Raw genomic sequence first — 144,179 nt, 5'->3', positions numbered from 1 at the left:
GAATGGTCCTATGTCTAGTACTTTACCTCTCAGTGAAGAAGGTCTCCATAGATGGGGGCAGAGCTGGACTCAGGCCTGTCTGTTTTACAATTGCCCATGGAAAGCTGGAAAGCTATACAGGAAAGATGCACATTTTGTCTTGTCTATATAGCTTTTATTGCAAACTAATAAAGCATAGACGCATAAAGACATGCCTCCGAAGAATCATGTGAGCCATGCTGCATTGTAAAGACTAAGCTTTAGTATTAAATAAAAAGGCCTATTTCTTTGGAACCATATTGGGGATTAAAAAAAAAAAAAAAAAAACACAAGCACAGAAGCAGCAGTCACATCTAGATGGTAAACAAAGTGAGAGGGACTTGGAGTTCATCACGTGTGGTGACATCAGTAACTCGGCGTAGTCACCACACGTGAGAAGTTCTCAGTCTGGCGCTGACCGAGAGTGACTTCTGCAGTCACTCCAGGTCAGCCCCTGATTTAAGATTTGTCAAGCGCAGTGACGTCACTGAGATACTGACGTCTGGTGCTGACCTGAAGTGACTATGGAACTTTGTTGTCCGAATGAGGATCCATAGGTTGGAATTCTAATTTAGGGGACGTGGGAGCACTACACAATGGAAAATGTCGGATCATCATGGTTTTTTTTGTTTGTTTGTTTTTTATAAATTGGTGAATGAATTTGCTAATATTATTACAGTATTATTACACCTACTACATATTGGGATAGGATCTTGGAGATGGGAATACCCCTTTAAACCACTCTAAACAGTGTGTGGTCTCTGCACATAAATTATATACATAGGCATTGCTTCACACTGTATACTATATACACAACCCTACACCATATTTTATCATATATTGTGTGAAACCATGTATACAGTATATAAAGTGTGGGCTATATTACACTATTATTGATGAGCCAGCATGCTCACCACTGCTCAATACTCGATCGAACATTGGGATACTCAAGCACGATCGGTGGTTGATCAAGTACCGTGGGTGCTTGAGCACCGTGCTCCAGTCCCCACCCTGCATGTTTTGCAGCTGTTAGCCAATTAAAATGTGGGGATTGTATGTTGGCTACTAGCATTACTGTGATTGGATGGCCACATCGCATCATCAGGTTTTATATTAGACCCAGGTGCATTTTGCTCAGCACACTTCAATTCAGGAAGGGTTGGCCTAGAATGGAGAGGGTTGAGTAGAGCAGGTATATAAGCAGGATTTATAGCAAAGCAGTCCTTGTATACTTATGCTATTGCTGAAGCATAAAACCAAAAGTCACTTACAAGGCTAAATACTGTCCTTTCTGGTCATAACACCTGATACCTGCAATCCCTGCAGGGATAGATGCTGGAGGAGGGATAGTTTGTGATTAGAGAATACATATATGCAGGGTTTATAGCAAAACACTCCTTTTATACTTGTGACAGTGTGAAGAGTGCTGCCAGCTGAGCTACAATGCCTAATCAGTGCTGTCTCCCTGTAAGTGACTCATCAGCTTCAAGGAGGGCACTAGGACCTAGAAACGTACAGCTCATGGAAGGTGGGGGCCAGAGGAAAAGGAAGCAGCGTGTACAGGATGTGGGCAGAAAAGCCAAGGGGAGAGAGTTTGAAAGGACTGTGGAGAGCTGTTGTCAGGAGCTCCATGAACAGTGGTCTGTAGTTCTTGCGGAGGTGAAGGCCAGCTGTTGACCAGAACATCAACCTGACACCTGAGGGGGAGGAGAAGCCTTTCCCCTGCTAAGGATACCAGAGGACACCTTTAATAGACGACATCTGAGCGGAGGACTGATAATCTGCCTACAGAACTGCGAGTGGCACGGCTGGAAGCCCTATAATGCTGAGGAGGAGAGAGGACATATCCATTTGTGGACATTTGGATTGACCCCCTGTTTGGCGCTGAATACCCTGGGAAGCAGCTGAGGACAGAACTCTTCACAGGCCTGTGACGGACTCTGTCAAGTTGTACTTTACCTTCAGTGCAGTTATACCTGTGTATACCCAATTACTTATAGTATATGTGCATATATGGTGTCTCTGTTCATGTGTTGCGTTGCAGTTTAGGCAAATAAGTTGTAAGTTGGTGTGGAGCCTCATAGATCACCCTGCAGCCACACTCATATGATTTACACCCCCTATTGCTGTGTTAGTTGTTCCAGCCTGAAGGCTGTTAGATAAATTTGTTCTGGGCATGCTGTGAAACATAATCTGGGGAACTTTGAGGCGGCCACACCAACCCAGGAGTATATCTCACTGTAGGGTACTTGTTAGGGCCAGGTGGACGGGCAGACCCAGGAGGTGGATCCACTGGGCCGAACGCCTTCCTGAAGGCAAGGAGTCCGGTAGCCGGAGCACTACAGGTAGCAGGATAGTCCGTGCAAAATAGCGGAATGTAGAAGTCCCTGGGACCACGGAGTCACTGATAGTAGTTCGGGTGTCGGAGCTCAGGTTCGGAGGCCAAGATGTTGTCAGGCAGAGTCTGGAACCGGTGGAGCGAGAGGACGGGTCACCACAGGGATCAGAGATGGTACGGACTGACGGGATGGCAGATCGTTAGCGTTCGGGGTTCGGGAATCGGCAGGACCGGATGGCGAGGCAGGAGCGGCTCTAGAAGAGAGAGAGGTGAGTATATCACAGAGACAAGGAGACCTGACTCCTAGCTTAGGAAACACGAAGAACAGGCCCCGCCCACTTGGACATTAAACCCCTTTATACCCTGTACCTGTGTGTTCAATATCCTGTCTGTGGACGCTGGCCCTTCAAGAAAGGGTCAATGACCGCGCGCGCGCCCTAATGCGCATGCGCGCGGCCCGGGTGCCAGAAGCCAGGGCAGGGAGCGGCGAACAGGAAGCAGGGGAGCCGGGCTGGAGTGAAGCTGACAGCGGACGCTGGGAGCGGGGACCGGGACGCCTGGGGATCCTAGGTGAGGAGGCCTGGCGGCTGTGGAGCGGGGGACGCCGGACAGAGGAGCCGGGGAGCGAGCCAGGGAAGCCGGGGAGCGTGGCAGGAGAGCCTGGGAGCTGGACAGGGGACCCGGGGAGCTGGACAGGAGACCCGGGGAGCTGGACAGGGGACCCGGGGAGCATGACAGTACCCCCCCCACGCCCCCCTCCCCGCAACCGAGACAGGAAGGCACGTATCAGAGGAGTACCCACATTCTCCCGGGGTTCCCAGGACCTATCCTCAGGACCATACCCCGCCCAGTCCACCAAGAAGAACTGCCGGCCCCGTACGGTTTTCATGGCCACGATATCCCTTACCGCATAGATGTCGTCATCGGCAATAGGAGGAGGAGCCGAACTGGCAGCAGCGGAGAAGGGACCAATGACAACCGGCTTGAGGAGGGAGACGTGGAAGGAGTTGGGTATCCTCATCGTGGCGGGGAGCTGCAGCTTGTAGGAGACCTCATTTATTCTGCAGAGGACTTTAAACGGCCCGATGTAGCGAGGACCCAGCTTGTAGGATGGTAGCTTCAATCGGACGTACTTGGAAGCAAGCCAGACGAGATCTCCTGGAGAGAAACACGGAGGATCCAGACGCCTCTTGTCTGCGTGTCTCTTCATCCGCAGGGAAGCACATCCAAGGGACGCCTTGACAGAGTCCCAAATTGTTGCAAAGTCACGGGCTACAGCATCAGCAGCAGGGACATCCGAGGAAGAGGATACAGGCAATGGGACGGAAGGCTGAAGTCCGTAAACGACATGGAAGGGAGAGCTGGAGGAGGACTCACTGACGTGGTGGTTATGGGAGAATTCAGCCCAAGGAAGAAGCGTGGACCAGTCGTCATGATGGGCGTTGACGTAGTGACGTAAGAAGGAGGTCAAGATCTGATTGACTCGTTCCACTTCATAGTATCATAGTATCATAGTTTTTAAGGTTGAAGGGAGACTCTAAGTCCATCTAGTTCAACCCGTAGCCTAACATGTTGATCCAGAGGAAGGCAAAAAAAAACCCAATGTGGCAAACAAGTTCCAATGGGGAAAAAAGTTCCTTCCTGACTCCACATCCGGCAATCAGACTAGTTCCCTGGATCAATACCCTGTCATAAAATCTAATATACATAACTGGTAATATTAAATTTTTCAAGAAAGGCATCCAGGCTCTGCTTAAATGTTAGTAGTGAATCACTCATTACAACATCATGCGGCAGAGAGTTCCATAGTCTCACTGCTCGTACAGTAAAGAATCCTCGTCTGTGATTATGATTAAACCTTCTTTCCTCAAGACGTAGCGGATGCCCCCGTGTTCCAGTCGCAGGCCTAGGTGTAAAAAGATCTTTGGAAAGGTCTCTGTACTGTCCCCTCATATATTTATACATTGTGATTAGATCCCCCCTAAGCCTTCGTTTTTCCAAACTAAATAACCCCAAGTTTAACCCTTTCACGACCGGCCGATTTTTCGCTTTCCGTTTTTTTTTTTCGCCATTCTTTTTCTGAGAGACGTAACTTTTTTATTTTTCAGTCAATATGGTCATGTGAGGGCTCATTTTTTGCGGAACGAGCTGTACTTTTAAATGAAACCATCAGTTTTACCATATTGTGTACTAGAAAATGGCAAAAAAATTCCAAATGCTGAAAAATTGCAAAAAAAGTGCGATAGCACTATGATTTTTGAGATATTTTATTCACTGTGTTCACTATATGGTAAAACTGATGTGTGGGTGTGATGCCTCAGGTCAGTGCGAGTTCGTAGACACCAAACATGTATAGGTTTACTTTTATATAAGGGGTTAAAAAAAAATCGGAAGTTTGTCCGAAAAAAGTGGCGCACGTTTTACGCCATATTCCGTGACCCGTAGCGTTCTCATTTTTCGGGATCTTAGGCTCAATGACGGCTTATTTTTTGCGTCTCGAGCTGACGTTTTTAACGGTACCATTTTTGCGCAGATGCTACGTTTTGATCGCCTCTTATTGCATTTTGCGCAAAAGTTGTGGCGACAAAAAAACGTCGTTTTGGCGTTTGGAATTTTTTTGCCGCTACGCCGTTTACTGATCAGATTAATTGATTTTATATTTTGATAGATCGGGCGTTTCTGAACGCGGCGATACCAAATGTGTGTATATTTTTTATTTTTTTAACCCTTTAATTTTCAATGGGGCGAATGGGGGGTGATTTGAACTTTTAGGTTTTTTTGTTTTTTTTTAATTTTTTAAAACTTATTTTTTTACTTTTTTTTTTTATTTTACTAGTCCCCCTAGGGGGCTATTGCGATCAGCATTCCGATCGCTCTGCAGTATCTGCTGATCACAGCTGGAAGGCTGTAAACAGCAGATACGCTGTCTTTCTCTTTTGCTGTGCCCCGGGCACAGCGAAAGTGAAACCAATTCATGTGTAGTACAGGAGTCATCACATGACCCTGTACTACCATGACAACTATCGGGAGTCACGTGATCGCGTCACGTGACTTCCGGTTTCGGCGGTAAGTAAAACTTTACCGCGATTGCGCTTATAATGGCACTGTCATGTATTGACAGCGCCATTATAAGGGGTTAATCGGCACGAGCAGATAACGATTCTGCTCGTGCCTAGCAGGCACACATCTCAGCTGTGAAAATCAGCTGAGATGTGTGCCGATCGCGGCATGCTGCCGCCGGAGGACCGCGGGCAGTAAGATTATGTCATTTAGGACGTAATTTTACGGCCCGCGGTCGTTAAGGGGTTAATAACCTGTCTTGGTATTGCAGCCCACACATTCCTCTAATAATCTTGGTCGCTCTTCTCTGCACCCTCTCCAGTTCAGCTATGTCCTTCTTATATATCGGTGACCAGAATTGTACACAGTATTCTAAGTGCGGTCGCACTAGTGACTTGTATAGAGGTAGAACTATATTTTTTTCATGAACACTTATACCTCTTTTAATACATCCCATTATTTTATTAGCCCTGGCAGCAGTTGCCTGACACTGTCCACTAAAGTGAAGTTTACCATCCACCCATACACCCAAGTCTTTTTCTGTGTCTGTTTTACCCAGTGTTCTACAATTAAGTACATAATCATAAATGTTATTTCCTCTACCCAAGTGCATGACCTTACATTTATCTACATTAAACTTCAATTGCCACTTCTCAGCCCAATCCTCCAATTTACATAAATCTCCCTGTAATATAAAATTATCCTCCTCTGTATTGATTACCCTGCAGAGTTTAGTATCATCTGCAAATATTGAAATTCTACTCCGCATGCCCCCAACAAGGTCATTTATAAATATGTTGAAAAGAAGCGGGCCCAATACTGACCCCTGTGGTACCCCACTATGAACTGAGACCCAGTCCGAGTACGTACCATTAATAACCACCCTTTGTTTCCTATCACTGAGCCAGTTTTTAACCCAGTTACACATATTTTCCCCTATCCCCAGTATTCTCATTTTATGTACCAACCTTTTGTGTGGCACCGTATCGAAAGCTTTTGAAAAGTCCATATACACAACATCCACTGCATTTCCCTGGTCCAGACTTGAACTTACCTCTTCATAGAAGCTGATCAAATTAGTTTGACAGGATCGATCCCTCATAAACCCATGTTGATACCATGTCATAAGGTTATTTTTCTTGAGATACTCCAGTATAGCATCTCTCAAGAAACCCTCAAGGATTTTACCAACCGTAGAGGTTAAACTTACCGGCCTATAATTTCCCGGCTCAGTTTTTGTCCCCTTTTTGAATATTGGCACCACATTTGCTATGCGCCAGTCCTGCGGTACCGACCCTGTTATTAAGGAAACTGAGAAGATTAAAAATAATGGTCTATCTATCACAGAACTCAATTCCTGTAGTACTCTGGGGTGTATGCCATCCGGGCCCGGAGATTTGTCAACCTTAGTGTTTTCGAGGCGGCGGCGTACTTCCTGCTGGGTTAAGCAGGTAATATTCAAGGGTGAATTTATGGTATCACTGGTCATGTCATCTGCCATGGCCTTTTCTTGTATAAAAACCGTAGAAAAAAAGTCATTCAGCAGGTTGGCTTTACCCTCATCCCCTTCCACCATTTCACCAAGACTATTTTTAAGGGGGCCAACACTATCGCTTTTCAGTTTTTTACTGTTTATGTAGTTAAAGAATATTTTAGGATTATTTTTACTTTCTCTCGCAATGAGTCTCTCTGTCTCAAACTTAGCTAACTTAATTTGCTTTTTACATATTTTATTTAATTTTCTATAATTATATAATGCCTCATCACTACCTACCCTCTTTAATTCTTTTAAGGCTTTCTGTTTTTCTTTTATTGCTTCCCTTACAGCTCTATTTAGCCATAGGGGTTTCCTCCTATTTCTAGCATGTTTGTTCCCATAGGGTATATTTTCTGCACAAGCCCTATTCAGGATGCTCATAAAAGTCTCCCATTTGCTTTGTGTACTTTTATTACTTAGTACATCATCCCAGTTTATTGCACTAAGATCATCTCTCAACCGTTTAAAATTTGCTTTCCTGAAGTTTAGTGTCCTTGTAGCCCCTCTACTAGACATCTTACTAAAGAATACATGAAAACTTATTATTTTGTGATCACTATTCCCCAAGTAAACCCCAACTTGTATATTTGATATGCGGTCTGGCCTATTGGTTAGTACAAGGTCTAGTAGTGCTCCCCCTCTTGTGGGGTCCTGTACCATTTGTGAAAGGTAATTATCTTTCATTGTTATCAAAAATCTATTTCCTTTGCTGGAACTGCAAGTTTCTGTTCCCCAATTTATATCAGGATAGTTAAAGTCCCCCATAATAATTACCTCTCCGAGACTCGCTGCTTTATCAATTTGCTTTATGAGGAGATTCTCTACCTCTTCCATAATATTCGGCGTCTTATAACACACCCCTATCAGTATTTTATTATTCATTTTCCCCCCCCTTATCTCCACCCATAGGGACTCTACATTCTCAGTACCCTCAGATATGTTGTCACGCAGGATGGGTTTTAAGGATGATTTTACATATAGACACACACCTCCCCCTCGCTTATTTGTACGGTCATTCCTGAATAGGCTATAACCCTGTAAATTAACAGCCCAGTCATAGCTCTCATCCAGCCATGTCTCTGATATCCCCACTATATCATAATTTTCTTCCAACAATATTAATTCTAATTCCTCCACCTTATTTGGCCTCCACTTGGCCATTCGACTGAGGATGGTAGGCTGAAGAAAAGTCCAGAGTCACTCCCAGATGTTTTCAGAGGGCCCTCCAGAAGCGGGAGGTGAACTGAGTTCCTCTGTCGGACACAATGTGTGATGGAAAGCCATGCAAGCGGAAGATGTGTTGTATATAGGCGTCAGCAAGTTCCTGGGCAGAGGGCAGTCCAGCCATAGGGACGAAATGAGCCATTTTGGAGAACCGATCCACCACGACCCATATGACTGTGTGTCCGGAGGACAGGGGCAAGTCCGTAATAAAGTCCATCGCAATGTGTTGCCACGGAACGGAGGGTATAGGCAGAGGCAGAAGACGACCATATGGCAGGTGTTTGGGCGTCTTGTTCCGGGCACAAGAGGAGCAGGCTGAGACAAAAGAAGCGGCGTCCGTGCGAAGGGATGGCCACCAGTAGTGACGTACAATTGTACTCCATGTTTTCTTTTGACCAGCATGGCCGGCTGTTTTCGAGGCATGGCCCCAGTGCAACACTTTTTGCCTGTCAGTCTCAGAGACATAGGTCTTCCCGGGCGGTATCTGGGCCAGGGTGACAGGAGCCACCGGAATGATTTTACTAGGGCAGATGATGGGCTGGGATGTCTCCTCCTCCTGCTCCATGGGCATGAATGACCTGGACAAGGCATCTGCGCGTACATTCTTGTCTGCGGGTCGGAAATGGAGCTGGAAATCGAACCTGGCAAAGAACAAGGACCACCTGGCTTGCCGTGGGTTCAGTCGCTGAGCAGACCGCAGGTATTCCAGGTTCTTGTGGTCCGTGTAAATGATAACGGGGTACACTGCTCCCTCCAGAAGGTAGCGCCATTCCTCCAGAGCCAGTTTGACTGCCAATAGCTCTCGGTCACCGATGGTGTAGTTGCGTTCAGGCGCTGAGAAGCTCTTGGAGAAGAAACCGCAAGTAACCATCTTCCCGGAGGAGGACTTCTGCATGAGCACTGCTCCGGCTCCCGAGGAGGAGGCATCCACCTCCAAGGTGAACTGTCGGTTTAACTCCGGACGGTGGAGCACAGGGGAGGAAGCAAACGCCCGCTTCAGGGAGCCAAACGCGGCGTCGGCCGCAGGTGACCAGTCCTTTGGATTAGCCCCCTTCTTGGTCAAGGCAGAAAGAGGTGCAGTCAGAGCAGAGAAGTGAGGGATGAACTGACGGTAATAGTTTGCGAATCCCAGAAAGCGTTGGATTGCCTTCAGTCCAGAAGGAGGGGGCCAGTTGAGAATGGCAGAGACCTTCTCCGGATCCATCTGCAGGCCGGTATCGGAGATTACTTAACCCAGGAAGGGAAGAGAAGACTGCTCGAAGACACACTTCTCGTACTTGGCGTACAGACGATTCTCCCTCAGTCGTTGTAGTACCAGCTGCACGTTCTCTCTGTGGGTCTGGAGGTCCGGAGAAAAGACCAGGATGTCATCAAGATACACCACCACACAGACGTAGAGAAGGTCTCGGAACACGTCGTTCACCAATTCTTGAAAGACTGCTGGTGCGTTACACAGGCCGAAGGGCATCACACAGTATTCATAGTGCCCATCGCGAGTATTGAACGCGGTCTTCCATTCGTCCCCTGAGCGGATGCGGACCAGGTTGTAGGCACCCCGAAGATCCAACTTGGTGAACACACGAGCTCCTCTAAGCCGATCAAACAATTCGGGGATGAGCGGCAGGGGGTACTTATTTTTCACGGTGATTTGGTTCAATCCCCGGTAGTCTATGCATGGGCGTAGGTCGCCTTCTTTCTTCTTGACGAAGAAGAAGCCTGCTCCAGCAGGAGAGGAGGATCTCCGAATGAATCCCCTTGCCAGGTTCTCTGTGATGTAGGTAGACATGGCCCTTGTTTCGGCAGGAGACAGCGGATATATCCGTCCTCGAGGTGGTGTAGTTCCCGGGAGCAGGTCGATGGCACAATCGTAAGGACGATGTGGCGGAAGTAGCTCTGATTCCTTTTTGTCAAAGACGTCCGCGAAGGACCAATAGGCCGAGGGCAGTCCCGGTAGGGACTCTGGAACCGGAGGTCGTCAGATGGGTTGTATGGTCTTCAGACAGTTCTCGTGGCAAGAGGAGCCCCATCGGGTGATTTCACCAGTGCCCCAGCTGACTGACGGTTCGTGTGTCCGTAGCCAGGGGAGTCCCAGCAGGATTTGATGGGACATGTGTGGGAGGACGTAGAGAGCGATGTTCTCGGTGTGCAGGGCACCGATACGCAGTTCCACCGGCTTGGTGATCCACGAGATGGTGTCAGAGAGGGGTCTCCCATCCACAGAGGCAATCACGAGGGGTTTGTCGAGTGGAGTAACAGGCACCTGGTACTTGTCCACCGTGGCCTGCTGGATGAAATTACCTGCTGCCCCGGAATCGAGGTACGCCTCAGCCGTGAACCGCGTCTCTCCCGTTGTCACTTGAACAGTCCACGTAACCGGGTCTGAGAGAGTCCCAGCACCTAGGGTGGCCTCTCCTACCAACCCTAGGCTTTGGAGTTTCCTGGCCTCTCTGGACAGGAGCGTAGAAGGTGTGTGCCCTCTCCGCAGTAGAAGCAGAGGCCCTTGGCGAGCCGTTCTGCTCGGCGTTGTTCAGACTGCCGCAAACGGTCGATCTGCATGGGCTCGTGGACAGAGACACCAGATGCCGTTGACTGAAGAACGGCAGGCTTCTGCGGAGGAGAGGAATGCCGTATCGGACGTCTCTCACGGGACACTTCCTTGGATCGTTCCTGAAAGCGAATGTCCACTCGAGTTGCTAGGGCAATCAGGGCATCCAGGGTGGACGGCACGTCACGACCAGCCAGCTCATCTTTGATACGACCCGAGAGGCCTTCCCAGAAGGCGGCGGTTAGAGCTTCATTGTTCCACCCAAGTTCCGAAGCCAAGGTGCGAAAACGGATGGCATATTGACCCACCGTCAGAGTCCCCTGACGTAACCGGAGGAGAGATGAGGCAGACGCGGCGGCGCGTCCGGGCTCGTCAAAGGTGCCACGAAATGCCTGCAGGAACTCCTGGATGTTAGTGGTCACAGGGTCCTCCTTCTCCCACAAGGGGTTCATCCACGCCAGTGCCTCACCCTCTAGATGGGACATCATGAACACGACCTTGGCTTGGTCGGAGGCAAACAAATGCGGCAGCTGCTTGAAATGGAGGGAGCATTGGTTTATGAATCCCCTGCAGGTCTTGGGATCAACGGCGTACCGAGGTGGTGAGGCCAAACGAAGCCTGGAAGCATCCGAGGAGGCTGCCACGGGAGCTGGGGCCGTGGATTGTCCAGTGGAAGCTCGAGATGCCGAAGATGTAACCGACGCTTGTAGCGTGTTCAGGCGGGCGTCCACAGAAGACATAAAGTTCAGCATGCGGGTCTGGGTCTCACGCTGGTGTTGGAGTTCCTCCTGCAAGGCCGCTAGTGCTTCGGCGGGATCCATGGCCTGTTCTTACTGTTAGGGCCAGGTGGACGGGCAGACCCAGGAGGTGGATCCACTGGGCCGAACGCCTTCCTGAAGGCAAGGAGTCCGGTAGCCGGAGCACTACTGGTAGCAGGATAGTCCGTGCAAAATAGCGGAATGTAGAAGTCCCTGGGACCACGGAGTCACTGATAGTAGTTCGGGTGACGGAGCTCAGGTTCGGAGGCCAAGATGTTGTCAGGCAGAGTCCGGAACCGGTGGAGCGAGAGGACGGGTCACCACAGGGATCAGAGATGGTACGGACTGACGGGATGGCAGATCGTCAGCGTTCGGGGTTCGGGAATCGGCAGGACCGGATGGCGAGGAAGGAGCGGCTCTAGAAGAGAGAGAGGTGAGTATATCACAGAGACAAGGAGACCTGACTCCTAGCTTAGGAAACACGAAGAACAGGCCCCGCCCACTTGGACATTAAACCCCTTTATACCCTGTACCTGTGTGTTCAATATCCTGTCTGTGGACGCTGGCCCTTTAAGAAAGGGTCAATGACCGCGCGCGCGCCCTAATGCGCATGCGCGCGGCCCGGGTGCCAGAAGCCAGGGCAGGGAGCGGCAAACAGGAAGCAGGGGAGCCGGGCTGGAGCGAAGCTGACAGCGGACGCTGGGAGCGGGGACAAGGACGCCTGGGGATCCTAGGTGAGGAGGCCTGGCGGCTGTGGAGCGGGGGACGCCGGACAGAGGAGCCGGGGAGCGAGCCAGGGAAGCCGGGGAGCGTGGCAGGAGAGCCGGGGAGCTGGACAGGGGACCCGGGGAGCTGGACAGGAGACCCGGGGAGCTGGACAGGGGACCCGGGGAGTGTGACAGTACTGCTGTGTTCGTTTAGGGGAAGAGGCTGCATACTGTTTGTCTATACCTTACTCCCCCTCCCCCAACCCTGTCAGTAAAATTCAATTGGTTAACTTTCTGCCTGAATCTCTGTCTTGTGACTCGCTGGATCTCTATCGGACCTCTGGTCATTACATACTTATACTGCTACTGAAACCTAAATCCAAAAGTCCCTTTCAGAGTTATATATTTAATTTTCCCTATTATTACCAGAAAGTTTGCAGGCATAGAAAGCATCAACCTAATTTAAAATGTGCAAGGTGTGCAGTAAGGGTCGGGAAAGTGAACATACTGCTGATGGTGCACGTAGAGGCCAAGGCATTGGGCCAAGTGAAACTGAGCCTTCTTTTGGAGCACAACCAACAAGCTCATCCATGAGACCTATCTTGCCACATTGTAAGGAGTGGGACGCTACTCTTGAAGCCAGAACAGTGCGATCAAGTGGTCAGTTGGATGGTGGACAATGCTTCTAGTATGTTTTCTAGCACCACCATGTCTTCAACACAGTCCAGTCTCATTAGCCAAGACTCTGGAACACATAATCCTCACCCTTATCCTCCTTCCTCCCGCCATGGCAAATCCCAGGAGACAAGAGATTCCACAATTGGACACTCCTAAGAGCTCTTTACATTTGCATTTATTGATTCTGGCCTCTCGTCCTGCACATTTCAAGGGGGACATGAGAATAGTATGTGTAGTGATGCCCAAATATTTGAGCAGCCACAGTCAGAAGAAGACGACAGTGGGGAATTTTAATTAGTGTCTCAAGAGGTAGGTGATGATTAGACAAAGTTACCAATGATGTTGTTGTTAAGTCAAAAAGTAAGGAGGATCAGAGTGCAGAAGTGGAAGTCAAGGTGGTGGACGATGAAGTCACTTATCAAACCTGGAAAGATGTCATGCAGGATGAGGGCATCAGCTCAGCGTGGGAGCGTTCCACAGCACAGCAACAGGAAAAAAGAGGCAGTAAGGTGGCTAAAGGGAGAAGGTGGGCAACTGTTCCCCATTACACCCACAAGCTAGAAGTTCCCAGGCTAAGGGTCAATTGTTCTCTAGAAGGACATGGCATCTGGGACACTTTCTTTAGCGGTGCGATACTGCACATGGGCCATATAGAGGGTATATGCATTTCAGGAACAATGGTGTTCTGTACTATGATATGCTTAATATTTATAGCCCACGGTTTAACCCCTTCAGCCCCCAGCCTGTTTTCTCCTTAAATAGCTGTGTGAATACTGACATGAAAAATTCAATAGCTATATGTAAGAATGAAATATGAAAAATGGAACCTGCATTACTGCCATGAATATATGAATAAAGAGAAATGTAGCTACTGAATTGATCAATGCAATAGAGCCCCAACACTACGCCAAAGTATTTCTCTACGTTGGGGTCCCTACTTCTCTTTATTCATATATTCATGACAGTAATGCAGGTTCCATTTTTCATATTTCATTCTTACATATAGCTATTGAATTTTTCATGTCAGTATTCACACAGCAGTTTCTGCTATTACATGTATTCCCCTTGCATAGTCACTGGTGTGCATACCTTATCTCCATATAGTGATTTTTTTTTAGGTTTTTGCACCCAGTTCAGACATAGAATGGAGTTCCAAACGTCATTCCTTATTTGTTAGTAGTTTTTCGTTTGTGAACCCACCCAACTCACACCTATTGCCAATCCACATGAAATGTATATATAGCCTGGGTCTCAGCTTCCCATACACGGTAAGTTTTTTAACTGCATGAGAGGACACACAAGCTAGGGACCCCAACGTAGGGAAATACTTTGGCGTAGTGTTGGGCCTCTATTGCATTGATCAATTCAGTAGCTAAATTTCTCTTTATTCATATATTCATGGCAGTAATGCAGGTTCCATTTTTCATATTTCATTCTTACATATAGCTATTGAATTTTTCATGTCAGTATTCACACAGCAGTTTCTGCTATTACATGTATTCCCCTTGCATAGTCACTGGTGGGCATACCTTATCTCCATATAGTGATGTTTTTTTAGGTTTTTGCACCCAGTTCAGACATAGAATGGAGTTCCAAACGTTATTCCTTATTTGTTTTCTCCTTAAAGACCAGGCCATTTTTTACAATTTTGACCAGTGTCACTTTATGAGGTTATAACTCTGGAACGCTTCAATGGATCCTGACGATTCTGATATTGTTTTTTCGTGACATATTGTACTTCATGTCAGTGGTAAATTTAGGACGATATGTTTTGTATTTATTTCTGATAATTTTGGAAATTTTCAAAATTTGAAATTTTATGCCCATAAATCTGAGAAATACGTCACACAAAATAGTTACTAAACAACATTTCCCACTTGTCTACTTTACACCAGCGCAATTTTCGAAACACCATTTTTTTTTGTTAGGAATAGAAATGAACGAGCCTCTAAAGGCTCGAGTTCGGTTCGGTTCATCGAACGGAGGTCGCATTCGAGTTCGGTTCCATGAACCATTCGACAAACCTCTCGAACCCCATTGAAAACAATGGCAGGCAAACACAATCACATAAAAACACATAGAAAACACCTTCAAAGGTGTCCAAAAGGTGACAACAACTCACAACACACCACAAACACATGGGAAAGTGACAAGGAGATATACTCATGGAAAAACAAAACAGCTGGACGAGGTAAAAGACGAGGAGACACAGATATAGACATGTCATTCCCTTCTAAAATCATGTAAAACACAGCAAGGGGACTCCAAGCAGAGTCTCCCTTTTTTCCAAAATTTGGGCCCCACAGACACCCCTTCAGTGGCATCACTTGTGCCCCAGTTGCAAACTTGACAGGTAGATTTTCATCAAGCACATATCAAAATACGCCAGCCTTTACTCTCCCCAGGATGACACAGGGATAGTAAAGTCTTTGCTGATCCATGACTTGTTCATCTTGATGAACATTAGTCTGTCCACATTGTCACTGGACAGACGCGTGTGCTTATCTGTCAGCACACACCCAGCAGCACTGAAGACACGTTCCGAGACAACGCTGGCTGCGGGACACGACAAGATCTCTAAGGTGTAAGTGGCGAGCTCAGGCCATTTTTCAAAATTGGAAGCCCAAAATGAGCAAGGCTCCAGTTGCAAAGTCATGGCATCGATGTTCATTTGCAGATACTCCTGTATCATCCTCTCCAGCCATTGACTATGTGTCAGACTTCTTGTCTCTTGTGGCCTTGCATTGAATCGTCTAAAAAAATTATGATACGATTCCATAAAATTGCTGTTACCAGCACCAGATACGGTGTTGCTGTTACGGTTTGACTGATAAAGACGAGACAGACCCATGTTTGGCAACTTACAACTGGGAGATTCACTCCGTGCACCACTGGTGTTTGGTGGAAAAGCTGAGCTAGAATTGAGTAACAGCTTCTGCTGATACTCCTGCATACATGCGTCCCTTTCTATGGCTGGAATTATTTCTCCAAATTTGGACTTGTATCGGGGATCTAATAGTATGGCAACCCAGTAGTCATCATCACTTCTAATTCGGACAATCCGAGGGTCATGTTGTAGGTAGTGCGGCAAGAAGGCGCTCATGTGTCTTGCGCATCCATGCGGACCAAGTCCTCCCTGTGTTTGTGGCGGCGAGGTGATAACTGTGCTTTCTTCCTCTGACATGTCCCCTCAACCTCGCTCAACCGAAATTTGACCAAGGTCTCCCTCATCTGCTGATTCTTCCATGTCCATCAAGAGTTCGTCCTCCATTTCTTCCTGGGCTCCTTCACCTTCCTCAACAGTTTGGCTGCTAACATGCGCCCTTGTTAATCCCTCTCCCCCACCGTTCTATGCCTGCCACCTTGGTGATGCTGAACGTCTGGACCTTGTAGATGTTGGTATCCCTTGCGCATATGAATCTTCCTGTACTTCCTCCCCTTCCTCTTGTCCCACCACCTGACTCCGAATACTGTTTAGCGTGTGCTCCAGCATGTAAATTACTGGAATTTTCATACCGATAATGGAATTTTCAGCGCTAAACATGTTCGTTGCCATATCGAAACTGTGCAGAAGGGTGCATAGGTCCTTGATCTGAGACCACTCCAGAAGCATGATGTGCCCCACCTCTGTATCTCATTGGCCCAGGCTATATGTCATAATGTATTGCACCAGGGTTCGGCGGTGCTACCACAGTCGCTGCAACATGTGGAGAGTCGAATTACAGCGTGTCGGCACATCGCATTTCAGGCGATGAACCAGCAGGCCGAAAGACTTCTGGAGCGAAGCAAGTCAGTCAGCTGCGGCGGTTAAACTGCGGAAGTGAGCAGAGAGTGACTGTGCCCTGTGCAAAAGCCCATGTAGGCCGGGATAGTGGGTTAAAAATTGTTGGACAACAAGGTTCAACACGTGAGCCATACAAGGCACGTGTGTCACCTTGCCCCAACAAAGGGCCGCACTCAGGTTTGCAGCATTGTCGCACATGGCCTTCCCTGGCTGCAGGTTGAGTGGAGACAACCATTTACGAAACTCGCTTGCAAGAGCTGACCACAACTCCTCAGCTGTGTGACTCTTATTTCCAAGACATTTCAAGGTAAAGACCGCCTGATGCCGTTGAGCTCTGCTGCCAGCATAGTAAGGAGGTGTGCGGGATTCCTTGTGCGCAGTTACAACGCGGGTGGCCTGACCAGGCAGGCTTGGGGCGGAGGTGTAGGACCCAGATGAGGTTGAGGAGGCAGAACCAGTGGAGGAACTTCTACATACAGAGGATTGCCGCACAAGTCGTGGGGACGGCAAGACTTGTTCAGCAGAGCCTTTTCCATCTCTCACCATAGTTACCCATTGCCCAGTCAGTGATGTGTAACGCCCCTGTCCATGCTTACTGGTCCAAGTATCAGTGGTGAAATGCACCCTGTCACACACTGAGTTTCTTAAGGAAGCGGTGATGTTCTGTGCGACATGCTGGTGTATCGCAGGCACACCTTTCTTGGAGAAGTAGTGGTGACTGGGCATCTGTTACTGGGGCACTGCGACTGACATAAGGTCTCGAAAATCCTCTGTGTCCACCAGGCGGAAAGGCAGCATTTCGGTAGCCAAGAGCTTACAGATGGTAAAAGTCAACCTCTTAGCTTTGTCATAGTTTGGAGGAAATGGCCTTTTATTGGTCCACATCTGAGGGACCGAGATCTGGCTGGTGTTTGGAGATGGTGTGGAGTAGGGTGTCCCTGGAAAACTGCAGGTCTGTGAAGAAAGTGCAGACGGAGACATGATGTTGCCTTCATACAAAGTTGGTGCTCTTGATGTCTGAGAGAGCTGTACACCAGCACTTGTTTCACCTTCCAAACCAACTGACGACCTACCAAGCAAACTGCCTGTTGCGGTTAAAGAGGTGGAAGGTCTGCATGGAAAAATATGTGTGACAGCTGTCCCCACAGTCATAAAGGACAAAGAGCACGTGGATGCACTTGAAGGGGCAGACAGTGGTTGGCCCCCTCTGCTAGCCCGCATTGTATCACGGTGAGCTTCCCACTGGGACTTATGCTTGTTATTCATGTGACAATTCATGGAAGAAGTTGTCAAACTGGTGAGGTTTTGGCCTCTACTTATAGCTTGGCAACAAATCTTACAGATCACATGATTTGGGAGATCCTTTGCGATGTCAAAAAAGGACCAGGCTAGGCAAGGCTTAGAGTCCATGCGACCTGCAGAGCCACCCCGACTTGTGCTTAGAGGCAGAGTTGTGGCTGAGGATGCAGTTGTTGACGTGCTTCCAGTACTTAGATTCTGTCCAGGAAGGCGCAAGGTAACTTCGTCGTCAGTCGCATCCTCCTCCACTGCCTCTGGTGACCTCCTCAAGTGCCTGACTGTGGGTTGACAGTAAGTGGGATCTAGAACTTCATTTTCAAGCGTTGTATTTGCACTCCCCTCGCCCTCAGACCTAACCTCTTCCTGCCCTGACTGAATAGTTAAGTTGTCATCCCAATTAGGTATCTGCGTCTCATCGTCATCAGTATGTTCCTCATTGTCTCCACCAGCAGGTGTTACAGTTTGGGAATGAGGGTCTACATTATGCACAGAAACTTGGTCATCAGGGCCTGAATCTGACTCACAAAGCTTCTGGGCATCACTGTAGACCATTTCCTGGTCTGTACTAACTGTAACTTGGGAGCAGACCTCTGATTCCCAGGGTATAGTGTGACTGAACAGCTCTGCAGACTCAGCCATCTCTATTACACCATACTCTGCAGGGCGGGTGGAGACTTGAGAGCTGGGAGAAAGCAAGTGCGATTGAGTGACAAATCAGAGGACTGTTGTTTTTTGGATGTTGAAGTTGAGGTGGAGGAGAGGCCACTTGTTGGAGCACTTACAGTGCCTACAAGTAGTATTCAACCCCCTGCAGATTTAGCAGGTTTGATAAGATGCAAATAAGTTAGAGCCTGCAAACTTCAAACAAGAGCAGGATTTATTAACAGATGCATAAATCTTACAAACCAACAAGTTATGTTGCTCAGTTAAATTTTAATAAATTTTCAACATAAAAGTGTGGGTCAATTATTATTCAACCCCTAGGTTTAATATTTTGTGGAATAACCCTTGTTTGCAATAACAGCTAATAATCGTCTTTTATAAGACCTGATCAGGCCGGCACAGGTCTCTGGAGTTATCTTGGCCCACTCCTCCATGCAGATCTTCTCCAAGTTATCTAGGTTCTTTGGGTGTCTCATGTGGACTTTAATCTTGAGCTCCTTCCACAAGTTTTCAATTGGGTTAAGGTCAGGAGACTGACTAGGCCACTGCAACACCTTGATTTTTTCCCTCTTGAACCAGGCCTTGGTTTTCTTGGCTGTGTGCTTTGGGTCGTTGTCTTGTTGGAAGATGAAATGACGACCCATCTTAAGATCCTTGATGGAGGAGCGCAGGTTCTTGGCCAAAATCTCCAGGTAGGCCGTGCTATCCATCTTCCCATGGATGCGGACCAGGTGGCCAGTCCCCTTGGCTGAGAAACAGCCCCACAGTATGATGCTGCCACCACCATGCTTGACTGTAGGGATGGTATTCTTGGGGTCGTATGCAGTGCCATCCAGTCTCCAAACGTCACGTGTGTGATTGGCACCAAAGATCTCGATCTTGGTCTCATCAGACCAGAGAACCTTGAACCAGTCTGTCTCAGAGTCCTCCAAGTGATCATGAGCAAACTGTAGACGAGCCTTGACATGACGCTTTGAAAGTAAAGGTACCTTACGGGCTCGTCTGGAACAGAGACCATTGCGGTGGAGTACGTTACTTATGGTATTGGCTGAAACCAATGTCCCCACTGCCATGAGATCTTCCCGGATCTCCTTCCTTGTTGTCCTTGGGTTAGCCTTGACTCTTCGGACAAGCCTGGCCTCGGCACGGGAGGAAACTTTCAAAGGCTGTCCAGGCCGTGGAAGGCTAACAGTAGTTCCATAAGCCTTCCACTTCCGGATGATGCTCCCAACAGTGGAGACAGGTAGGCCCAACTCCTTGGAAAGGGTTTTGTACCCCTTGCCAGCCTTGTGACCCTCCACGATCTTGTCTCTGATGGCCTTGGAATGCTCCATTGTCTTTCCCATGTTGACCATGTATGAGTGCTGTTCACAAGTTTGGGGAGGGTCTTAATTAGTCAGAAAAGGCAGGAAAAAGAGATAATTAATCCAAACATGTGAAGCTCATTGTTCTTTGTGCCTGAAATACTTCTTAATACTTTAGGGGAACCCAACAGAATTCTGGTGGTTTGAGGGGTTGAATAATAAATGACCCTCTGAAAAAACTTTTCTCAATTTAAAAAAAAATAAATAAAAAGAAATAACATTCTTTTTTGCTGCAGTGCATTTCACACTTCCAGGCTGATCTACAGTCCAAATGTCACAATGCCAAGTTAATTCCAAATGTTTAAACCTGCTAAATCTGCAGGGGGTTGAATACTACTTGTAGGCACTGTAAGATCCATTCTAGCATGTTCTTTTTTTTGTGCATCTACCTTTGTTACAGTTGTTCGGGTCTGTCAAAAAGGTAGCACATCCGATTGTTCACGGAAAGTTTTAGACATCTTACTTTTGCTGGAAGATGGCCTTTCTTCAGCAGATGTTAATGTAGCTTTCCCACCTACCCCACGGACACAAACTGTTTTTCCTTTTCCAACACGCCTGCTCCCCTTTCCACCAGCATCTGTCCTTCTGCCACTCATTTTGTTAGCAACAAGATTGGACACTTAAAATGTGGTAGCAAAAATGGAAAGGTCGTGTACAATGCAGAGGTGGTCTAGCTTTATTGACAGCTGAAGAACTAACACTGACTATCCCAGTCAATTTTAGTATGCCCCTAACAGTGGCAGCACCGTTTGCAATTAGAATTGCGTAGCAAAAATGGACAGGTGTGTACCATGCACAGGTGCTGTACCATGCCAGCAAAGGAACACTAAGGTAGTATTCCAGACACTTTTAGGATGGCAGAAAAAGTGTCAGCTCTTTGGGCAAATAAAATAGCGTGGCAAAAATGGGCAGGTGGGTATAATGCACGGTGCTGTGGGTCAGTGGACAGCAAAGGAACACTAACTTAGTATTCCAGACACTTTTAGGATGGCACAAAAAGTGTCAGCTGTTTGGGCAAATAAAATAGGGTGGCAAAAATGGGCAGGTCGGTAGAATGCAGGGGTGCTGTGGGTCAGTGGACAGCAAAGGAACCCTAACTTAGTATTCCAGACACTTTTAGGATGGCACAAAAAGTGTTAGCTCTTTGGGCAAATAAAATAGCGTGGCAAAAATGGGCAGGTGGGTATAATGCACGGTGCTGTGGGTCAGTGGACAGCAAAGGAACACTAACTTAGTATTCCAGACACTTTTAGGATGGCACAAAAAGTGTCAGCTGTTTGGGCAAATAAAATAGGGTGGCAAAAATGGGCAGGTCGGTAGAATGCAGAGGTGCTGTGGGTCAGTGGACAGCAAAGGAACACTAACTTAGTATTCCAGACACTTTTAGGATGGCACAAAAGTGTCAGCTCCTTGGGCAAATAAAATAGCGTGGCAAAAATGGGCAAGTGGGTAGAATGCACGGGTGCAGTGGGTCAGTGGACAGCAAAGGAACACTAACTTAGTATTCCTGACACTTTTAGGAGAGCACAAAAGTGTCAGCTCTTTGGATAAATAAAATAGCATGGCAAAAATGGGCAGGTGGGTAGAATGCACGGGCGCTGTGGGTCAGTGGACAGCAAAGGAACACTAACTTAGTATTCCAGACACTTTTAGGATGGCACAAAAAGTGTCAGCTCTTTGGGCAAATAAAATAGCGTGGCAAAACTGGGCAGGTGGGTAGAATGCAGGGGTGCTGTTGGTCACTGGACAGCAAAGGAACACTAACTTAGTATTCCAGACACTTTTAGGATGGCACAAAAGTGTCAGCTCTTTGGGCAAATAAAATAGCGTGGCAAAAATGGGCAGGTGGTTAGAATGCACGGGTGCAGTGGGTCAGTGGACAGCAAAGGAACACTAACTTAGTATTCCAGACATTCGAGAGCGATGTTCTCGGTGTGCAGGGCACCGATACGCAGTTCCACCGGCTTGGTGATCCACGAGATGGTGTCAGAGAGGGGTCTCCCATCCACAGAGGCAATCACGAGGGGTTTGTCGAGTGGAGTAACAGGCACCTGGTACTTGTCCACCGTGGCCTGCTGGATGAAATTGCCTGCTGCCCCGGAATCGAGGTACGCCTCAGCCGTGAACCGCGTCTCTCCCGTTGTCACTTGAACAGTCCACGTAACCGGGTCTGAGAGAGTCCCAGCACCTAGGGTGGCCTCTCCTACCAACCCTAGGCTTTGGAGTTTCCCGGCCTCTCTGGACAGGAGCGTAGAAGGTGTGTGCCCTCTCCGCAGTAGAAGCAGAGGCCGTTGGCGAGCCGTTCTGCTCGGCGTTGTTCAGACTGCCGCAAACGGTCGATCTGCATGGGCTCGTGGACAGAGACACCAGATGCCGTTGACTGAAGAACGGCGGGCTTCTGCGGAGGAGAGGAATGCCGTATCGGACGTCTCTCACGGGACACTTCCTTGGATCGTTCCTGAAAGCGAATGTCCACTCGAGTTGCTAGGGCAATCAGGGCATCCAGGGTGGACGGCACGTCACGACCAGCCAGCTCATCTTTGATACGACCCGAGAGGCCTTCCCAGAAGGCGGCGGTTAGAGCTTCATTGTTCCACCCAAGTTCCGAAGCCAAGGTGCGAAAACGGATGGCATATTGACCCACCGTCAGAGTCCCCTGACGTAACCGGAGGAGAGATGAGGCAGACGCGGCGGCGCGTCCGGGCTCGTCAAAGGTGCCACGAAATGCCTGCAGGAACTCCTGGATGTTAGTGGTCACAGGGTCCTCCTTCTCCCACAAGGGGTTCATCCACGCCAGTGCCTCACCCTCTAGATGGGACATCATGAACACGACCTTGGCTTGGTCGGAGGCAAACAAATGCGGCAGCTGCTTGAAATGGAGGGAGCATTGGTTTATGAATCCCCTGCAGGTCTTGGGATCTCCGGCGTACCGGGGTGGTGAGGCCAAACGAAGCCTGGAAGCATCCGAGGAGGCTGCCACGGGAGCTGGGGCCGTGGATTGTCCAGTGGAAGCTCGAGATGCCGAAGATGTAACCGACGCTTGTAGCGTGTTCAGGCGGGCGTCCACAGAAGACATAAAGTTCAGCATGCGGGTCTGGGTCTCACGCTGGCGTTGGAGTTCCTCCTGCAAGGCCGCTAGTGCTTCGGCGGGATCCATGGCCTGTTCTTACTGTTAGGGCCAGGTGGACGGGAAGACCCAGGAGGTGGATCCACTGGGCCGAACGCCTTCCTGAAGGCAAGGAGTCCGGTAGCCGGAGCACAACAGGTAGCAGGATAGTCCGTGCAAAATAGCGGAATGTAGAAGTCCCTGGGACCACGGAGTCACTGATAGTAGTTCGGGTGACGGAGCTCAGGTTCGGAGGCCAAGATGTTGTCAGGCAGAGTCCGGAACCGGTGGAGCGAGAGGACGGGTCACCACAGGGATCAGAGATGGTACGGACTGACGGGATGGCAGATCGTCAGCGTTCGGGGTTCGGGAATCGGCAGGACCGGATGGCGAGGCTGGAGCGGCTCTAGAAGAGAGAGAGGTGAGTATATCACAGAGACAAGGAGACCTGCCTCCTAGCTTAGGAAACACGAAGAACAGGCCCCGCCCACTTGGACATTAAACCCCTTTATACCCTGTACCTGTGTGTTCAATATCCTGTCTGTGGACGCTGGCCCTTTAAGAAAGGGTCAATGACCGCGCGCGCGCCCTAATGCGCATGCGCGCGGCCCGGGTGCCAGAAGCCAGGGCAGGGAGCGGCGAACAGGAAGCAGGGGAGCCGGGCTGGAGCGAAGCTGACAGCGGACGCTGGGAGCGGGGACAAGGACGCCTGGGGATCCTAGGTGAGGAGGCCTGGCGGCTGTGGAGCGGGGGACGCCGGACAGAGGAGCCGGGGAGCGAGCCAGGGAAGCCGGGGAGCGTGGCAGGAGAGCCGGGGAGCTGGACAGGGGACCCGGGGAGCTGGACAGGAGACCCGGGGAGCTGGACAGGGGACCCGGGGAGTGTGACAGTACTGCTGTGTTCGTTTAGGGGAAGAGGCTGCATACTGTTTGTCTATACCTTACTCCCCCTCCCCCAACCCTGTCAGTAAAATTCAATTGGTTAACTTTCTGCCTGAATCTCTGTCTTGTGACTCGCTGGATCTCTATCGGACCTCTGGTCATTACATACTTATACTGCTACTGAAACCTAAATCCAAAAGTCCCTTTCAGAGTTATATATTTAATTTTCCCTATTATTACCAGAAAGTTTGCAGGCATAGAAAGCATCAACCTAATTTAAAATGTGCAAGGTGTGCAGTAAGGGTCGGGAAAGTGAACATACTGCTGATGGTGCACGTAGAGGCCAAGGCATTGGGCCAAGTGAAACTGAGCCTTCTTTTGGAGCACAACCAACAAGCTCATCCATGAGACCTATCTTGCCACATTGTAAGGAGTGGGACGCTACTCTTGAAGCCAGAACAGTGCGATCAAGTGGTCAGTTGGATGGTGGACAATGCTTCTAGTATGTTTTCTAGCACCACCATGTCTTCAACACAGTCCAGTCTCATTAGCCAAGACTCTGGAACACATAATCCTCACCCTTATCCTCCTTCCTCCCGCCATGGCAAATCCCAGGAGACAAGAGATTCCACAATTGGACACTCCTAAGAGCTCTTTACATTTGCATTTATTGATTCTGGCCTCTCGTCCTGCACATTTCAAGGGGGACATGAGAATAGTATGTGTAGTGATGCCCAAATATTTGAGCAGCCACAGTCAGAAGAAGACGACAGTGGGGAATTTTAATTAGTGTCTCAAGAGGTAGGTGATGATTAGACAAAGTTACCAATGATGTTGTTGTTAAGTCAAAAAGTAAGGAGGATCAGAGTGCAGAAGTGGAAGTCAAGGTGGTGGACGATGAAGTCACTTATCAAACCTGGAAAGATGTCATGCAGGATGAGGGCATCAGCTCAGCGTGGGAGCGTTCCACAGCACAGCAACAGGAAAAAAGAGGCAGTAAGGTGGCTAAAGGGAGAAGGTGGGCAACTGTTCCCCATTACACCCACAAGCTAGAAGTTCCCAGGCTAAGGGTCAATTGTTCTCTAGAAGGACATGGCATCTGGGACACTTTCTTTAGCGGTGCGATACTGCACATGGGCCATATAGAGGGTATTTGCATTTCAGGAACAATGGTGTTCTGTACTATGATATGCTTAATATTTATAGCCCACGGTTTAACCCCTTCAGCCCCCAGCCTGTTTTCTCCTTAAATAGCTGTGTGAATACTGACATGAAAAATTCAATAGCTATATGTAAGAATGAAATATGAACAATGGAACCTGCATTACTGCCATGAATATATGAATAAAGAGAAATTTAGCTACTGAATTGATCAATGCAATAGAGCCCCAACACTACGCCAAAGTATTTCTCTACGTTGGGGTCCCTACTTCTCTTTATTCATATATTCATGACAGTAATGCAGGTTCCATTTTTCATATTTCATTCTTACATATAGCTATTGAATTTTTCATGTCAGTATTCACACAGCAGTTTCTGCTATTACATGTATTCCCCTTGCATAGTCACTGGTGTGCATACCTTATCTCCATATAGTGATTTTTTTTAGGTTTTTGCACCCAGTTCAGACATAGAATGGAGTTCCAAACGTTATTCCTTATTTGTTAGTAGTTTTTCGTTTGTGAACCCACCCAACTCACACCTATTGCCAATCCACATGAAACGTATATATAGCCTGGGTCTCAGCTTCCCATACACGGTAAGTTTTTTAACTGCATGAGAGGACACACAAGCTAGGAACCCCAACGTAGGGAAATACTTTGGCGTAGTGTTGGGCCTCTATTGCATTGATCAATTCAGTAGCTAAATTTCTCTTTATTCATATATTCATGGCAGTAATGCAGGTTCCATTTTTCATATTTCATTCTTACATATAGCTATTGAATTTTTCATGTCAGTATTCACACAGCAGTTTCTGCTATTACATGTATTCCCCTTACATAGTCACTGGTGGGCATACCTTATCTCCATATAGTGATGTTTTTTTAGGTTTTTGCACCCAGTTCAGACATAGAATGGAGTTCCAAACGTTATTCCTTATTTGTTTTCTCCTTAAAGACCAGGCCATTTTTTACAATTTTGACCAGTGTCACTTTATGAGGTTATAACTCTGGAACACTTCAATGGATCCTGATGATTCTGATATTGTTTTTTCGTGACATATTGTACTTCATGTCAGTGGTAAATTTAGGACGATATGTTTTGTATTTATTTCTGATAATTTTGGAAATTTTCAAAATTTGAAATTTTATGCCCATAAATCTGAGAAATACGTCACACAAAATAGTTACTAAACAACATTTCCCACTTGTCTACTTTACACCAGCGCAATTTTCGAAACACCATTTTTTTTTGTTAGGAATAGAAATGAACGAGCCTCTAAAGGCTCGAGTTCGGTTCGGTTCATCGAACGGAGGTCGCGTTCGAGTTCGGTTCCATGAACCATTCGACAAACCTCTCGAACCCCATTGAAAACAATGGCAGGCAAACACAATCACATAAAAACACAAAGAAAACACCTTCAAAGGTGTCCAAAAGGTGACAAACAACTCACAACACACCACAAACACATGGGAAAGTGACAAGGAGATATACTCATGGAAAAACAAAACAGCTGGACGAGGTAAAAGACGAGGAGACACAGATATAGACATGTCATTCCCTTCTAAAATCATGTAAAACACAGCAAGGGGACTCCAAGCAGAGTCTCCCTTTTTTCCAAAATTTGGGCCCCACAGACACCCCTTCAGTGGCATCACTTGTGCCCCAGTTGCAAACTTGACAGGTAGATTTTCATCAAGCACATATCAAAATACGCCAGCCTTTACTCTCCCCAGGATGACACAGGGATAGTAAAGTCTTTGCGGATCCATGACTTGTTCATCTTGATGAACATTAGTCTGTCCACATTGTCACTGGACAGACGCATGTGCTTATCTGTCAGCACACACCCAGCAGCACTGAAAACACGTTCCGAGACAACGCTGGCTGCGGGACACGACAAGATCTCTAAGGTGTAAGTGGCGAGCTCAGGCCATTTTTCAAAATTGGAAGCCCAAAATGAGCAAGGCTCCAGTTGCAAAGTCATGGCATCGATGTTCATTTGCAGATACTCCTGTATCATCCTCTCCAGCCATTGACTATGTGTCAGACTTCTTGTCTCTTGTGGCCTTGCATTGGATCGTCTAAAAAAATTATGAAACGATTCCATAAAATTGCTGTTACCAGCACCAGATACGGTGTTGCTGTTACGGTTTGACTGATAAAGACGAGACAGACCCATGTTTGGCAACTTACAACTGGGAGATTCACTCCGTGCACCACTGGTGTTTGGTGGAAAAGCTGAGCTAGAATTGAGTAACAGCTTCTGCTGATACTCCTGCATACATGCGTCCCTTTCTATGGCTGGAATTATTTCTCCAAATTTGGACTTGTATCGGGGATCTAATAGTATGGCAACCCAGTAGTCATCATCACTTCTAATTCGGACAATCCGAGGGTCATGTTGTAGGTAGTGCGGCAAGAAGGCGCTCATGTGTCTTGCGCATCCATGCGGACCAAGTCCTCCCTGTGTTTGTGGCGGCGAGGTGATAACTGTGCTTTCTTCCTCTGACATGTCCCCTCAACCTCGCTCAACCGAAATTTGACCAAGGTCTCCCTCATCTGCTGATTCTTCCATGTCCATCAAGAGTTCGTCCTCCATTTCTTCCTGGGCTCCTTCACCTTCCTCAACAGTTTGGCTGCTAACATGCGCCCTTGTTAATCCCTCTCCCCCACCGTTCTATGCCTGCCACCTTGGTGATGCTGAACGTCTGGACCTTGTAGATGTTGGTATCCCTTGCGCATATGAATCTTCCTGTACTTCCTCCCCTTCCTCTTGTCCCACCACCTGACTCCGAATACTGTTTAGCGTGTGCTCCAGCATGTAAATTACTGGAATTTTCATACCGATAATGGCATTTTCAGCGCCAAACATGTTCGTTGCCATATCGAAACTGTGCAGAAGGGTGCATAGGTCCTTGATATGAGACCACTCCAGGAGCATGATGTGCCCCACCTCTGTATCTCATTGGCCCAGGCTATATGTCATAATGTATTGCACCAGGGTTCGGCGGTGCTACCACAGTCGCTGCAACATGTGGAGAGTCGAATTACAGCGTGTCGGCACATCGCATTTCAGGCGATGAACCGGCAGGCCGAAAGACTTCTGGAGCGAAGCAAGTCAGTCAGCTGCGGCGGTTAAACTGCGGAAGTGAGCAGAGAGTGACTGTGCCCTGTGCAAAAGCCCATGTAGGCCGGGATAGTGGGTTAAAAATTGTTGGACAACAAGGTTCAACACGTGAGCCATACAAGGCACGTGTGTCACCTTGCCCCAACAAAGGGCCGCACTCAGGTTTGCAGCATTGTCGCACATGGCCTTCCCTGGCTGCAGGTTGAGTGGAGACAACCATTTACGAAACTCGCTTGCAAGAGCTGACCACAACTCCTCAGCTGTGTGACTCTTATTTCCAAGACATTTCAAGGTAAAGACCGCCTGATGCCGTTGAGCTCTGCTGCCAGCATAGTAAGGAGGTGTGCGGGATTCCTTGTGCGCAGTTACAACGCGGGTGGCCTGACCAGGCAGGCTTGGGGCGGAGGTGTAGGACCCAGACGAGGTTGAGGAGGCAGAACCAGTGGAGGAACTTCTACATACAGAGGATTGCCGCACAAGTCGTGGGGACGGCAAGACTTGTTCAGCAGAGCCTTTTCCATCTCTCACCATAGTTACCCATTGCCCAGTCAGTGATGTGTAACGCCCCTGTCCATGCTTACTGGTCCAAGTATCGGTGGTGAAATGCACCCTGTCACACACTGAGTTTCTTAAGGAAGCGGTGATGTTCTGTGCGACATGCTGGTGTATCGCAGACACACCTTTCTTGGAGAAGTAGTGGCGACTGGGCATCTGTTACTGGGGCACTGCGACTGACATAAGGTCTCGAAAATCCTCTGTGTCCACCAGGCGGAAAGGCAGCATTTCGGTAGCCAAGAGCTTACAGATGGTAAAAGTCAACCTCTTAGCTTTGTCATAGATTGGAGGAAATCGCCTTTTATTGGTCCACATCTGAGGGACCGAGATCTGGCTGGTGTTTGGAGATGGTGTGGAGTAGGGTGTCCCTAGAAAACTGCAGGTCTGTGAAGAAAGTGCAGACGGAGACATGATGTTGCCTTCATACAAAGTTGGTGCTCTTGATGTCTGAGAGAGCTGTACACCAGCACTTGTTTCACCTTCCAAACCAACTGACGACCTACCAAGCAAACTGCCTGTTGCGGTTAAAGAGGTGGAAGGTCTGCATGGAAAAATATGTGTGACAGCTGTCCCCACAGTCATAAAGGACAAAGAGCACGTGGATGCACTTGAAGGGGCAGACAGTGGTTGGCCCCCTCTGCTAGCCCGCATTGTATCACGGTGAGCTTCCCACTGGGACTTATGCTTGTTATTCATGTGACAATTCATGGAAGAAGTTGTCAAACTGGTGAGGTTTTGGCCTCTACTTATAGCTTGGCAACAAATCTTACAGATCACATGATTTGGGAGATCCTTTGCGATGTCAAAAAAGGACCAGGCTAGGCAAGGCTTAGAGTCCATGCGACCTGCAGAGCCACCCCGACTTGTGCTTAGAGGCAGAGTTGTGGCTGAGGATGCAGTTGTTGACGTGCTTCCAGTACTTAGACTCTGTCCAGGAAGGCGCAAGGTAACTTCGTCGTCAGTCGCATCCTCCTCCACTGCCTCTGGTGACCTCCTCAAGTGCCTGACTGTGGGTTGACAGTAAGTGGGATCTAGAACTTCATTTTCAAGCGTTGTATTTGCACTCCCCTCGCCCTCAGACCTAACCTCTTCCTGCCCTGACTGAATAGTTAAGTTGTCATCCCAATTAGGTATCTGCGTCTCATCGTCATCAGTATGTTCCTCATTGTCTCCACCAGCAGGTGTTACAGTTTGGGAATGAGGGTCTACATTATGCACAGAAACATGGTCATCAGGGCCTGAATCTGACTCACAAAGCTTCTGGGCATCACTGTAGACCATTTCCTGGTCTGTACTAACTGTAACTTGGGAGCAGACCTCTGATTCCCAGGGTATAGTGTGACTGAACAGCTCTGCAGACTCAGCCATCTCTATTACACCATACTCTGCAGGGCGGGTGGAGACTTGAGAGCTGGGAGAAAGCAAGTGCGATTGAGTGACAACTCAGAGGACTGTTGTTTTTTGGATGTTGAAGTTGAGGTGGAGGAGAGGCCACTTGTTGGAGCACTTAAGATCCATTCTAGCATGTTCTTTTTTTTGTGCATCATCTACCTTTGTTACAGTTGTTCGGGTCTGTCAAAAAGGTAGCACATCCGATTGTTCACGGAAAGTTTTAGACATCTTACTTTTGCTGGAAGATGGCCTTTCTTCAGCAGATGTTAATGTAGCTTTCCCACCTACCCCACGGACACAAACTGTTTTTCCTTTTCCAACACGCCTGCTCCCCTTTCCACCAGCATCTGTCCTTCTGCCACTCATTTTGTTAGCAACAAGATTGGACACTTAAAATGTGGTAGCAAAAATGGAAAGGTCGTGTACAATGCAGAGGTGGTCTAGCTTTATTGACAGCTGAAGAACTAACACTGACTATCCCAGTCAATTTTAGTATGCCCCTAACAGTGGCAGCACCGTTTGCAATTAGAATTGCGTAGCAAAAATGGACAGGTGTGTACCATGCACAGGTGCTGTACCATGCCAGCAAAGGAACACTAAGGTAGTATTCCAGACACTTTTAGGATGGCAGAAAAAGTGTCAGCTCTTTGGGCAAATAAAATAGCGTGGCAAAAAATGGGCAGGTGGGTATAATGCACGGTGCTGTGGGTCAGTGGACAGCAAAGGAACCCTAACTTAGTATTCCAGACACTTTTAGGATGGCACAAAAAGTGTCAGCTGTTTGGGCAAATAAAATAGAGTGGCAAAAATGGGCAGGTCAGTAGAATGCAGAGGTGCTGTGGGTCAGTGGACAGCAAAGGAACACTAACTTAGTATTCCAGACACTTTTAGGATGGCAAAAAAGTGTCAGCTCCTTGGGCAAATAAAATAGCGTGGCAAAAATGGGCAAGTGGGTAGAATGCACGGATGCAGTGGGTCAGTGGACAGCAAAGGAACACTAACTTAGTATTCCTGACACTTTTAGGAGAGCACAAAAGTGTCAGCTCTTTGGATAAATAAAATAGCATGGCAAAAATGGGCAGGTGGGTAGAATGCACGGGCGCTGTGGGTCAGTGGACAGCAAAGGAGCACTAACTTAGTATTCCAGACACTTTTAGGATGGCACAAAAAGTGTCAGCTCTTTGGGCAAATAAAATAGCGTGGCAAAACTGGGCAGGTGGGTAGAATGCAGGGGTGCTGTTGGTCACTGGACAGCAAAGGAACACTAACTTAGTATTCCAGACACTTTTAGGATGGCACAAAAGTGTCAGCTCTTTGGGCAAATAAAATAGCGTGGCAAAAATGGGCAGGTGGGTAGAATGCACGGGTGCAGTGGGTCAGTGGACAGCAAAGGAACACTAACTTAGTATTCCAGACACTTTTAGGATGGCACAAAAGTGTCAGCTCTTTGGGCAAATAAAATAGCGTGGCAAAAATGGGCAGGTGAATACAATGCACGGGTGCTGTAGGTAGCAGGACAGCAAAGGAAGCCTCACATTCTATCCCTGCTAATGAAAAAATGCAGCAAGGAATTGCCTGAGCTGAGGTAGGCAGACGCTGTTATCTAAAGCTCTACACAGCGTTTGCACGGACCTGCCTAGCAGCTATGGCTATGAATGCCTGTAAATCAGCCCTGAAAGGGCTGAAATAACCAGCAGTCCCTAATCCCTACAGTGCTGTGTAGATTGCACTGTATCTCTATAGCACACACAGCAGGAGCAGCAGCAGCAGCGTGAGCGGTGACTGTCACCCATATGCAGAAGACAGATAATGGCGGCGACGGGGAAAATGGCCGGATCTTATAAGGCAAGGACATGTGACATGCACAGCCTATGACACATGCCCTTGCTTGTCTGGCAAAAATCCACTTAGCTGTGTGTGTGTCTGTGATTGGCTGACATCTTGGCCCAGCCCACTGCACGCGCGGTTAGGGAAAAAAAAAATGGCGATCGGCATTATCTCAGCACTCTGCAGCAGCACAGATCTAAACCCCGTCCCCCCCGCACACTATACGCTGAAATTTGGTAATAGCGTGATTCACAGTGACTCACACTATTACAGTGAAAAGCCAGCTAGTAACTAGCTAGTCTTTTTGTTGATCGAACCATTCTCGAATGTAAATCGAACTGTCGAGCTTTTAGCAAAAAGCTCGAGCTCGAACACCCCCCAAAATCACTCGAACATGAAATTGGCGAACCTCGAACATCGCTTATCTCTAGTTAGGAAGTTAGAAGGGTTCAAATTTTATCAGCAATTTTCCATTTTTCCAACAAAATTTACGAAAAAAAAAAATGTATGTACCACATCACATTTGGAGTGATTTGAAAAACTTAGGTGACAGTAAATACCCAAAAGTGACCCCATTCTAAAATCTGCACCCCTCACTCAAAACCACATCGAAGAAGTTTATTAACCCTTTAGTAGCTTCACAGCAACCAAAGCAATATTCAAGGAAAAAATGAAAATTTTACTTTTTTACACAAAAATGTTACTTTAGTCATAAAATGTAGCATTTTCACAAGGGTATCAGGAAAAAAAGCCTCATAAAATTAATTATGCAATTTCTCCTGAGTACACCGATATCTAATATGTGGTGGAAATCAATTGTTTGGGCGCACGGCAGAGCTCGGTAGGGGAGGAGCATCATTTGAATTTTTTAAAGCAAAATTGTCTGGAATCATTAGCGGATGCGATGTCGCGTTTGGAGAGACCCCCTGAGGTGCTTAAACAATGGAGCTGCCCCACAGGTGATCCCGTTTTGGAAAATAGACCCCCATGGCATAAATCTAGATGGGTAATGACCACTTTGAACCCTCACGTGCTTCATAAATTGAGCCATAAAAACAAAAATTACTTTTTTTTTTCCACAAAAATGTTATTTTAGGTTCAATTTTTTTAATTTTTACAGGAATAGCAGGATAAAATGGACCTCAAAATTTGTTGGGCAATTTGTTCTGAGTACGCTGATACCTCATATGTGGCAGAAAACCACTGTTTGGGTGAGCAGCAGAGCTCCAGAGGGATGGAGCGTCAATTAACTTTTTAAATGGAAAATTAGCTGGAATCGTTAGCCGTACCATGCTGCGTTTGAAGATCCCCCTGATGTGCCTAAACAGTGGAGTTCCCCCACATGTGATCCCATTTTGGAAACTAGACCCCCATGGCATAAATCTAGATGGGTAATGACCACTTTGAACTCTCACGTGCTTCATAAATTGAGCCATAAAAACAAAAAGTACTTTTTTTTTCCACAAAAATGTTATTTTAAGTTAAATTTTTTAATTTTTACAGGAATAGCAGGATAAAATGGACCTCAAAATGTTTGGGCAATTTGTTCTGAGTACGCTGATACCTCATATGTGGCAAAAAACCACTGTTTGGGTGCACAGCAGAGCTCCAGAGGGATGGAGCATCATTTAACTTTTTAAATGGAAAATTAGCTGGAATCGTTAGCCGTACCATGTTGCGTTTGAAGATCCCCCTGATGTGCCTAAACAGTGGAGTTCCCCCACATGTGACCCCTTTTTGGAAACTAGAGCCCCCATATAAAAAAATATTAGATTAGCGAAATAAAAAATACGGACGTCAGTAAAAAAAAAAAAAAAAATGAGCGCCTGCAACTGACAATAAGTCAAGTGCCACACGTGAGAGCGATGTACGAATCTCGCATCGGATCACCCAGCACAGCCGCACACTCCTGTCTGGAAGAGACAGACCGTGCCGGATGCGATGTGAGACTCGTGCATCGCTCTCATGTGTGGCACTGGACAGACCCTTACAATATTCAGTAAAAAATACTGTAGTTGATGACTACTACAGTATCATTTTACTGGCCCTAAACTAAGTTTATTTGTATTTCTTTCTTAGTTTACAGAAAAAAAGTCAGGACGCACGCACGGATGTGCTGCAAAAAGGGAGGACTAGGCGGGATGGAAAAAAAGATGGATGGACGATGGAAGAGGGCGCAATGGATGCGGGAGCAGCGAAGGATGGGTGAGGGTGTAGCGGATGGAGGAGCAGCGGAGGATGGAAGAGGGCGCAACAGATGCAGGAGCGGCGGATGGAGCAGAGGCGGAGGATGGGTGACGGCGCAATGGATGCAGGAGCGGTGGAGGATGGGAGAGTGCGCGATGGATGGAGGAGCGGCGGAGGATGGAAGAGGGTGCAACGGATGCAGGAGCGGCGGATGCAGGAGCGGCAGAGGATGGAAGAGGGCGCAATAGATGCAGGAGCAGCGGATGGAGCAGCGGCAGAGGATGGGTGACGGCGCAATGGATGCAGGAGCGGCGGCGGATGGAAGAGTGTGCGATGGATGGAGGAGCAGCGGAGGATGGAAGAGGGTGCAACGGATGCAGGAGCAGCGGATGGAGGAGCGGTGGAGGATGGGTGAGGGTGCAATGGATGCAGGAGCGGAGGAGGATAGGAGAGTGCGTGGTGGATGGAGGAGTGGCGGAGGATGAAGAGGGCACAACGAATGCAGGAGCGGCGGATGGAGGAGCGGCGGAGGATGGAAGAGGGCGCAACAGATGCAGGAGTGGCGGATGGAGCAGCAGCGGAGCATGGGTGACGGCGCAATGGGTGCAGGAGAGGCGGAGGATGGGAGAGTGCGTGATGGATGGAGGAGCGGCGGAGGATGGAAGAGGGCGCAACTGATGCAGGAGTGGTGGATGGAGGAGCGGCGGAGGATGGGTGAGGGTGCAATGGATGCAGGAGCGGAGGAGGATAGGAGAGTGCGCGGTGGATGGAGGAGTGGCGGAGGATGGAAGAGGGCACATCGAATGCAGGAGCGGCGGATGGAGGAGCGGCGGAGGATGGAAGAGGGTGCAACAGATGCAGGAGTGGCGGATGGAGCAGCAGCGGAGCATGGTTGACGGCGCAATGGATGCAGGAGAGGCGGAGGATGGGAGAGTGCGCGATGGATGGAGGAGCGGCGGAGGATGGAAGAGGGCGCAACTGATGCAGGAGTGGCGGATGGAGGAGCGGCGGAGGATGGGTGAGGGCACAATGGATGCAGGAGCAGCGGAGGATAGGAGAGTGTGCGGTGGATGGAAGAGCGGCGGAGGATGGAGAGGGCGCAATGGATGCAAGAGCAGTGGAGGATGGGGGGAGGGCGGAAGGGGAGTGGAAGGTGAGATTGGGGATAGCTACCTCACAGGATGGATCTAGGCAGCAGGATCGCAGCAGATGGAGGAGGCAGCAGATCCGGGAGGGGGAGAGGTTGGAGAGGGGGAAGAGGATTAAGGGGATGGGAGAGAGCGTGCAGCAGATCAGGGAGGGGGCAGTGGATGATGGGGGAGTGCAGCGGCAAATGCAGGGGCGCAGCGGCTGATGGTGAGTGCGGTGGCAGATGCAGGGGCGCAGCGGCTGATGGAGTGCGGTGGCAAATGCAGGGGCACAGTGGTAGATGGGGGAGTGTGCTGGCTGATGGGGAGAGTGCGGCGGCTGATGGGGAGAGTGCGGTGGCAGATGGGGAGAGTGCGGTGGCAGATGGGGAGAGTGCGGTGGCAGATGGAGAGAGTGCGGTGGCTGATGGGGGGAGTGCGGTGGCTGAGGGGGGAGTGTGGTGGCTGATGGGGGAGTGCGGTGGCTGATGGGGGAGAGCGGTGGCAAATGGGGGAGTGCAGTGGCAAATGGGGGAGTGTGGTGACAGATGGGGAGAGTGCGGTGGCAGATGAGGGGAGTGCGGTGGCTGATGGGGAGAGTGCGGTGGCTGATGGGGAGAGTGCGGTGGCAGATGGGGAGAGTGCGGTGGCAGATGGGGAGAGTGCAGTTGCAGATGGAGTGGAGCGGCAGATGCAGGGGCAGCACAGCGGCGGATACAAGGGGGCAGTAGAAAGAGAGCAGCGGCGTCAGATGCAGGGGGGTGCAGCGGCATCACATGCCGGGGCGCAGCGAGAGTAGAGCAGCGGCATCAGATGCAGGGGGGTCATAGCAGCAATACATGCAGGGGCGCAGTGGGAGGAGAACAGCGGCGGTGCAGGGGCGAAGCAGATGGAGCAGGGCAGCAGATGATCTGGGGTTGTGACTCACAGATGGGCACCCGCAGAGATCGCTCTCCTCAGCTTCCACGGATGGAGAATCTGAGGAGAGCAATCTCCTACAGATCACCAGTCCCAGATGCATGGTGCTTGGAGAGATCGGTCACAAGGCCGATCTCTCCAATCAGAGCTGGGGGCGGGTGCAGCAAAAGTCACCCAGCTCCAGCCAATGATCAGTGCTATAACTGCACTGAACATGGCTGGATTTCAATGTTTCAGCCATTTTCAATGGCTGAAACATTATACTGGCTGTGATTGGCTGAGTGGCATCCATCAGCCAATCACAGCCTCCATAGGTCCAGGGAGGAGACATCACGCCTCCTGAGGTCAGGTACAGGTCCTCTGTTTCCCGAATCTATAGTTTTTGAAAATTGATCGCAGTCACCGGGGCTCCGGGGCCGTGATTTCGCCATGATGGATATATCCGTCATGGGTCTTTAAGTACCAGGGCACCATGACGGATACATCCGTCAAAGGTCGGGAAGGGGTTAAGTAATAATTTTCCCCTATTAGGACTTATAACATACTACTAGCATAATTGCATTCTTTGCACGTCTCTGGGAAGAAGGGCAATATATTTGTAGCTAACCAATCCCTGGTTTATGCATAGTCACTGTTATTTCTTGTCCCTGAAACTCTGTTTTATAAATATGTATGGATTTTCTTACCAGGTGTTGTGTGGCTTTCATCAGTGAAGGCACCTTTTTTATATTATAGCTTTTGAAGGGAATCTGTCAGCATGTTTTTGCTGTGTAATCTAAATCCAGCATGCTGCAAGAGTTAATACAGAAAGTTCTTCGCTACTTCCAATAGGTGGCGCTGCGCTAGAGTTTGTCTCCGGTCCTGGAGAGCAAATTTGAATATTTTGCAGAGGGGCATGGCAGCTATAAGTCCCCTTACTAGCATCCAGTCAGACTGGCTTGCAAAGTCTCCATAAGGAGAATAGTGTTCCCCCGTGGTCCCACAAAGGTTCTCATAGCCAGATCAGACACCCCATACTTTGCACTGACGAGGAGCAAGCACCTTGAAACACCGTGTCTGCAAATTGGGATTCTGATCTGGCATATATATCCTAAGTTATATTGAAATTGAAAGGATTGTTAAAAATCCACATTTAACTTTTAGGATCGCTACTTCCAATAGGTGGCGCTGCGCTAGAGTTTGTCTCCTGTCCTGGAGAGAAAATTTGTACAGAAAGTTCAGGCATGCATGTCTTGTCACAGTCCGATCTTTTGTTTATTTGCTATGTTTGTTTCAGTAGCAGGACCCTTATCCTTACAAGACTTGAAAGATGCAGAACAGTCTGGCACTCCCCCTTCTGTGATTGACACCTCACTTTCAATGTATAATGTCTATAAAGAGCCTGGTGTGGGTGGGAACAGCTCTGCTGAGTGTCGAATCCTGAATCTAATTTATTGATTTATTCATATCAGCTTCTAGACTCTGCTACATGACTAAAGCTAAAAATTCTGATTGTGTCAGAACGGCTGCACCCAGTAATCTAAGTGATACACAGATTCAGACTCTCTTTGCCTACATCATGCTGCTCTCAAATGAGGTAGCAAAAACCTCTTAATTCCTTTTATAATCATTTTCACTGTCAGTTAATAAAAATGTTCTTTTACCCTAATTTTATATGGTCTCTTCTTTGAGGGATATATACTTTTTTTTCTCTTGCTATTATTTACAAATTAAACAAGGTCTATATATATTCTTTCCCTTTTAGCTGGTTGTAAATGGACATCAAGGTGTGAAAATGTGAACATGATTCTTCCTGTATTTCAATTGCCATCAAAAATAACAAACTGTGCACATACGTAACTTACTTAGGTCTCCTTCCGCTCTGTGTCTTGTGCCGCTCAGATTGTCCCTTTCTAATTACTGACCCATTCTGTGTGACAAGTAATCGGGTAGTGTTGGAATTGGGGTAAATGTTTCTTCACAGAGCTTCACATTACGGTTTTAGATTAAACTTTAAATGTGGGGTTATGTGAAATATAGAAGCACTGAATGGATGATTACATGCTTTCTCTGGTGATTTAAGCAGCTTGATACACTGAGCAGTGCAGGGCATAAAGGGACAACTATCCAGCTCTAGTGCAGTAATACCTAAATGACTAGAATACCCCGTACAGCTGTTTTCTTTAAGCATTTCTCACAGGAGCTGTAGACATGGCAATCATTTTAGTCTGACAAAAGCGGACGTTTCTTTTATAGGAAATGAAAACACTTAACACACATAAAGTCAGTCTTAGAATACAAGCCATTTTGTACCAGAAAATATGAATACAATTTAGACATATTCAAAGGCTTCGATGAAGAGGACTGTATAAAACGAAAACTTCAAGAAGATAATGAAAACCTCAATGTACAGTCACTGGAAAAATCTGAATGGAGATATTTATGGTGATTAACCCCTTTAAAGAAACATATTACTTTTTAAATGCAATTCTGTATGTGTTAAAAAAGCAATCCTATCTGAGCAGATAGAACAGAAGCTCACTATATTTTTTGAACTAAACCTTTTTTTAGTTTGATTCCTACTATTTTGTAGCCAGTGGGCGGTCATCATGAGCAGTGATTATAAATTACAGAAAAGTACTCCTACAATTTTTATCTTTATTGAATATTAACATATTAAAAGCGTGAAAAAAAATTGTGGTATATTATACCCTAAGGGGTACTTTGCATGCTGCGACATCGCTACTGCGATATCGTCGGGGTCAAATCGAAAGTGACGCACATACGGCGCCGGTAATGATGTCACAACATGTAAAGCCTAGATGCGCCGATAAACGATCGCAAAAGCGTCGAAAATCGGTGATCTGTGTAGCGTTGGTCATTTTCATAATGTCGCAAGAATAGGAGATACGATGTTGTTCCTCGTTCCTGTGGCAGCACACATAGCTGTGTGTGAAGCCGCAGGAGCGAGGAACATCTCCTTACCTGCCTCAACCGACTATGCGGAAGGAAGGAGGTGGGCGGGATGTTTACATCCCGCCCATCTCCACCCCTCCACTTCTATTGGCTGCCTGCCATGTGACGTCGCTGTGACGCCGCACGACCCGCCCCCTTAGGAAGGAGGCGGGTCGCCGGCCAGAGCGACGTCGCAGGGCAGGTAAGTGCGTGTGAAGCTGCCATAGCGATAATGTTCGCTACGGCAGCTATCACAAGATATCGCATGTGCGACGTGGGTGGGTACTATCGTGCTTGGCATCACTAGCCGATGCTAGCGATGTCACAGCATGCAAAGTACCCCTAAGTAGAGTTGAGTGCTGTTCGTGGTTTTCCAGTTCGCGGCTCGAGTGATTTTGGGGGCTGTTCTAGATCGAACTAGAACTCGAGCTTTTTGATAAAAGCTCGATAGTTCTAGATACGTTCGAGAACGGTTCTAGCAGCAAAAAAAACAGCTAATTCCTAGCTGGCTTTCCGCTGTAATAGTGTAAGTCATTCTGTGACTCACACTATTATGACATTTCAGTGTATAATGTGCGGGAACAGCGCGTTCAGATCACTGCTGTATGGATAATGGCGATCGCCATTTTTTTTTTTTCCTTGTCTTCCTTCCCTAAGCGCGCGCGTGTAGTGGGGAGGGCCAACATGTCAGCCAATCCCAGACACACACACAGCTAAGTGGACTTTTAGTCAGAGAAGCAACGGCATGTGTGATAGGATGTCCATGTCACATGTCCCTGCATTATAAAAACGGACATTTTCCTCCAGCACGCCATTATCTGCCTTCTGCGTCCTTGGTGTCAGACATCACTGGCGCAGCTCCTATCGCCGATACAGCTGTATACGCTCCATACACAGCGCTGGACAGCATAGGGATAGCACTTTCTATCAGTCCTTTTAAGGGCTCATACCGGCAGGGTCAGAGCCATAGGTGACAGGTCCTGAAAACAGAGTTTAACAGCTACACAAGATGACAGCGTCTGTGTAGCTAAGGTCAGGGATTTCCTCGCTGCATTTCCCCATTAGGAGGGATAGAAAGGCAGGCTTCCTTTCCTCTACCCAGAGACCCACAACCCTGCCACTGTACCCTCCTGCCCTTTGCACACTCCAACTCATTGTTACTAAGCCATTATACTAGCAAACACTGAGTGAACTTAGTGGCATCCTAAACGTGGCTATTGGACTTCTGTATAGTCCCAGTAGTGCACAGATATTTGCAGCACGTCTGCCTGCATTGCACACTCAAACTCATTGTTACTAAGCCATTATACTAGTAAACACTGAGTGAACCTAGTGGCATCCTAAACGTGGCTATTGGACTTCTGTATAGTCCCACTAGTGCACAGATATTTGCAGCACGTCTGCCTGCATTGCATACTCAAACTCATTATAACTAAGCCATTATACTAGCAAACACTGAGTGAACTTAGTGGCATCCTAAACGTGACTATTGGACTTCTGTATAGTCCCACTAGTGCAAAGATATTTGCAGCACGTCTGCCTGCATTGCACACTCAAACTCATTGTTACTAAGCCATTATACTAGCAAACACTGAGTGAACCTAGTGGCATCCTAAACGTGGCTATTGGACTTCTGTATAGTCCCACTAGTGCACAGATAGTTGCAGCACGTCTGCCTGCATTGCACACTCAAACTCATTGTTACTAAGCCATTATACTAGCAAACACTGAGTGAACCTAGTGGCATCCTAAACGTGGCTATTGGACTTTTGTATAGTCCCACTAGTACACAGATATTTGCAGTACGTCTGCCTGCATTGCACACTCAAACTCATTATAACTAAGCCATTATACTAGCAAACACTGAGGAAACTTAGTGGCATCCTAAACGTGGCTATTGGACTTTTGTATAGTCCCACTAGTGCACAGATATTTGCAGCACCTCTGCCTGCATTGCACACTCAAACTCATTGTTACTAAGCCATTATACTAGCAAACACTGAGTGAACCTAGTGGCATCCTAAACGTGGCTATTGGACTTCTGTATAGTCCCACTAGTGCACAGATAGTTGCAGCACGTCTGCCTGCATTGCACACTCAAACTCATTGTTACTAAGCCATTATACTAGCAAACACTGAGTGAACCTAGTGGCATCCTAAACGTGGCTATTGGACTTTTGTATAGTCCCACTAGTACACAGATATTTGCAGTACGTCTGCCTGCATTGCACACTCAAACTCATTATAACTAAGCCATTATACTAGCAAACACTGAGGAAACTTAGTGGCATCCTAAACGTGGCTATTGGACTTCTGTCTAGTCCCAGTAGTGCACAGATATTTGCAGCACGTCTGCCTGCATTGCACACTCAAACTCATTGTTACTAAGCCATTATACTAGCAAACACTGAGGAAACTTAGTGGCATCCTAAAAGTGGCTGTTGGACTTCTGTATTGTCCCACTAGTGCAAAGATATTTGCAGCACGTCTGCCTGCATTGCACACTCAAACTCATTTGTTACTAAGCAATTATACTAGCAAACACTGAGTAAACTTAGTGGCATCCTAAAAGTGGCTGTTGGACTTCTGTATTGTCCCACTAGTGCAAAGATATTTGCAGCACGTCTGCCTGCATTGCACACTCAAACTCATTTGTTACTAAGCCATTATACTAGCAAACACTGAGGAAACTTAGTGGCATCCTAAAAGTGGCTGTTGGACTTCTGTATTGTCCCACTAGTGCAAAGATATTTGCAGCACGTCTGCCTGCATTGCACACTCAAACTCATTTGTTACTAAGCCATTATACTAGCAAACACTGAGGAAACTCCGATGTCCAAAACGCACGTTTTGTGCTTTTTACTAGCGATGTCGGTCATTTTTTTTTTCATTCTATCTCCCGTCGGTCGGTTTCGCTCTGTCTGTCTCTGTCTTGTCTGTCCCCCTCTCACAGTCTGTCGGTCATTCTCCCCCCTCTCTCTTATTTACCGTTCCCCGATCACTGCCGCGGCGCTGCACAGCTGTTCACTAAACTCCGGCGGCTTTTCCTCTTTTGAAAAAGCCGGCCGCTCATTAAACAATCTCGTATTCCCTGCTTTCCTGCTTTTCGGCGCCTATGATTGGTTGCAGTGAGACACGCCCCCACGCTGAGTGACAGGTGTCTCACTGCACCCAAACACAGCAGCCGGTGTGTGTGTGTATACTGTGCAGTGAAATAAATAATTAAATAATTTAAAAAAACGGAGTGCGGTCCCCCCAATTTTAATACCAGCCAGAAAAAGCCATACGGCTGAAGGCTGGTATTCTCAGGATGGGGAGCTGCACATTATGGGGAGCCCCCCAGCCTAACAATATCAGTCAGCAGCCGCCCAGAATTGCCGTATATATTATATGCGACAGTTCTGGGACTGTACCCGGCTCTTCCCGATTTACCCTAGTGCGTTGGCAAATCAGGGTAATAAGGAGTTAATGGCAGCCCATAGCTGCCACTAAATCCTAGATTAATCATGTCAGGCGTCTCCCCGAGATTCCTTCCATGATTAATCTGTAAATTACAGTTAAAAAACACACACACCCGAAAAATCCTTTATTAGAAATAAAAAACACTAACAAAGTCCCTCATCACCAATTTATTAACCCCGACAAACCCTCCATGTCCGGCGTAATCCACGGACCTCCAGCGTCGCATCCAGCTGTGCTGCATGCAGGTGACAGGAGCAGCAGAATACACCGCCGCTCCGGTCAGCTTCACGCAGCAACTGAGGTGAGTATAGCGATCAGCTGAGCTGTCACTGAGGTTACCTGGATCCAGCGGTGGATGCAGCGGTGGCCGCGGGTAACCTCAGTGACAGCTCAGCTGATCGCGCAACTCACCACCGCTCCGGTCAGCTCCATGCAGCAACTGAGGTGAGTATAGCGATCAGCTGCTGTCACTGAGGTTAATCGCGGCACCGCTGGATCCAGCGGTGGCCGTGAGTTACCTGACTGACAGCAGCTGATCGTGCTACTCACCTCAGTTGCTGTGTGGAGGTGACAGGAGCGGCGGTGTATTCTGCAGCTCCTGTCACCTGAATGTAGCAGAGCTGGACGAGACGCTGGAGGACTGTGGATTACGCCGGACATGGAGGGTTTGTCGGGGTTAATAAATTGGTGATGAGGGACTTTGTTATTGTTTTTTATTTCTAATAAAGGATTTTTTTGGGTGTGTGTGTTTTTTAACTGTAATTTACAGATTAATCATGGAAGGAATCTCGGGGAGACGCCTGACATGATTAATCTAGGATTTAGTGGCAGCTATGGGCTGCCATTAACTCCTTATTACCCCGATTTGCCAACGCACTAGGGTAAATCGGGAAGAGCCGGGTACAGTCCCAGAACTGTCGCATATAATGTATGCGGCAATTCTGGGCGGCTGCTGACTTATATTGTTAGGCTGGGGGGCTCCCCATAACGTGGGGCTCCCCATCCTGAGAATACCAGCCTTCAGCTGTATGGCTTTATCTGGCTGGTATTAAAATTGGGGGGAACCGCACGCCGTTTTTTTAAATTATTTATTTATTTATTTTACTGCACAGTATAGACACGCCCACCGGCTGCTGTGATTGGGTGCAGTGAGACACCTGTCACTCAGCGTGGGGGCGTGTCTCACTGCAACCAATCATAGGCGCCTGTGGGCATGGAAAACAGGGAATATGAGATGGCTGTGTGCAGAGCACAGCGCGCCCGCCGGTATAAAGGCTCGGTCACGCTGTGCAGGCCGGCCAATCACTGCAATTCCACAACTAACAGGGCTGTGGCATTGCAGTGGTCTGCCAGCCAATCCCTGCATGAGGGCTGGCTCTCAAAAGAGCGCCAACATGCAGGGATGAAGACCACGAGTACAGCACGAGTATCGCGAAATTTCTCGGTACCCGCCGAGTAGCCCGAGTACAGTGATACTCGTGCGAGTACCGAGTAGTAACAAGCATACTCGCTCATCACTAAACAACATCTATATATATAACAAAAATCATACATCAACTACGCAATAAATTCTAGAATACCCGATGCGTTAGAATCGAGCCACCTTCTAGTCTTTAATAATTGTATCTTGTATAGAATAAAGAGTTTTGTAATCTCCTACATACGTCCTTGCATGGTTTTGTGATCTGTTTATTCGTTGTCCTTCATGCCTAAAAGTTTTGCAATTTATTGTAAGTTGTGATAGATGACCTACCCTTTCTGATGAAAACTGGTTACATAAACTAGTGTATACTACTAAGAAAGACCATGATTACCCTCATTTATTATTACAACACAGAAGTTTTACTACAGGACATTATATTGCCTGTATTTGCACTCTCAACGCTAACACCAAGGAAGACACACCCAAGGAAGTAGCTACTTGGGCAAATCTTATGACCATTACCATCTTGATTGCTATGGATGAGGGGGTCCAATGTTAACAAACCAACACCATGGGCAGCAGGCGGCCTGGATCTACCGTGCAACAGAAAGAAACGTTATCTCAAGTTATTCAATGTGTTGCTCCATTGGTTAAATTCACCATATTTTAAGGTCCATAATAAGCTATTGACAAAAAGACCAAAAATTAGAATTTACTTTCATTTTTTTCAATGACTGGTATATGAAAGAAATGTATCACCTTATCTTTCCTTTTAGTTTATTTTTCTATTTTACCTCAGACTTTTTTATCTTGATTTCCTTCACACTTTATGTTAGTGTTTTCCTTTCTGCTTCTTAGGAATGTATTTTCTGACGCCAAGTTACGTTCATGATCTTCTGCAAGAAAGTGAATTGCTCAGTAAAAGTCACAGCTGTTCACTTATCTTATGCCTATCTTATGCCTTCTCTAGCTTGATCATCTTTTCATTGATCTCTTGTAGGATATTCAATGTCATCTTCATTCTCCATTCCATATCCTCATGATGAATATTCATGTCATGGCGACCCAGACGTTTCACACCAAACTTTTCAGTTGAAACTTTTGGCCAATTATTACTTTCCTTATTTTCCAATTAATTTGTTCAAATTGTTCCCTGTTCTCTTACTTTTCACAACTCTGAAGAAAAATAAATGAAATAAAGGCCAGCTTTGGATTGGTGCACATTTGCACTAACATGTATTACATTTTTGTTGGAAATTATAGTGTATTACTTGCAGGTGTGAGCAGGGAGTGCATCCACTGGGCCACAGCACACAGAAAACCTAGAGAGGCTTGACTATGTTTTCTCAGTAGGTTTTCACCAGAACCCCTAAACATGAGGGTTACCTGTAGTAACCAGGCGCCACTTTGGAAGACTGGTGCTGCGACAGCTGGACATGGTCAGTCACTGATATGATATATGCTGCCAGGACAGTTGATGAGGCAGGCTCATCCGATATGGAGCAATGCAACACTGTCTGGTAAATAAGACTTGACCGATAGCGTATGATGCAGTAGCGGCCGGTATAGCAGATTTGGCTAACAGGGAACGATGCAGCAGCGGGTGGTATAGCAGACTTGGCCAACAGGGTACAATGTAGCAGCAGACAGGATAACGAACTTATCTAACAGGGTATGATGCTGCAGTAGTGGCTACGTCAGGTACTGGAACACAGAACGGTATTAGCAATGTAGAACACCGCACTAAACAGGAGCAGCACTTAGGGACCTGAGAACTAGCAACATATAGACCACGTTATCCAGGTCCCTCACTTACGGGAAAGGTGCCTTAAATACCTGATGCCACTCAGACACAGGCAGAGAGGCACTTCTGGGTTAGGGCATACTGGCTCTTTTTAGACAAGGTGAGCACACATGTGAACGCCTTAAGAGCACTCTCATAACTCCTGAGGCAGCAGGGACCAGGGACAGAGCTGCCACCACTGAGCGGCTGATAACAGAGAATGGTGAAGTAGGGCTTGCACGGCCGCGCCAGTGACCACTCTGACCAATGAGAGTTAATGTTCCTTTATTTCATCTTTAGGTCGACGCGTTTCTGGAGTCTCTGCTCCCTTCCTCAGGACACACAGGAAAAAAGTACATCAAATCTGCTAGACCACGAGGACTGCAAGATCTATATACATTCCGTCATGATGACGTCAGAAACCAACCTCTTTCTTAAAAAAATCGGCGGGAAAGACACATCAAAAAAAAAAAACAAAAAACACATAACAGTGAAAATGACACGGTATAAAAAAGTGATCAAGAAAAGAACACAATTACATATGATAATATCACCATATTATCTCATAAAATGAAATAAAATAAAGATTTGGAATAAACGGATTACTGAGATTTAAAAAATGTGTGGATTACTGTGTATTAGATAAGGTACGGGAATAAAACACTAAGATTTCAGTGCCACTCCAAAGCGGCCTCGAACCCCTAGGAATATTATCTCCTTTCTCATAGGAGTAGCCCGTCAAAGGGAGAAACCATGTCTCCACCATAGAAGTCGTGAAAATACCCTTTAAAAATCAAGTGACCAGAAAGAAACACCTATTATGTGTAGCCGTGTAGGAAGATACGTACAATTACTAGTGCAAACAATACTGTGTAAGTCTCAGCATAAATTGCCTAAGACGGGGTGAAGAAAGTTCAGAGCGTGGGAAAAAAAGAGAGTGCGCATGTCAGGAAAAAAGGTCCGGAGCTTGTTGAAGCGGGGTGAAGAAAGTTCAGAGCGTGGGAAAAAGGGAGTGCGCATGTCAGAAAAAAAGGGTCCGGAGCTTGTAAATCTTCCAAGCTTCATACAGAAAGTAGTCTGCCGGTTTCCGTAAAAACTACAGCGCCCGTTAAAAAGAAACGGAAACCCAAAGGGGATTATTATGAAGAAAAAATATATATATATAAAATATATATATATATATCTAAAAACAGTGTATGTAAATATATAGCTGACAAAATGTATATAATATAAAAAAACGATAAAAACTCATAAAAATCAGTGCTATTAGAAAAAGTGGCATATTAGAAAAAGTGGCATAAAAACAGTGGCATAAAACTAGGAACATGTACCAGAAATATAATGTATGTATAAAAAAGTTAATTATATGGGGTCAACTAATTAAAAAAGTTATTATGTATATATGGTTCAATATAAAATTCAATAAAAAATATATATTTTTATAAAAAATATAAATAAAAAAAAAAATATTAATGATATGAGACGGGGGAAGGGGGGGGGATTTTTAATGCAGAAAAAAGCCCCAAAAAAATGATAACATGGATTTTACATCATTGTATTATTATCTCAATCTCATATGCCAAACTATATTTATAGGGACATTAGTCGGGTGAAACACTATCACCATCACCACCTCAATTATATCACGAGCTCTACCCTTAGTTACGGTAGGAGGCTCATATTATACGAACAATAAATAGGACCAAAAAGTATGGTGTTCAAGAAAAAGATATGTAGCTGGTGAGGTGAAACAAGTTCAAGGCGTGGGAAAAGTTAGTAGTGCGCAAAGGCAAAGCAAAGATATGCAGCTAGCGTGTCAAAACAAAAAAACAGGCAAGGAACTATGTGGCAGTAAGCACATACCCTCAAACCAACAGAGTAGAAACCTTATAGATCCAAAAATGAATACACAGATCTAGAGCCAAAGGGTTCAAAGTGCATTGTGCAACAATATAAGGATAATGTTCGAACAAGAATCTGACAATAATAATAAATAGATTTGATCAATATACACAAGTAGATACCGATAACTCACAACGCACAATAACTAAAAAATTGTATATAAATATAAAAGAGGATAAAAATATATATAAATAATGGATAAAGAGTAAACCCTAATTGAAGATAATAAATACTGGATAATAATAATCGGACCAGAATAAAAGCATAAAACCAAAAATAATTCTATGCAGCGGGATATGGTGTTTTAGCCCTTCATAAATAAATCAGTAACCTCATTTAACCCCTGTGGTTTCAAAGTATTGAGTTTGTAAATCCAAAATGTGTCTTTCTTGTTTAGTAATTCCAACCGATTGTTGACAAAGGGGGGTATCTGTTCAATGGGAGTGATTCTCAACCGTGATTTGCCTTTATGTGCCAGAGTTACATGTCTGGAAAGACCATGTAACAAAAAACCTATTTTAATATTGTGTCTGTGTGAGTTAAGTCTGTTGTGGAGAGGTTGCGTCGTTCTGCCCACATACCGCTTGTCACACTCACACTCTATTAGGTAGATCACAAAATCTGATTGGCAAGTCAGATGGCTTTTGATAGGGAATTCAGTCCCCCCTGGAACCAACCCAAAAGCAACCCTTCTATGTTGGATGATATTACAACAAAGACAGTTTTTCACTAGACACTTATATGCCCCCAAAGGTTTAAAGGGGGGACTGAATTCCAGGGGGGACTGAATTAACCCTATAAATATAGTTTGGCATATGAGATTGAGATAATAATACAATGATGTAAAATCCATGTTATCATTTTTTTGGGGCTTTTTTCTGCATTAAAAATCCCCCCCCCCCGTCTCATATCATTAATATTTTTTTATTTATATTTTTTATAAAAATATATATTTTTTATTGAATTTTATATTGAACCATATATACATAATAACTTTTTTAATTAGTTGACCCCATATAATTAACTTTTTTATACATACATTATATTTCTGGTACATGTTCCTAGTTTTATGCCACTGTTTTTATGCCACTTTTTCTAATATGCCACTTTTTCTAATAGCACTGATTTTTATGAGTTTTTATCGTTTTTTTATATTATATACATTTTGTCAGCTATATATTTACATACACTGTTTTTAGATATATATATATATATATTTTTTATATATATATATATTTTTTCTTCATAATAATCCCCTTTGGGTTTCCGTTTCTTTTTAACGGGCGCTGTAGTTTTTACGGAAACCGGCAGACTACTTTCTGTATGAAGCTTGGAAGATTTACAAGCTCCGGACCCTTTTTTTCTGACATGCGCACTCCCTTTTTCCCACGCTCTGAACTTTCTTCACCCCGCTTCAACAAGCTCCGGACCTTTTTTCCTGACATGCGCACTCTCTTTTTTTCCCACGCTCTGAACTTTCTTCACCCCGTCTTAGGCAATTTACGCTGAGACTTACACAGTATTGTTTGCACTAGTAATTGTACGTATCTTCCTACACGGCTACACATAATAGGTGTTTCTTTCTGGTCACTTGATTTTTAAAGGGTATTTTCACGACTTCTATGGTGGAGACATGGTTTCTCCCTTTGACGGGCTACTCCTATGAGAAAGGAGATAATATTCCTAGGGGTTCGAGGCCGCTTTGGAGTGGCACTGAAATCTTAGTGTTTTATTCCCGTACCTTATCTAATACACAGTAATCCACACATTTTTTAAATCTCAGTAATCCGTTTATTCCAAATCTTTATTTTATTTCATTTTATGAGATAATATGGTGATATTATCATATGTAATTGTGTTCTTTTCTTGCTCACTTTTTTATACCGTGTCATTTTAACTGTTATGTGTTTTTTGTTTTTTTTTTTATGTGTCTTTCCCGCCGATTTTTTTAAGAAAGAGGTTGGTTTCTGACGTCATCATGATGGAATGTATATAGATCTTGCAGTCCTTGTGGTCTAGCAGATTTGATGTACTTTTTTCCTGTGTGTCCTGAGGAAGGGAGCAGAGACTCCAGAAACGCGTCGACCTAAAGATGAAATAAAGGAACATTAACTCTCATTGGTCAGAGTAGTCACTGGCGCGGCCGTGCAAGCCCTACTTCACCATTCTCTGTTATCAGCCAATTTGGGTGCTGCTGCCTTTGGCCGGGATTTGTTTTGCCTGCATAGTAGTTGTGACTGTCACAACTCTCTGGGTGAGTGATATTCATTATTTCACCTTAAATTTTACTCGGATAAGACCCTATTGCGCTCCTCTTTTCCACAGTTTCTCATTTCACCACTGAGCGGCTGGGAAGTTTAGAGTTCTGGCATTCTCACTGGGGAAGAAGAGCATGACAGTGCAGGGACACCAGTAAGGGCATTACAGTACCCCCCTGCACCTGCCCCCTTTTCCAGGAACCTTTTCAGGAGAAGGGCAAACCAGTTACCAAAGTGAAATGGGCCATTTTTGAAAACCTGTCCACTACTATTCCCATGATGAGGCAACCATAGGAATTCGGCAGGTCGGTCATAAGGTCCATCGCTATATGCTGCCAGTGGAAGTCAATGGTAGGGGCAGTAGACATCCATAAAAAGTTTATTAGGGGTCTTGTTGCAGGTACATGTGGGACAGGCCAAAAAAAACTCTACAACATCTTACCACAGCATCGGCCACCAGTAGAGATGAGCGAACCGGTCGCGGTTCGGCTCGAGGTTGGTTCGCCGAACGGACCTCCCGTTCGAGTTCGGTTCGTCGAACGTTCGACGAACCGAACTCGAACTGCATAGGAAACAATGGCAGGCAATCACAAACACAGAAAAACACCTAGAAAACACCCTCAAAGGTGTCCTAAAGGTGACAAACAACTCAAACACATTGGAAAGTGACAAGGACATATACTCATGCGAAAACAAAACAGCTGGACAAGGAAAAAGAGGAGGACACACAGATATAGGCATGGCACTCCCTTCTAAAATCATGTAAAACACCGCAAGGTGACTCCAAGCGGAGTCTCCATTTTTTCCAAAAATTGGGCCAGACACACACCCACCCCTTCAGTGGCAGCAGTTGTGCCCCAGTTGTACACTTCACAGCTACATTTGCATCAAGCACATTCAAAAATACGCCATTCTTATCCGTCCCCAGGATGACACCGGGGTAGGTAGCAAAGTCTTTCCTGATCCCAGCTCTGTTCATCTTGGCTTCTTTTAAAAACACATCAAGCAAGGGTTACTCCAAGCGGAGTCTCCCTTTTTTTCCAAAAATTGGGCCACACAGACACCCACCCCATCAGTGGCAGCACTTGGGCCCTAGTTGCAAACAGGATGTTTTGATTTGCATCAAGCACATTCAAAAATACGCCATTCTTATCCGTCCCCAGGATGACACCGGGGTAGGTAGCAAAGTATTTCCTGATCCCAGCTCTGTTCATCTTGGCTTCTTTTAAAAACACATCAAGCAAGGGTTACTCCAAGCGGAGTCTCCCTTTTTTCCAAAAATTGGGCCACACAGACACCCACCCCATCAGTGGCAGCACTTGGGCCCTAGTTGCAAACAGGATGTTTTGATTTGCATCAAGCACATTCAAAAATACGCCATTCTTATCCGTCCCCAGGATGACACCGGGGTAGGTAGCAAAGTCTTTGCTGATCCCAGCTCTGTTCATCTTGGCTTCTTTTAAAAACACATCAAGCAAGGGTTACTCCAAGCGGAGTCTCCCTTTTTTTCCAAAAATTGGGCCACACAGACACCCACCCCATCAGTGGCAGCACTTGGGCCCTAGTTGCAAACAGGATGTTTTGATTTGCATCAAGCACATTCAAAAATACGCCATTCTTATCCGTCCCCAGGATGACACCGGGGTAGGTAGCAAAGTATTTCCTGATCCCAGCTCTGTTCATCTTGGCTTCTTTTAAAAACACATCAAGCAAGGGTTACTCCAAGCGGAGTCTCCCTTTTTTTCCAAAAATTGGGCCACACAGACACCCACCCCATCAGTGGCAGCACTTGGGCCCTAGTTGCAAACAGGATGTTTTGATTTGCATCAAGCACATTCAAAAATACGCCATTCTTATCCGTCCCCAGGATGACACCGGGGTAGGTAGCAAAGTATTTCCTGATCCCAGCTCTGTTCATCTTGGCTTCTTTTAAAAACAGATCAAGCAAGGGTTACTCCAAGCGGAGTCTCCCTTTTTTCCAAAAATTGGGCCACACAGACACCCACCCCATCAGTGGCAGCACTTGGGCCCTAGTTGCAAACAGGATGTTTTGATTTGCATCAAGCACATTCAAAAATACGCCATTCTTATCCGTCCCCAGGATGACACCGGGGTAGGTAGCAAAGTCTTTGCTGATCCCAGCTCTGTTCATCTTGGCTTCTTTTAAAAACACATCAAGCAAGGGTTACTCCAAGCGGAGTCTCCCTTTTTTTCCAAAAATTGGGCCACACAGACACCCACCCCATCAGTGGCAGCACTTGGGCCCTAGTTGCAAACAGGATGTTTTGATTTGCATCAAGCACATTCAAAAATACGCCATTCTTATCCGTCCCCAGGATGACACCGGGGTAGGTAGCAAAGTCTTTGCTGATCCCAGCTCTGTTCATCTTGGCTTCTTTTAAAAACACATCAAGCAAGGGTTACTCCAAGCGGAGTCTCCCTTTTTTTCCAAAAATTGGGCCACACAGACACCCACCCCATCAGTGGCAGCACTTGGGCCCTAGTTGCAAACAGGATGTTTTGATTTGCATCAAGCACATTCAAAAATACGCCATTCTTATCCGTCCCCAGGATGACACCGGGGTAGGTAGCAAAGTATTTCCTGATCCCAGCTCTGTTCATCTTGGCTTCTTTTAAAAACACATCAAGCAAGGGTTACTCCAAGCGGAGTCTCCCTTTTTTCCAAAAATTGGGCCACACAGACACCCACCCCATCAGTGGCAGCACTTGGGCCCTAGTTGCAAACAGGATGTTTTGATTTGCATCAAGCACATTCAAAAATACACCATTCTTATCCGTCCCCAGGATGACACCGGGGTAGGTAGCAAAGTATTTCCTGATCCCAGCTCTGTTCATCTTGGCTTCTTTTAAAAACACATCAAGCAAGGGTTACTCCAAGCGGAGTCTCCCTTTTTTTCCAAAAATTGGGCCACACAGACACCCACCCCATCAGTGGCAGCACTTGGGCCCTAGTTGCAAACAGGATGTTTTGATTTGCATCAAGCACATTCAAAAATACGCCATTCTTATCCGTCCCCAGGATGACACCGGGGTAGGTAGCAAAGTCTTTGCTGATCCCAGCTCTGTTCATCTTGGCTTCTTTTAAAAACACATCAAGCAAGGGTTACTCCAAGCGGAGTCTCCCTTTTTTTCCAAAAATTGGGCCACACAGACACCCACCCCATCAGTGGCAGCACTTGGGCCCTAGTTGCAAACAGGATGTTTTGATTTGCATCAAGCACATTCAAAAATACGCCATTCTTATCCGTCCCCAGGATGACACCGGGGTAGGTAGCAAAGTATTTCCTGATCCCAGCTCTGTTCATCTTGGCTTCTTTTAAAAACACATCAAGCAAGGGTTACTCCAAGCGGAGTCTCCCTTTTTTCCAAAAATTGGGCCACACAGACACCCACCCCATCAGTGGCAGCACTTGGGCCCTAGTTGCAAACAGGATGTTTTGATTTGCATCAAGCACATTCAAAAATACGCCATTCTTATCCGTCCCCAGGATGACACCGGGGTAGGTAGCAAAGTCTTTGCTGATCCCAGCTCTGTTCATCTTGGCTTCTTTTAAAAACACATCAAGCAAGGGTTACTCCAAGCGGAGTCTCCCTTTTTTTCCAAAAATTGGGCCACACAGACACCCACCCCATCAGTGGCAGCACTTGGGCCCTAGTTGCAAACAGGATGTTTTGATTTGCATCAAGCACATTCAAAAATACGCCATTCTTATCCGTCCCCAGGATGACACCGGGGTAGGTAGCAAAGTCTTTCCTGATCCCAGCTCTGTTCATCTTGGCTTCTTTTAAAAACACATCAAGCAAGGGTTACTCCAAGCGGAGTCTCCCTTTTTTTCCAAAAATTGGGCCACACAGACACCCACCCCATCAGTGGCAGCACTTGGGCCCTAGTTGCAAACAGGATGTTTTGATTTGCATCAAGCACATTCAAAAATACGCCATTCTTATCCGTCCCCAGGATGACACCGGGGTAGGTAGCAAAGTATTTCCTGATCCCAGCTCTGTTCATCTTGGCTTCTTTTAAAAACACATCAAGCAAGGGTTACTCCAAGCGGAGTCTCCCTTTTTTCCAAAAATTGGGCCACACAGACACCCACCCCATCAGTGGCAGCACTTGGGCCCTAGTTGCAAACAGGATGTTTTGATTTGCATCAAGCACATTCAAAAATACGCCATTCTTATCCGTCCCCAGGATGACACCGGGGTAGGTAGCAAAGTCTTTCCTGATCCCAGCTCTGTTCATCTTGGCTTCTTTTAAAAACACATCAAGCAAGGGTTACTCCAAGCGGAGTCTCCCTTTTTTTCCAAAAATTGGGCCACACAGACACCCACCCCATCAGTGGCAGCACTTGGGCCCTAGTTGCAAACAGGATGTTTTGATTTGCATCAAGCACATTCAAAAATACGCCATTCTTATCCGTCCCCAGGATGACACCGGTGTAGGTAGCAAAGTATTTCCTGATCCCAGCTCTGTTCATCTTGGCTTCTTTTAAAAACACATCAAGCAAGGGTTACTCCAAGCGGAGTCTCCCTTTTTTCCAAAAATTGGGCCACACAGACACCCACCCCATCAGTGGCAGCACTTGGGCCCTAGTTGCAAACAGGATGTTTTGATTTGCATCAAGCACATTCAAAAATACGCCATTCTTATCCGTCCCCAGGATGACACCGGGGTAGGTAGCAAAGTCTTTGCTGATCCCAGCTCTGTTCATCTTGGCTTCTTTTAAAAACACATCAAGCAAGGGTTACTCCAAGCGGAGTCTCCCTTTTTTTCCAAAAATTGGGCCACACAGACACCCACCCCATCAGTGGCAGCACTTGGGCCCTAGTTGCAAACAGGATGTTTTGATTTGCATCAAGCACATTCAAAAATACGCCATTCTTATCCGTCCCCAGGATGACACCGGGGTAGGTAGCAAAGTATTTCCTGATCCCAGCTCTGTTCATCTTGGCTTCTTTTAAAAACACATCAAGCAAGGGTTACTCCAAGCGGAGTCTCCCTTTTTTTCCAAAAATTGGGCCACACAGACACCCACCCCATCAGTGGCAGCACTTGGGCCCTAGTTGCAAACAGGATGTTTTGATTTGCATCAAGCACATTCAAAAATACGCCATTCTTATCCGTCCCCAGGATGACACCGGGGTAGGTAGCAAAGTATTTCCTGATCCCAGCTCTGTTCATCTTGGCTTCTTTTAAAAACACATCAAGCAAGGGTTACTCCAAGCGGAGTCTCCCTTTTTTCCAAAAATTGGGCCACACAGACACCCACCCCATCAGTGGCAGCACTTGGGCCCTAGTTGCAAACAGGATGTTTTGATTTGCATCAAGCACATTCAAAAATACGCCATTCTTATCCGTCCCCAGGATGACACCGGGGTAGGTAGCAAAGTCTTTGCTGATCCCAGCTCTGTTCATCTTGGCTTCTTTTAAAAACACATCAAGCAAGGGTTACTCCAAGCGGAGTCTCCCTTTTTTTCCAAAAATTGGGCCACACAGACACCCACCCCATCAGTGGCAGCACTTGGGCCCTAGTTGCAAACAGGATGTTTTGATTTGCATCAAGCACATTCAAAAATACGCCATTCTTATCCGTCCCCAGGATGACACCGGGGTAGGTAGCAAAGTATTTCCTGATCCCAGCTCTGTTCATCTTGGCTTCTTTTAAAAACACATAAAGCAAGGGTTACTCCAAGCGGAGTCTCCCTTTTTTCCAAAAATTGGGCCACACAGACACCCACCCCATCAGTGGCAGCACTTGGGCCCTAGTTGCAAACAGGATGTTTTGATTTGCATCAAGCACATTCAAAAATACGCCATTCTTATCCGTCCCCAGGATGACACCGGGGTAGGTAGCAAAGTCTTTGCTGATCCCAGCTCTGTTCATCTTGGCTTCTTTTAAAAACACATCAAGCAAGGGTTACTCCAAGCGGAGTCTCCCTTTTTTTCCAAAAATTGGGCCACACAGACACCCACCCCATCAGTGGCAGCACTTGGGCCCTAGTTGCAAACAGGATGTTTTGATTTGCATCAAGCACATTCAAAAATACGCCATTCTTATCCGTCCCCAGGATGACACCGGGGTAGGTAGCAAAGTCTTTGCTGATCCCAGCTCTGTTCATCTTGGCTTCTTTTAAAAACACATCAAGCAAGGGTTACTCCAAGCGGAGTCTCCCTTTTTTTCCAAAAAGTGGGCCACACAGACACCCACCCCATCAGTGGCAGCACTTGGGCCCTAGTTGCAAACAGGATGTTTTGATTTGCATCAAGCACATTCAAAAATACGCCATTCTTATCCGTCCCCAGGATGACACCGGGGTAGGTAGCAAAGTATTTCCTGATCCCAGCTCTGTTCATCTTGGCTTCTTTTAAAAACACATCAAGCAAGGGTTACTCCAAGCGGAGTCTCCCTTTTTTCCAAAAATTGGGCCACACAGACACCCACCCCATCAGTGGCAGCACTTGGGCCCTAGTTGCAAACAGGATGTTTTGATTTGCATCAAGCACATTCAAAAATACACCATTCTTATCCGTCCCCAGGATGACACCGGGGTAGGTAGCAAAGTCTTTGCTGATCCCAGCTCTGTTCATCTTGGCTTCTTTTAAAAACACATCAAGCAAGGGTTACTCCAAGCGGAGTCTCCCTTTTTTCCAAAAATTGGGCCACACAGACACCCACCCCATCAGTGGCAGCACTTGGGCCCTAGTTGCAAACAGGATGTTTTGATTTGCATCAAGCACATTCAAAAATACGCCATTCTTATCCGTCCCCAGGATGACACCGGGGTAGGTAGCAAAGTCTTTGCTGATCCCAGCTCTGTTCATCTTGGCTTCTTTTAAAAACACATCAAGCAAGGGTTACTCCAAGCGGAGTCTCCCTTTTTTTCCAAAAATTGGGCCACACAGACACCCACCCCATCAGTGGCAGCACTTGGGCCCTAGTTGCAAACAGGATGTTTTGATTTGCATCAAGCACATTCAAAAATACGCCATTCTTATCCGTCCCCAGGATGACACCGGGGTAGGTAGCAAAGTCTTTGCTGATCCCAGCTCTGTTCATCTTGGCTTCTTTTAAAAACACATCAAGCAAGGGTTACTCCAAGCGGAGTCTCCCTTTTTTTTCCAAAAATTGGGCCACACAGACACCCACCCCATCAGTGGCAGCACTTGGGCCCTAGTTGCAAACAGGATGTTTTGATTTGCATCAAGCACATTCAAAAATACGCCATTCTTATCCGTCCCCAGGATGACACCGGGGTAGGTAGCAAAGTCTTTGCTGATCCCAGCTCTGTTCATCTTGGCTTCTTTTAAAAACACATCAAGCAAGGGTTACTCCAAGCGGAGTCTCCCTTTTTTTCCAAAAATTGGGCCACACAGACACCCACCCCATCAGTGGCAGCACTTAGGCCCTAGTTGTACACTTCACAGCTACATTTGCATCAATCACATTCAAAAATACCCCATAATTAACCGTCCCCAGGATGACACCGGGGTAGGTAGCAATGTCTTTGCTGACCCATGACTTGTTCATCTTGGCTTCTTTTAAAAACAATGTAAGCAAGGGTTACTCCAAGCGGAGTCTCCCTTTTTTCCAAAAATTGGGCCACACAGACACCCACCCCATCAGTGGCAGCACTTGGGCCCTAGTTGCAAACAGGATGTTTTGATTTGCATCAAGCACATTCCAAATCCACAAGCATTTACTCTCCCCAGGATGACACAGGGGTAGTAAATTCCTTCTGGATCCATGACTTGTTCATTTTGATGAACGTCAGTCTGTCCACATTGTCACTGGACAGACGCGTGCGCTTATCTGTCAGCACACACCCAGCAGCACTGAATACACGTTCAGAGACAACGCTGGCAGCTGGACACGACAAAATCTCCAAGGCGTAACTGGAGAGCTCTGGCCATTTTTCTATGTTTGAAGCCCAAAAGGAGCAAGGCTCCAGTTGCACAGTCATGGCATCGATGTTCATTTGGAGATACTCCTGTATCATCCTCTCCAGCCGTTGAGTATGTGTCAGACTTGTTGTCTCTGGTGGCCTTGCAAAAGAGGGTCTAAAAAAATTATGAAAAGATTCCATAAAATTGCTGTTACCGGCACCAGATACGGTCCTACTGGTACGGGTAGACTGGTGAAGATGACGAGACCGTCCCATGTTTGTCAAGTTACAACTGGGAGATTCCCTCCCTGCACCTGCACGGTTGTTTGGTGGAAAAGCCGAGCTAAGATCGAGTAACAGCTTCTGCTGATACTCCTGCATACGTGCGTCCCTTTCTATGGCTGGAATTATGTCACAAAATTTGGACTTGTACCGGGGATCTAATAGTGTGGCAATCCAGTAGTCATCATCACTTCTAATTTTGACAATACGACTGTCATGTTGGAGGTAGTGCAACAAAAAGGCACTCATGTGTCTTGCGCAGCCATGCGGACCAAGTCCACGCTGTGTTTGTGGCATAGAGGTGCTACCCGTTCTTTCTTCCTCTGACATCTCCCCCCAACCTCTTTCAACTGAAATTTGACCAAGGTCTCCCTCATCCGCTGAGTCTTCCATGTCCATGGACAGTTCGTCCTCCATTTCTTCATGTTCTCCTGCACCTTGCTCAACATTTCGCCTGCTACTATGCGCCCTTGTCGATCCCTGTTCCCCATGGTCCCATGCCTGCTGCGTTGGTGATGATGAACGTCTGGACCTTGGTGATGTTGTTGTCCCTTGCACATATGAATCCTCCTGTAGTTCCTCCCCTTCATGTTGTCCCACCCCCTGACTCCGAATAGTGTTTAGCGTGTGCTCCAGCATGTAAATGACTGGAATCGTCATGCTGATAATGGCATTGTCAGAGCTAAACATATTCGTCGCCATGTCGAAACTGTGCAGAAGGGTGCATAGGTCCTTGATCTGAGACCACTCCATCAGGGTGATCTGCCCCACCTCTGCATCTCGTTGGCCCAGGCTATACGTCATGACGTATTGCACCAGGGCTCTGCGGTGCTGCCACAGTCGCTGTAACATGTGGAGAGTTGAATTCCAGCGTGTCGCCACATCGCATTTCAGGCGATGAACCGGCAGGCCGAAAGACTTCTGTAGCGATGCAAGTCGCTCAGCTGCGGCGCTTGAACGCCGGAAGTGAGCAGACAGTTTTCGTGCCCTGTTCAGAAGGCCATCTAGGCCGGGATAGTGTGTTAAAAATTGCTGCACGACAAGGTTCAACACGTGAGCCATACAAGGTACGTGTGTCACCTTGCCCAGGCGAAGGGCCGCACCCAGGTTTGCAGCATTGTCGCACACGGCCTTACCAGGCTGCAGGTTGAGTGGAGACAACCATTTATTAAACTCGGACCGCAGAGCTGACCACAACTCCTCAGCTGTGTGACTCTTATTACCAAGACATGTCAAGCTAAAGACCGCCTGATGCCGTTGCGCTCGGCTGCCAGCATAGTAATGAGGCGTGCGTGATTCCTTCTGCGCAGTGAGAACGCTGGTGGCCTGACCAGGCAGGCTTGGGGCGGAGGTGGAGGACCCAGATGAGGTGGAGGATGCAGAAGCTGTGGCGGAACTTGGACAGACAGAGGATTGACACACAAGTCGTGGGGACGGCAAGACTTGTGCAGCAGACCCTTCACCATCTATCACCATAGTTACCCAGTGCCCAGTCAGCGACATGTAACGTCCCTGTCCATGCTTACTGGTCCAAGTATCGGTGGTGAAATGCACCCGTTCACACACAGAGTTTCTCAAGGAAGCGGTGATGTTGTGTGCGACATGCTGGTGTAGCGCGGGCACACCTTTCTTAGAGAAGTAGTGGCGACTAGGCATCTGGTACTGGGGCACAGCGACAGACATAAGGTCTCTAAAATCCTGTGTGTCCACTAGGCGGAAAGGCAGCATTTCGGTAGCCAACAGCTTACAGAGGGATAGAGTCAACCTCTTAGCTTTGTCATGGGTCGGAGGAAGTGGCCTTTTATTTGACCACATCTGAGGGACAGAGATCTGGCTGCTGTGTGTAGACGGTGTTGAGTAGGGTGTCCCTGGAAAAATGCAGGTTTGTGAGGAAAGTGCAGGCGGAGACATGATGTTGCCTTCATCCAACGTTGGTGCTATCGATGTCTGAGAGAGCTGTACACACTCACTTGTTTCCCCTTCCAAACCAACTGACGACCTTACAAGCAAACTGCCTGTTGCGGTTACAGTGGTGGAAGTTTTGCGTGGAAAAACAGGTGTGACAGCTGTCCCCACAGTCCTAGAAGATGAAGAGCGCGCGGATGCACTGGAAGGGGCGGGCGGTGGATGGTTCGCTCCGCTAGCCGGCATTGCAGCACGGTGAGCTTCCCACCGGGACTTATGATATTTATTCATGTGACGATTCATGGAAGAAGTTGTCAAACTGCTGAGGTTTTGACCTCTACTAACAGAATCATGACAAATGTTACATATCACATGAGTTGGGCGATCTTTTTCGATGTGAAAAAAGGCCCAGGCTAGGCAAGGCTTAGAGGCCATGCGACCTGTTGATCCACCCCGAATAATGCTCATAGGCAGAGTGGTGGCTGAGGATGCAGTTGTAGACGTGCTACCAGTGCTCCGACTCTGTCCAGGAAGGCGCAAGGTAACTTCGTCGTCGGTTGCATCCTCCTCCACCGCCTCTGTTGACCTCCTCGAGTGCCTGACTGGGGGTTGACAGTAGGTGGGATCTAGAACGTCATCATCAATTGTTGTGTTCGCACTCCCCTCCCCCTCAGACCGAGCCTCTTCTTGCCCTGACCGAATATTTAAGTTGTCATCCCAATCGGGTATCTGCGTCTCATCTTCATCAGTATGTTCCTCATTGTCTATAACCACAGGTGTTACAGTTTGTGACAAAGGGTCAACATTATGCTCAGAAACTTGGTCCTCACGGCCTGAATCTGAGTCACAAAGGTTCTGGGCATCACTGCAGACCATTTCCTGTTCTGTACTCACTGTAGCTTGGGAGCAGACCTCTGATTCCCAGGCTATAGTGTGACTGAACAGCTCTGCAGACTCAGCCATCTCAGTTCCACCATACTGTGCAGGGCTGATGGAGACTTCAGAGCTGGGAGAAATCAAGTGTGATTGGGATGACAACTCAGAGGAATGGTGTTTTTTGGATGCGATACTTGAAGTGGCTGAGAGGGCACTTGTTGGACCACTTGAGATCCATTCAAGCATTTTCCTTTTTTGCCCATCATCTACCTTTGTTCCTCTTGTTCGTGTCCGTAAAAAAGGGAGCACATCGGATTGTCCACAATAAGTAGTAGACATCTTACTTTTGCTAGTAGATGGTCTATCTTCAGCAGATGATAATGGAGCTTTGGCACCTTCCCCACTGACAAAACCTTTTTTGCCTTTTCCACCACGCCTCTTCCCCTTTCCACCAGCATCTGTCATTTTGCCACTCATGTTGATTGCGACAAGATTGTGGACTGAAAATGTGGTAGTAAAAATTGAGAGGTGGTGAAGATTGCAGTGGTGGTCTAGCTTTATTAACAGCAGAATAATAAAGAATAAATATCCCTGACAATGTAACTTAGTTATAATTCGTTGGAGTGTGCAACGCAGGCAGACGTGCTGCAAATGTCTTGGCACTAGTGGGACTATAGCAAAGTCCAATAGCCACGTATAGGATGCCACTAGGTACACTGAGTGTGTGCTAGTATAATGGCTTAGTTATAATTAGTTGGAGTGTGCAACGCAGGCAGACGTGCTGCAAATGTCTTGGCACTAGTGGGACTATAGCAAAGTCCAATAGCCACGTATAGGATGCCACTAGGTACACTGAGTGTGTGCTAGTATAATGGCTTAGTTATAATTAGTTGGAGTGTGCAACGCAGGCAGACGTGCTGCAAATGTCTTGGCACTAGTGGGACTATAGCAAAGTCCAATAGCCACGTATAGGATGCCACTAGGTACACTGAGTGTGTGCTAGTATAATGGCTTAGTTATAATTAGTTGGAGTGTGCAACGCAGGCAGACGTGCTGCAAATGTCTTGGCACTAGTGGGACTATAGCAAAGTCCAATAGCCACGTATAGGATGCCACTAGGTACACTGAGTGTGTGCTAGTATAATGGCTTAGTTATAATTAGTTGGAGTGTGCAACGCAGGCAGACGTGCTGCAAATGTCTTGGCACTAGTGGGACTATAGCAAAGTCCAATAGCCACGTATAGGATGCCACTAGGTACACTGAGTGTGTGCTAGTATAATGGCTTAGTTATAATTAGTTGGAGTGTGCAACGCAGGCAGACGTGCTGCAAATGTCTTGGCACTAGTGGGACTATAGCAAAGTCCAATAGCCACGTATAGGATGCCACTAGGTACACTGAGTGTGTGCTAGTATAATGGCTTAGTTATAATTAGTTGGAGTGTGCAACGCAGGCAGACGTGCTGCAAATGTCTTGGCACTAGTGGGACTATAGCAAAGTCCAATAGCCACGTATAGGATGCCACTAGGTACACTGAGTGTGTGCTAGTATAATGGCTTAGTTATAATTAGTTGGAGTGTGCAACGCAGGCAGACGTGCTGCAAATGTCTTGGCACTAGTGGGACTATAGCAAAGTCCAATAGCCACGTATAGGATGCCACTAGGTACACTGAGTGTGTGCTAGTATAATGGCTTAGTTATAATTAGTTGGAGTGTGCAACGCAGGCAGACGTGCTGCAAATGTCTTGGCACTAGTGGGACTATAGCAAAGTCCAATAGCCACGTATAGGATGCCACTAGGTACACTGAGTGTGTGCTAGTATAATGGCTTAGTTATAATTAGTTGGAGTGTGCAACGCAGGCAGACGTGCTGCAAATGTCTTGACACTAGTGGGACTATAGCAAAGTCCAATAGCCACGTATAGGATGCCACTAGGTACACTGAGTGTGTGCTAGTATAATGGCTTAGTTATAATTAGTTGGAGTGTGCAACGCAGGCAGACGTGCTGCAAATGTCTTGGCACTAGTGGGACTATAGCAAAGTCCAATAGCCACGTATAGGATGCCACTAGGTACACTGAGTGTGTGCTAGTATAATGGCTTAGTTATAATTAGTTGGAGTGTGCAACGCAGGCAGACGTGCTGCAAATGTCTTGGCACTAGTGGGACTATAGCAAAGTCCAATAGCCACGTATAGGATGCCACTAGGTACACTGAGTGTGTGCTAGTATAATGGCTTAGTTATAATTAGTTGGAGTGTGCAACGCAGGCAGACGTGCTGCAAATGTCTTGGCACTAGTGGGACTATAGCAAAGTCCAATAGCCACGTATAGGATGCCACTAGGTACACTGAGTGTGTGCTAGTATAATGGCTTAGTTATAATTAGTTGGAGTGTGCAACGCAGGCAGACGTGCTGCAAATGTCTTGGCACTAGTGGGACTATAGCAAAGTCCAATAGCCACGTATAGGATGCCACTAGGTACACTGAGTGTGTGCTAGTATAATGGCTTAGTTATAATTAGTTGGAGTGTGCAACGCAGGCAGACGTGCTGCAAATGTCTTGGCACTAGTGGGACTATAGCAAAGTCCAATAGCCACGTATAGGATGCCACTAGGTACACTGAGTGTGTGCTAGTATAATGGCTTAGTTATAATTAGTTGGAGTGTGCAACGCAGGCAGACGTGCTGCAAATGTCTTGGCACTAGTGGGACTATAGCAAAGTCCAATAGCCACGTATAGGATGCCACTAGGTACACTGAGTGTGTGCTAGTATAATGGCTTAGTTATAATTAGTTGGAGTGTGCAACGCAGGCAGACGTGCTGCAAATGTCTTGGCACTAGTGGGACTATAGCAAAGTCCAATAGCCACGTATAGGATGCCACTAGGTACACTGAGTGTGTGCTAGTATAATGGCTTAGTTATAATTAGTTGGAGTGTGCAACGCAGGCAGACGTGCTGCAAATGTCTTGGCACTAGTGGGACTATAGCAAAGTCCAATAGCCACGTATAGGATGCCACTAGGTACACTGAGTGTGTGCTAGTATAATGGCTTAGTTATAATTAGTTGGAGTGTGCAACGCAGGCAGACGTGCTGCAAATGTCTTGGCACTAGTGGGACTATAGCAAAGTCCAATAGCCACGTATAGGATGCCACTAGGTACACTGAGTGTGTGCTAGTATAATGGCTTAGTTATAATTAGTTGGAGTGTGCAACGCAGGCAGACGTGCTGCAAATGTCTTGGCACTAGTGGGACTATAGCAAAGTCCAATAGCCACGTATAGGATGCCACTAGGTACACTGAGTGTGTGCTAGTATAATGGCTTAGTTATAATTAGTTGGAGTGTGCAACGCAGGCAGACGTGCTGCAAATGTCTTGGCACTAGTGGGACTATAGCAAAGTCCAATAGCCACGTATAGGATGCCACTAGGTACACTGAGTGTGTGCTAGTATAATGGCTTAGTTATAATTAGTTGGAGTGTGCAACGCAGGCAGACGTGCTGCAAATGTCTTGGCACTAGTGGGACTATAGCAAAGTCCAATAGCCACGTATAGGATGCCACTAGGTACACTGAGTGTATGCTAGTATAATGGCTTAGTTATAATTAGTTGGAGTGTGCAACGCAGGCAGACGTGCTGCAAATGTCTTGGCACTAGTGGGACTATAGCAAAGTCCAATAGCCACGTATAGGATGCCACTAGGTACACTGAGTGTGTGCTAGTATAATGGCTTAGTTATAATTAGTTGGAGTGTGCAACGCAGGCAGACGTGCTGCAAATGTCTTGGCACTAGTGGGACTATAGCAAAGTCCAATAGCCACGTATAGGATGCCACTAGGTACACTGAGTGTGTGCTAGTATAATGGCTTAGTTATAATTAGTTGGAGTGTGCAACGCAGGCAGACGTGCTGCAAATGTCTTGGCACTAGTGGGACTATAGCAAAGTCCAATAGCCACGTATAGGATGCCACTAGGTACACTGAGTGTGTGCTAGTATAATGGCTTAGTTATAATTAGTTGGAGTGTGCAACGCAGGCAGACGTGCTGCAAATGTCTTGGCACTAGTGGGACTATAGCAAAGTCCAATAGCCACGTATAGGATGCCACTAGGTACACTGAGTGTGTGCTAGTATAATGGCTTAGTTATAATTAGTTGGAGTGTGCAACGCAGGCAGACGTGCTGCAAATGTCTTGGCACTAGTGGGACTATAGCAAAGTCCAATAGCCACGTATAGGATGCCACTAGGTACACTGAGTGTGTGCTAGTATAATGGCTTAGTTATAATTAGTTGGAGTGTGCAACGCAGGCAGACGTGCTGCAAATGTCTTGGCACTAGTGGGACTATAGCAAAGTCCAATAGCCACGTATAGGATGCCACTAGGTACACTGAGTGTGTGCTAGTATAATGGCTTAGTTATAATTAGTTGGAGTGTGCAATGCAGGCAGACGTGCTGCAAATGTCTTGGCACTAGTGGGACTATAGCAAAGTCCAATAGCCACGTATAGGATGCCACTAGGTACACTGAGTGTGTGCTAGTATAATGGCTTAGTTATAATTAGTTGGAGTGTGCAACGCAGGCAGACGTGCTGCAAATGTCTTGGCACTAGTGGGACTATAGCAAAGTCCAATAGCCACGTATAGGATGCCACTAGGTACACTGAGTGTGTGCTAGTATAATGGCTTAGTTATAATTAGTTGGAGTGTGCAACGCAGGCAGACGTGCTGCAAATGTCTTGGCACTAGTGGGACTATAGCAAAGTCCAATAGCCACGTATAGGATGCCACTAGGTACACTGAGTGTGTGCTAGTATAATGGCTTAGTTATAATTAGTTGGAGTGTGCAACGCAGGCAGACGTGCTGCAAATGTCTTGGCACTAGTGGGACTATAGCAAAGTCCAATAGCCACGTATAGGATGCCACTAGGTACACTGAGTGTGTGCTAGTATAATGGCTTAGTTATAATTAGTTGGAGTGTGCAACGCAGGCAGACGTGCTGCAAATGTCTTGGCACTAGTGGGACTATAGCAAAGTCCAATAGCCACGTATAGGATGCCACTAGGTACACTGAGTGTGTGCTAGTATAATGGCTTAGTTATAATTAGTTGGAGTGTGCAACGCAGGCAGACGTGCTGCAAATGTCTTGGCACTAGTGGGACTATAGCAAAGTCCAATAGCCACGTATAGGATGCCACTAGGTACACTGAGTGTGTGCTAGTATAATGGCTTAGTTATAATTAGTTGGAGTGTGCAACGCAGGCAGACGTGCTGCAAATGTCTTGGCACTAGTGGGACTATAGCAAAGTCCAATAGCCACGTATAGGATGCCACTAGGTACACTGAGTGTGTGCTAGTATAATGGCTTAGTTATAATTAGTTGGAGTGTGCAACGCAGGCAGACGTGCTGCAAATGTCTTGGCACTAGTGGGACTATAGCAAAGTCCAATAGCCACGTATAGGATGCCACTAGGTACACTGAGTGTGTGCTAGTATAATGGCTTAGTTATAATTAGTTGGAGTGTGCAACGCAGGCAGACGTGCTGCAAATGTCTTGGCACTAGTGGGACTATAGCAAAGTCCAATAGCCACGTATAGGATGCCACTAGGTACACTGAGTGTGTGCTAGTATAATGGCTTAGTTATAATTAGTTGGAGTGTGCAACGCAGGCAGACGTGCTGCAAATGTCTTGGCACTAGTGGGACTATAGCAAAGTCCAATAGCCACGTATAGGATGCCACTAGGTACACTGAGTGTGTGCTAGTATAATGGCTTAGTTATAATTAGTTGGAGTGTGCAACGCAGGCAGACGTGCTGCAAATGTCTTGGCACTAGTGGGACTATAGCAAAGTCCAATAGCCACGTATAGGATGCCACTAGGTTCACTGAGTGTGTGCTAGTATAATGGCTTAGTTATAATTAGTTGGAGTGTGCAACGCAGGCAGACGTGCTGCAAATGTCTTGGCACTAGTGGGACTATAGCAAAGTCCAATAGCCACGTATAGGATGCCACTAGGTACACTGAGTGTTTGCTAGTAAAATTGCTTAGTTTAAAAAAGTTGTAGTGTGCAATGCAGGCAGACGTGCTCTGCAAATGTCTTTGCACTAGTGGGACTATAGCAAAGTCCAATAGCCACGTATAGGATGCCACTAGGTACACTGAGTGTTTGCTAGTAAAATTGCTTAGTTTAAAAAACTTGGAGTGTGCAATGCAGGCAGATGTGCTCTGCTAATGTCTTTGCACTAGTGGGACTATAGCAAAGTCCAATAGCCACGTATAGGATGCCACTAAAAAACACTTAGTGTGTGCAAGTATAATGGCTTAGTTATAATTAGTTGGAGTGTGCAACGCAGGCAGATGCGCTCTGCAAATGTCTTGGCACTAGTGGGACTATAGCAAAGTCCAATAGCCACGTATAGGATGCCACTAGGTACACTGAGTGTTTGCTAGTAAAATTGCTTAGTTTAAAAAAGTTGTAGTGTGCAATGCAGGCAGACGTGCTCTGCAAATGTCTTTGCACTAGTGGGACTATAGCAAAGTCCAATAGCCACGTATAGGATGCCACTAGGTACACTGAGTGTTTGCTAGTAAAATTGCTTAGTTTAAAAAACTTGGAGTGTGCAATGCAGGCAGATGTGCTCTGCTAATGTCTTTGCACTAGTGGGACTATAGCAAAGTCCAATAGCCACGTATAGGATGCCACTAGGTACACTGAGTGTGTGCTAGTATAATGGCTTAGTTATAATTCGTTGGAGTGTGCAACGCAGGCAGATGCGCTCTGCAAATGTCTTGGCACTAGTGGGACTATAGCAAAGTCCAATAGCCACGTATAGGATGCCACTAGGTACACTGAGTGTTTGCTAGTAAAATTGCTTAGTTTAAAAAAGTTGTAGTGTGCAATGCAGGCAGACGTGCTCTGCAAATGTCTTTGCACTAGTGGGACTATAGCAAAGTCCAATAGCCACGTATAGGATGCCACTAGGTACACTGAATGTTTGCTAGTATAATGGCTTACTTAGAATGAGTTGGAGTGTGCAGAGGACAAGAGGGTACAGTGGCAGGATTGTGGTGCTCTGGGTAGAGGAATGGAAGCCTGCCTTTCTATTCCCTCCTAATGGTGAAATGCAGGGAGGAAATCCCTGACCTGGGCTACACAGACGCTGTTGCTGTTTGCAGGACCTGTCACTTATGGCTCTCTGACCCTGCCGCTTTGAGCCCTTAAAAGGACTGCTAGAATGTGCTCCCCCTAAGCTGTCTAACGCTGTGTATGCAGCGCATACAGCTGTATCGGCTATAGGACTCAGGAGGACGGAGCTGCGACACTGATGTCTGACACCAAAGACGCAGAAGGCAGATAATGGCGTTCGTGAAGAAAATGTCCGGTTTTATAATGCAGGGACATGTGACATGCAGATCCTATCACACATGCCGTTGCTTCTCTGGCTCAAAGTCCACTTAGGTGTGTGTGTGTCTGTGATTGGCTGACATGCTGGCCCGCCCCACAAGACGCGCGCGCTTAGGGAAGGAAGACAAGAAAAAAAAAAAAAAAAATGGCGATCGCCATTATAGAAACAGCAGTGATCTGAAGGCGCTGTTCACGCACACTATACACTGAAATGTGATAATAGTTTGATTCACAGAGTGACTTACACTATTACAGCAGAAACCAAGCTAGGATTTAGCTGTTTTTTGGCTGCTAGAACCGTTCTCGAACGTTTCTAGAACTATCGAGCTTTTGCAAAAAGCTCGAGTTCTAGTTCGATCTAGAACATGCCCCAAAATCACTCGAGCCGCGAACTGGAGAACCACGAACCACGAACCGCGCTCAACTCTAGCCACCAGTAATGCAAAGAGATCAGCTGAAAGGACTTCTTTTGGCCAGCATGGCCAGATAACTTGGAGGAATGACACTACTGAAGAACATGTTTCCTATCTGCTTTAGCAGCAAACATCTTACCGTGAGAAACTAGAGACATATCTACTGGAGCCACTGTGAGTTTCTTGGAAGGGTCGATAATGTGCTGAAGCTCCTCCTCTTGAGTCTCCAACAGAAAGGAGCTGGACAGTGGATCTGCCTTGATGTTCTTCTCTGCTGGACAGAGGTGCAGAAAGAAATTAAATCAGGTGATGAATAACAACCACAGGGTTTGACGCGAATATAGCCTCTGAGCAAACTGTGGGTAGGCAAAGGTTTTGTGGTCGGTACCAGTAGGTACCATGTTTCAGATAATGGCAATCATGAGGACAAAATCATAATGATTGTGATTTTATTTTCATGAAGGAGATTGTTATCCTGTGAAAAGCAATGATAAATAAATCACTATTCGGGATTCTTGTACCATTGTCACTTCACCTCTCTCTTCAGTCTTCTATTGACGAGAAGCTGCTGCAGCTGATTTATGCATCCGTAGTGGTTGAGACTATCACAACCATAGAAGGGGAGCACTTCTATCATTGTTTAAAGTTGTTCCTGCGGAGTAATACGCTATTTGAGCTTTTTATATTTCCAGCATCTTCAAGTTTACTTAAAAAGGGAGATTTCTACAGACCTAAGAAGAATTGTTGTTGCTCATCACATTAGAAAACTAGCTCTAAAAAGTTTGGGCTTCATTTATCCACAGTCATATATTATGGGCCCAATTCACCAAAACATTCACGACAACATTATGGAGTAACAGCTGTGAAAAGTTGCAAAATTTAGGGGCAACTCAGAGTTGCCACAAAGTTTTGCAACTTTTGGCATTCTAACGCGTTTCTCCCAGCTTCGACAAAATGGATCAAGCTGTCACGGGACAGTGGCTTTGTGACAGCCAGTTGTCAAATTTATAACTAGCAGAAATGTTCATTAAGCCACACATTTTACTCTGGTAGTCACTGAAATAAGATTCGTGGTGAAGTGCACACAGAAGACTATGGCACTCATCCTATAATGCTGATTCATGATGCAATGTACACCTCTGTAGGAATTGGGAGCATCTGAATCCAATACACCTCCTCATCAATACTGGTGTAAAAAACGCCACTCTTGATGAATTGGGCAAATTGTGTACAAATGTAGAAGATTGAAAGTTATTATCACCCTCCAAAGGAATAGTTAATTATTAAAGAGCAAAGTAATATATACTCTGTGAGTTCACAAGGGAACCCAAGTAACCTCTCAGAAGTTTAATTATGGAGGAGGGGGGAAGGTGGTGGATCCTAGGCATGGCTACTAAACAAGATGTCTCCAAACCATGAGGATAAAACTGGTTTATCAATAAAACACATTTTGGATTTGGACTAAAGGGGGCTTTACACGCAACAACATCACTAATGAGATGTCATTGAGGTCACGGAATATGTGACGCACATCCAGCCTCGTTAGTAGAGATGAGCGATGTTCGAGGCTCGAGGTTTGCCAATTTCATGTTCGAGTGATTTTGGGGGGTGTTCGAGACGTTCGACGAACTCAAGCTTTTTGCTAAAAGCTCGACAGTTCAAGTTATGTTCGAGAACGGTTCGAGCACCAAAAATGTGGCTTTTCACAGAAAGGCTATGTGCACATGTTGCTGTCTGCATGTATACTCCGTCCCCACCACAATCCCTCTTTCTTTCCTACTCACCAATCATGGGAGTCTCCCTGCATGGCTGTCACAAATCTCCAGCGGCATTTCCTCTTTTGAAAATGGTTGCCGCTTCATTATTCAATTAGTTATTCCGTGCTTTCCCCACCCACCAGCGCCCATGATTGGTTGCAGTCAGACACGCCCCCACAATGAGTGACAGCTGTCTCACTGCAACCAATCACAGCTGCCGGCGGGCGGGTCTATATCGTGCATTAAAACAAATAAATAAATAATTTAAAAAAAAAAATGCGGTTCCCCCATATTTGATACCAGCCAGGATAAAGCCACACGGCTGGAGGCTGGTATTGTCAGGATGGGGAGCTCCATGTTATGGGGAGCCCACTACCCTAACAATATCACCCAGCAGCTGCCCGGAATTGCCGCATCCATTAGATGCGACAGTCCCGGGACTCCACCCAGCTCATCCCGAATTGCCCTGGTGCGGTGGCAATCGGGGTAATAATGAGTTAATCATGCCAAGCGTCTACCCGAGATACCTTCCATGATTAAACTGTAAGCGAAAGTAAATAAACACACACAACGAAAAATCCTTTATTTGGAATAAAAGGCAAAAAACATCTCATTTACCTCTTTATTGGTCCCAAAACAACAATCCAGGTCCGAAGTAATCCACACGACACTGTCAGCTCTGCTACATGAAGATGCAGGGAGCGATCTGTGCCCTCTCCATGTAGCTCCTGACCTGAACCGCGCTGTAATCTGAGACTTCAGTCTGCAATGCAGAAGTCAAGATTACCATATCTGCCTATGTTTTTTATGAGAGCCAGTAGCTCAATGGTTAGAGCGCTTGACTCAGAAGCATTAAGTTACGAGCTCTAGTCCCGGTAAAAAATTTAATTTATTTTAAGTTAGAATTATTTATTAATAATTATAATTTAATTTAATTATGCACTGAGGGGAGGAGCCGAACATCAGCTGTGAGCTACACCTCTAAAGTCGGAGCAACTCACGGAGTGAGGCTTCATTGCTCTCTCTCTCTCTTTGTCTCTCTCAGTCTCTCAGTCTCAGTCTCTCTCAGTCTCTCTCTCTCTCTTTTTCTCTCTCTCTTTTTCTCAGTCTCTCTTTTTCTCTTTTTCCCTCTCTCTCTCTCCTCTCTCCTCTCTCTCTCCTCTCTCTCTCTTTTCTCTCTCTCCTCTCTCTTCTCTCTCTCTATCAGTCTCTCAGTCTCTCTCTCCCAGTCTCTCAGTCTCTCTCTTTCAGTCTCTCTCTCTCTCAGTCTCTCAGTCTCAGTCTCTCTCAGTTTCTCTCTCTCTCTTTTTCTCCCTCTCTTTTTCTCAGTCTCTCTTTTTCTCTTTTCCCTCTCTCTCCCCTCTCTCCCCTCTCTCTTCTCTCTCTCTCTCTTCTCTCTCCTCTCTCTCTTTTCTTTATCTCCTCTCTCTCTTCTCTCTATCTCTCTCTCAGTCTCTCTCTCAGTCTCTCAGTCTCTCTCTTTCAGTCTCTCTCAGTCTCTCTCTCTATCTCTCTCATTTTCTCTCTCTCTTTTTCTCAGTCTCTCTTCTTCTCTCTTTCCCTCTCTCTCTCTCCTCTCTCTTTTCTCTCTCTTCTCTTTATCCTCTCTCTATTTTCTCTCTCTCCTCTCTCTCTTCTCTCTCTCAGTCTCTCTCTCTCTTTTTCTCAGTCTCTCTTTTTCCTCCTCTCTCTCCTCTCTCTCTTCTCTCTCTCCTCTCTCCCTTTTCTCTCTCTCCTCTCTATCTCTCTCTTCTCTTTCTCTCCTCTCTCCTCTCTCTCTCCCCTCTCTATTTTCTCTCCTCTCTCTTCTCTCTCCTCTCTCCCTCTCTCTCTCTTTTCTCTCTCTTTTATCTCTCTTTTATCTCTCTCTCTTCTCTCTCTTTTTTTTTTTAATATTGGCGTGACAACATGAATTTCGGGCTTAGGGCCAGTTGATAATATACAGCTAGCCCTTACCCAGCAAGCCACCCATCATCAGGATAGCTGGAAGCGTTGGATACAGCGCCAGAAGATGGCGCTTCTATGAAAGCGCCCATTTCGGGGGCGGCTGCGGACTGCAATTCGCAGCAGGGGTGCCCAGAAAGCTTGAGCACCCTGAGCTGCGGATTCCAATCCCCAGCTGCCTAGTTGTACCTTGCTGGACACAAAAATTGGGCGAAGCCCACGTCATTTTTTTTAATTATTTCATGAAATTCATGAAATAATTAAAAAAAAGGGCTTCCCTATATTTTTGGTTCCCAACTAGGTACAAATAGGCAGCTGGGGGTTGGGGGCAGCCCGTAGCTGCCTGCTGTACCTAGCTAGCATACAAAAACATGGCAAAGCCCACATAATTTTTTGGGGGGGCAAAAACTTCCTGCATACAGTCCTGGATGGAGTATGCTGAGCCTTGTAGTTCTGCAGCTGCTGTCTGCTGTCTGTATGGAGGAGAGTAGACATCAATTGCAGAACTACAAGGCTCAGCATGCTCCATTCACTAGTGTATGCAGGAGAGCAGACAGCAGCTACAGAACTACAAGACTCAGCATACTCCATCCAGGACTGTATGCAGGAGTTTTTTGCCCACCAAACAAATTACGTGGGCTTCGCCATATTTTTGTATGCTAGCCAGGTACAGCAGGCAGGTACGGCTGCCCCCAACCCCCAGCTGCCTATTTGTTGGGAACTAAAAAAAATAGGGAAGCCCTTTTTTTAATTATTTCATGAATTTCATGAAATAATTAAAAAAAAAATTGACATGAGCTTTGCCCCATTTTTATGTCCAGCCAGGTACAACTAGGCAGCCGGGGATTGGAATCCGCAGCACAGGTTATCCTGAGCTTTCTGGGCCCCTCTGCTGTGAATTGTAGTCCACAGCTGCCCCAGAAAATGGCTCTTTCATAGAAGCACCATCATCTGGCACTGTATCCAACTCTTTCAGCTGCTCTGAAGCCGGGTGGTTCACTGGGTAATAATGAGTTAATACTAGCTTTGTTTTACTAGCTAGTATTAAGCCAGAGATTCTTAATGTCAGCAAGGTTGACCTGGCCATTAAGAATCTCCAATAAAGGGTTAAAAAAATACACCACACAGAGAAAAAATACTTTAATAGAAATAAATACACAGACACATTAGAGACTCCATGTTTCTTACTCCCTGTCAGCTCTGCACGATCCTGCTCTTCTGTCTTCTTTTTCCTTCAACCCATGCAGCTCTGTTACATCAGACAGTGCTGCATGGAAGGAAGACGCTGCAGCTCCCCATGCAGTCTAATCACTCAGTGAGAGTGAGCAGAGGCTGCAGGCTGTAAGCGGTGATGTCACCGCTGACAAGCAGCTTACCATAGCAATGGTGCTCTGATCACGTGATTCCCGATGCCGCTGCAGGCTGTAACCGGTGACGTCACCGCTGACAGGCGGGTTACCATAGCAACGGTGCTCCGATCACGTGACTCCCGGTGCCGCTATTTACCGGCTGTGACAGCTAGTCTCTGCATGTTTGCTGACTCTGTAAAGAGCGCCCACATGCAGGAACGGATCCCCGTTGGTTTCCTTGACTGGAGACTGCCCTTCCTGTGGTTGTTCCTTCCCGGTGAAAGACCTAGCTAGTTTCCTGCCAGCGTTGAGAAACATGTGATGGTGTCTCCGCAGGTTTTCTTGTTTTCAATATTTCCCAGGGGGCATTGCTCTAGAATCACTGCGTTGAGAAACACGTGATGGTGTCTCCGCGCTGTTGGATGTTGATCTCCCTAAGGTCAACCATCCTTGCTTATGTAGTCTTCTACTAGGCAATGCTCCCACTAGCCAGTTTCCTACTCCACATTGATGAGGGGCAAATAACCCGAAACAGCTGTCTGTGGATGGATACCATGTTTGGCATAGGTGGTTTCCTTGACTGGAGACTGCCCTTCCCGTGGTTGTTCCTTCCCGGTGAAAGACCTAGCTAGCTTCCTGCCAGCATTGAGAAACATGTGATGGTGTCTCTGCAGGCTTTCTTGTTTTTAATATTTCCAAGGGGGCATTGCTCTAGAATCACTGCATTGAGAAACACGTGATGGTGTCTCCGCGGTGTTGGATGTTGATTTCCCTAAGGTCAACCATCCTTGCTTATGTAGTCTTCTACTAGGAAATGCTCCCACTAGCCAGTTTTATACTCCACACTGATGAGGGGAAAATACCCCAAAACAGCTGTCTGTGGATGGATACCATGTTTGGCATAGGTGGTCTCCTTGACTGGAGACTGCCCTTCCCATGGTTGTTCCTTACCGGTGAAAGACCTGACTAGTTTCCTGCCAGCATTGAGAAATATGTGATGGTGTCTCCGCAGGCTTTCTTGTTTTGAATATTTCCAAGGGGGCATTGCTCTAGAATCCCACTAGCCAGTTTCCTACTCCACACTGATGAGGAGCAAATACCCCCAAACAGCTGTCTGTGGATGGATACCATGTTTGGCAAAGGTGGTCTCCTTGACTGGAGACTGCCCTTCCCATGGTTGTTCCTTCCCGGTGAAAGACCTGTCTAGTTTCCTGCCAGCGTTGAGAAATATGTGATGGTGTCTCCGCAGGCTTTCTTGTTTTGAATATTTCCCAGGGGGCATTGCTCTAGAATCACTGCTTTGAGAAACACGCGATGGTGTCTCCGCGGTGTTGGATGTTGATCTCCCTAAGGTCAACCATCCTTGCTTATGCAGTCTTCTACTAGGCAATGCTCCCACTAGCCAGTTTCCTACTCTGCATTGATGAGGGGCAAATAACCCGAAACAGCTGTCTGTGGATGGATACCATGTTTGGCATAGGTGGTTTCCTTGACTGGAGACTGCCCTTCCCGTGGTTGTTCCTTCCCGGTGAAAGACCTGGCTAGCTTCCTGCCAGCGTTGAGAAATATGTGATGGTGTCTCTGCAGGCTTTCTTGTTTTGAATATTTCCCAGGGGGCATTGCTCAAGAATAACTGCATTGAGAAACATGTGATGGTGTCTCCGCTGTGTTGGATGTTGATTTCCCTAAGGTCAACCATCCTTGCTTGTGTAGTTTATTCCTTTTCAGGCATTATACAAAGATAGTACCTCCTCCCCTAGGGGTCTGATTTCAGGTGATCATCACATGTTATCAATCATTAAGAAAAAAAATTATTAAAATATACATAGGCATGACAAATATACATATGTAAAATAAAATGCATTCTATAATCTTTATCAAAACATTATCTATTCCATCTAAAAAAAATCTCTATTTCTCTTATTTATAATTTGCTACAATTTATTAGCGACCTTGCATTCTCAATAGTTTCATTGAATCCTTCTGATGCAAGAGTGGATAACAAATATCCATTAGGGTTCCCAATTAATTAATTTCTAAAATCTGTTGGGAATGTGATCAGGAATTTCTTCTAATATAGTTTGACACAAATTCATGGAATTATTATATTTGTGCTCTAATAAAAAGTGCCTCTGTAAGCTATGATTAGTGACACCATTATTGATGTTATACCTATGTTTATTGATTCTACACCTCCTCGACCTATATAATGAAGATTGCAGTCACATTCTAGTAAATAAATTACAAAGGATGTGCTGCAATTAAGAAATTTGTGAGTAGGAAAAATCTCTTTCGTAACCATGGATTCAAAAGTCAAGAAGCCATATTTAATAATAGAACAACATCTACATTTGAAGTTCCCTGAGCGGTAACAACCTCTACGATTTTGGGGAAAAAAACAAGGCTTACTTACTCCGTTTTTATCTTTTTTTTCCATATGACTTGGGGCTAAGTAATTCCTGAAATTCATGTTTTATCTGAATATAATCTTATGTGTAGTGGGAAGAATATGAGACAACATGCGATAATTTTTGACAATTGACTAATAGTTGGATAAGATGTTTCTGATGGTTTTATGTGATCTTATAATAGTTGTAATAAAACTATATTTATGTTTATTAAACTTATTGTTCTTATTGGAGTCTTCTTTTTTTCTAATATTTTAGTTAGGCAATCTATTTAAATTTTTTAGCGTAATTAAATGCATCCATAAGGATTTTGGGGGCTACCCCCATATCAGGAGACCTTTTTTAAGTAGTACAGATTAATTTAGGAAATGTACTGTCCATACGGTATTGTCCATTTGGTATATTCTTGATGCCCTTCATATAATGACTACTAGAAAATTTGAGGTAGATATCAACATCAACATTTATAAAGCAAGTAGCTGTAAATATATCTCCATTTCATCCTTAAAAAGGACAAGAGACAAAAATTCAATCCTATTCTCGGAAAAGGTAAAAGTGAAATGAATACCCCACAAAATGTCCACACACAGACTGTCTACAACAGTGACGTTTCCTCTACAGTACCTGCCCAGATAAAAAAAAGGTAATATAAAAACCTTTTATAAAAAAAAATGTGATTAATTGATGTAGAGGGCCTCAAAAAGCCCCATAAATAAATTAGCATAACTGGGGGCAAAACACATCCCCATAATGTAGCTCCTCAACTGTTAAAGACCTCTCTCATATTAGAAAATCATATTATTTATTTAACTCACTTATATAGCGCCCATAATTTCACAATGCTTTTTAGACATCATCTCTGTCCCCATTGGGGCTCACAATCATTATTCCCTATCATTACGTCTATGGCCTCCTTCACATGTCCATGTCTCCGGTATGTGTTTGGTCCATTTCCTCATGTCTCGGAGACATGTCACACGTATACCCATTAAAATCAATGGGTCTGCGCTCATGTGCGTGTATTGCCATGGACCATGTGTCCATGTGGAGCATACGTGTGCCCGTGTGCTCCACACGTAGACATGTCAGTTTTTCTCCAGCATCACGGGTGTCACATGGACCACACGGATGGGATCCGTTTGCCACGCACCAAAGAAAACACACATGTCTGTGAATTAAAAGGAATTTCTATAATCACCTTCTCCAGTGCTGCTGTCTCTGCCGCTGCTCTCACTTGCTTCCGACCCCCGCTCATTATGCTCATTGCATATTTACTGCAGTGCGGGCCGGAATTGGCAGTGCCGGAGACAGTAGATCAGCACCCCTGACAACAGGGACAGGTGACCAGAAAGTTCCTGTTCTCTGTGTGTTATCATGGATAGCACACGGAAAACACACGTGTGCCATTAACACGGCACACGGAGGGCCATACGCACCTTTAACATGTTCATGAAAAACATGCATGATTTTCACGGAAGTATGAAAGAGGCCTATGGAAAACGCACTTAAAAAAAAAAACTGTTTAACGTCTTCAGGACCTATGACATACTGGTACATCATAGGTCGTGTCCCTGCCCTTGATGCAGGCCCCCACACCACTCTCCCATCATGCCTTGTACGATCAGCCAACGTGACTCTAACAGACATAGGTGGATCGGGGATCCCCCAATGGCAGTTATATAGTTAAATCCTGCTGTCAATCTATGACAGTAGGATTTAACATGTACCGGCCGGGAATGCTTCCATTAGTGGCCCTGTCATGTGATTGCGGGGCACCAATGAGTTGTCATGACAGCAGATGACCCCATATGTCTGTCATGACAAACTTTGTGTGAACGCTGACTGTAAGCGGTGTGAGATAGTGGGGCCATTCATATGTGACGGACGATATGTATCTCCCAGAATGCGTATAGAAACATATTAGAGCCCTGCTTAGCGGTCAGTCCACTATCTCCAGGCCGGGTTATGCAGGTGGCTCATGACCACAGTTCAATTAAAAGGTCTCTGTAAGGGCCTGGGCGGGGCAGAGTTGGCTTTTGTAAGCTGCAGAGCAGGAAGCTGAGAGGGGTTAAGACCTGTGTGGAGCGATAACACAGGTCTGTGGGCCCACCTGAAATAGCAGGGCGAGGTATAGTAAGACCGTCTTCTATAGCAACCGGGACCTGTGTGACGTGGTATCTTATGGACTGTGTATAGCCTGGCTGTATCCCGGAGAATGTTTACCTGTTCAGCGATGGCAATAAACCTGTGTTGATCGGACTTTTTGGGTCACTGCCTCTTTGTCGCCCTGGGGGACCCCCACCCCGCTACAGCGGGCATTGATAGGAGATGATGATGATTTCTGCTGTACAGGCCAGTGCTAATGCACTGCTCTGTATAACACAAGTTATCGGACGATTGCACCTTCAAGTCCCCTAAGTGTGAAAAAAATGTTTTTAGAAATATGAAACAAAAAAAACCATAAAAGTTCAATTCAACCCCCTTTTGCCGAATTGAATAAAAAACAATAATAAAAAATACACATATTTGGTATTGCTGCATCCAAAAATGTCCGATCTATCAAAATATAAAATAAATTAATCTGATCAGTATACAGCATAACAGAAACAAATTCAAAACACTAGAATTATGTTTTTTTGGGCAGCTACAACATTATAATAAAATGCAATAAAAGGTAATCAAAACATTGCATCTACCCAAGCATTGTATCAATTAAAATGTCAGCTAAGGGAGCAAAAAATAAGCCATCACACTCCAGGTCCAAAAAATAAGAAAGCTACGGGTCTCGGAAAATGGCCCTAAAAGCAAAACAATTTTTTACAAACGCCTACATTTTTGTTTACCAATTAAATAAAAGAAAACTATATATGTTTGCTATGTAAATATGTGTACTAACCTGGAGAATCATAATCATAATGCCAGGTTAGTTTTACCATACAGTGAATATGGTAAATAAAAAAAAAAAAAAAAAATTGTGCAATTGCACTTATTTTGCAATTACACTGCACTTGAATTTTTTTTCCATTTTCTAATACACTATATGGTAAAATTAATGGTTTAATTCAAAAGGTCAACTCATTCCGTAAAAAATAAGCCCTCATACGACTATGTTGATGGAAAAATATACACCATATTTTTCAGATTATAAGACACACTTTTCCTTCCAAACATTTTGAAGGAAAATGAGTGGGGTGTCTTAAAATCCGAATATAGATTACAAAGAGGTAGAGAATTAGCGCGGGGTTGTGCGTGCAGCTGCCTGTGTGGCCAGCTGTCTGTGCAGGTGGCCGGCTGCCTCTCTGTGCGGGCAACTCTCTGTGCAGACAGCCGGCCGCCTCTCTGTGCCGCCGGCTGTCTGTGCGGGTGGCCAGCTGTCTGTCTGTGCAGGCTGCGGTGGCTGTGTGAAGCCTGGTGATGCAGCGGATGTCCCAGATGCTCTGGCTTGAAATGATGGTGCCCGGAGTTGGCGTGTGTGTATCCACTCCAGGAGCCATTTCTTTGAAGCCTTCATCACCGACAGAATGTCTGGGACACCCACCGCACCGACCTGCTCCACACAACCAGCACAGCTACCGCTTCCAGCACAGCCCGACCGCTGCCAGCACAGACCCCACCGCTGCCAGCACTGACCTCCACCAGCACCGTCCCTGTCTTCTGTGACTCAGCTCTACCACCGCCGCCCCCCTCCGGTAAGACAACATCGGAATATATGACGGACCCTATTTTTTTTACCTTTTTTATCTCTAAATTTGAGGTGTGTCTTAAAAAACAAAAATATGGTAAGTTATTGCTCTTGGAAGAAGGGGAGGGAAAATTCAAGATGGGGGAAGGGTAAGGAAGGGAAAGGGGTTAAGTGCCAAATACTTTAATTGCTATTATCTCTACAACATAAATAAAATGCTTCATTCTGCTCTGCAACCACTATTACATCATGTGTCTAGCTCAACATGAAAGATTTTGTAAAAGGGTTAAAATATTTAGGATTGATTAATTTTATTCTTCTTTATTTTGCTCTATTCCAGGAGATAATTGCTTCCATGAGAGTTTTCCCTGTCCATGACATACGGTAAATTTCATTATGAGTTGCTTATATGTATAGTGATTTTGATTCTATCCCATCAATTGTGTCCGACCCTTGGATAATCTACTGTATAGGCCGTTATTCCTCATGCTTCCCTGTTTTCTTTTATTTGTTTGATATTCGTTCCCTTATATATGTTTTGTATTTTATGTTATGTATTCTGAACATATATTGTGTGGCCTTCATTTGAAGTTTTTGTTTTATAATATATTGTCTTACCTCAGAAACCCTTTCTCTCATTGAGCCTTTTGAAAATAGTGTTTTGGTGGAAAAGTATAAACATGTCAGTGAAAAGAATTTTTCAATATATGTTGCAAAGGTCAATACTTTAATCTGAGAGAGATAAAACGTACCTTTAGTTTGTTGAATTCATATTCTCTTTGCACATATAATATTTTAATATACGGTAATAAATTATTGCAAGATTAATATTCTTTCAAATGCTTTTTCAGCTAGACAAAAGTAATAAGTTAAAGATAAATGATCTTTAACCACTCAGTTATATGCTTACTAGTATAGTCATATCGGCCAGTCCCTCAGACTTGTTGGTAAATTTTACAGTGCCCCATTCATCCTTATGTTGTCCCATTGGGGTCCTGACTTCTGTCTATATATCTGAGATAGGAGCATAGTTATTAACATTAGCAGTCCGGTAGCCCCTCCAACTGAAAGCTGAGAAGCCAGCCTGAAGTAACTAGCAGAGAAATGGAATGGGGCACCTGGAATACTACGACTATATGATTTAACAATTGCAGCGTCAAGGAAGTCAGGATGGTTCTGGGACGCGATGGTGCTGATGCATCGGGTCATGGGCGCACACTGCTGAATACACATGAGTGAGGGTCTCTGACTATATAACTTGCCAGATTCACTGTCCCTGCACCTCCCAATGAAGCTCAGGCGAAACGCGTATCGAGTTGCAGACCAGTGTGATTCCTGTTGGGTCTATGGCTGCCACCGGTTAGTATAATGGACACTGATTCTCATATTGCATTTATCCACCAATGACAGCCTGCTGTTAGCCCTCATCCACTGAGTGTCACACGCATTACCACAGGGTTTCACAAACTATTGTCTTTGATATAGATGTATATTTATTGTGTTGTCTTTTTCTATCTCAATATTTATTGTGCATTATTCAATATTATGTAATGGGCATTACATTGATTTGCCCATGCTGGGACTTATGTGCAATAATTATATTCTATAAGAAGTGATTCTCTTTATCATATTGAATCATGACACTGTGGGTTATTAAGGCTATTCAAGTTTCTGGTTTAATTACTATCTATATGACTATGTGACCCACCTTTGATCACACTGCCCTGTTTTCTATAATTGTTTTTATGGGGTATTTTCTGCACTGTGTTTTTTCAGAAACAAAAATGTATCTTTTTGATCACAATGGTCTATTTAGGCATTTATTGAGCATAATGTATCATTTCAAGTCAATTATAGGTATATATGAGCTTTGAGGACTTGTCCTACAACTATAATTATTATGAATCTTGGTATTCAAGTGATTCTCATTACTGAAAGCCTAACATTGGAGAGAAGAAGAGAACAGAGGCCCACAGTGAGTGCTGACAGCCCAGCAGCTCAGTGTGTGAGGAGGGAAGATAATCCTGAAGCCAAACCCACCTGCAGACCAGCCATGTTACCATGAGATGTTCACCTCTGCCTGGCTTACCTCAGAGCAGGATACTGCCATCCATTGCCTGTATCCCAGGCATCTGAAGCCTGCAGGCTGCATTTTGATCTGTTTGTAGCTCCATCTAGAATTGGGTAGCTACTTGTTGAGACTTGGGGTTCCATGTGCAAGGCATTAGAAGAGGACCATCCATGAGGGGGACTTTGCTCTTATTGAGTTATTAGGTACACCAAAATGTTCTAAAAGCATGAAAACATCTGTAACAACCACGTCCCAATGTTGGACTGTATTACTTGCATTACTGCAGCTATTTGTAGGATACGTTTTATTAGGAGTGTGTTTGCTGTCACTTAAAGGAAAGGTGTCTTCTCAACTGTTAAGCTGGGGTCACACTAAACGACAGCGACAACGACGTCGCTGTTACGTCACCATTTTCTGTGACGTAGCAGCGACCTTGTAAGTCGCTGTTATGATCGCTGCTTAGCTGTCAAACACAGCAGCAGAAGCAGCGATCATAACGACACGCGTCACTGTTCTGCAACATGTGCAGAGAGCAGGGAGCCGCGCACACTGCTTAGCGCTGGCTCCTTGCTCTCCTAGCTACAGCACACATCGGGTTAATTACACGATGTGTACTGCAGCAACATGTGCAGAGAGCAGGGAGCCGCGCACACTGCTTAGCGCTGGCTCCTTGCTCTCCTAGCTACAGTACACATCGGGTTAATTACACGATGTGTACTGCAGCTATATGTGCAGAGAGCAGGAGCCGGCGCTGGCAGCGTGAGAGTGGCGGAGGCTGGTAACGAAGGTAAATATCGGGTAACCACCTTGGTTACCCGATGTTTACCTTGGTTACAGCTTACCGCAGCTGCCAAATGCCGGCTCCTGCTCCCTGCTCGCTTCATTTCGTCGCTCTCTCGCTGTCACACACAGCAATCTGTGCGTCACAGCGGGAGAGCGACGACCAAAAAATGAAGCTGGACATTCAGCAACGAGCGATGACCTCACAGCAGGGGCCAGCTCGTTGCTGGATGTCACACACAGCGACAGCGACGGGACGTCGCTGCAACATCACAGAAAATGGTGACGTAGCAGCGACGTCGTTGTCGTTGTCGCTGTGTGTGACACCACCTTTAGCCAGCGGTATAGATAAAAGTGGATAACATATGGTAAGATAGCTGTACTATTTTAAATTTAGAGATTGCCCTGTACTATCACAGCATCCAGACCTACTGTAAAGCAGATCCTGTACCTTGGGTCATATATACAGTTAGATCCAGAAATATTTGGACAGTGACACAAGTTTTGTTATTTTAGCTGTTTACAAAAACATGTTCAGAAATACAACTATATATATAATATGGGCTGAAAGTGCACACTCCCAGCTGCAATATGAGAGTTTTCACATCCAAATCGGAGAAAGGGTTTAGGAATCATAGCTCTGTAATGCATAGCCTCCTCTTTTTCAAGGGACCAAAAGTAATTGGACAAGGGACTCTAAGGGCTGCAATTAACTCTGAAGGCGTCTCCCTCGTTAACCTGTAATCAATGAAGTAGTTAAAAGGTCTGGGGTTGATTACAGGTGTGTGGTTTTGCATTTGGAAGCTGTTGTTGTGACCAGACAACATGCGGTCTAAGGAACTCTCAATTGAGGTGAAGCAGAACATCCTGAGGCTGAAAAAAAAGAAAAAATCCATCAGAGAGATAGCAGACATGCTTGGAGTAGCAAAATCAACAGTCGGGTACATTCTGAGAAAAAAGGAATTGACTGGTGAGCTTGGGAACTCAAAAAGGCCTGGGCGTCCACGGATGACAACAGTGGTGGATGATCGCCGCATACTTTCTTTGGTGAAGAAGAACCCGTTCACAACATCAACTGAAGTCCAGAACACTCTCAGTGAAGTAGGTGTATCTGTCTCTAAGTCAACAGTAAAGAGAAGACTCCATGAAAGTAAATACAAAGGGTTCACATCTAGATGCAAACCATTCATCAATTCCAAAAATAGACAGGCCAGAGTTAAATTTGCTGAAAAACACCTCATGAAGCCAGCTCAGTTCTGGAAAAGTATTCTATGGACAGATGAGACCAAGATCAACCTGTACCAGAATGATGGGAAGAAAAAAGTTTGGAGAAGAAAGGGAACGACACATGATCCAAGGCACACCACATCCTCTGTAAAACATCGTGGAGGCAACGTGATGGCATGGGCATGCATGGCTTTCAATGGCACTGGGTCACTTGTGTTTATTGATGACATAACAGCAGACAAGAGTAGCCGGATGAATTCTGAAGTGTACCGGGATATATTTTCAGCCCAGATTCAGCCAAATGCCGCAAAGTTGATCGGACGGCGCTTCATAGTACAGATGGACAATGACCTCAAGCATACAGTCAAAGCTACCCAGGAGTCCATGAGTGCAAAAAAGTGGAACATTCCACAATGGCCAAGTCAATCACCAGATCTTAACCCAATTGAGCATGCATTTCACTTGCTCAAATCCAGACTTAAGACGGAAAGACCCACAAACAAGCAAGACCTGAAGGCTGCGGCTGTAAAGGCCTAGCAAAGCATTAAGAAGGAAAAAACCCAGCGTTTGGTGATGTCCATGGGTTCCAGACTTAAGGCAGTGATTGCCTCCAAAGGATTCGCAACAAAATATTGAAAATAAAATATTTTTTTTTGGGTTTGGTTTATTTGTCCAATTACTTTTGACCTCCTAAAATGTGGAGTGTTTGTAAAGAAATCTGTGCAATTCCTACAATTTCTATCAGATATTTTTGTTCAAACCTTCAAATTAAACGTTACAATCTGCACTTGAATTCTGTTGTAGAGGTTTCATTTCAAATCCAATGTGGTGGCATGCAGAGCCCAACTCGCGAAAATTGTGTCACTGTCCAAATATTTCTGGACCTAACTGTATATTGTGTTTGTATGCTATCATTTGTTTACTGTTCCTTGTTATACCCCTTGGCTTTTACACCTTTTAAACTTTTTGGATTGCTTTAATCTCATCTGTTGTGAGTATGTACAGAGCATGGACAGGGATTTACGGAGTTGTTCCCTGGCAGAAGAGGAAGACCCTTCTGCATTCCAGAGAGATCCTAGCAAGGTTTAAGTAGATGCACTGCACCACCATATTGAGGTGAGAACTACCAGGCGCCCTGCCCACAGAAGTGGCTTAAAGGAATATTATAGTAAAGACACTGCTGAGATGGTGACACTAATTGAAGCACAAGTAACTAGATGGTGGGGGGAGATGAGCATAAAAGAGGAACATAGTTTTTTCAGTGATAATCTTACTGATGCATCTGATGAAGAGTTCCTACTGATCGTGACCTGACTCCATGAAGTTGTTCATCCCAGTGTGGTTTACTGATGGAGTGATGAAAGGAGTCAATTACCAGCAGTACTGATTACTACTGAATGGACTCAGGAGAAGTATTTCTCATCAATCATATCTGTACCATTAAAACATAGGCAACAATAGATCACCTGGCCAGTGAAGCCTACAGCACAGACGTTGTCTGGAAAGTCAATCACATAGCCTAAGATTTTTAGTATATGTTTACCTCCTACCACTGCTTGGAACAATACTGAGAAAACTACCCCTACTGTTGATGGTGGTAGTCAAGGAAACGTTAGTTGCCCAGTTTTCATAGCAGCATCATTTAGGCGCTTACCATAGTCTAAGAACCAAAGGTAGGACACTTGTAGGGATGCAGTATCTAGAAGAATAGCAGTGCATTAATGTGAAAAAAATACTGAGAATCGTGTAGTCAGAATGGTCCTGCTATCGAAGTCGTACAGTCTTCTTGGTGAAGTCAGCCACACGGGACTTATCAAGACTACATGGTTGCCTTAGAAGAGGTTTTCTGGTCCCCCAGATGATGCCAAACACTGCCTATATAAACTCCTCACCACCTAGCAGGACTCAGGTGAGAAGATGTATGATTATTATCCTTATTGACTAGACAAGGGCATATTTAGCCCCAGACAGGTTAGCTAGTGTCATCTGAAATAAGTGCTATGAGGAGCTCAGACTCACAATCCCACTGTTCAATGACTTAGGTTGCTGTGATAAAGAACAGTTCCCCCATTCCTTACATCAGTTGCATAAAGAGATGTAACAGAAAGAAGTTATCATGGTAGACAGAGAGCAGGCAACCAGGGGAGTTGATGTGTTGCCTTAACTCCTTATAACATACTATGTCCATCATAAGTCGTTTCCCTGCCTGAATAATCCAGCCATGATCAGCATGGAAAAATGTGTGTTTGGCTCGTGAGCCCGCATTTTTCCCTGCAGATGAAGGTTCAATTATTCAGCCTTCACCTGTCTCTAACAGCCACCTGTGGAGCCGCGCTCCATCTCCAGCTGTTAAGCTGACAGCATGATTTCAGAATGGCAGATCGCAGTGCTCATGCGCAGGAGCGCCATTGAGGCCTTTGTGTGGATGACGAAAGATGCGTCATCCACACAGAGCTGGGAAGGAGGACTAAGATTGCTACAGAGAGGAGGCACTGGACCATAGAACAGCGACGCCAATTGGACAAAACCCTCTCCTAAGTGAATATAATAAAGGTGTTTTTTTTACGTGCCTGGGCACCTATATACAGTATTCTAGAATGCTGTATATAAGAACTTACTGGTCGTGGGCACAGTTTGTAAGGGAAAATCCTGGTGACAGGTTTCCTTTAAACAGACATGGACAATGCAGGCACCACTCCTGGCTGTGAGGCCAGGGCTCGGCTATCACATAAGCCAAGCTCCCAGTGACAATTGCGCATGCACAGTTCGTGTCGTGAAGGGGTTGAAATCCAAAACGTTTATTGAAAATTATTATTAAAAACAATCGCAGCCACACACCATGATCAAGCAAATGCATTTCAGGTGCTAACGTCCTTAATAATTGCAATGGTAAACATTAGCATCTGAAACATGTTTGCTTTTAAGAATATGGTGTGTAACTGCGATTTTTTTTAATATTTTTCAACAAACATTCCAGGAAGCTAGATTTATCTATTTTGCATTTCTGCACCTGTTGCAGCACCACTTTTTTCATGCCTCGGGATCTTCCAATGGGTGAGCTGATTCTCTTCATTCCTTTTGATAACAACTATACATATTTAGTATCTATAGGTACTGCCAGGTAAGTTTTATGGTAAAATGAATGCTGTAAATAAAAAAAACATTAAAAACTGTAACTTGTCTTGCTATTTTGCCACATTTAGATTTTTTCTTCCCACTCACTATTACATCATATGATAACATTGATGCTGCCATTCAAAAGCATCACTCTTCCCACAAAAAAACAAGCCCTCACATGGCCATATTAATGGAAAAATAAAAAAGTTATGGCTATCGCAATAACGGGAGAAAAAACGAAAAAGCAAAAATCCAGTCATTTAGAGGAACAGTTCTTGAAGATCACTGAGAAGCAAAGTGAACCGTTTGTTCAATTTATAGATATCCCGGCTAGGGCAGTGGAGCAGCTAAAACTAACAGTTGAATAAATCAGCAAATGAAAGACAACAGTCTTTAAAGTGGATGAATGGTGGTCAGCATTGGGTTGGTGATGTGGAGGAAGAGGGATGGTTTATTTGTGCAAATCCCAATCACTCATCAGTGCTCTAAATGTTGGGGTTTAAATAAGTCTCCATCTTCCCCTCACACTACGACAATAGGTTGTGGATGAAGAGGGCACTCTTCTTAATCAAAGATCTCTAGTCCTAAGATCAAAATCATGTGCCACCGACTCTGAGGCAAGTTTTTTCATTATGGAACAGTGCTCAGCTTTTGAAAGTTTCACAGCATGCATTTTCACATTCGTCCTACCACTTGGCTAAGGTGAACATATACTCTCTCCTACCTGTGATGCAAAGCCAAGCTGTGAGGGCTCAAAAGGAAGATCCTTCTTTAGGCCCCCTTCACACATCCGTGAGAATCACGCACGTTTTTCACGGACGTCTCAAAGGTGCATTTTCCCCTCCGTGTGCCGTGATTATGGCACTACGTCTGTTCTTCGTGTGTTATCCGTGATAACACACGGAGAACGGAACTTTCTGCTCACCTGTCCCTGGCGTCGCTGTCCGTGGTGCTGATCTTCGGTCTCCAGCCCTGCCGACTACCCGCTGCTGCTGCTTCCGGCCGCAGTGAAGTGAATATTAAATGAGCATAATGAGCGGCGGTCGGCAGCAAGTCACAGCAGCGGCAGAGACAGGAGGGCAGGAGAAGGTGAGTAAAGATTTTGTTTTTCCTCTGACACGTGTGTTTCTCCGGCGCATGTCACAAGGGACCGCATCCACACTACATCCGTGTGGTACGGGTGCGGGCCGTGTGACACCTGTGCTGCCGGAGAAAAATGGACATGCATCCGTGTGGAGCACACGGACACACATCTGCTCCACACGGAGGCATGGGCCAATGGCTGCACACGTGCGTGCACATAAACCCATTGATTTAAATGGGTTTACGTGTGCCCGTGTCTCCGGTACATGCGGGCACGGACCTAGCACGTACTGGAGACATGTATAGTCATATGAAAAAGTTTGGGCACCCCTATTAATGTTAACCTTTTTTCTTTATAACAATTTGGGTTTTTGCAATAGCTATTTCAGTTTCATATATCTAATAACTGATGGACTCAGACATATTTCTGGATTGAAATGAGGTTTATTGTACTAACAGAAAATGTGCAATCCACATTTAAACAAAATTTGACCGGTGCAAAACTATGGGCACCTCAACGTAAAAGTGACATTAATATTTTGTAGATCCTCCTTTTGCAAAAATAACAGCCTCTAGTCGCTTCCTGGGACTTTTAATGAGTTCCTTGATCCTGGATGAAGGTATATTTGACCATTCCTGTTTACAAAACACTTCAAGTTCAGTTAAGTTTGATGGTCGCCGAGCATGGACAGCACGCTTCAAATCATCCCACAGATTTTCAATGATATTCAGGTCTGGGGACTGGGTTGGCCATTCCAGAACATTGTAATTGTTCCTCTGCATGAATGCCTGAGTAGATTTGGACCAGTGTTTTGGATCATTGTCTTGCTAAAATATCCATCCCCTGCGTAACTTCAACTTCATCACTGATTCTTGCACATTATTGTCAAGAATCTGCTGATACTGAGTTGAATCCATATGCGACCCTCAACTTTAACAAGTTTGCCGGTGCCGGCATTGGCCACACAGCCCCAAAACATGATGGAACCTCCACCAAATTTTACTGTGGGTAGCAAGTGCTTTTCTTGGAAAGCGGTGGTGTTTTGCCTCCATGCATAACGCCTTTTTGTATGACCAAACAACTCAATCTTTGTTTCATCAGTCCACAGGACCTTCCTCCAAAATTTAACTGGCTTGTCCAAATGTGCTTTTGCATACCTCAGGTGACTCTGTTTGTGGCGTGCTTGCAGAAACGGCTTCTTTCTCGTCACTCTCCAATACAGCTTCTCCTTGTGCAATGTGCGCTGTATTGTTGACCGATGCACATTGACATCATCTGCAGCAAGATGATGCTGGAGGTCTTTGGAGGTGGTCTGTGGATTGTCCTTGACTTTTTTCACCATTCTTCTTCTCTGCCTTTCTGATATTTTGCTTGGCCTGCCACTTCTGGGCTTGACAAGAACTGTGCCTCTGTTCTTCCATTTCCTTACTATGTTCCTTACAGTGGAAACTGACAGTTTAAATCTCTGAGACAACTTTTTGTATCCTTCACCTGAACAACTATGTTGAATAATCTTTGTTTTCAGATCATTTGACAGTTGTTTTGGGGGGCCCATGATGCTACTCTTCATAGGAGATTCAAATAGGAGAACAACTTGCAAGTGGCCACCTTAAATACCTTTTCTTATGATTGGATACACTTGGCTATGAAGTTCAAAGCTCAATGAGGTTACAAAACCAATTTAGTGCTTTAGTAAGTCAGTAAAAAGTAGTTAGGAGTGTTCAAATCAAGAAATTGATAAGGGTGCCCATACTTTTGCACCAGTCAAATTTTGTTTAAATGCGGATTGCACATTTTCTGTTAGTACAATAAACCTCATTTCAATCCAGAAATATTACTCAGTCCATCAGTTATTAGATATATGAAACTGAAATAGCTGTTGAAAAAACCCAAATTGTTATAAAGAAAAAAGGTTAACATTAATAGGGGTGCCCAAACTTTTTCATATGACTGTACGTGTGAAGTGGGCCTTAGGAGTAGTTTGATGGTCTGTGAAAAGAGCTGGAGGCCTGAGAGGAACGGTTTGAAGATAGAAGAATCTGCTTTGCTCACTTACCTGTTAGAGTCCCTAGTTGTGAGAAATTGACTGCTATATCGAGGGGTTACGCATCAAAACAGGGAAGTTAATAGACAGTATTTATTTCCCACTCGGTGTAAAGAAGACCACTGCTGGCCAAGAATGAGCGGACTCTTGTAGCTATTGCACATGATGTGTTCCTAGTAGAGATTAGCAAGCCTCTGAAAGCTCGAGTTCGGCTCGGTTCATCGAACGGAGGCTCCGTTCAAGTTCGGCTCGACGAACCGTTCAACGAACCTCTCGAACCCCATTGAAAACAATGGGAGGCAAACACAAACACATAAAAACACATTATAAATGTACACATATAGTTAATAAACATTGCCATAACACTTACAGGTACCCGCGATGCATCCTGCACTCTGTCTCCCGCCGCTTTTCCTTCCGATAATCGCTGCGTCCTCCCGGTAACCAGCAGTGATGATAGGACCTATCGTGACGTCAAAATAGCATGTGACCAGTCACGTGTCTATTATCTCATTGGCTACAGACTGGTCACATCCTCCTAATAGGTCCTGTCAGTGCATCTCTCCGGTACGCGGTGATCGTTTGTGTATCTCCGTGTACCGGCAAGATGCTCTGGCACATGATCGGCTTCCTCGTTCTGCTTCCCCGTTCCATTATTCACCATTGCTATAGCATCGCGCCTTTCAGCGATGACGTCAATGAGTCATATAAACTGCACGAGGAGCAGCAGCGTGTTCCTCCCATGCAGCGCTGTCTGATGTAGCAGAGCTGCATGGATTGAGGGAGAAAGAAGAAAGAAGACCATGGATCGTGGAGGGATGCGAGGGAGTAATAAACATGGAGTCTCTAAGTGTGTTTGTGTATTTATTTCTATTACAGTATTTTTTCTCTGTGTGGTGTCTTTTTTTTTTTTAACCCTTTACTGGAGATTTTTAATGGCCGAGTCAAACTTGCCTGACATTAAGAATCTCTGGCTTAATACTAGCTAGTAAAACAAAGCTAATATTAACTCATTCTTACCCAGCAAGCCACCCGTCACCAGGGCAGCTGGAAGAGTTGGCTACAGCGCCAGATGATGGCGCTTCTATGAAAGCGCCATTTTCTGGGGCGGCTGCAGACTGCAATTCGCAGCAGAGGGGCCCAGAAAGCTCGGGCTAACCTGTGCTGCGGATTCCAATCCCCAGCTGCCTAGTTGTACCTGGCTGGATACAAAAATGGAGCGAAGCTCATGTCGATTTTTTTTAAATTATTTCATGAAATTCATGAAATAATTAAAAAAAGGGCTTCCCTATTTTTTTAGTTCCCAGCCGGGTACAAATAGGCAGCTGGAGGGGGCAGACGTACCTGCATGCTGTACCTGGCTAGCATACAAAAATATGGCGAAGCCCACGTAATTTTTTTGGTGGGCAAAAAACTTCTGCATACAGTCCTGGATGGAGTATGCTGAGCCTTAGAGTTCTGCAGCTGCCGTCTGCTCTCCAGCATAGACTAGTGAATTGAGCATGCTGAGCTTTGTCGTTCTGCAGCTGCTGTCTGCTCTCCTCCATACAGACAGCAGCTGCAGAACAACAAGGCTCAGCATACTCCATCTAGGACTGTATGCAGGAGTTTTTTGCCCCCCAAAAAATTTATGTGGGCTTAGCCATCTTTTTGTATGCTAGCCAGGTACAGCAGGCAGCTACGGGCTGCCCCCAACCCCCAGCTGCCTATTTGTACCCGGCTGGGAACCAAAAATATAGGGAAGCCCTTTTTTTTTTATTTCATGAATTTAATGAAATAATTTTTTTAAAAAAATGACGCGGGCTTCGCCCAATTTTTGTGTCCAGCCAGGTACAACTAGGCAGCTGGGGATTGGAATCCACAGCTCAGGATGCCCAAGCTTTCTGGGCACCACTGCTGCGAATTGCAGTCCGCAGCTGCCCCAGAAAATGGCACTTTCATAGAAGTGCCATCTTCTGGCACTGTAGCCAACTCTTCCAGCTGCCCTGGTGACGGGTGGCTTGCTGGGTAATAATAGGGTTAGGGCTAGCTGTATATTATCAACTGGCCCTAAGCCCGAAATTCATGGTGTCATGCCAATATTAGACATGGCCACCATGAATTTCTAGTACAGATAAAAAAAACACAACACACAGAAAAATATTTTTATTAGAAATAAAACACAACACAATTAGTGACTCCATCTCTATTGAAATAAAGAATCCCCCTCCGCAGTAATCCTGGGTCAAGGGTCCCGCGCCGTCCAATCCGGATCCAATATCATCTAATCGGTTTGCTGGAAGGCAAAGCGATCAGATGATGTTTCAGGTTCAAGGGCCTGAATCACATGACACAGCAGCTGATGGTATAAACGGCTTTATTACAATCAGCTGATGCATCAGTGCAAAAAAACCCCAAAAACTACACACTTCAGTGCAGACTCCTTTCCGACAGCATTAGCTGATAGTTTAGCCGGCCGGGCAGTACAGAGCCGGCCTCACCGCTCGACTTATAGTGTCAGCTGATTCCGTCAGGTGACCACATCAGCTGATCATCTCCAGGTCTGAGAAAGAGAGAGAGAAAGAAGAGAGAGAAGATAGAGGAAGATAGAGAAAAGAGAGAGAAAAAAGAGAGGGGAGAGAAGAGAGAGAGGAGAGAGAAGAGAGAGGGAGAAAGAGTGAGAGAGAAGAGAAAGAGAAGAGAGAGGAGAGAGAAAGAGAGAGAGAAGAGAGGAATGAAGAGAGAGAGAAGAGAGAGAGAGGAGAGATAAGAGAGAGAGAAGAGGAGAAAAGAGGAAAGAAGAAAGAGAGAGAGAAGAGAGAGAGGAGAGAGAAAATAGAGAGGAGAGAGCGAGAGAGAGAGGGAAAAAGAGAGACTGAAAAATAGAGAGAGAGAAAAAGAGAGGGAGGGAGGGAGAGAAAGAGAGAGAGAAAGAGAGAGAGAAAGAGAAAAGGAGAGAGAAAAGAGAGAGAAAGAGAGAGCGGAGAGAAGAGAGAGAAGAGAGAGGAGAGAGAAGAGTGAGGAGAAAGGGAAAAAGAGAATGAGAAAGAGAGAGGAGAGAGAGGGAGGGTGTGAGAGAGAGAGAGAAAAGAGAGAGGGATAAGAGAGAGAGGAGAGAGGAGAGGGAGAGAGAGAGAGGGAAAAAGAGATGAGAAAAAGAGAAAGAAAAAGAGAGAGAGAGGATAGAGAGGAGAGAGAGAAAAAGAGAGAGAGAGGAGAGAGAGGAGAGAGAGAAAGAGAGAAAAAGAGAGAGAGAAAGAGAGAGAAAGAGAGAAAGAGAGAAAGAGAGAAAGAGAGAGAGAAAGAGAGGAAGAGAAGAAGAAGAGAGAGAGGGAGAGAGACAGAGAGAGAGGGAGAGAGGAGAGAGAGGAGAGAGCATTGCAGCCTCATTCCGTGAACTGCTCCGATTTTAGAGGTGTGTCCCGCAGCTCACAGCTGATGTCTGGCTCCTCCCCTCAGTGCATAATTAAATTAAATTGTAATTATAAATATATAATAATTATAATTTAAAATTAAAAATAAAAAAATAAATTAATTAAATTCTTTACCGGGACTAGAACTTGTGAAGTTATGCTTCTTAGTTGAGCGCTCTTCCACTGAGCTACTGCCTCTAATGGCAAACATATGCAGATTTGGTAATCTTGAAGTCTGCATTGCTGAAGTCTTTGCTGACCGCGCGATTCACTTCATTGCTACGTTAAGCTGATACAGAGCACTCGTGTTCTGTAGCAGAGCTGACAGTGTCGTGTGGATTACGTTGGACCTGGAGGGGTATTTTGGGATTTTAATAAAATGGTGAAAGAGGGTGTTTTTTGTCTTTTATTCCAAATAAAGGATTTTTCGCTGTGTTTCCTTACTTTCACTTTCAGTTTAATCATGGAAGGTGTCTCGAAGAGACGCCTGCCATGATTAACTCATTATTACCCCTTTTGCCACCGCACCAGGGCAATTCAGGATGAGCTGGGTGGAGTCCCGGGACTGTCACATCTAATGGATGCGGCAATTCTGGGCAGCTGCTGGGTGATATTGTTAGGGTGGTGGGCTACCCAGAATGTGGCGCTCCCCATCCTGACAATACCAGCCTCCAGCCGTGTGGCTTTATCCTGGCTGGTATCAAATATGGCGGGAACTGCATTTTTTTTTTATTATGATTTATTTATTTATTTTACTGCACGAAATCATTTAAAATTAAAAATAAAAAAATAGAAAAATAAATAAATTAAATTCTTTACCGGGACCGCGACTAGAACTTGTGAAGTTATGCTTCTTAGGTGAGCACGCTATCCACTGAGCTACTGCCTCTAATGATAAAGATAGGCAGATTTGGTAATATTGACGTCTGCATTGCTGAAGTCTCTGGTGTTAGCGCGATTCACTTCATTGCTACGTGGAGTGGACACAGTGCGATTGTGTTCTACAGTGCTGCTGCACCTTCAGCATCTTGTAGCAGAGCTGAGAGTGTCGTGTGGATTACGTCGGACCTGGATGTGTATTTGGGGATTAATAAACTGGTAAAAGAGGGTGTTTTTTTCTCTTTTATTCCAAATATAGGATTTTTCGCTTTGTGTGTTTCTTTACTTACACTTTCAGGTTGATCATGGAAGGTGTCTCGGGGAGACGCTTGTCATGATTAACCTCTTAGTACCCCGATTGCCACCGCACCAGGGCAATTCGGGATGAGCTGGGTGGAGTCCCGGGACTGTCACATCTAAAGGATGCAGTAATTCCAGGCGGCTGCTGGGTGATATTGTTAGGGTGGTGGACTCCGATAATGTGGTGCTCTCCATCCTGACAATACCAGCCTCCATTCATGTGGCTTTATCCTGACTGGTATCAAATATGGGGGAAACCGCATTTTTTTTTATTATTTATTTATTTATTTTACTATATAGACCTGCCCACCGGCGACTGTGATTGGTTGCAGTGAGACAGCTATCACTCATTGTGGGGGCGTGTCTGACTGCAACCAATCATGGGCACCGGTGGACGGGGAAAGCACGGAATAACTGATTGAATAATGAAGCGGCAGCCATCTTCTAAAGAGGAAAAGACGCCGAAGATTTCTGACAGCCGTGCAGCGAGACACCCGTGATCGGTGAGTATGAAAGAGAGAGGGATTGTGCTGGGGACGCAGGACGCATGCAGATAGCAACGTGTGCACATAGCCTTACTGTGAAAAGCCACGTTTTTGTTGATCGAACTGTTCTCGAACCTAACTCGAACAGTCGAGCTTTTAGCAAAAAGCTCGAGTTTGAGCTCAAACACCCCCCAAAATCACTCAAACATGAAATTGGCGAATCTCGAACTTCACTCATCTCTAGTCCCTAGGTCCAATATGGTCTCAAAGTTGGACTGTATTATTTGCACTGCTGCAGCCATTTGAGGGTTAAATGTTATTACGTAAGGGTATGTGCGCACGTTGCTTTTTACCTGCTTTTTACCTGCTTTTTTGCTGCTTTTTCTTCTGCGCTGTTTAATGCCAAAATGGATGTGTTCTTCTATTCAAGCAAAGTCTATGGGAATTTGGGTTTCTTGTTCACACTATGTTGTTCAAAATGCTGCCTTTTTGTGGCAGAACTTTGGTCAAAAACTCAGCTTTTCAAAGAAGCAACATGTCAATTGTTTTTGCCATTTGGGTTTTGCACTGCAAAGCTGAGTTTTTGACCAAAGTTCTGCCACAAAAAGGCAGCATTTTGAACAACATAGTGTGAACAAGAAACCCAAATTCCCATAGACTTTGCTTGAATAGAAGAACACATCCATTTTGGCATTAAACAGCGCAGAAGAAAAAGCAGCAAAAAAGCAGGTAAAAAGCAGGTAAAAAGCAACGTGCGCACATACCCTAAGAGTGTGTTTGCTGTCACTTAAAGGGAAAGTGTCTTTTCAACTGTGGGCAAACAGCATAGGTAAAAGTGGGGAACTTATGGTAGGATAGCATTACTATTTTACCTAACAGGGATTTCCCTGTGCTACCAAAGCATCAAGGCAAGTTGTATAGCAAATCCTGCATCTTTAATGTGTCACATAACTGTTGTGTTTGTATGATATCATTTGTTCCTTATTATACCACTTACCTTTTACACTTTTGACCCCAGTACAATAATGTTGGGTTGCTTTAGTCTGATTTCTTCTGTGTGTACAGAGCACGGTCAAAGGTTTCCTGAGTGAATCTCAGGCCTCCGACACACATCCGTGAAAATGCACGCACGTGTAATACGGGCCGTTTTTCAGGTCCGTGATTTATTTTTATGTCCGTTTTTATGGTCCGTGTGGCATTTGTGTGAACGGCGTATGCTACCCGCGTGTGAGTGTGTAATGCCTGCGTGTGCGTGAGATTTGTAACTGATGTCTGAGTGTTTTCCATGTGTAATGTTCCGTGTGTGATGTAAAATGTGGTTGATACATACTCGCAGACAGCAGACAGAGTCGTGCGCTGAGAATGAACTCGGGTGAACTTCACCCGACTTCATTGTCATACCGCGGCTCTGTCTGTGTCGCGTCCTGATTAGCGGTCACCCGTGAAGGACTCACCGGTGACTGCTAATACCCTGAGGGACTGCAGTGAGCAGTGCGATTAGCGCTGCCGTCACTCAGGCTACCCGCGGCCAGCTGGAGTCCTCCACCTGAGACCGCAACTCACCTGTGACTTCATCGCTGTCACTCAGGCGACTTGCTGTCACAGTTGGAGGATCCAACGGTGGCCGCGAGTAACCTGAGCGACGTCATCGATGATCGCGATACTCACCTCAGTTGCTGCGTGGAGCTGTCAGGAACAGCGGTGTTCTTCTGCCGTTCCTGTCACCTTTATGTAGCAGAGCTGGAAGCGACGCGGGACCTCCGTGGATTACACCAGACATGGATGGGTATTTGGGGCTTAATAAATTGGTGAACGAGGGTATTTGTTATTGATTTTTATTGAAAATAAAGGATTTTTCATTGTGTGTGTTTATTTACTGTAACTTACAGATTAATCATGGAAGGTATCTCAGGGAGACGCCTTCCATGATTAATGTAGGACTTATTGTCAGCTATGGGCTGCCATTAACTCTTTATTACCCCGATTGCCAACGCACCAGGGCAATTCGGGAAGAACCGGGTAGAGTTCCAGGACTGTCGCATCTAATGGATGCAGCATTTCTGGGCGGCTGCTGGCTGTTATTGTTAGGCTGGGGGGCTCCCCATAACGTGGAGCTCCCCATCCTGAGAATACCAGCCTTCAGCCGTGTGACTTTACCCTGGCTGGTATCAAAATGGGGGGGACTGCACGTCGTTTTTTTTAAATTAATTATTTATTTTTTTCCTGCACATTATAGACCCGCCCACCGGCGGCTGTGATTGGTTGCAGTGAGACAGCTGTCACTCAGCGTGGGGCGTGTCTCACTGCAACCAATCATAGGCGCCGGTGGGCGAGGAAAGCAGGGAATACGAGATTGATAAATGAGCGGCCTGCTTTTTCAAAATAGTAAAAGGCGCCAGAGCAGTGTGAACGCTGTGCAGCGCCGCACTGGTGATCGGGGATCGGTAAGTATGAGAGAGGGGGGACTGACCGACAGAAGACAGAGAGAGGGACAGAGCAAGACAGACAGACAGAGAGAGACCGACCGACGGACTGAGAGAGATTGACCGACATACACAGGAAAAGAAAGAATGACCGACATCGCTAGAAAAAAGAACAAAACGTACAAGGAGCATACGGAGATGCATCCACGTCACGTACTTGTGCGCACATAACCATTGACTTTCATGGGGTCCGTGTGTGCGTGTTCTGTGCAGGAAACTGACATGCTGCCGTGAAAAACGGAAACTCATACGGATCACGGAGACGGACACACGGACATTAAAAACGCAAGTGTGACCTCAAACATAGATTAACATTGGTGCACGTTTGTCCGTGTCTCCGGTATATACGGAAATGGACCAAACATGCACGTTTTTAACGGAAGTGTGTCGGAGGCCACAAGTAGAATGGACAGACCCTCTAGTATTCCCTTAGAGCTCCTAGCAAGATTTGGGTGGAGGCAGTGTGCCATTGAGGTGAGAACTACCGAAGCGGATTAAAGGGGTGTTAAATAAGTAAAAATTAAAATATGTTATACTTTACTAAAATTAAAGACCAACTACATTGTCTGCATATATAGTGCCTTGCCAAAGTATTCACCCCCTTGACTTTTTACCTATTTTTTTTACATTACAGCCTGTGTTTAATTGTTTTGTAGTCTTATTTATGTGTGATGCATCAGCACTAAATAGTCTAAGTTGGGGAAGTTACGTGAGAAAAATATAGGCAAAAATTTAATTTATGGTAAATAAAAAAAAATATTTGACATTTGCATATGTATTCATTCCTTTTGCTATAAAGCCCTTGAACATTTCTGGTGCAAGTATTATCCTTCATAAGTCACATGTGTGTAATCTAAGGGGTACTTTGCACACTATGACATTCTAGGTGCGATGTCGGTGGGGTCAAATTGAAAGTGACGCACATCCGGCATCGCAGGCGACATCATAGTGTGTAAAGGCTAGATAATACGATTAACGAGCGCAAAAGCGTCATAATCGTATCATCGGTGTAACGTCGGCGTAATCCTTAATTATGCTGACGCGATGGTCCGATGTTGTTCCTCGCTCCAGCAGCAGCACACATCGCTGTGTGTGACGCCGCAGGAGCGAGGAACATCTACCGGCGTCACCGCGGCTCCCGTAGGATTTGCGGAAGGGAGAAGGTGGGCGGGATGTTTACATCCCGCTTATCTCCGCCCCTTTGCTCCTATTGGCCGCCTGCCGTGTGACGTCGCAGTGACGCCGTATGACCCACCCCCTTAATAAGGAGGCGGGTCGCCGGCCAGAGCGACGTCCGAGGACAGGTGAGTCCATGTGAAGCTGCCGTAGCGATAATGTTCGCTATGGCAGCTATCACAAGGATATCGCAGCTGTGACCGGGGCAGGGACTATCGTGCTCGGCATCGCAGCATCAGCTTGCGATGTCGCAGCGTGCAAAGTACCCCTAAGTGTCAAATAATTTGTCAGTATATACACACTTTTTTTCTGAAAGGCCACAGAGGCTGCAACACATTTAAGCAAGAGGCACCACTAACTAAACAATACCATGAAGACCAAAGAGATCTCCCATCAAGTCAGAGACAAAGTTGTTGGGAAGTGCAAGTTAGAGTAGGGCTCTAAAAGAATATCCCAATCTTTGATGTTGCTCAGAGCACCATGAAATCCATTATCATGAAAAGGAAAGAAAAGGGTGTCACAACAAACCTGCCAAGAGAGGGCCGCCCACCAAAACTCTCAGAGAGAGATTGGACTATTTATTCATATGACCACAATAATCCTTACACTTCATAGACCTGGCCTTTATGAAAGAGTGACATGAAAAAAGACTTCACTAGTAGCCAAAAATTGGAAGGCTTATTTTCATTTTGCCAAAAGACATGTTGGGGACTTCTGAAATGTATTGAGGAAAGTGTTATGATCAGATGACACCAGAGTTGAACTTTTTGGCCACCAAGATAAATGCTATGTCTGGCACCAAACCAGCACAGCTCAAAAAACAGCATCCCCACTGTGAAACATGGTGGTGGAGGCTTCATGCTGTGGGGATGGTTTTCAGCAGAAGGGAGAGGGAAAATGGTCTGAGTTGAGTGGAAATGGATGGAGCTAAATTTAGGGATATTCTTGAGCAAAACCGGTTTCACCCTGTCAGTGACTTCAGACTAGGAACAGAGGGTCACCTTCCAACAAGATAATGACCCAACGCATATTGCTAAAGCAACATTCGAGTGGTTTAAGGGGAAACTTGTAAATGTATTGGAGTGGTCTAATCAAAACTCAGACCTTAATGCAATTGAAAATCTGTGTTCAGACTTGAAGATTGCTGTTCACCAGAGGAACCCATCTAACTTGAAGAAGCTGGAGCAGTTTTGCCTTCAGGAATGGGCAAAAATCCCAATGGCAAGATGTGGAAAGCTCATAGAGACTTATTCAGGCCTGAAACACACTTCCGCATAAAAAAATGTACCTTTCTCACGTTCCATTTTTCGGGTCCGTGTTCTGTTTTTTATGGGCGTTTCTCCGGTACGTGTGACATCCGTGTGATGCGTATGCTTGCCGTGTGTGCGTGTGGAATGTCCGTGCATGCGTACGTGTAATGTCCGTGTGGTGTTCGTATGTGTTGATCTGTGTGTTGTAAAATGTCGTTGCTACATACCCGCTGATAGCCTACACAGACAGAGACAAGCGATGAGAATGAACTCGGGTGAACCTCCCCTGACTTCATTGTCATACCACAGCTCTGTCTGTGTGTGGCGTCCTGATTAGTGGACATCCGTGATGGAATCACCGGTGACCGCTAATCCCCTGAGTGACTGAAGTTAGCGGCGACATTAGCGCTGCCATCACTCAGGCTACCCTCGGCTAGCTGGAGTCACCCACCCGACACCGCTACTCACCTGTGACTTCTTCGCTGATCGCGCAGCTTACTTCACTCACTTGGGCGACTCACTGTCACAGGTGGAGGATCCAGTGGTGGCCGCGAGTAACCTGACTGACGTCATCGGTGATCACGCAGCTCACTTCAGTTGCTGCTTGGAGGTGATAGAGAGCGGTCATTGTGTGTGGCCACTCCTGCCACCTTCATGTAGCAAAGCTGAGAGCGTCGTGAGACATCCAAGGATTACGGCAGACCTGGATGGGTTTTTTGTTTTTATTAAATTGGTAAACGAGGGTGTTTGTTTGTTTAAATTATTCTAAATAAAGGATTTTTTGAATGTTTGTGTTTATTTAATTTTATTAACAGCTTAAACATGAAAGTTATCTTGGGGAGACGGCTGCCATGTTTAACCTAGGACTTAGTGTCAGCTATGGGCTGCTGCCATTAACTCCTTATTACCCCAATTGCCACCGCACCAGGGCAATTCGGGAAGACTCGGGTAGAGTCCCGGGACTGTCGTATCTAATGGATGCGGCTTTTCCGGGCGACTGCTGGCTGATATTGTTAGGGTGATGGGCTCCCCATAATGTGGGGCTCACCATCCTGAGAATACCAGCCTTCAGCCATGTGACTTTACCATGGCTGGTATAAAATTTGGGGGGAAACCGCATGCCGTTTTTTTAAATTATTTATTTATTTTACTACACAATATAGACCTGCTGTGATTGGTTGCAGTGAGACAGCTGTCAATCAGCGTGGTGGCGTCTCTGATTGCAACCAATCATAGGCGCCTGTGGGTGGGGAAAGCAGGGAATAATAGATTGAATAATGAGCGGCCAGCATTTTCAAAATAGCTTTTGCACAGGTGTTCATCGCCGCACTGGTGATCGGGATCGGTAAGTATGAGACAGGGGGAAATACAGACCGACCAACAAAGAAATATTGACTGACAACCACAGAAAAAAAGGGATATTGACTGACAGCCACATAAAAAATAGATTGACCAACATTGCTCACAAAAAAACGCACACGGACGGTACAAGTAGCACACAGACATGCCACGTGTGCCATCCGTGCAGGCACGGACCCATTGACTTTAGCGGGTCCGTGCCTGCGTGATGCCGGCGAAAAACGGACATGTTGAGTGTGTTGTAAAACGCACACATGTACAAACGACACGGACACACGTTCCGTGTGTTTTTACGTGTGTGTGCCTGCTACCATCGGGTAGCATTGGTGTACGTGTCTCCGTTCCGCTGATACGTGCAAAAACGTACCAAACATATACCGGCGGCACGGATGTGTGTCAGAGGCCTCAAAGTGACTTGTAGCTGTAATTGCTGCAAAAAGAGGCTCTATAAAGTATTGACTTTACTTATATACACTGAAGTTTTTGGTTATTTTGTAATATTTGTTATTTGCTTCACAATAAAATTAAAACCTAGAATTTACAGTTGTAGTCATGTTCTTTACATGAAATGATGCAATATTTTTGCAAGGTACTGTATTACTGGGCTATATTTACTATACTGTCTTAAATATAGACATATTAGAAGTAGATTAGGTGTGTCAATTTTGTTACTGTGATTCAAGCAGGAGAATATATTTGGAACATCTTTAATAAGGGTTCATTCAGACAACGGTTCAGTTCGTCCTGTTGAGTTCGTCCTGTTGAGTTCGTCCTGTTGAGTTCGTCCGGTTCAGTTCGTCCGGTTCAGTTCGTCCGGTTCAGTTCGTCCTGTTCAGTTCGTCCTGTTCAGTTCCTGTTTTTTTGCGGACCTACTGACAAGACCATCTTTTTAATGTCTTTTTTGTATAAGATCAGATGGCACACGGAAGCACTTCCATGTGCATCAGTTCCTACAAAAAAACACATCGGATGCCGTATGTCAATTCTGTTATTTTGGAACATGTCCTATTCTGTTCCTTAATTGCGGACCGTGATACAATAAAAGTCAATGGGTCCACAAAATCCCCAGAAGCCGCATGGAAGCACTACCATGTGGCTTCCATCGGGTGCCCCTGCAATCTGTGTCCTGCTCAACCACCAGCCCGATGGCTGGTTGCACTGCTGTGTGTCAGCATCTGCTTGCACAGCAGTGTGCAAGCAGCCGCAGGGATGATGAGCGCCGACATCAGGAGGTTAGCTGAGTTCTTTACCTGCATTGATGGTCTTCGCTGCACTCCTGACATCAGCGCTCGTCACTGAGTTCCATTGCCCGAAGTGATATCACCTCAAGGCTCACGGGAGATCGTGACGTCACTGCTAGTCACAGTCTTGGGCCGACCGTGAGACTTGTGGTGATATTGTGGTGGTCATTGAACTCAGTGATGAGCGCTGACATCACAAGTTCAGCGGACTTCATCACTGCAGGTAATGAACTCAGCTAACCTCATGACGTCGGCACTCGTCATGCCCTGAAGTGACCTGTCCTGACCTAATGATGTTAGCTCAGGTCACTGCACTGCTCTCCCAGCCAATGGGGAACATTTAGTTCTTCATTAACTGAGACAGTGAGTATGGATCATTGTGGGACCCCGTTATTGGATTACGCCAGACCCATATTTCTCATTTCTTTTCAATAAATTGGTGAAAGAGGGAATGTTTTGGAGAGTGTTTTTTTGTCCAATAAAAATTTTTGGCGTATATTTTTTCTTTTTATTACTGACTGGGTTAGTGATGTCAGGTACCTGATACTGTGACATCACTAACCCAAGAGCTTGATGCCAAGTGACATTACACAACTGGTATCAACCCCATATATTACCCTGTTTGCCACTGCACCAGGGCAACGGGATGAGCTGATGTGAAGAGCCAGGACTGGCGCATCTAATGGACCTCCCTGGTCTGAGAATACCAGATCAGAGCTGTCTGCTTTACCTTGGCTGGTAATCCAATTTTGGGGGACCCCATGTATTTTTTTTGCTTTTTTTTAAATTATTTATTTAATTTAAAATAACAGCATGGGGTGCTCTCTGTTTTGGATTACCAGCCATGGTGAAGCTGCCAGCTGTAGTCTGCAGGCTGTAGCCATCTGCTTTACCCGAGCTGGGTACAAAAAATAGCAGGGATCCACGTCATTTTGTTAATTATTTATTTATTTTTTGACTAAATGCAAGGCTAAACACTAGAGTTGAGCGATGTTCAAGTCGAACGGTTCGCCAATTTCAAATTAGAGTGATTTTGGGCAGTGTTCGAGTCATTCGACGAACTCGAACGATTTGCTTCAAGTTCGGCAGTTCGAGTTACCGATCAATAACGGTTCAATCACCAAAAGCGTGGCTTTTCACAGTAAGTGTATTTGCATGCGTACTGCATCCGCAGCACAATCCCTCTCTCTTTTCTGCTCACCGATCACAGGCGCGAGGCTGCACGGCTGTCACAAAGCTCCGGCGTCTTTTCCTCTTTTGAAAATGGCTGCCGCTTCATTATTCAATCAGGTATTCCCTGCTTTCCCCGCCCATCAGCGCCCATGATTGGTTGCAGTCAGACACGCCCCCACGATGAGTGACAGCTGTCTCACTGCAACCAATCACAGTCGGCGGCGGTCTATATCGTACAGTAAAACAAATAATAAAAAAAAAACAAAAAAAACCCTGCGGTTTCCCCCCAATTTGATACTAGCCAGGATAAAGCCACACGGCTGGAGGCTGGTATTCTCAGGATGGGGAGCCCCACATTATGGGGAGCCCACCACCCTAACAATATCACCCAGCAGCCACCCGGAAGTGCCGCATCCATTGGATGCGACAGTCCCGGGACTCTACCCAGCTCATCCCGAATTGGCCTGGTGCAGTGGCAATCGGGGTAATAACGGGGTTAATCAAGGCAGGCGTCTCCCCAAGATACCTTCCATGATTAACCTGTAAGTGACAGTAAATAAACACATACACCCGAAAAAATCCTTTATTTGGAATAAAAGACAAAAAAAGCACCCTCTTTCACCATTTTATTAAAATCCCCAAATACCCCTCCAGGTCCGACGTAATCAACAGAGGACGTCACTGAGGTACTGCCTGCGTGTGCGGTGATGATGGGGGTTGTAGTGCCTGCATGTGCGGTGATGATGGGGGTTGTAGTGCCTGCGTGTGTGCGGTGATAAGTGCGGTACTGCCGGTGTTTGCCTGCCCATCCGTCCAACCGCTCATCCATCTGTCCATCCTCCAATCCATCCATCCTCCAATCCATCCATCCTCCAATCCATCCATCCTCCAATCCATCCATCCTCCCATCCATCCATCCTCCCATCCATCCATCCGCCCATCCATCCATCCGCCCATCCAGTCCATGTGAAAAGAGATGAAGGCACTCACCAAAAATGCGGTAAAAAAAGCTGTTTTATTCGACCATCAGGTCAGGGGGAAAGGCGTGGCCTTTCATTGGAATTAGCACCGTGGCCAGAATGCAAGGAAATTTACAAGCCATATAATGCATGTATAAACCTGAAATAGGAAGATTGAGCGGTTAGCTCGCTGAATGGTACCAGTGTTCCCTCCTTTCACCATCCATCTATCCATCCTTGCAGCTGAACAATCTGCTTCTAGATTCTCTACTGCAGTATAGAGGTCAAGATTACCAAATCTTCCTATACTTTTCATTAGAGGCAGTGGCTCAAAGGATAGAGCTACTGCCTAAGGAGAGTTAGTTCACACGTTCGAGTCTCGGCCGTCCCGGTAAAGAATTCAATATATTTTTAATTTTAAATTATAATTATTATTTATTTATAATTATAATTTTATTTAATTATTCACTGAGGGGAGGAGCCGGACAGCAGCTGTGAGCCGCGGGTCACACCTCTAAAATTGGAGCAGTTCACGGAATGAGGCTGCATTGCTCTCTCCTCTATCTCTTCTCTTTCTTTTCTTTCTCTCTCTCCCTCTCCCTCTCTCTCTCATTCTCGTTTTCTCTCTCTCTCTTTTTCTTTCTTTTTCTCTCTCTTTTTCTCTCTCTCTTTCTCTCTCTCTCTCTTTCTCTCTCTTTTTCCCTCTCTCTCTCTTTTTCTCTCTCTTTTTGTTTCTCTCTTTTTCTCTCTCTCTCTTTCTCTTTTTCTCTCTTTTTCTTTCTCTCTCTTTTTCTCTCTCTCTTTTTCTCTGTTTTTCCTCTCTCTCTCTCAATCTTTTTCTCTCTCTTTTTCTCTCTCTTTTACTCTGTCTCTCTTTCTCTCTCTCTTTTTCTCTCTCTCTTCTAAGTCTCTCTTTTTCTCTTTTTCCCTCTCTCTCTCTCCTCTCTTCTCTCTCCTCTCTTTTCTCTCCTCTTCTCTCTCCTCTCTCTCCTCTCTCTCTCTTCTCTCTCTCTTCTCTCTCCTCTCACTTCTCTTCTTCCAGCAAACCGATCAGATGATATTGGATCCAGATTGGACGGCGCGGGACCCTTGACCCGGGATTACTGCGGAGGGGGTTTCTTTATTTCAATAAAGATGGAGTCACTAATTGTGTTGTGTTTTATTTCTTATAAAAATATATTTCTGTGTTGTTTTTCTTATCTGTACTAGAAATACATGGTGGCCATGTCTAATATTGGCGTGACACCATGAATTTCGGGATTAGGGCCAGTTGATAATATACAGCTAGCCCTAACCCCATTATTACTCAGCGAGCCACCCGTCACCAGGGCAGCTGGAAGAGTTGGATACAGCGCCAGAAGATGGCACTTCTATGAAAGCGCCATTTTCTGGGGCAGCTGCGGACTGCAATTCACAGCATGGGTGCCCAGAAAGCTTGGGCACCCTGAGCTGCGGATTCAAATCCCCAGCTGTCTAGTTGTACCTGGCTGGACACAAAAATTGGGCGAAGTCCGCGTCATTTTTTTTTTTTAATTATTTCATGAAATTTATGAAATAATTAAAAAAAAATGGGCTTCCCTATATTTTTGGTTCCCAGCTGGGTACTAATAGGTAGCTGGGGGTTGGGAGCAGCCCATAGCTGCCTGCTGTACCTGGCTAGCATACAAAAACATGGCAAAGCCCACATAATTTTTTGGGGGTCAAAAAACTCCTGCATACAGTCCTGGATGGAGTATGCTGAGCCTTGTAGTTCTGCAGCTGCTGTCTGCTGTCTGTCTGTATGGAGGAAAGCAGACAGCAGCTGGAGAACTACCAGACTCAGCATCCTCCATCCAGGACTGTATACTGGAGGGAGAGGCAGGGGGAGCACAACTGCATGGCTTAGCATACTTCATCCACTAATGTATGCAGGAGAGCAGACAGCAGCTGCCGAACTACAGGGCTCACCATGCTACATCCAGGACTGTATGCTGGAGGGAGAGACAGGGGGAGCAGAACTACAAGGCTCAGCATGCTCCATTCACTAGTGTATGCAGGAGAGCAGACAGCAGCTGCAGAACTACAAGGCTGAGCATACTCCATCCAGGACTGTATGCAGGAGTTATTTGCCCTCCCCCTAAAAATGACGTGGGCTTCGCCATATTTTTGTATGCTAGCCAGGTACAGCAGACAGGTACGGCTGCCCCTAATCCCCAGGTGCCTATTTGTCCTCGGCTGGGAACTAAAAAATTAGGGAAGCCCTTTTAATTATTTCATGAATTTCATGAAATAATAATAAAAAAAAAACAACAAGGGCTTCGCCCCATTTTTGTGTCCAGCCATATACAACTAGGCAGCTGGGGATTGGAATCCGCAGCACAGATTGGCCCGAACTTTCTGTGCCCCTCTGCTGCGAATTGCAGTCCGCAGCCGCCCCAGAAAATGGCGCTTTCATAGAAGCGCCATCACTGGCGCTGTATCCAACTCTTTCAGCTGCCCTGGTGACGGGTGGCTCGCTGGGTAATAATGGGTTAATACTGGCTTTGTTTTACTAGCTAGTATTAAGCCAGAGATTATTAATGTCAGGCAAGTTGGACCCGGCCATTAAGAATCTCCAATAAAGGGTTAAAAAAAGACACCACACAGAGAAAAAATACTTTAATAGAAATAAATACTCTTTCTCAGCCCTCCACGATCCTGGTCTTCTCTTTCTTTCTCCTTCAACCCATGCAGCTCTGCTACATCAAACAGCATTGCATGGGAGGAAGACGCTGCTGCTCCCGTGCAGTCTAATCACTCAGTGAGTGATCAGAGGCTGCTGGCTGTAAGCGGTGACGTCACTGCTGCCACCATTGCTAAAGTAATCTGACAGGCGGGTTACTATAGCAACAGTGCTCAGATCACGTGATTCCCGGTGCCGCAATTCACCGGCTGTGGCAGCCAGTCCCTGCATGTGTGCTGACTCAGTAAAGAGCGCCGACATGCAGGAACGGGGAAGCCGACCATGTGCCAGAGCATCTCGCCGGTACACAGAGATGCTGGAACGAGCACCGCGTACCGGAGAGATGCACTGACAGGACCTAGCATGACGTCTAGCCATGTGGCCAGTCTGTAGCCAATGAGATAATAGACACATGACTGGTCACATGCTATGACGACGTCACGGAAGGTCCTATCATCAGTGCTGGTTACCGGGAGGGCGCAGCAAATATCGGAAGGAAAAGCGGCGGGAGACAGAGTGCAGGATGCGTCGCGGGGACCTGTAAGTGTTTTGGCAATGTTTATTAACTATATGTGTATATGTATATTGTGTTTTTATGTGTTTGTGTTTGCCTGCCATTGTTTTCAATGGGGTTCGAAGGTGTGCGTCGAATGTTCGTCGAACGTTCGCCGAACTAAGCCGCCGTTCGACGAACCGAACTCGAACACTAGGGGTTGGCTCAACACTACTAAACACCCTTTAGTGCCACATGAAAAGCACTATAGGGTGCAAGATTACAAAATGCAGGGGAATGGGACATTATATGTCTATTTATCTATCTATGATCTATCTATCCCTCTATCTATCCATCAATCTATCTATCCATCCATTCATCCCTCTATCTATATATCTATTTATCTATCTATCATCTATCCCTCTATCGACCGTATCTATCCCTCTATCTATCTAGCTAGCTATCGCTATATTTATCCCTCTATTTATCTCTCTGTCTATTCCTCTATCTATCTTTCCCTCTATCTAGGTGCTGCCATTTTTTTGCGGTCCGCAAAAAAACGGAAGGCACATGGATGACACACAGATGAAACACTGACTGTATACTGAACGTAACAGATACAGATGTCACACGGATGTCACATGGATGCATCCATGCAAAAACAGGAAAGTTTTTTGTGGACCGCAGAAACAGGACGGTCATGTGAATGTAGACTAAACCAAATCTAACTTCATATCCCATCATTGTTGTTTTTTTATACCGACTTTTTTCAGTCAAAGTTTTGGCACACTGTAGCACATGGTAAGCTAGGGCTCTTTATTAGTGTCCATTTTGAAAGCGAGAATCTAAAATCCTTGATAAATATGGCACATGGCATACACAACAGAATTTTAGCTTAAAGGGGTTATCCGGCTTATTTTGCTTTTTTTATTATTTACACTATTGGGCTACATTGGGGCAGGTAAGCAGATAGTGAGCACTTACCTGCACTGCTGTCAGCCTCTCTCCCCTGGCTCAGAGGGGTCATGTGACTGCTCCTGCTGTGATTTTGCTACTTCCGGTCATTTCATGTCAACATGGGCAGGACCATGTTGACATGCAAATCTGCCACTGCATGTTGTCGCCCTGCTGGGCGGCTACAGTGCAATGAGCCCCGCCCCCCTCCATGTGCGCTGCTATCTCTGCACTGTATGTGCTGGACAAACACAGGGATGCCCTCTCTGTCTAGGACACCATAGCGCTGTTTGCCCAACAGTGTCCTCAGCTCATTATGTTGTATGGTGCCTGGGAAACTGTGACCCCCCTCCCCGTGCGCTGTCTCTGTGATGAATGCAGCCTCCCGTGCTCCTCGCTTCTGAATACAGTCAGAAGCAGGGATGTCACCTGACACCAGTGAACAACAGCACTGAGCTCTGTATAGCTCAGCTGTAAGGACACTGCAATCATCCCAGCACGGAGAAGAGACAGCATGCTGCATGGGTGAGAAGGGAGAGCGAGCGGGGGGGAGAGGGGGCAGAGAAGAGCGTGCACGGCTGACAGAGTGGGGGGGCAGAGAAGAGAGTTCATGGGTGACACAGCAGGGGGTCATAGACGAGACTTCATGGGGGTGAGAGACAGGGGAGTGCTGGGGGGCAGAGGAGACAGTGCAGTGGGAGAGAAGAGAGTGCATGAGGGGGATTATGTATAATATATTATATAACTAGGTGTGTGTGTGTGTGTGTGTGTGTGTCCTATAGACTCACATTAGGGGCTATATATAATTTTCATTACATAGTACTCATTTATCTATCAGGTGCTGGGGCAGAGAATACTGACAGGGAATGTGTGTGCAGAGGGTGTGGCTGGACACTGAGGCCAGGGGCGGTGCCAGCTGTGACTGTGGGTTTGGCAGTCAAACATGTCATGTTAGGTTGTGCTGAATGTAAACAAAGAGCTGCAGAGAATAAAGTGAAAAATCAAGAGAAACAAAAGTTATAAAACAAAAAAATAAGGTAGGAGTGTTTTATATGACAATACAGAACAGATTAACTTATTTTTTTTTTTTGGAGTTGATGTCGGACAACTCCTTTAATTTGAGCCAGAATTGTGCTAAATTTTGAATAGTAAATAAGAATCATCACTCTTGGAAATCCTACTTTTAGTTACTCAAGTGACTAAACTTTTTATGTGAAAAGTGGTTTGTGGGGTTTTTAAATGATGTAAACTGCATTTTGACTGCTGAGTATTTCTCAGGATCTTCTAAGATCAGTTTCACATCTCATTTGTGAAAAATGAACCCTGTTTTTTTCAGTATCCTGGATCCATGTTTGTTCTGTGTGTTAGTTTTTACAATCCTTGAGGCACCTGTTTTTTCTGTAATGAAAACATATCTTATTTTTTCCTAATCATTAGACAGTAAAATTCATAGTGTGTACAACTGATATCCATGTGCTATTTTTACAGGCCCATTGACTTGCATTCACCGTTTTATCCATATGACGGATCACAGCATGACATGTTTACGTGCTTTTTGTTTTTCAATAGATATGTGCAGGGGTGGGATTCAATCGGTTCTGTCCGGTTCGGGCGAACCGGTTGTTAAAATAGCAGCCGGTTCCCCGAACCGGCAAGAAACAGCTCCGGCGATCCGATTCCCTGTATTCACTTGTGTTAGTGTCTTTAAGACACTAGCACAAATGAAGCCCCGTACCTCCGCGCCGCACTTCCAGGTGCAGTGGAGCCTGTCTGCTCCCTGACGCGGCGTGCAGCGACGCGCTGACGCTGCAGAGGTCACGGCAGTGTGAGCAGGTAGCTCCTCCTACTGCTGTCTGTGAGTGTGACTGCAGAGTGCCGCGGAGGAGGAAGGAAGAAAGAGTAGAGGCCGCCAGTGCTTAAAGCAGGTAAGCACTCAGTGAGCCAAAGATGCAAGGAGAGGGGCCGCATAAGATGGCAGCTATATGGGGAGAGGAGGCCCCATAAAGATGGGAGCTATATGGGGAGAGGGGCTGCAAAAGATGGCAGCTATATGGGGAGAGGGGTCGCAAAAGATGGCAGCTATATGGGGAGAGGGGCCGCAAAAGATGCCAGCTATATGGGGAGAGGAGGCCGCAAAAGATTGCAGCTATATGGGGAGAGGAGGCCGCAAAAGATGGCATCTATATGGGGAGTGGAGGCTGCATAGATGTGAGCTATATGGGGAGAGGAGGCTGCATAGATGGGAGCTATATGGGGAAAGTAGGCTGCATAGATGGGAACTAGATGGGGAGAGGAGGCTGCATAGATGGGAACTATATGGGGAGTGGAGGCTGCATAGATGGGAACTATATGGGGAGAGGAGGCTGCATAGATGGGAGCTATATGGGGAGAGGAGGCTGCATAGATGGGAGCTATATGGGGAGAGGAGGCCACATAAGATGGGAGCTATATGGGGAGAGGAGGCCACATAAGATGGGAGCTATATGGAGAGAGGGGCTGCATAGATGGGAGCTATATGGGGAGAGTAGGCCGCATAAGATGGGAGCTATATGGGGAGAGGAGCACATGGGATAAGATCTGCTAGGAAAAGAAGCCATGATGGAATCTGCAGGGGAAAGAGGCCATAATGGGATGGGATCTGCAGGGGAAAGAGGCCATAATGGGATGGGATTTATAGGGGGAAAGGAGCCACATGGGATGGGATCTGTAGGGGAAAAGGGGTCATTATGGGATGGGATCTGCAGGGGAAAGGGGCCATTATGGGATGGGATCTGCAGAGGAAAGAGACCACATGGGGGTGAGATCTGTATGGGTAAGGTCATCCGTTCCAATGTTAGAAGGGCTCTATTAGTAATAATTTTTAAAACTTATAGAAAAACCGTTTAATACAATTTGACTGACAGTGACTGGAACCACTGGTACTGGACAGGAGAGTGAAGGTATAGGAGGGGAAGAAGGGGCAAGAGATCATACTTTAAATGACTTGTATTTTTTGGTTGAGGAAAGTGCGTGTAAATGGGTGTGGCTAACAAAATGTGTGTGGTTACTGAATGGGTGTGGTTTTCAACTGGGCGGGGTTTACAGAGAATCAGTTGTTAAAAATTTGAATCCCACCCCTGGATATGTGAAAAGTCACATTAAGGGCAGGTGCAGATGCCGTATTTTCGGTTCCAGTGTGATCCAACAAAACATCATATCACTTTTGAAATAATGTTAGTTTATGTGGCTGCTTACATGTCAGATTTTCTCCTTGTACAGTGTTTGTCCTAGGAAGAAATTGTAATATTCCGATGTTCAGATTGCACTCAGCAATGCAAGTCAGTGATTGGGTGGAAATCTTTGGGCTGCACTCAGATGACATCTGAGCGCAGTTCGATTACCGTGCACTGACACAATGGAGAAGAAAGGAAGAGCCCTGAGGCTACGTTGCCACAATGAGCTTTTGGTGAGTTTTTCATGTTGCAGAATTTCTGCAGCCCTCCTGCACCTACCATGTAAATTAGGTTACTTCATTTTCTACATGCATTTTTGTGTGCGTTGTTTTACATGCGTTTTATTGCATTTTGATGCTACTTTTTTCTTTCATGTTGCCATGTCATTTTTTAAACAAAACAGCTTTTTTTTTATATACTTCCTGGTAATTGGGTTTGACAAAATCTTATTGATATATTTATGTGAGAATTACATGCATTTTTAACCCTTTTCTGCAGCTGAATTGTGCTAAAATCACATGTACATTTTTTTTACCTACATTTTATCTGCCTCTAATGCAAAGTTATGGGAAAAATCTGCACATTAAACAAGCTCAAGAACAAAAAAGTGAAAAGAATTACATCTGTTTATTGCACATTAGTTCTGCATTGCTTTGTAACACCAATTAAGTTGTACAATCAGCATGATAATTAAAGAATGGCAAATGAGATCTCTCAATTATTGAAAGGCTGGCTTCATTATAGTGAACCTGCAGGTTTCTATGAGATGAGTTAACATGCAGAGCTAAGCCAAGACAGTTTATATGAACATTTAGTTTAAATATCAGTCATTTGTATTTATTCACTCTTCTGTAGTTCACAATTATTAAACTGTTCTGAGCTATGTTCAGAGATCTACAAGTATAATGAAGTTTGCAATGTGGATAATCCCGGCTGATCTTGACAAGTAATTATCAGTCTGGAAATGGGGATGTTTGGATGTGTTTCTGATTTATTTTTTTGTTTATTTTGCTATCAGTACTGTGATTTATAGTTCACAACTGCCCAACAATTGGTATATACTGAGACTGACTGATACGGTAAGTAATTGGATCTAAGATGTACATGCTGTTTTAGTTGTTTATTTGAATCTAAAGCCCCTTCTTTAAAAAAACAGAGCAGTGTGTTAGCCCAAAAGCGATGATTTATTATACATAAATTGATAACCAACCGCTTCAAACATTAGACTTATTGTAAATCAATATGTGAAGTATAATTCCAATGATTACACATGCTTCAGACTGCAAATATTGCAGATGATCAGAAATTTTCAAGACTTGAAGGTTTAGATAGATACACTTACCTATATGGCTGACACAAAGCTGGCGTCACATGGATGCTCAATTGGACTAAGAAATGGAGAACTGAAAGAGCACCTTAAACTCATGAGTCTAAAACACATTGGGCGCGATCCATCAAAGCCTTTGCATTAGTATTGTGGTGTAAAAAGCTTTCCAAAGTCTCAAAATGTTGGTGAAACTTAAGTCTGAGCTAAAATTTTATGACTTTAGGCATTCTCACTTCATTTTCATGCAGCGCCGACAAAGTGGTCAAATTTTGGGTGGGATAGATGCATAACGATCGCCATCCGTGAAATTCATGACAAACAACGGTGACACTATGCCACAAATCTTACTGTAACAGGGGTTGGAATAAGATATGTGATGAGGGACACATAGAGCTGTACATCAATCATCCACTGATCTTTATTCAAAAAGAAGCGTGTGTCTCTTTATGAATCAGGGTGCCTGCTGCCAGAACATCTCTTCATCAAGACCACTGTGAACAATGCCGGTCTTCACGAATCAGAGACTTTGTCATTATCCTGTTGTAGAAAACACTGCAATTAGATAATACAAGTATGTAAGTCATTTCATTTACATGTTCAGCAAGCATCAGTTGCTCTTCTGTTGAATCAAGCTAGATGAGCATGCTTCCATCAAGGTCTAGGACCACATGGAAATTGACAAAATCTCAAGGATTTGCTTTTTATGTCTTGGTGCCAGGTACCAAAAAACATCTTCAGATGCCTTATTTACTCCATGTCTTAATAGTTTAATTTACTTTGGAGGCATTAGAGGTAACTGTCCCATTAGTGAGATAGGAGATGGCATTTGGTACTGATGAGTTTCTATGTAGATAGCAGATGAGGGGGTGGAGCCCTACCTCTAACTCCTTCCTTTGCCTCTAGTTCTTCCCTCCTCCCATAATCATAGAATCTCATCAGTAACAACTGCCATTTCCTATCTCAGTAATGGGAAGGTCTTCACTGAATTCAGATTTTACCTCAGAATTGAGAATTTTGATCATCACTGGCAGAAAAAGAAGCAAATTTCTCTGATAAGATATATTACAAAGTTGCTTATTTTCATGTGTACTACTGATTTATGAAATAAAACTTAAAATGACAAATATGCTTTAAACGTTTTTCCCAGGGCCCAATTTTATATCAAACAGACCATGTGTATAACAAAACTTGTAATATGCTCTATGCATTGTCTGTAATGTGCTAGCATTTTGTTTAACTAGTTGCCCTAGCAATTATTTTGCATTGGATTGTGTTGTAATAAATGGGAGCTAGCTGTACATTTTTTGCGTAGATTGTGGTCCTATGTGCCGTCTGTATTTGCTGTGCGCTATGACTCTGTATGAGACAAGCTCAGAGTCAGGTGTAATTGGATAGAGCTGTAGATGTTGCTATAGGAGAATACTTACAAGGAGGGGGGGAGTAAGTTTGTTTTGTGGTATATCTCGCGTATATTGGGGGGTATTGATCCACTATGGCAGGAGTCAGCCCGTTAAGATGCTGTTATCAAGTGATCACTGTTGATAGGTGAGAAGACGCTAAGACCTCATGACATATAACTGCACCATATAGCACTTTGGTGGACATGCAAGGAATCGTTCAGTGCAGTGCATACTATCTATATTTAAAGCAAGTCATTTATTTCTTCACATATATATTTTTTAGTTTGATTTTTGTTAGTCACATTGATTTGTATATTTTGCAATGTGGATGTGTCTCAATTGTAATAGGTTAATTCTTTCAGCAAGGAGTATATAAATGTTTATGTATGGGGTATGTGTTAGCTTGAAAAATACTATACAGGTCGAAACGTTGCTACTGTTAAATGGAAGGATAAAGAAAGCTGTGTTCAAAAGGTTTGTGCATTTTACATGAAGTGGATCCCTTGGGTATATTTCGACTATGATGCTCTCTTTATGCTTAACCCCTTCACCCCCGAGCCCGTTTTCACCTTAATGACCCAGCCATTTTTTCAATTCTGACCAGTGTTACTTTGAGTGGTTATTACTCGGGAACACTTTAACTGATCCAAGGGATTCTGAATACCGTATATGCCGGCGTATAAGACGACTGGGCGTATAAGACGACCCCCAACTTCTGCCCTAAAAATATAGAATTTGGGATATACTCACTGTATAAGACTACCCCGCTCCCAAATGAAAAAAAGTCTGCTTTGATTGCAACATGTTAATTTTAATTCCGCGAGAGCCGTACAATATGTTTTTAAAGGGCCATTGAAAGATCAATCGCTCCAATGTTCACTTAGTACAGCAAGGAATGCTCCTCCCTGCTGTATAAAGCCACAACTGGACTGAAACAATGGTACTACACTCTGCTACAAACAGACACACACAACTCTGCTACAAACAGACAAACACACACAACTCTGCTACAAACAGACAAACACACACAACTCTGCTACATACAGACAAACACACACAACTCTGCTACATACAGACAAACACACACACACAACTCTGCTACATACAGACAAACACATACAACTCTGCTACATACAGACAAACACACACAACTCTGCTACATACAGACAAACACACACACACAACTCTGCTACATACAGACAAACACATACAACTCTGCTACATACAGACAAACACACACACACAACTCTGCTACATACAGACAAACACACACAACTCTGCTACATACAGACAAACACACACAACTCTGCTACATACAGACAAACACACACACACAACTCTGCTACATACAGACAAACACATACAACTCTGCTACATACAGACAAACACATACAACTCTGCTACATACAGACAAACACATACAACTCTGCTACATACAGACAAACACATACAACTCTGCTACATGCAGACAAACACATACAACTCTGCTACATACAGACAAACACACACAACTCTGCTACATACAGACAAACACATACAACTCTGCTACATACAGACAAACACATACAACTCTGCTACATACAGACAAACACATACAACTCTGCTACATACAGACAAATACACACAACTCTGCTGCTCTGTGGGGCCTGCACCCGCGGCTCGGCGGGTACAGCACCCGCGGCATCGGCGGGGGGGGATTGGTGGGGCATACATCTGGGGGGTTAGAAGCAGCTCACCGGGGCCCATAATGGGCACAAGTCCCCCTGTGTTAGATATCTCCCCCATAGTGCTGCCCATGGCCCCTATATAGATAGCACAAGTCCCCCTGTGTCAGATATCGCCCCCATAGTGCTGCCCATGGCCCCTATAGATCGCACAAGTCCCCCTGTGTCAGATATGGCCTCGCGCTGCTGCCCATAGTAAAATAAAACCCTCTTTCCTTATCTCCTCCAGCGCTGAGCTCCCTCCTGTCTGGCTCTGTGCTTCTGTTCTTCCACTTCCTGGTTCTCAGTGCGGTCATGTGATCGGCACAGCAGGCTGAGCTCTCTGCCTGCCTGATCACACTGGAAGCAGGGACACAGGGAGAAACGCTGCAGGGGTAAGTTAAAGCTTTTTTATTTTAGAATGAGCAGCAGCCTGGGGGCCAAATCTAACACATGGGGGACATGTGCGATCACACTGGGACGCAGGCTCATAGAATATGCACCGCTGCCCCAGCCCCTCACTGCGTGCGATTTCAGCACCATTGGAGATGGACAGCGGCTGTGCATATTATATGAGCGGGTGCAGGAGATCAAAGGATGCAGGCCGCAGCGTTCCCCTGTGCTCCAGAGCTGCTGCCCCCACCTCCCCTGGACGCTGCAGTGTACATACACACCCCTCCCCCCCCCCCGTATATCCGGCGTATAAGACGACCCCCCACTGTAGCCATTATTTTAAGGGGGTAAAAAGTCGTCTTATACGCCAGTATATACGGTATATTTTTTAGTGACATATTGTACTTCATGATAGGGGTTAAATTAGGATAAATTTTTAATTTTTCCAACAAACTTTTCAGTCTTTTAGGAACCGCATCACATTTGAAGTGCATTTGAGAGGCCTAGGTGACAGAAAATATCAAAAAGTGACACCATTCTAAAAACTGCACACCGCAAAATACTCAAAATCACACCCAAGAATTTATTTACCCTTTAGGTGCTACAAAAGTAAGTAAAGAAATGTGCAAAAAATTAAAATTTTACTTTATCTCACAAAAATGTTACTTTAGCCCAACATTTTGCATTTTCACAAGGATAATGGGAAAATGCGCCATGCAATTTGTTGTACAATTCATTCCGAGTACGCCGATACCTCACATGTGGTGGAAATCTACTGTTTTGGCGTACAACAGCCGGAATCTCTCCATCCATGCTCATATAGTAGTTGTAACTCTCACATGTACCTCAGGTGAGCGACACTCACCCTAACTTAATTTCACACCCCACCTCCCCCTCCAGTAAGACCCTGGTTACCCCTTTTGTCTTTCCTGTTCCTACAATTTATTTTTCTGCCGACAAAGTCATGTTTTTGTGGTATGAGTTGGAGTTTCTATTGGTAACATTTTGAACCACTTATAATTTTTTGATTGCTTTCTATTTCACTTTTTCAGATGCAGAATTGAGAAGAAATAGCAATTCATGCATTTTTTTTACATCATTCATAGTGCCATAAAAGTGATAAGATAGTTTTATTTTTCGTGTCCATAGAAATACAGTGATACCACATTTAGATAGCTTTTTATGTTTTGACACTTTTACACCATAAAAACTATTTTACAGGAAAAAAAACTTGTTTTTGTATTGTTGTATTCTGAGAGCTATAGCTTTTTATTTTTTCGCTGATGGAGCTGTATGGTGTTTTTTGTGGGATAAGATGACATTTTCAGTGGTACCATTTGTATTTATATGTGACTTTTTGATCGCATTTTATTCCACTTTTTTAAAGCTGTATCATGAAAAGGTATAGTTTTGCAATGTTTTTTATTTATTATTTTTATGGTGCTAACTAAAAGGGTTAACTAGCATGACAGTTTTATAGATTAGGTTGTTATGGATGCAGAGATACCAAATATGTGTAATTTTGTTGTTGTGTTTTGTTGGTTTTTTTTACACAAATATAACTAGGTATTGGAATTATTTCTTTTTTTGCTCTTTATTTTCAGATTTTTGTAGTTTTATATTTGCTTAACTTTTTTTAACTTGTTTATTTAGTCCTTATATGGGACACTAACTTTAACTTTTCTGATCACAGCTACAATATACTGCAGAGCTCGATTACTGCAGTATATTACAGCTGTCAGAGCTGCCCTGTGCAAAGCTCCTGTGATCATGCTGCAGGCATGATCACTTAAGCTTTCCATAGTCAGGTCACCCAGAATATATGTACGTGATATATGGTGATATAGATCATATAAAGTATGATGGCACCCACAGTACCTTCCTCAAATGAAATAAAAACCCTGACCCATTAATACAAATTTAAAAAGAAACTATACTCTCCCCTCAGCAGCTTCCATCTTCTTTTCCAGATTGTCTAGCAATACACCTTCGCAGGAGCCACAGTGCAGTAACGTCTTTCTTCATTATTGTGATGCTTAGCTACAATGTTTTTGCACACTTCTGGCTGTATTTTCCTGCTATGAGAACTGCTGACACTGAATTTGTATGTGAATTCCTGTAAACTGAATTAAAAAAATAAGAAAAAACATATATGGCCTCCTCCACCCCTTAATAACTGTCTCTCACCTTTTCTTACACAGTATAATAGCACATTGCCCCACATACACAGTATGATTACCCATAGTACCCACATACAGTATAATAGCCCATTTCCCCACATATACAGTATGATTCACTGTAGCCCCATATACACAACAGATTAGTACTTTACCCCTCTGTAATGGCCCATAAGCTTCTATACACAATATAATGCCCCAACAGGTTAGCTATACTCAGTGTAATCTCCTATAGCCCTCTATACAGAGTATGATGCCCCTTAGCCCTCTATACAACTTATGATACCTCAGAATTCATATATATATATATATATATATATATATATATATATATATATATATACACTGTGTTCCAAATTATTATGCAAAAAATATTTTTTCATATTTTCCTAAATTAACTTTCTGAATTGCAGTCATTGTTATTTTCCAGTCATCTACTATTTGAGTATAATTGAAATGTTTTTGATCAAACTGCCTACGAAAACAGTATATTTTTAAAAATAATAAACACTCAAAATGCACTCAAAATGCATGTTCCAAATTATTATTCACAGCAGAGTTTTCAACCTTTTTATTTTTATTTTGAAAAACAAAATGGTCAATTGTAAAATTCTAAGCATTGTCAGCTTATTACAAAATGAAATCAAACAGTTTTCAAGTCAAAACTTAATTCTAGGTGATGTTACATTTGCACATAGGACCCTTTGTTTGAAAGAAGCTTCTGAACTCTTTCGTCCATTGAATTTGTCAGTTTTTGGATGGTTTGTGCTTCAATTGTTTTACATTTGGACAGAATACCCTCCCAGAGCTGTTGCTTAGATGTGAACTGCCTCCCGCCATCATAGACACTCCTTTTGATGATGTTCCAGAGGTTCTCAATGGGGTTGAGGTCAGGGGAATATGGTGGCCACACCATAAGTTTGTCCTCTTTTATGCCCATAGCAGCCAGAGATGCAGATGTGTTATTTGCAGCATGAGACGGTGCTTTATCATGCATGAAAATGATCTTGATGCAGAATGCACGGTTCTTCCTCCTGAACCATGGCAGGAAGTGCTGTTTAAGAAATTCCACATAGATTATGGAGTTCATCTTTACTCCTTCAGGGATCCTAAAGGGGCTGACAATCTCTCTCCCCATGATTGCAGCCCAAAACATTACTCCACCTCCTCCTTGTTGGCGCCTTAGCCATGTTTTCATGGGGTGTCCATCAACCAATCATCCTCCACTCCATCCATCTGGACCATCGAGCATTGCACTGCACTCATCGGTGAACAAAACAGTTTGGAAGTCAGTCTTCATGTATTGTTTGGCCCACTGGAGCCGTTTCTGCTTGTGTGCAGTGGATATTGGTGGTCGACAGGATGGCTTACGTATAGCTGCAAACCTCTGAAGGACTTTGCATCTTGTTGTTCGGAGGACGTTGGAGGCACCAGAAGCTTCAAAAACGTGTCTGCTGCTATGACAAGGCATTTTAGCAGCTTCTCTTTTAACCTGACGCAATTGCCTGTTGGAAAGAGTCCTCAATTTTTCCTTATCAGCACGCACACGTGTGTGCTGTGAATCAGCTACATACTTCTTGATTGTGCGATGATCACGATGAAGTGTCTTGGCAATGTTGATTGTAGTCATGCCTTGACCTAAATACTCCACAATTTCTTGCTTCTCAGCAGCCAACACATCCTTTTTCTTTCCCATTTTGGCAAAAAATGTAGGCTGCTTAATAATGTGGAACAGTCTTCTTAAGTAGTCTTGCCTTTATTTGGACACACCTTCCAAGCTAATTTGCACAGGTATCTGCAATTGCTTTCAGTGATATAAAGAGCCCTGACACACATCACCATCAATGAGTTTAAATGACAAAAAATGTCTAACCTTATCACTCCTAAACTCTTTTTGCATAATAATTTGGAACACAGTGTATATATATATATATATAGATATATATTATGATGGCACATAGCCCCTGTACACAGAATATGATGGCCCATAGCCCCTTAGATACCTTGTGATGCCCTTCTTACATCCCATACACATTATAATTCCTTCACAGCTATCCATTCACTGGTGAACAAACACAGAAGAGTGCCCCTGTGCAAGAACAGTATATGGACCTTTTCCAGTCCAAGAAATTATGAAAATGCACTATTCCACCTCCTTTAGAGGCAAAAATGGGCCCCTAAACCTCTTGGCATCAATGATAAGTTTGCTCCTACATCCACTCACAGTATAATGACCCCCTATACATAGTAGGCCCACTCTTCAGCCCTCTATATACATATACGTCACTTGTCCAAAAACCATTAACCTCATACTTAGGTTTTACACCAGCAATAATTTCTAACCACCAAGAACTCAACGGGACGGTGTTTGACCTAAAAAACTCAACTTTATTAATTCTCATAAAATTATTAACAATCAATTGATCAAGCAGAGATCTCAATTTCATCATCACACTGGACGTGGCAACATACCAATATTGCCCCAGTTAATCTCCATAATGCCGAGAATACACAGTTATTCCTCCAGTACTGAAAGTTTTTATATAAGAACTTTAATTTAAGATTCCCACCATACACCATACACACATTCCCTGAAGAAGTGGGAAACGCGCGTCGGGACAGAGGACGGGCACACCATTCACCATCAATTGTCAGGTCAGTGTATCTACTCATTGCCGGAGTGACTTCACTTAAATGGGGGAGTTTAGGGTCGGTGACTATACTGCCATGTTGCTGGTCGGCTGAATTGTAACAGTATTATTTAGGCTTCACTGGGATATATGATATATGAATGCCGGATTGTTGGTTGAACCCAGGCAGAAACTTTTGTAAACCAGTGTTCCTAAGAAACAGCAGAATGATCCTTTTGATTTAAACCCCAATTATACCAGTACACCCACCGTGTATGGTGGGAATCTTAAATTAAAGTTCTTATATAAAAACTTTCAGTACTGGAGGAATAACTGTGTATTCTCGGCATTATGGAGATTAACTGGGGCAATATTGGTATGTTGCCACATCCAGTGTGATGATGAAATTGAGATCTCTGCTTGATCAATTGATTGTTAATAATTTTATGAGAATTAATAAAGTTGAGTTTTTTAGGTCAAACACCGTCCCGTTGAGTTCTTGGTGGTTAGAAATTATTGCTGGTGTAAAACCTAAGTATGAGGTTAATGGTTTTTGGACAAGTGACTTATATGTATATAGAGGGCTGTCTTGGGGAAATTCAATTACCGAAATTTTTTAATGTATTATATACAGAGTGCAAATCTATATATAGTACCATAAAAATGGAATTATTATAGACATGTGTTAATGTTACAAAAAAAGTCCAGCCTCCTCCACCCCTTAATAGCTGTCCATCACTCACCTATTTATTTCCCTCTTACCCAACACAGCACGATAATTATTAGTGCTGTTATGGATGAGATGAAATGTAGTCACCGGTATAAAAAATTTGAAGTGTCTCACACATTCACACATGCCTATAATTGAGATGCAGAGCCCTAAACACAGTATAATAGCCCATTGCCCCACATACACAGTATGATAGTCTGTAGTACCCCCATGCACAGTATGTTAGCCCATAGGTCCTTTATACACAATAGTTTTGCACTTTACCCTTCTGTAAAGTAACAAGAAGGATAAGGAAGGACCAGTGAACTGATATACATAATATAGGTAAAATAACCATTAGTTCATATAATCAGATATGGACTAGGTGTAAGGGCCAATCGCGTAACGTACAGAAGAAACAAAGGAGAAAAATGCGATCATAAAGTCCCAAACACCGAATTAAATTTATTTATATTTTATTTATTAAATATATACAAAACAATCATATTTATTAGTGCAGGTATGGTACGAACAACAAAATATGCTTTTTGGTAGTTATGCTCAAAACAAGGACATGCCAACAGTTAAAATATCAAGACTGGGCAAAGGTTTTAAATATTAATTAGGATTTCAGTGTCCACCACACTCCCAATATACATAGATAGACCAGCCATTTAAAGCATCCAGGTGCACCTATCCGTGCAATCAATCCTGGAGCCCCTATCAGTATCATATACAATTGCAGGAAATGACCAGTATATCCAGGTACACTGGAGGAGATTTACACTTATTATATATCTCTCACATGGAATAAAGACAGAGAAGTCAGTAAATACTCACTACATCCTCCAGGTGTCCCTATACACGCAATTGTCTGGATAAAGTAGTCTTTCCGTGCATCCAGATATACTTAATATATCTCAATTATCATGGAGCACAAATATACTATTTGATTTTATAAATGAGTACTACATCCAGACAACGTGATTAAGAGGATCAAAACAGAGAATCAATGCCATCAGTCAAACCGTCACAGCATAGTAAAGTTTAGCAATATACCTGCAAGGAGCAAACAATACCCAACACGTGTTTCGATAGGCTTCATCAAGGGGCGTGTTATACAATATACAAATAGTATATTTGTGCTCCATGATAATTGAGATATATTAAGTATATCTGGATGCACTGAAAGACTACTTTATCCAGACAATTGCGTGTATAGGGACACCTGGAGGATGTAGTGAGTATTTACTGACTTCTCTGTCTTTATTCCATGTGAGAGATATATAATAAGTGTAAATCTCCTCCAGTGTACCTGGATATACTGGTCATTTCCTGCAATTGTATATGATACTGATAGGGGCTCCAGGATTGATTGCACGGATAGGTGCACCTGGATGCTTTAAATGGCTGGTCTATCTATGTATATTGGGAGTGTTGTGGACACTGAAATCCTAATTAATATTTAAAACCTTTGCCCAGTCTTGATATTTTAACTGTTGGCATGTCCCTGTTTTGAGCATAACTACCAAAAAGCAAACTTTGTTGTTCCTACCATACCTGCACTAATAAATATGATTGTTTTGTATATATTTAATAAATAAAATATAAATATATTTCATTCGGTGTTTGGGACTTTATGATCGCATTTTACTCCTTTGTTTCTTTCCTTCTGTAAAGTATAATAGCCCATAACCCCTTAAATACGTTGTGATGCCCTTTTTGCAACCTATGCACATTATAATGTCCTTCTATACATAGTAAGATCACTGAACAGCCCTCTATATATGGTCTGATGGCACCCACAACACCTTCCTCAAATGATAAACAAAAAACATGACCCATTAATAACATTTTAAAAAACCTATACTCCCCATCCTCTGCAGCTTCCATCTTCTCTTCTGGCTTGTCTAGCAATACGCCTTCGCAGGTGACACTACAGTAATGTCTTTTTTCATTGCTGTGATGCCTTGCTTCATTGTTATTGTACATTTCTCCCTTTATTTTCCTGCTATGACAACTGCAGACACTGAAATGGCATGTGATTTCCTAAAAACTAAAAAAAAAAAAATATCCGGCCTTTTCCACCCCTTAATAGCCGGCCATCTCTCACCTTTTTCCCCGAAACTATGAAACCATTGTCATGGTTTTGGGGAAATTCCATTACCGGTATTTTTTTTAATGTATTATATACAGAGTGTAAATCTACATATAGTACAATAAAGATGGAATTATTATAGATATGTGTTAATGTTACAAAAAAAATCTAGCCTGCTCCACCCTTAATAGCTGGCCATCACTCACCTATTTATTTCCCTCTTACCCAACACAGCACTGTAGGTGTTAGTGCTGTTATGGATGAGATGAAATGTAATCACCGGTATAAAAAATTTGAAATGTGTCACACATTCACACATGCCTATAATTGAGATTCAAAGCCCTATACACAGTATACAGTTAGGTCCAGAAATATTTGGACAGTGACACAAGTTTTGTTATTTTAGCTGTTTACAAAAACATGTTCAGAAATACAATTATATATATAATATGGGCTGAAAGTGCACTCTCCCAGCTGCAATATGAGAGTTTTCACATCCAAATCGGAGAAAGGGTTTAGGAATCATAGCTCTGTAATGCATAGCCTCCTCTTTTTCAAGGGACCAAAAGTAATTGGACAAGGGACTCTAAGGGCTGCAATTAACTCTGAAGGCGTCTCCCTCGTTAACCTGTAATCAATGAAGTAGTTAAAAGGTCTGGGGTTGATTACAGGTGTGTGGTTTTGCATTTGGAAGCTGTTGCTGTGACCAGACAACATGCGGTCTAAGGAACTCTCAATTGAGGTGAAGCAGAACATCCTGAGGCTGAAAAAAAAGAAAAAATCCATCAGAGAGATAGCAGACATGCTTGGAGTAGCAAAATCAACAGTCGGGTACATTCTGAGAAAAAAGGAATTGACTGGTGAGCTTGGGAACTCAAAAAGGCCTGGGCGTCCACGGATGACAACAGTGGTGGATGATCGCCGCATACTTTCTTTGGTGAAGAAGAACCCGTTCACAACATCAACTGAAGTCCAGAACACTCTCAGTGAAGTAGGTGTATCTGTCTCTAAGTCAACAGTAAAGAGAAGACTCCATGAAAGTAAATACAAAGGGTTCACATCTAGATGCAAACCATTCATCAATTCCAAAGATAGACAGGCCAGAGTTAAATTTGCTGAAAAACACCTCATGAAGCCAGCTCAGTTCTGGAAAAGTATTCTATGGACAGATGAGACAAAGATCAACCTGTACCAGAATGATGGGAAGAAAAAAGTTTGGAGAAGAAAGGGAACGGCACATGATCCAAGGCACACCACATCCTCTGTAAAACATGGTGGAGGCAACGTGATGGCATGGGCATGCATGGCTTTCAATGGCTCTGGGTCACTTGTGTTTATTGATGACATAACAGCAGACAAGAGTAGCCGGATGAATTCTGAAGTGTACGAGGATATACTTTCAGCCCAGATTTAGCCAAATGCCGCAAAGTTGATCGGACGGCGCTTCATAGTACAGATGGACAATGACCCCAAGCATACAGCCAAAGCTACCCAGGAGTTCATGAGTGCAAAAAAGTGGAACCTTCTGCAATGGCCAAGTCAATCACCAGATCTTAACCCAATTGAGCATGCATTTCACTTGCTCAAATCCAGACTTAAGACGGAAAGACCCACAAACAAGCAAGACCTGAAGGCTGCGGCTGTAAAGGCCTGGCAAAGCATTAAGAAGGAGGAAACCCAGCGTTTGGTGATGTCTATGGGTTCCAGACTTAAGGCAGTGATTGCCTCCAAAGGATTCGCAGCAAAATATTGAAAATAAAAATATTTTGTTTGAGTTTGGTTTATTTGTCCAATTACTTTTGACCTCCTAAAATGTGGAGTGTTTGTAAAGAAATGTGTACAATTCCTACAATTTCTATCAGATATTTTTGTTCAAACCTTCAAATTAAACGTTACAATCTGCACTTGAATTCTGTTGTAGAGGTTTCATTTCAAATCCAATGTGGTGGCATGCAGAGCCCAACCCGCGAAAATTGTGTCACTGTTCAAATATTTCTGGACCTAACTGTAGTAGCCCATTGCTCCACATACACAGTATGATCACCCTAGTACCCCCCATAAACAGTATGATAGACCATAGCCTCTCTGTGCACAACAGTTGGCCCCATTGCCCCTCTGTAAAATATAATGGCCAATATTCTTCTATACACAGTATCATGCAGTTCCACAGATGAGTTCTTCTCAGGGTAATCCCCTACGGCCCTTTATACAAAGTATGATATCCCTTAGCCCCCTATACACATTATGATATCCCATAACTCCTATAATATATTACGATGGCACACAACCCCTGTATACAGAGTATGATGGCCCATAGCCCCTTTGATACAATGTGATGTCCTTTTTACATTATATACACATTATAAAGCCTTCATAGCCATCCATTTAAAGTGTAATGTCCCCCTATACATAGTACGATCACTGTACAGCCCTCTGTAAACAGTACGATGGCATCCACAGTCCTTTCCTCAAATGATGAACAACCCCCTGACTAGTGATGGCCAGACTCGCAGATAACTGGAACCGGCGGGTCCCTCTTATATTTTTTTTTAAATCCGGTTCCGGTCCGGAATCCAATCTCCATATAAGTCTATGGGGACCAGAATCTGAAGATTTAACTTGTTCACAGAAGGGATAGGGGGATAGGAGCAAGTGTGCTATTGTTACCAAGACTTCATTATGGCTGTCACACTGCTTCCAGGTCGCGCATTCACTTCCAGAGCCGAAAATTAATTTTCATTGAATAGTCACTGCTTTCCCTAGCGTCTGTGATTGGTTGTAGTCAGATGCACCTTCAAACTGTGTGACAGCGTGTCTGACCAATCACAGACCCAGTCTGCGGGTTTATAGCGTACAGTAAAATTAAATAAATAAATACAAAAATTGCCGTGCAGTCTCCTATTATTCTGATAACCGACACAGATAAATGATACGGCTAAAGGATGTAGCATTCAGCCATGCACTTATCTTGGCTGTGTATCAAAATAGGAGGAACTGCATGTAGCTTTTTTTTTAATTATCTAAATAAATAATTTTAAAAAATGGCATGCGGTCCCCCCTCTTTTTATACCCAGCCAAGATAGAACCCGAAAGCTGGGAGCTGGTATTCTCAGGTTCTGGAGGGCCATGGTTATTGCTCCCCAGCCTAATAATAGCAGCCTGCTGCCTCCCAAAATTGTCAGCAAACCATAGAAAACTGTCCCATTAAAATTAAGTTTTATATTCTAATTCTCCCGCCTGGGTATTTGTGCTATTATACACTCTGCAGGATCTATATTTTTCTGTTTATTGTGATTAGGATGGTCTTTGACTTTTTAAAGTATTTATTAAAAGTTACATTTTAATGGGACATTTTTCTATAATTTGCTTAGAATTTTTGTTCCTCTCCTATCGGCTGCAGCCTGGTTATATATACCCATAATTGTCGCATCCATTAGTTGCGACAGTCTCGGAACTTTAGCTGGCTCTTCTCGATTGTCCTGGTGCAATGTAAATCAAGGCAATAAGAGGTTAATAACAGCTCACAGCTGCCACTTAGCCCTAGATTAGTAATGGCAGGTGTCTATGTGACCCTCATCACTAATCTGTAAGCGAAAATAAATAAACACAAACACCGAAAAAATCTTTTATTTGAAATAAAATGCAAAATACACCCTCTTTCACCACTTTAGTAACTCCCAAAACATCCCTGCAGGTCCGACATAATCCGCATGAGGTTCCATGATGATTCAGCTCTGCTACATCTGAGTCATAGCAAGCGGCCATAGAGCATGACTGCCCGCTGTGAGTGCAGACTGAGAATGACTGAGCCATGAGTGACATCAGTCTGGTTATTTGCGGTCACAGCTGGACATTCCCACAGTCCTCCACCTGTGACCACAGGCAACCTGACCTCAGAGGACCTCAGTTGATCTCATTAAACTCAGTGAACTCACCTGCCTCTTCTGACAGAAAATCTTGTTTTTTTGCCAAGAGATGTAGATTTAGTGCTGAAATTTTCACACAGTATTCATGCACTCACTTTACACCTCCTGGCAAAAAAGCGCATGAAAACTGCGTCAAAGACATAGGAAAAGAAAACGAGGCAAAAAAAGTGGGTTTATGTCAGGAGGTGTAGATTGGGTACATAAATATGGTGTAAAAAGTGTCATCACCAAATTTGCATCTCCTGGTCCAAAAATGCAAAAAATTGGTTTTCTGCCAGGAGATGGAAATTTGATGCTGAAATATGTTGCAGACATTTCAGCACTAAATTTGCACCTCCTGGCAGAAAGCTGCATCAAAACTGAGTAAAAAAAAGTGTCAAAAGCCACAGCAATAAAATGCATTTTTTTGCCAGGAGGTGTAGATTGGGTGCAGAAATATGGCGTATAACTTTCAGCATAAAATCTACATCTCTTGGCAAAAAAGCAGTTTTCTGCCAGGAGATGCAGGTCTCACCTGAGGTGAGGTCACTGACTTTACTGAAGTCACCTGAGGTCATGTTACCTGCAGTCACAGGTGAAGGACTGTGGGAACCTCCAGCTGTGATCGTAAATAACCTGAGTGACGTCACCGCTAATCGCGCGGCTCAGTCTCTGCCTGCATTTACAGCATTCGGTCATGTTCCATGAACGCGCGCTGTGACATAGATGTAGCAGAGCTGGAATTGTTGTGGGACTTTGTGTAGTAATCCACACAAGGTCAGACCTGCAGGGGTGTTTTGGGGGTTAATACACTGGCAAAAAAGGGTGTATTTGTTTCCTTTATTTCAAACAAAGAATTTTTTCAGTGTTTGTGCTTATATACTTTCACTTACAGATTAGTGATGGGGGTCTCATAGATGCCTACCCATCACTAATCTAGGGCTTAGTGTAAGCTGTGAGCTGTTATAAACACTTGGGGGTTGCAGCCTATAGCTGTTGGCTTTATCTGTGCTGGGTATCATAATATGGGGGGATCCTACGCCAATTGTTTTATTTAGTTATTTATTTTTATATCATGATACTGACCCCAGACAGTGCCTGTGATTGGTTGCAGTCACATGCTGTCACACAGGTTGGGGGGTGCATCGGACTGCAACCAATCACACATGCCAGGCCGGCTAGTGGGCGAGAAAAGGGGTTTGTATTGATGAGCAATAATGAGCGGCCCAGGAAGTGAAGGAGAGGCCGCGGGAGCAGTTTACAGTCACGCTGAAGCTTTTGTAAGCATGAAGCGCTTGCTTTATTCTTATTTTCTTTATTTTTTCTTGTTTTTTTTTATTTTTCGAGTGCTGGATCCGAATCAACAGTCCGGGTCAACCCATTGCCCATCACTACCCCAGACCCATTAAAAAACCTGTACTCCCCATCCTCTGCAGCTTCCATCTTTTCTTTCGGCTTGTCTAGCAATATGCCTTCGCAGGAGACACAATGCAGTAACGTCTTTCTTTATTACTGTGATGTTTCCTGCATTGGTTTTGCACACTTTCAGCTATATTTTCCTTCTATGGGAACTGCTGACACTGAATTTTGCATGAGATTTCCTGTAAACTGAATTTAAAAAAAAAAATACGGCCTCCTCCACCCCTTAATAGCCGGCCTTCTCTCACCTATTTCCCCAAAACTATGAAACCATTGTCATAGTCTTGGGGGAAATTCAATTACCGGTATTTTTTAATGTATTTTATACAGAGTCTAAATCTATATATAGTACCATAAAGAAGGAATTATAGACATGTGTTAATGTTACACAAAAAAAAAAAGTCCAGCCTCCTCCACCCCTTAATAGTTGGCCATCACTCACCTATATATTTCCCTCTTACCCAACACAGCACTATAGGTGTTAGTGCTGTTATGGATGAGATGAAATGTAATCACCAGTAAAAAAAATTTGAAGTGTCTCACACATGCCTATAATTGAGATGCAGAGCCCAATATACAGTAAAATATCCCACCGACCCATATACACAGTATGATCATCCATAGTACCCCCTATACACAGTATAATAGACTATAGAATGGTGTTACACTGGCGTACAGTATCCGATGTGAGAGAATCCGATGTGATATTCTAATGACACTCAGCTCAAACTCTGCTGCGAGTGTGAGCCGAGTGTCATCTACTGTGATCCGATTCTCTTGCATGTTGGAATTGGAGTATAGATGAGCAGAAAATGCAGCATTGTCTGTTTCTGCGTATATCGGACTGCACTTGGTCGACATCCAATTGAAGCTCAATGTTTCACATGCACCCACAGACTTGTATGAGTGCACATGCAGCGATTTTTGTTTTCTCATGCCGAATTGGCATAAGGAAAAAAGAAACTGATTGGCACTGCCTCATAGTATAACATTGGAGCGAATACTATCTGATTAAACATTGGATAGCACTTTACTGATTTATACACAAATGTGAACATACCTATACCCCCTCATACACAATATGATCACCCATAGTCTCCCCTCATTACAGTACGATAGCCCATAGCATCTCTATATACAGTAGTTTTGCCCATAGCTCCTCTGTAGACTATAATGACTAATAGTCCTATAGAAACAAAATAATGCTTCCAATATCTACGCATATACATTATGATGTGGCATAGCCTTTTATACACTGTATGATACCCCATCACTTTCTATACACAATATAATGCCTCGTACTCTCCAATACGCAGTATTATTCCCCATAGTACACTATATAGAAAATGGCGTTACAGCCTCCTATATACAGTATTATGCCATTGTTGTCCCTTACATACAGTATGCTACCACATAGTCCTCTTAATACTTTATGATCTCCCATAGCTTTGCACACACAGTATGATGCCACATAATCTCCGTTGCCTACCACTTTCTTATACACAGTAATATGCCCCATAATCCCCTATGTACAATTTAACCTTCCATAACCTCCATTATCCAATATGATGCCCCATAGTCCTTTATAAATGGTCTGATGCTTCGTAGTCTCCTATACATTGTATGATCGCTCATAGAACCCTATACACAATATGATGTCCTATAGTCCCTTATAAGTAAATATAATCTTCCCCAGCCTCCTATAGACAGTATGATGCTGCATAGCCCCTACATACAGTACGATGTCTTCTATCCTGCTATACACAGTATTATGCTCTATAGTACCATGAATATAAATTTAATTTACATAGCCTCCTATACCCAGTATGATGCCTTATAGCCCTTTGAAAATGGTATGATACTCCATAGCCTCCTAAACACTGTATGTTCACCCATAGCCCCATATACAAAGTATGATGATGCATAGCACTGTATACACATTATGATGCCTCTTCCTATACACAATATTATTTTACATAGTCCCCTATATAAAATATGATCTTGCATAGACTCCAGAAAAATGTATGATGTCCAATTGCCCTCTGTAAATGGTCTGATGCCCCGTAGCCTCTGTACACTGTATAAACTCCCATAGACTCCTATACACAGTATTATGGAATATAGTCCTTTGAAAATGGAATGATGTCCCATAGCCTCCTATACACTGTATGATCTCCAATAACCCACTATTCACAGTAACATGATGCATAGCCACACAGTATGATGCCTTATATCTTCCTAAATACAGAATTATTCACATTGGTCCCCTATATATAGCATGCCCTTCCATAGCCTCCTATACATAGTATGATGTCTGATTGCCCTCTGTAAATGGTCTGATGCCCCATTGCCTTCTGTACATGGTATGAACTTCCATAGACTCCTATACACAGTATGATGCTATATAATCCTTTAAAAATGGAATGCTGACCCATAGCTTCCTATACACTGTATGATCTCCAGTAACCCTCTATTGACAGTAAGATGATGAATAGCCACACTGTATGATGTCTCATATCGTCCTTTACACATTATTCCCATTAGTCCCCTATATAAAAGATGACCTTCCGTAGTCTCATACATAGTATGATGTCCGATTGCCCTCTGTAAATGGTCTGATGCCCCATAGCCTTTTGCACACTGCATGACCTCCTATAGACTCCTATACACAGTATGACGCCCTACAATCCTTTGAAAATGGAATGATGACCCATAGCCTCCTATACACTGTATGATCTCCAATAACCCCCTATTCACAGTAACATGATGCATAGCCGCACAGTATGATGCCTTTTATCTTCCTATACACAGAATTATTCACATTGGTCCCCTATTTACAAGATGACCTCCCAGAGACTCCTATACACAGTATGATGCCCTATATTCCACTGAAAATGGAATGATGATCCATAGCCTCATATACACTGTAGGATCTTCATCAACCCCCTATTCACAGCAAGATGATGCATAGCCACATAGTATGATGCGTCATATCTTCCGAAACACAGTATTATTCCCATTAGTCCCCTATATACAATATGACCTTCTACAGCCTCCTTTACATAGTATGATGTCTGATAGTCCTCTGTAAATGATCTGATGCCCCATAGTCTCCTATACACTTATGGTTTGGTGCTTCCACTTACCAACAGTAGTTGACCAAACCTACCCCCTTCTCTGTTGTGTAGTGGTCCGCCCATGTCAGTCTTCTCCACATAGCACTTCCATTGTTCCTTTTTTCTTTATCCCTCCAGCTGTCCTTGCTGAATGTTGAAGTCATCTTGACAGTATAGTGGCATCCACTCTGCAAGTTCTTCAATTCCAATGGACTTCATGATCTTCATGATCTTCATATGGTATTATGTCTAATAGAGTAAATAACCCAGAACAGTTGTAGATTTTCTACAATTCTACACATTCATATATACTCATTACTTATATTATTTACCACAAATACAGTGTCTTGTAAAAGTATTTCTACCCCATTAATGTTTCTACATTTTTTCACATTACACCCATAAACTTAAATGTATTTTATTAGGACTTTATGTGATATGCCAACACAAGGTAGCCAGTAGTTGTGAGGTGTAAAGAAAGTTATACATGATTTTCTAATTATTCAATAAATATAAATCTTAAAATTGTGAGGTGCATTTGTATTGAAACAAATAAACAGCTGCACGATGAAATACTAAGGTATACAGACATTGAATATCGGAAAATGGACATGCATTACTGCTAGGGAAATAAATTTTAAAATTGAGACAATTAGAGTATAATAAAGGCCAGTTTTATGTGAACCCAGGAGCAAGCATCAAGGGTTATCTTGTATGTTTGGTCCCTACCTAATGATGTCACTAATTGGGCTGAACATCTAGAATTTTATGGGCGGGCATGAACCTGCTACTAGGAAATTAAAAATCACCTTAAAGGGAACCTGCCAGATCCTGAATGCACCCAGAACCAAGAGTGATTCTGTGTGCATATTGCTAATCTCTGAAAAGCAGTCCCTGCCTATAGTAGCATAGATAAAGGGATCTTTAAAAAAAATGTATTTCTAAAGATCCTTTAAGATATGTTAATGAGTCCAGGGACTAGTCGCAAGGGCGTTAGTTCCCTTGGCTGGTGAGCCCCTTTAACATGTAAGCACTCCCCTGTGGGCGTACTAACATGCTAATGAATGCATAGCATGGTCAATCTCCCCTCTCTGCTGCCACCGGGTCCGATGCTGGATTTCAGTTCAGTGCGCATAATAAGAAGTCCTGGACTTCCCATCATGAGTTTTATGAAGCCAGGTGTTTGCGTCCCAGCTTGAAACTGGTGTAGTGTGCATGACCAAAAGTCAGGGGACGATCTGATCATGCACAATGAGCCAAAAAATAGCGGTGGCAGCAGACGTGAGTGCGACCATTCCCCTGACGCTGAGTATTCATTAGCATTTTAACACGCCCACAGGGTCATGCTTACATGCGAAGGGGGCCGACAAGCAAAGAGAACTAATGCCCATGTGATTATTAGTCCCTGGCCTCGTTAGGATATCATAAAGGATCTTTAGAAATACTTTTTCTAAAGATCCCTTTATCTATGCTACTATAGGCTGGGACTGCTAGGCAGAGATTAGAACTATGCACCCAGAACCGGTCTTTTGTTTGGGTCCATACAGGACCCCACAGGTTCCTTTTAACCTGATGGGTAGGAGAGCTAAGTCAAAAGGCCATTTTTATACGCTAAGTGTCTCAATGTTTAAATGTTTATCCTTAGCAGTAATGCATGTCTCAAGTTCCGATATTTAATGTCTGAACACCTTAGCGTTTCAGAGTACAACTGTTTGTTTTTTTATTTCATGTTCAGTATGCAACTGTTCCCACTTGTCTGTTAGGAAGGGACGTCAGTTTTCTTATTTTGCATTTGTTTTCATTTCAATGTAATCTGATACCCCGAAATAAAATCCTGAGGGACCAACTGCCTGCAGACGTCACCTAATTGGTAAATTGAATCCACCTGAGTGTTATTTATTGGTTGTTTAACTTCAGCTGTTCTGTTAAGGTCTCAGAGACTTGTTTGAGAAAATTAGGGATCAAACACCATCATGAAAACCAAGTAGCACACAATACAGGCCAAGGATAAAGTTGTGAAAATAGTAAAGCAGGTTTATGTTAAAAAAAGGCTCAAGTTCTGAACATCCCAAGGAGCACTGTTCAATTCATCATCCAAAAAAGGATTTTGGTACCAATGCGAACCTAACAAAACATGGCCGTCCACCTAAACTGACATCCTAAGCAAGAAGAGCTCTAATTAGGGAAGCAGTGAAGAGGTCCATGATCACTCTGGAGGAGGTGCAGAGATCCACAGCTCAGATGGGAGAATCTATCCACATGACAAATATTAGTCATATACTCCACAAACATGACCTTTATAGAAGAGTGTCAAGAAGAAAGCTATTTTTCAAAGCAAGTCATAAGAATTCCCGTATGCAGTTTGCAAACAGCAACGTCGGGGATGCAGCTAGGGTGTGGAAGAAGCTGCTCTGGTCATATGAGACCAAAGTTGAACTTTTTGGGCTAAATGCAAATTGTAATGTGTTGCAGAAAACTAACACTGCACATCAACCTAAACACACTATCCCCACTGTCAAACATGGTGGTGGCAGCATCATACTGTGGGGATGCTTTTCTCCACCAGGGACCGGAAAGTTGGTCAGACTTGATGTGAAGATGGATGGAGCTAAATACCCTAAATACAGGGCAATCCTGGAGTAAAACCTGTTAAGGGTACTTTACACGCTGCAATATCGGTACCGATATCGCTAGCAAGTGGACCCGCCCCCGTTGGTTGTGCGTCAAGGGCAAATCGCTGCCCGTGGCGCACAACATCGCTAGGAACAATCACACGGACTTACCTGCCTAGCGTCGTTGCTGTGACCGGCGTTCGTTAAGCGTCATAGCGACATCACTAAGCGGCCGCCCAATAGAAGCGGAGGTGCGGAGATGAGCGGGCCGAACATCCTGCACACCTTCTTCCTTCCTGATTGCTGGTGGACGCAGGTAAGGAGATGTTCCTCATTCCTGCGGTGTCACACATAGCGGTGTGTGCTGCTGCAGGAACCACGAACAACCTCGCTACTGACCAGACAACGATTTTTCATAAATAAACGACCTCTCTGAGACAAATAATTTTTTCCGCTTTTGCGATCGTTTAAGGTCGCTCCAGCCTGTCACACGCTGCGATGTCGCTAACGACCCCGGATGTGCGTCACAAACACTGTGACCCCCGACGATATATCATTAGCAATGTCGCAGCGTGTAAATTGCCCTTTAGAGGCTGCAAAAGACTTGAAACTGGTAGATAAGTTTACCTTCTAGCAGGACAAAAACCCTAAACAGAGATTCAATGGAAGGGTTTAGGTTCATGTGTGTGAAAGGCCCAGTCACAGTCCAGACCTAAATCATATTGAGAATCTGTAACAAGACTTGAAAATTGCTGTTCCCAAATGCCTTCATCAAATCTCACTGAGCTTAAACTAGTTTCCAAGAAACAGTAAGTAAAAATTTCAGCCTCTACATATGCAAAGCTGGTTGAGACATCTCCAAAAAGTCTTGCAGCAGTAATTGCAGTGAAAGATGGTCCTTCAAAACTCATGGGAGATGAATACAAATTCACATTACAATTTTCAGATTTATATTTTAAAAATATTTAGAAAGCCATGCAACATTTTGTTTCCACTTCACAAATATGTGCTACTTAGTGTTGTTGTGTCACATAAAATTCCAATAAAATACATTTAGGATTGAGGGTGTAACATGAAAAAAGTGGAAAAGTTCACAGGGCATGAATACATTTTCAAGACACTGTATAAAAGACCCTTTGTTCTTCTGGTAAACACTCTGTCCATTGTTTTTTATGAGTAGATCAGTGACAAATTATTGCCAATATGCTTTTCTAGGACCGATATTTGATAAACAGAAAATGAAGATGTGTCCTACTATGATTCTTGTTGTGGCACAAACTCACCAACACAAGACTATTAATCAATTAAGAAATAATGTCTGGAACACCAATTCTGAGTTTGAACTGGGTGCAAAAAACCTAAAAAAAATCTACACTATATGGATAGAAGGTATGCAAATATGAAAATGGAATCTGTATTACTGCCATGAACATATGAATAAAGAGAAATTTAGCTACTGAATTGATCAATGCAACAGAGCCCCAACACTACGGCAAAGTATTTCTCTACGTTGGGGTCCCTAGCTAGGGTGTGTCCTCTCATGCAGTCAAAAAACTTACTGTGTTGGGAAGCTGAGACCCAAGCTATATATGCGTATAATGTGGACTGGCAATAGTTGTGGTGGGGCAGGGTTCACAAACGAAAGACTACAAATCAATTAAGAAATAATGTTTGGAACACCAATTCTGAGTCTGAACTGGGTGCAAAAAACCTAAAAAATCTACACTATATGGAGAGAAGGTATGCACAATGTAGAGAAATACTTTGGCGTAGTGTTGCGGCTGGTGGCTGGATCTGGTGCTAGTAACAGCAATTTTATTGAATCGTTTCATAACTTTTTTAGACCATCCTTTGCAAGGCCAACAGAGACAAGAAGTCTGACACATAGTCAACGGCTGCAGAGGATGATACAGGAGTATCTCCAAATGATGCCATGACTTTGCAACTGGAGTCTTGCTCATTTTGGGCTTCAAATCTTGAAAAATGGCCTGAGCTCGCCACTTACGCCTTGGAGATCTTGTCGTGTCCAGCTGCCAGCGTTGTCTCTGAACGTGTCTTCAGTTCTGCTGGTTCTATGCTGACTAGAGATGAGCCACCCCCTAGAATTCAAGTTCGGTTCGATTCATCGAACGGTGCCCCGTTCGACGAGCCGTTCGACGAACCTCTCAAACCCCATTGAAAACAATGGGAGGCAATCACAAACACCTAAAAACACCTGGAAAACACCCTCAAAGTTGTCCAAAAGGTGCCAAACAACTCCCAAGACAACACAAACACATGGGAAAGTGACAAGGACGGTCACTCCCATGCGAAAACTAAACAGGTGGATGAGGAAAAAGAGGGGGAGACACAGATATAGGCATGTCATGCCCTTCTAAAATCATGTAGAACACAGGCGTACGTGGCGAGCTCAGGCCATTTTTCAAGATTTGAAGCCCAAAATGAGCAAGGCTCCAGTTGCAAAGTCATGGCATCGATGTTCATTTGGAGATACTCCTGTATCATCCTCTCCAGCCGTTGACTATGTGTCAGACTTCTTGTCTCTGGTGGCCATGCAAAGGATGTTCTAAAAAAAATTATGAAACGATTCAATAAAATTGCTGTTACCATCACCAGATACGGTGCTGCTGTTACGGTTAGACAGTTGATGATGAGACAGTCCCATGTTTGTCAAGTTACAACTGGGAGATTCACTGTGTGCACCGCTGTTGTTTGGTGGAAAAGCCGAGCTAAGATTGATTAACAGCTTCTGCTGATACTCCTGCATACGTGCGTCCCTTTCTATGGCTGGAATTATGTCACAAAATTTGGACTTGTACCGGGGATCTAATAGTGTGGCAACCCAGTAGTCATCATCACTTCTAATTTTGACAATCCGTGGGTCATGTTGTAGGTAGTGCAGCAAGAAGGCGCTCATGTGTCTTGCGCATCCAGGAGGACCAAGTCCTCGCTGTGTTTGTGGCGGCGAGGTGCTAACCGTTTGTTCTTCCTCTGACATCTCCACCCAACCTTGTTCAACGGAAATTTGACCAAGGTCTCCCTCATCTGCTGAGTCTTCCATGTCCATCGAGAGTTTGTCCTCCATTTCTTCATGGTCTACTGCACCTTCCTCAACATTTTGTCTGCTACCATGCGCCCTTGTTAGTCACTCTCCCCCACCATCCCATGCCTGCCGCCTTGGTGATGATGAACGTCTGGACCTTGTAGATGTTGGTATCCCTTGCGCATATGAATCCTCCTGTAGTTCCTCCCCTTCCTGTTGTCCCACCCCCTGACTCCGAATAGTGTTTAGCGTGTGCTCCAGCATGTAAATGACTGGTATTGTCATGCTGATAATGGCATTGTCAGCGCTAAACATATTCGTCGCCATGTCGAAACTGTGCAGAAGGGTGCATAGGTCCTTGATCTGAGACCACTCCATCAGTGTGATCTGCCCCACCTCTGCATCTCATTGGCCCAGGCTATACATCATAACGTATTGCACCAGGGCTTGACGGTGCTGCCACAGTCGCTGTAACATGTGGAGAGTCGAATTCCAGCGTGTCGCCACATCGCATTTCAGGCGATGAACCGGCAGGCCGAACGACTTCTGGAGCAATGCAAGTCGGTCAGCTGCGGCGGTTGAACGGCGGAAGTGAGCAGAGAGTGACCGTGCCCTATGCAGAAGCCCATCTAGGCCGGGATAGTGAGTTAAAAATTGCTGAACAACAAAGTTTAACATGTGAGCCATACAAGGAACGTGTGTCACCTTGCCCCAGTGAAGGGCCGCACCCAGGTTTGCAGCATTGTCGCACACGACCTTCCCTGGCTGCAAGTTGAGTGGAGAGAACCATTTACGAAACTCGGACCGCAGAGCTGCCCACAACTCATCCGCTGTGTGACTCTTATTTCCAAAACATTTCAAGCTAAAGCCCGCCTGAAGCCGTTGACCTCTTCTGCCAGCATAGTAAGGATGTGTGCAGGATTCCTTGTGCGCAGTTGCAACGCGGGTGGCCTGACCAGGCAGGCTTGGGTCGGAGGTGTAGGACCCAGACGAGGTTGAGGAGGCAGAACCAGTGGAGGAACTTTGATATACAGAGGATTGACGCACAAGTCGTGGGGACGGCAAGACATGTTGAGCAGACCCTTCTCCATCTATCACCATAGTTACCCAGTGCCCAGTCAGTGACATGTAACGCCCCTGTCCATGCTTACTGGTCCAAGTATCATTGGTGAAATGCACCCGGTCACACACAGAGTTTCTCAAGGAAGCGGTGATGTTATGTGCGACATGCTGGTGTAGCGCAGGCACATCTTTCTTGGAGAAGTAGTGGTGACTGGGCATCTGGTACTGGGGCACACCGACGGACATAAGGTCTCGAAAATCTGCTGTGTCCACCAGGCGGAAAGGCAGCATTTCGGTAGCCAAGAGCTTACAGAGGGATAAAGTCAACTTCTTAGCTTTGTCATGGCTCAGAGGAAATGGCCTTTTATTTGTCTACATCTGAGGGACCGAGATCTGGCTGCTGTGTGGAGATGGTGGTGAGTAGGGTGTCCCTGAAAAACTGCAGGTCTGTGAGTAAAGTGCAGGCGGATACATGATGTTACCTTCATCCAAAGTTGGTGCTCTCGATTTCTGAGAGAGCTGTACACCAGCGCTTGTTTCCCCTTCCAAACCAACTGACGACCTACCAAGCAAACTGCCTGTTGAGGTTAAAGTGGTGGAAGGTCTGCATGGAAGAACAGGTCTGACAGCTGTCCCCACAGTCATAGAAGATGAAGAGCACGCGGATGCACTGGGAGGGGCAGGCGGTGGATGGCCCTCTCCGCTAGGACGCATTGCAGCATGGTGAGCTTCCCACTGGGACTTATGCTTGTTATTCATGTGACGATTCATGGAAGAAGTTGTCAAACTGGTGAGGTTTTGGCCTCTACTTATAGATTGCCGACAAATTTTACAGATCACATGATTTGGGAGATCCTTTCCAAGGTCAAAAAAGTACCAGGCTAGGCAAGGCTTAGAGGACATGCGACCTGCAGAGCCATCCCGACTTGTGCTCAGAGGCAGAGTGGTGGCTGAGGATGCACTTGTTGATGTGCTTCCAGTACTCCAACTCTGTCCAGGAAGGCGCAAGGTACCTTTGTCGTCAGTTGCATCCTCCTCCACCACCTCTGGTGACCTCCTCGAGTCCCCGACTGAGAGTTGACAGCATGTGGGATCTAGAACTTCATCATCAAGCGTTGTGTTTGCACTCCCCTCGCCCTCAGACCTAACCTCTTCCTGCCCTGACTGAATAGTTAAGTTGTCATCCCAATCTGGTATCTGCGTCTCATCATCATCAGTATGTTCCTCATTTTCTCCTCCAACAGGTGTTACAGTTTGGGAATGAGGCTCTACATTTTGCTCAGAAACTTGGTCATCAGCGCCTGAATCTGACTCACAAAGCTTCTGGGCATCACTGCAGACCATTTCCTGGTCTGTACTCACTGTAGCTTGTGAGCAGACCTCTGATTCCCAGCCTATAGTGTGACTGAACAGCTCTGCAGACTCAGACATCTCTGTTACACCATACTCTGCAGGGCGGGTGGAGACTTGAGATCTGGGAGAAAGCAAGTGTGATTAGGATGAAAACTCAGAGGACTGTTGTTTTTTGGATTTTGAAGTTGAGCTGGAGGAGAAGCCACTCGTTGGAGCACTTGAGATCCATTCAAGCATGTATTGTTTTTGTGCATATTCTACCTTTGTTCCAGTTGTTTTGCTCCGTAAAAAAGGGAGCACATCGGATTGTCCACGGAAAGTAGTAGACATCTTACTTTTGCTGGAAGATGGCCTATCTTCAACAGATGTTAATGTACCTTTCCCACCTTCTTCACGGACACAATTTTTTTTCCTTTTCCAACACGCCTGTTCCCCTTTCCACCAGCATCTGTCCTGTTGCCACTCATTTTGTTAGCGACAAGATTGGCCACTTAAAATGTGGTAGCAAAAATTGAGAGGTGGTGTAGATTGCAGAGGTGGTCTAGCTTTATTGTCAGCTGAAGAACCAACACTGACTATCCCTTACAATGCAACTATGGCCCTAAAACTGGCAGCACTGTTTGCTATAAAAATAGCATAGCAAAATGTGCTGGAGGGTAGAATGCAGAGGTGGTGGAACTTGCTTGGCACTAGTGGGACACAAAATTAGTATAGCAGACACTTTGTGGATGCCACTTATATTCAGCACTGTGTGTCTGTGATTGGTTGACATCCTGGCCCGCCTCACTGCACGCGCGCTTAGGAAAAAAAAAAACAAAAAAATGGCGATCGGCATTATCTTAGCACTCAGCTGCATCACAGATCTAATCTGCGTCCCCCCAGCACACTATGCGCTGAAATTTAATAGTGTGAATCACAGTGACTCACACTATTACAGTGAAAAGCCAGCTAGTACCTAGCTAGGCTTTTTGCCGATCGAACCGTTCTCGAACGTAACTCGAGCTATCGAGCTTTTAGCAAAAAGCTCGAGTTCGAGTTCGATCTCCAGCACCCCCCAAATTCACTCGAACATGAAATTGGCGAACCTCAAACATCGCTCATCTCTAGAGAAGATCAAGTAACAAAAAATCCAAATACTAATGAAAATGTTGAAGAAATACCGTCCAGCCTTCAACAATTAAATGAAATTTTCTTCGGCGCTCCATTGGGAGACCCAGACGATTGGGTGTATAGCACTGCCTCCGGAGGCCACACAAAGCATTACACTAAAAAGTGTAAGGCCCCTCCCCTTCTGGCTATACACCCCCCGTGGGATCACGGGCTGCTCAGTTTTCAAGCTTTGTGCGAAGGAGGTCAGACATCCACGCATAGCTCCACTGTTTAGTCAGCAGTAGCTGCTGACTATATCGGATGGAAGAAAAGAGGGCCCATACTAGGGCCCCCAGCATGCTCCCTTCTCACCCCATTCCTATTGGCGGTGTTTGTTAAGGTTGAGGTACCCATTGTGGGTACGGAGGCTGGAGCCCACATGCTGCTTTCCTTCCCCATCCCCCTGAGGGGCTCTGAGGAAGTGGGATCTTACCGGCCCCCAAGCCCTGAGGCCGGGCTCCATCCACAGACCCGTAGAACCTGCTGGATACGGAGCTGGGTACCGTTCAGGGACAAGGCCCTGCAACATTCAGGTACTCTGTGTCCCCGTATGGACAGGCCGCGCACACTCCAGACTTGCTGGGTGTGCTAGTGCGCCGGGGACAGTAGCGCTGCGCGCTGGGGTTACAGTCACTGCAGTTTCTCTGAGGGACTTTATGTGTTGGGGACTGCCGCGCCGGCCGCCCCTGGAGCGGCGGCGCGGCTGAGACTTGTGGTGCGCCGGGGACTTAGCGCCGACCGTGCTTTTACGACGGCGGCGCTTATAAATCTAGTCCCCGGCTTTTGCGGCCTAGCTCCGCTTCGTTCCCGCCCCCACCCTGTCAATCAGGGAAAGGGAGAGACGCTGTTCTATAGTCAGCGCCGAGGGCTGGAGTCTTATTTACATACTCCAGCCCTCTCACTAGGCACAGTGGGACGCAAGTTTCCCGCTTTTCGTCTGGACACACCCAGGGCCCGCCCCTCTCCACAGGACGCCGGCAGCCATTCCTGCATGCAGTCTGGCTGGAGAACGGACACAGGCTCTGGGAGACCCAGACAAGGGATTTCTGGCGACCACACACCCGCGTTAAGCGGGCGGTAAGCAGCACATTAGTGCTGGCCCCACTAGTGCCACAGTGTTATATTGGTGTATTTTTTTCTCTATACCATATATATATATATATTGCACTGTAAGGTCGCTTCTTGGCTGTATACCCTATATTGCTCTGAGGAGACGACAACATGTCACCCGCAAAACGCAAGGGTGCCAAGACACAGGCTGTATACGCTGCTTGTGCCGCTTGTGGGGCTGATCTACCGGCAGGTTCCAATGACCCCCATTGTGTGCAATGTTCGGTCCCTGTGCCACTTCGTCAGCCGGAGTCTATGGTGGTAGTGGCCCAGGCAGAGTCACCGGTGAACCCTGTCCCGGTGACGGGGACAGAGTTTGCAGTTTTTGCTGACAAGATGTCTGTCACTATGACAAAAATCCTAGAGACCTTGCAGGCCAGGCCAGTTACTCAGACCATGGACACTGCTGCGTCAATGTTCCCCGGTCCCCCTCAGTTGGAGTTAATCCGTGCTTCAAGGGGGTCCCAGGCATCTCAGGCTGAAGGCTCTGACTCAGATGACAGTCCCAGGCAGCCTAAGCGAGCTCGCTGGGAGAGACCCTCCACGTCATCACGCGGATCAGGGTCTCAGCGAGAAGAGTCTCTGCATGATGAGACAGAGGAGGGTGATCAGGAGTCTAATCCTGACACCGCTCTCAATCTGGATA

Source organism: Anomaloglossus baeobatrachus, chromosome 4 (assembly GCF_048569485.1).
Source record: "Anomaloglossus baeobatrachus isolate aAnoBae1 chromosome 4, aAnoBae1.hap1, whole genome shotgun sequence".
Lineage (NCBI taxonomy): Eukaryota > Metazoa > Chordata > Amphibia > Anura > Aromobatidae > Anomaloglossus > Anomaloglossus baeobatrachus.
This window is presented reverse-complemented; position numbering follows the sequence as displayed.